Below are 144,179 nucleotides of genomic sequence, written 5' to 3'. Positions count from 1 at the left end.
TTGGGAATTTTATAGAAAGTATAAGGAATAAATAATTTTGCCTACAAGCTTCTCCCTGCTGTGACTGCTCTGTGGGCAACTTTGTTTCCATCTGCATCTTGCCGGAAGACAAAGGACTGTGGTGGATTTTACTTTGGCCATCAGACGGACCCCCATGCAGCCACTCTCATTCTCCCTCAATGGGACGGAGGGAGAAAATAAGATGGACAGCTCATCGGTCAAAACAAAGACAAGAAGATCACTTACTAATTACCACCATAGGCAAAACAGATTCAGCATGAAAAAAAAATTAATTTTACTTATTGCCAATTAAAAATATAGTAGGATGGTGAGAAACAAAAACAACTGAGGCACCTTACCTCTCCCCACTTTTCTTTGGTTCAATTTTACTCCTTCACTCCCAACTCTTCTATGCCCTTCTCTCAACTCCAGGTTGTACAGGTGGATGGGGAGTGGGTGATGTGGTCAGCCCATAACAGCTCCTTTCTGTTGTTTCTTCCTTCTCATGCTTTTCCCCTTTCCCAATCTTTCAGGGTAAACCTGCTCCAGCATGATATCTCCACAGGCTGCAGTTCCTACACGGCACATCCACCTGCTCTGCTGTGGTGCTCTCTATGGATAGCATGGTCTCCATGCTCTTCCATGGGCTGCAGGGGAAATGCCTGCATCACCATGGTCTCTCCCAGCAGCTGCAGGGGAATCTTTGCTCTGGTGCCTGAAGCACCTCCTGCCCCTCCTTCTTCACTGAATTAGGTGTCTGCAGGGCTGTTTCTTGCCCTCCTTTTTCCCTCTTACTCTGCCTGTGTGGTGCTTTGCTCTTTCATAAACATGTCACCCCAGAGACCACCACCTCGTCTATGGGGCTTGGCTGTGCCCTGTCGTGCACTGGTTGAAGACTCACAGTGGTTGCCCCTGTAGACCCCACCACCAGCCCCTGCTGCAGGGTGCACCACCTGCACCTGCATTCAATACAATTTCTCTGGGTAACTCTTGTCTACAATCAGCAGCTGATAACACAGGTACCCTCTTCAGACTGGCAAAAGCCACTTCCTTGGCTAGTAGAGCTTGTTTTAAGTATACCATCGAGGTTTACATTTCTTTTAGAGATCTTAACAATTTTCTGTCACTAGGGATACACTAAGTGTATGCCTATAACTTACGGCTGCCCAGAGAATTGAGGCTCTGCAATACAAACTAGAATTCCTTTCTAACTGCACTGCTTGCTGTTTGATGGGGTGTTCAAGAAAGGCAAGATGGAGGATCAACAGAATTACAGGACAGCCTCACTTCACTATCTCATAAGGTGATGGAGATAACCTTTCTAGAAACCATTTCCAAATATATGAAGGACAGAAGAGCGATTGGGAGTATTCAACAAGGGGAAATCAGACATAACCAGCCTCATAGCCATCCACAATGAGATGACTGGCTCAGTAGGTAAGGGGATGTCAGTGACTGTTTCTTATCTTGAGTTTAACGATGCTACTGGCAGTCTCCATCACATCTTCATAGACAATCTGGTGAATTGCAGAATCATAGAATACCAGTTTGAAGGGGACCTCAAGGATCCAACCTTTCTAGGCAAAGAATGACCTAAACTAGATGTCCCAGCACTCTGTCCAGCCAAATCTGAAAAGTTGTGTCCACCACTTCCTTGGGGAGATTATTCCAATGCCTGGTTGTTCTCATTGTGAAAATTTTTCCAATGCAAATTCAGATCGATGCCCTTTCTCAGACTTCTATAATCAGGGTTTTTTTTCTTTTTTTTTTTCTAATACCTACTTTTTTCTGTCCATGGTTAACTAATTTTACCATTAAATTTACAGCTCTGTTGTGATTTTCCATTAGCACATGCTTTCTAATTTTAACTGCATCATAGGTCCTTTGTATACCAGGCATCTTGATTATTGGTCCATTTATTTAAGCATTGAAAATTCCTAACACTGAATTACAGTCTTGGACAAATCATGCATCATAAGAAAACTTCAGGTTTCGTAAGCTTTATCCTTTCTATAGCCCTATCATGTTCCTAACAGTAGAAGCTATACATGAGCTTTCAACACATTATTAGTAAAGGACATATGCAGAACAAGGTACTTTCCTCTTATCTAGTGTAAGGAATTATGCTCCTACTTCCATTTGTTACAAGGTTTTTGTATCACGCTAATGAAAAATAATGACTAGTGTGATTCAAGTTTGCTATGAGCAAATCATGTCAATTAAGGCTTGATTAATCTCTCCTAGGGTATCAAGGAAGCTGTAACAAATTTATAAATGCCAAATGTATGTGATCTTAACAAAGTGTTAACCCAGAGAAAGTATTGAAATCTTTTACTCAGAAGACAGAATTCAAGCAGCAGTCTTGAGAAAAGCAAAATAATGAACCTTAATTCTGATTAATTCTCATTACTTGCATCCACCTACATAAGTTCAGCACTTCTTCAAGACCATTGTACCTTGGCCTCCCAGCCGCCCATTAAAAGAAAACACTCATTCTGATGATTCAGATGTACTTTATAACTTTGCATTATCTGTGATGCTCTTGCTTTGAAGATACATCAGAGATGAAGTGATGCTAAACTGAACAGTTGCAACTTCTTACACTGTGATCTAGCTTCTTTTGTTCTCTCATTTTCTGAATTACTTTTCTGTGGCTACTCCTAAGGATGAGTTGTATGAGTGCTGTGAAGTTTGGTAGAAAAAAAGAGATAATGGAAAAAAGGGATGTCCTTAGAGACGGAATCCTTTCAAAATTAAGAAGACTATAAATGATACAACTGAAAAAAGTTTAGTCACAAGAACCTTTTTTTCAGATTTAAACTAGAATCCTTTAAGCTAGAAACATCATTCAATTTACACTCTCAAGTATGTTTCAAAAGACACAAAATACAGTTTTAAATGAGGTTCATTCTTTATCACTGTATTGGGTCTGGCTGAGGTGGAGTTACTTTTCTCTGTAGCAGCCATAATACTGCTGTGCTTTGCATTGGTATCTAGAAAGGTGTTAATAGCACACCAGTGCTCTGGCTTCTGCTGAACAGTGCTCACACAGCAACAAGGCTGTCTCTCCAACATTCACCTCTCAACAGCAGGCTAAGGTGGGCAAGATCTTGGGAGCAGACACAGCCAGGACAGCTGACTCAAAATGACCAAAGGGATATTCCATACTATATGATATCTGTTCAGCAATAAAAGCTAAGGGAAAGAAGGAGAAGGGGGGAACAGTTGTTACTATGTCTTCTGGAGCAACTGCTATATGTACTGAAGCCCTACTTCCCAGAAGAGGCTGGACACCACCTGCTAAATCTTCTGTTTTCCTTTGTTTCTACAAACATGGCCTTTGCTTTTGCTTTTGCTTTTATTAAACTGCCTTTGTCTTAACCCACAAGTTTTTTTCCATTTTACCCCTTCCTCTGCCCCCATCCTGCTGAGGAGAGTAATAGTGCAGCTTGGGGGGCACCTGGTGTCCAGTCGAGGTCAGCCCACCACAGTCAGATAGCTCCTAGGCTTCCATTCTGTGTTTTTGCACAATTACAGTCTTGGCTTCCACACTTTAATCCGATATTGTGCACAAATGTATGAATCCCAGAACCTCATTCTTGCATTCAGTTTCCAAAATATAGCCTGAAGGAAAACTCTGGAAAGTTAAAACAAGGCAGAGATTTTAAAAGCTGTCCTTTGCCTTTTTAAATATTGCCTTTCAAGTTTGCTATAAATACTTCTATGTATTTTATAACTGAAGTAAGTTACCTTTGACAACTGAGGTTTCTCATTTATTATTCTGAATATTTAATGATTAAAAACAATTAAAAATTTGAGCAAATACTAGCATATTCTAAAAGGAGATATGGTTTTAATAGTCACAGATGTTCACATGCAATATAAAAAGCTAAAATTAGATTACTATTCAATAAAGGCTCAACAAATTATATAAGGATATAAAATAGTGACAATAATTTCAAATATTCTTATAAGTAGGCAGTTTCAAACCAGCACAGTGAAACCTCTTTCAACAATGTAAGAGGTCAAAACTTTGCTTTCATCTACATTTGCAGCTTGCCATATTGTAAAGCAGGGTAGGTCTACCTAGTCACCACATAGTTTATGCCAGTCACTTTCCATTAATTGCAAGACAGTGACATTCATTGTAGCAGTCCTAATGAAACCACATCAAGTGCTCACTGTAGATGGCTGTAGTACATCCCTCTCCCTTTTCAATCCATGCTGAGTTTTCTGAGAGCAGTAGTGTCACTAAACCAAATGTCAGAATCCCTTTTTATGAGAGATTAGCTCAAGTCTGAGTACTTCAAATATGTTTAACTTGCCTTGTTAAACAGTTTTTTCTAAGTCAGGTAAGTACATATTTTTAGTAAGATAATTTGAGAAACTTCTTCTATGACAGCTAAGCTTGGTCAAATTAGTTCTCATTATATATAACAGAATAGGTTATTTACAAAGTCAGTATAGTTCAGCTCTATGTCTCAGCACTTAATAACAGACTGATGAACATTTTTGGATGATTTTCCAGAACTTTGTAGCTTCACCAGCTCACAAACAGCACAGTAGACAGCTGTCCCCTGTGGTATGCAAATAGAACACAAGATACAGAGAACAAAAAGTGATATTAGAGAGTTATCATCACTTCCGCTTTGTCTCTGAGTTATGAGTTACAGTGCAGGACTTCCCTCTTACCTTCTTTGATGATTCCAGTTTAATTAATCCCTAGTTTATTCTGAATGTAATTAACTAAAACTTCAGAGGTGATTTTTCACCCTGCACAACACAAATTATCTGGGAAGAAAGAAAGGAGACTTGCAAGAGACTAGTCATCTGCCAATACAGGGTTACCCTACTATTTCTACCATGTAACACAGAATAGCAGAGGTGATTGGAATATTTCGGGACCATAGATAACTAAATTGCAGATAGAAAAAGCTTTCAGTGTTAAGTATGGTTCTCACATCTACATTTTTTCTCTTTTCTCCCATTACAAAGTGTAAAGCCAAATAAAACAGTTTATTTAAATAAAAGGCAGCTAAAACCTATTACTTCCCAAAGAAAATTAGATCACATACTGTGAGGGATTTGGAGAAAACACTCCAAATATATTCTTACTTTTTGAATTGCCAAGGGGATTCTGCCATTCTTTTTCATGCTAAATAAACTCCTGTTAGCTTTATGAAGTGCTGCTCCTGTAACACATTCAACAGATGTCTTCTATTAGGAGGAGAATGCCTGCAGGGTGTAAGTCCTGTCTAGTCAGACTTCTTTAAACATGGACATGTAAGGGATGTATATACTTTGCCAGGATTATATCTCTCTTTTTTTATGATGGAACCTCAGTGAGAATTTACACAAGAAACAAACCTGCAGAAAAAGAAATCTTTCAGAAGGCATAACATATTGAGGGAAGTAGATATATAGTTAATAAAGTTCCCTTTGTGATAATGACAAGGTAGCTTGAAAAAAAAAAATACATGAATCTGAAAAAAATAACTTTTTGTTGATTATTTACATTTAAACAAAAGCACATTTTTCACAGTCAAGCTTCACTTAGGTAATAATAAAGTTACATGTTGCAGCTAACATTTAGACCCCTGAAACTTGAACTTAGATCTAGTCTCTTGATAGTATTTGTGGATGCTGGGCACCTCAGAATAGGACACAAATCAAATAGCATACAGGACACGAAGTCAAAGCAACTATTAGAAAAAATATGAGGAAAATGTGTCCTTGAAAATCTTTATTGCCTAAATTGTCCCTGACATGCTTATTTCAGTGCTAAGAGGGATTTAATGTTTTATTCCAGAGAAATACTGAGAATGTGATCCTTCCATATTTGATTGATTACTGCACACATGTGCGTGCACACTCTAACACCCCTCATGTAGACTGGGAAAGACTCCACTTTGTTCTTCAGTCTGAAGGGGCCTCACATGCACTTACAGACACATGCACCTTACAGTGACTCAGGAAGTTCTTAAAGAGTTGTTGCTTTGCAAGAAGAAAGGATGCTCTTCACATCTCCTATAGACATTTTCTACATTGAAGGATTTAAAAAATCATCCATGTTTTCAAATTTATGAAAAAAAAAAAAGGCATAACACTGTTACCAGGTGGCTAGGACAATCTACTGGGAAAGTGGAAGGCTGTTTATTGAACTGGTAACAGTTTAGTATAAAATGTAGGAAGTGAATGATGAGGAGGATTAAAATAGAGTTGCCTTCTCAGCAGAGATGCCTGGTCACTAGGCTGTGAAAGCACAGTCCATCCTCCAGGCTCTCTCTCTTTCTGTCTCTTACTCTCTTAATCTTCAACTCCTTCTGGAATGGCAACACAACTTCTGAAGAGGTGTGAAATGCCTGGTCAACACCACCTAAAACAGCCTTAAAATAATATTCTCATGGAGATGTATTCTCCTGGACTGCATGGTCCCCCCTTAGGCTGCATATGGCACACAATTCAGGTTCTCTGCTTTCTTGATTAAAGCTGTAACTACGTGCTGCTATACAGAGGGGAAGAAGGACTGAACTGAGCTCAGCTGAGCTTGGCACAAAATTGTGCTCATGTTTACAAAGGCTTCTATTTATACAGGGTGCCTTGTGCCAGCTCAGCACCAATCCCAGCCATATGGTGGAACAGAAGTAAAAGATTTCTGCTCAGAGTTCTCTACTCTTCATCTAAATGCTTTAAGCATGTACAAAATGAGCAAAATGTAGGAAAAGGGAGGCTGCATGTTAATTTAGCATTTAGGCCATTAAATTCTGTCTTTCCTAAAGAAATACAATAATGTGGGAAAAGCTGATATAAAAAAATCAGTTTTGGCACCATGCTACTGACTGCAAAACTGGGGGCAACTGTGAATTTAAATTTAAACAAGGAAAAACTGTTAAGTTCAATGTGGGGAGAAAAACTGGTTGCATAGAGGTAGGGCAGTTGGTAGAGTTAATGCAGTTGTTTTACAAATGAGGACTAACTATGATTGATATTATTTCTCAGTAGAGGGCTTTGCACATTTAGACTGTAATGATGTTAACCCCTTCATCTCATTTGAATACAACTGAAAAAGCACAAGTATTTCTTGAGATAAGTCTGGGGTAAATATTAAAAAGATGCATTAGTATGTTTTTATTTCTAAAGAAGACGACTCAAGTCCAAGGGGCTTTTGAAGGTTGGAAGAAATATTTTGATAGGCTTTGACAAGAAAAGGGTATTTTTATGGAGCTTAAGAGGGCTATATGTTTTACTAAATGCTCTCAAGACCAGAGGCTCTTTGTAGATAAGTGACAGTTAAAGAGCCCCCAACTGTGACTGAACTTCATCATGCTAAGAGGCAAAAAGACATAAATAAGCACCTGCTGTATCTTAGAAGGTCTAAGTCAAATGTAAAAACTGTGTTCACAGCTCCCCAAGATGAATCCCCCTGTTGTGAAAAAAAATGGTTCTACTTAAAGATTCTAGGAGGAAGGGAGATCTAATAAAAATGAATAATTCACATTTAGGTACCTAAAAACAGCTATAGAAAAATTACCGTATTTCTGTTCCAAAGTTATATAATAAAAATATCAACATATCTACATTAAGGTTTCCTGTGTTATCTCAGTTTAACTTCTTTATGTTTATTAAATGATCATTTGTGTTTTTCCTAAATTTATTCAGTTTTGAGTAAATCGTGCAATGATACATCCAATTATTATTAAGTACAGAATCAATGTATATTTGTAGTAACTTTGTTTTACCTGTTTATTAACAGTGAAACTGAGGGTAGAATACCAGTCTTAAGGTAACTTCCTTTTCAGCACCTGTTAGCATGTTTCATCCATATCATGGGCTGATTTTACGTATGAAATAAGTCATTTTTACAACTCTGTTGTTTGGGATGATTTTTAGGGAAAGGAGGTAGAGAAACACTATAACTGAAGTAATTGTAAAACAGAAAAGAAAAAAAAATGCTAATAAAGCATTGTAATTTGTCATCAGATCTACAAGAAACCTTGTAGTTAGTTCAACCCACCAGTAAGTTATCATTTTAAATGTAACATATATTGCTAACATAAATTTAAATCTCAGAATCTAAAGCTCTAGCTCTCAATTATTCAGAAATCAATGGGGTTTTTGAACAGTCTGATAAAAAATCTAAATTGGCTTCATTACACAATTTAGGTAAATTAAGGAATAATTTTAAAACTTGGTATTTTATCATAGCACATAATACACATTTGTGAATAATTTACCATAGAGAAGTGAAAGGCAGCACTTTATGTTGATATTTCATCCAGTAACAATTTCAACAAAATTCCTATAAAAACAAAACCAAAACCAAACCAAACCAAAACAAACAAACAAAAAAAAAAACCCAAACAAACAAACAAAACACAAACAAAAAAACCCACCCGCCCACAAAAAAACCCAACCACATTTATTTGGTCCATGAATTCTGAGATTTTTGTAACTTTTTTTTATGAGCAAACAAAAGAATATAAGTATGTTTAGTAAGCACAAATTCTGGATTACATAGTCCTTTTGGGCGTGTTATGTCATTTAAGAACTCATTCATGAATAGAAAACACAAGGAAACATATGTGAAGAAATAAACGCTAAAGTCTGATACAGAAAACAAAACACTATTTTAATTAGGTTTGACTTTTTATTCTGAAGGTGGGAAGCAACCTCATTTATATGGTGAATTGGGGATGAACAGTCTGTTGTTGTATGCATGTGAGAAGTTCTGACAAAGTTTCTTTCAGACCATGGAATATTTTAAAACTTATTCATATTATTAGGAAAAAGAGACTCATGTACTTTGTAATGAAGATATATATACATATACATGTATAATAAAGATGTATATAGAAGAAAACCCCTGCTGGATACAGCTTTTTCTTAACTAGACCACAGGTGGTAGGGAACCTCATGATGCTCTTCAGAAGTAAACTTACTACAGGTTACATATCAGAGGCTTAAAAGTCTTATAAAAGGTAGAAGCAAGGACAGGTGGCCTGGGAAGAATACAGGCATGCTGTCCAGGAAGCTAGGGACCAGGTTAGGAAAGCCAAGGCTCAGTTAGAATTCAACTTGGCTAAGGATGTTAAAGATAACAGGAAGGGATTCTATAGGCACATTGCAAATAAAAGACAGAGTAGGGACAATGTGGGCCCTCTCCGGAAGCTATCAGGAGAACTGGCTACCCTGGATGTGGAGAAGGCTGAGGTTCTTAATGACTTCTTTGCCTCAGTCTTCACTGGCAAATGCTCTGACCAAACCACCCAAGTCTTGGAAGGCAGACGCAGGGACTGTGAGAATGAAGACCTTGGGACCACTGATCTGGTTCGAGACCATCTTAAGAACCTGAACATGCACAAGTCCATGGGACCTGATGAAATCCATCCACGGGTCCTGAAGGAGCTGGCAAATGAAGTTGCTAAGCTACTGGCCATCATATTTGAAAAATCATGGCAGTCAGGTGAAGTTCCTGACGACTGGAAAAAGGGAAATATAACCCCCATTTTCAAGAAGGGGAAAATGGATGACCCGGGGAATTACAGAGCAGTCAGTCTCACCTCTGTGCCTGGCAAAATCTTGGAGCAGATTCTCCTGGAAGGCATGCTAAGGCACATGAAGAACAACAAGGTGCTTGGTGACAGCCAGCATGGCTTCACTAAGGGGAAATCCTGCCCGGCAAATTTGGTAGCCTTCCATGATGGGCTGACAGAACTAACGGACAGGCATAGAGCCGTTGATATCATCTACCTGGACTTGTGCAAAGCGTTTGACACTGTCCCACAGAATACCCTTGTCTCTAAATTAGAGAGACATCAATTTGACGGATGGACCACTCGGTGGATAAAGAACTAGCTGGATGGCTGCATGCAAAGAGTTGTGGTCAATGGCTCAATGTCCGGCTGGAGACCAGTAATGAGTGGTGTCCCTCAGGGATCGGTGTTAGGACCGGTCTTGTTTAACATCTTTGTCATTGACATGGACAGTGGGATTGAGTGCGCCCTCAGCAAGTTTGCCGATGACACCAAGCTGTGTGGTCCGGTTGATACGCTGGAGGGAAGGGATGCCATCCAGAGGGATGCTTGTGAGGTGGGCTGATGCCAACCTCATGAAGTTCAACCATGACAAGTGCAAGGTTCTACACCTGGGTTGGAGCAATCCCAGGCACAGCTACAGATTGGGAAAAGAAGAGATTCAGAGCAGCCCTGCAGAGAAGGACTTGGGGGTGCTGGTTAATGAGAGAATGAACATGAGCCAGCAGTGTGCGCTCGCAGCCCAGAAAGCCAACTGTATCCTGGGCTGCATCAAAAGGAGCGTGACCAGCAGGTCGAAAGAGGTGATCCTGCCCCTCTACTCTGCTCTTGTGAGACTTCACCTGGAGTATTGTGTGCAGTTCTGGTGTTCTCAACATAAAAAGGACATGGATCTGTTGGAACAAGTCCAGAGGAGGGCCACACGGATGATTAAGGGACTGGAGCACCTCCAGTATGAAGATAGGCTGAGAAAGTTGGGGCTGTTCAGCCTGGAGAAGAGAAGGCTGCGTGGAGACCTCATAGCAGCCTTCCAGTACCTGAAGGGGGCCTATAGGGATGCTGGGGAGGGACTCTCCATTAGGTACTGTAGTGATAGGACAAGGGGTAATGGGTTCAAACTTAAACAGGGGAAGTTTAGATTGGATATAAGGAGGAAATTCTTTCCTGTTTGGGTGGTGAGGCACTGGAATGGCTTGCCCAGGGAGGTTGTGAACCTGGCAGCGTGCAAGGCCAGGTTGGATGAAGCCTTGAGTGACATGGTTTAGTGTGAGGTGCCCCTGCCCATGGCAGGGGGCTTGGAACTAGATGATCTTAAGGTCCTTTCCAACCTGCTAGGTTTCTATGATTCTATGATTGTTCACAGTAGTCTGATCTGTAGGAAGAAGTCTCTAATCACTATTGTCTAGGAGATAACCCTGTCGCTATTCCACACTGCTAGTATGCAGTTAAAATAAAGGAAAGGTTGTGGTTATAGCAAAATGAAGAGTTTACTGCCTTATACTGTCAAGGCATGCTAGCTGGCAAACTGGGACTTGGTCTGGACCTGGCAAGGTTACAGATCAAGTCTTAACAGTTAATTCCTAGGTTATTTTAGGCTGAAAATAAGACTGAAATTAAGATTTGAGTTTGGCGTCAGTAGTACTACTGGGGAGAGGAGATTATAGAAATTTGGGGATATAGCCATATTATGAATGGTGCTTTTACTTCCCCTCCTCTCACCCCTTTTGCGTTCCCCTCAGCCCCCTGATTTTGAGATTAAATTTAAGAATAGGCCCAACTGACTTCTTAAGATTATTGCTGTATCTTGCTAAACATGAGAAATTGGATGAAGGCTGGGTCTGGAATACCTATATCATTTTTCTCCTTAGCCTGAACCTGATCTTGAAACGCACATCTACATTTAGCCAGAAACAAAAATTCTTTGCCTTGGTGATTTCAACACTCATCCTAGCTCTGCATGGCTTGCAAGATGCTTGCAAGATCAAGTTCTTCAGTATCTATCTGCCAGCATTAACTGCAGCACTGTTCTTAATCTTTGCTCTCAATTTGCATTTGTTAGTCATAACCGCCACAGAATGAACCATGAGACCCCCACTCCTGTTGGTACCAGCTTTCATTCCGATAGCATGAGCTTTTATTCCAACACAGTATTATCAGCCACTTGGTCTCTATAACACTTTGTAATGATATTGAAACTGGTTGGCATTTTTATCTTACCTGAGGATTTAGGGAGGAATGAAATCTCCTGGCCACAGCTGACTGCCTAGGCTTTTAGAAAAGGTGTGAGGTTCTTGTATAAGACACAGTAAAAACTTAACTTTTTAGAGTTCTCAAAGGACAGGAGAAGCAAAGCTTGAACTTACAGAGGAGGATGGCTCCAGTGTAATTACTACCCAGCTATAACTCCCATCTATTGAATTCTTAGGATCATTGATTTATTGAATATTAAAAGTGTATAATTTTAGTAAAGATTCCACTTAGGAGCATAACAAACATAAAGTCAAAATGAGATGGGTGCTGGACGTGACACAAGTAAATGTTTTACAGCTGTTTCTCTAGCTACTACAGGTACCTCTGGTATGGTGAAAGTATTTGGGGTGAATGTAAGCGTTCAATACCTACCAGGGACAAGGGCCTGAACTGAAATGCAGCTCCTAAGCCAGCTGAGGCCTCCAACACAGCTTCTCACAGCTCTTTCACAACTCCTTTCACAGCAGTCCGATCCCACGTGATATGCCTGCATTATATCAGAGCTGGCCTTAACCACAGGTAGTCAAACTCATCAGAGAGGGGAAAAGAATGCTGCTGTTGGTGCACCCGTGGCCCTGACAGCAAGAGTAGGTGGGAAACTTCTACCATGAAAGCTGTATGCATGTATGCTAACAGGGAATAGGCACATACAAAAGCAGATCAGTCTCTCAACTCATTTCCCAGTTATGCTTGCAGTATTATCCCATGTCCACGTTGTTGCAGCCCATGCAAGAGAGAAAGGTTAGCCCACTGATACTTCAGCTGAGATAAAGGCAACAAAATGTTCCAACACCCACAAAACGTAATTGTGCCATAGTCAATAGAGTCAGATCTGTCACACTTTGTAACTAACATGGTTGATCTACCCTATTCACTGCCTAACTCTTTAAAGTTATTAACACCCATATTCTGTTACTCTTTTACTGCATGCTGCAGGCTTTCTATACTCAGAAGTTGTACAAGCTCCTCTATATAAGTGTCTAAATAAATGCATGTACTTAAACAAACATCTCTGAAAACTTTCCAGGCAGCTGCTTATGTTCCCCTATTATCCTGAGGATAGAATCTCTGCGTCTCTGACTGTGCCTCAGTCTTGAAACTCAGGAGCCAGTTGAAAACATCAAGGACTTTACTAAACATAAGACATCCAGGCCCTGTATGTTATAGTAATACTACACAGCATGCCACAGAATCCCATGAAGATCAACAACTTGCTCTTTCTTACTGAAGTAAAATACAGTACTGGTTCATGGATACTCTAATAGATCCTGAGAATGCTTTTCATATCATATTCATATTGAGTAATCAGTAAGATCTAGCCTTTAGTTTTAGTCAATGTTAGACCACATTTTGACTTCTGATGTTCCATTCCTGCAAGAATTCCTGCAGCAAGTCTGGGATTGCCTAAGCTGCCTTCCACAAATTGCATGGTTTGACAACCAAAGGTTGTCTGAATCTCAGTGAGCCACAGCCATCACAGGAGGACTGCTGGCATCACTCCACTGAACAGCTCTTGATCATTACTTCAAAACAGTGCAAATGTAGCAATTCCACCCAGGGAACAAAACAACAAAGCCCTTCTTCCTCAAGAAAAGACATTTTTTCAGTTACCATGGAAGAATCAGGACATACACAATGGCAGCCCTGCTTTTTTAAAATCTACAAATACTTGAAAAATTGGTATGAAAGCTCTCCTACTCCTTCTAGCCTGTACCTTAATTCACTGAGGTAGGAAATAACCTCTGGGGCTTATTGCAAGCACATGCGCATCATTTTATTACGGAACACAAGCAGTCAATTTGCTAGATTCAGAAAAAAACACATGAACTCTGTTTGAGGGAGCTAACAAAATCAGTCCTTGTGAGTCATCACAGCATTGCTGGTAAAGTGAAACTATTTGGAACAGGAAGGATAGATTGATTAGCTTTAAACTTGAACCCTGCAAAGCTTGCAGGGCTAGGATAAAACCAGGAACCAGCAGGCATATAATGGTTTTTATTTTCTAGAAAGTATGGATAGGTGGTTTATAAGGGTAACAAGGTTGAAGAGCAAAGCATATGCATCTACAGGATTATAACGATGGTCAGAGATCATACTGGTCGTGGCTCTTTGGCTTTGGTCTACAGTAGATTTAATTCTGGTTCCAATTAAGGTTTCTCAACAGAAGCTGCTATTTATTTATTTGTTTGTTTATTATACAGATTTTACGAGATCTCCAGGAATAGCTGGAGGTTTGGAGCCATTAGTGATATTTAACTCTGAAGCAAGTATGATCATAGTATCACATAAGAAAAATAGCTGGTTTTCAGCAACTCAGAATAGGTTATAGTGCATGATGGGATCATGGACTACTGTTACGCTAACAGTGTGGTTTGGAGATGGGCTAGGGCTCAGGCCTACAAATAACTGGGATGAGTGATGTACAATTAAGATCTTTGGTTGAGTAGGGTGAAGGAGTTAACAAAATAGTTTATGGTTAACATTTTCTGAATTTACTTCTAAATATATAGTAACTTGTTGCTGTCATGAGTAGCAGCATAAATAACCTATGACTGCATTTCTCCACCTCCCCCCATAAATAAGTAGAGTAGTTGCTGTTAAGTAGTTTAATACTCCCAAAACACAATAGCAAAAGAATAAGATATGGAAAATCTGAGGAAGTGTCCTTGCGAAGAGAAATAAAAGAATATTACAGCCAGTGCAGAAACAGCAACCACTGAAAATGGAGACATTACCAGCCTCAGTCAAGAAAAAAAAAAAAAAAAAAAGAAGAAACAAAACAAGAAATATGTGAATGCTTTGGACTGGTGAACTCTTTGAACTTAAAGGAACTGAATATGCGCAGACCTCTGAAGTATCTCTTCTACAGTTATGAGAGGGTTTCCCAATACATCTGTCCCATAAATCACAAACAGATCTTGTTGATGGAGGCTACCTAGCACTGCCTAGACTTTTGAAGTAAATTCAGACTCTTGTTGGAAGACAAACTATCCAGCTTCCCTCACTGTTCATATGTCCTCTATTCAGGTCTATCACTTTGGCAGATTGATTGCTTTCTAGGTTTGTAACTAAGATTCAGGTGAGAGGGATTGGGATTGCAGATTATGGCAGCAGTAATGAGAAGCTAAACCCCAAAAGCCTACAAGTGGGCTGGTTCCTGTACAACCAAAATGTTTATGACTGCAGGTTCCCATGCTGTTGTGTTATGGTTTGCTTGGGGTTGTGTCAGGGCCCCTCAAAGCCTGTGTGGTTAAAATGAGGGCTGTATGCAATGTGGGTAACTGATTTATCAAAAGCTACAGTGAAAAGCTGGTTCACTGACTTCTGTTAAATGCAACACTAGGCATGATATTCTGATTACAGTAATCTTATAAATTATGACAGAAAGCATATTTATTATCAGATTCTACGAAATTTGCAGAGCAAGGATGTTGGACACCAGCAAGGTGAATTGACTAAATTCTGCAGTTGATATAAATCAAACCAGTTAAAAACTATGGTTAGGTTGGAAATAAGGTTATACTTATAAAAATGGGAACTGAAATTATAAGTAATTAATTGCTATTTTTTATGGTGTCCTCAGACCTTAGAGAAAAGTCAGAGCCAGGGACACAGTCTGTAGTTGATTCTGAGGTAACTGAAGGCACACAGGCTCTGGATAGACTTAAAATGTAGCACCAAACTACAGTCATGACTGCCAATTTTGATTCTGATAGATCTGGACTGCAATTAATACATTTCTTAAATATATTTAATTAAATTTCTTTTAAATACACTGAATTTTCTCTCACCCATAACATTCCTGAAGAGTGGTCATGCCTGTTGAAACCAAGATTCCACACAGGCCAACACCCAGACTTTGACAATGGGGCTCATAGGAAATAGCATCGAAGTGCATGCATTTAATGATAGATTTATCAGAAAAAATTACTCTCTAAATCCCTAGGAGCTCATTCAGACTTCAGAGAAAAGAGGTGTCAGCTTTTTAAATTAGGTAGCCTTTTGTTTTATTTTTTTCCATAGATTTTTCTAGTCACCTCTGAATACATTTAAACCTTTACCATTTGGACCATCCTGTGTCAGGGCGTTTTGCAGATAAAGCAGACTTTTTGTTAAGAACCGCTTCCTATCTTCTCTTTTGACTCTAAGGCCCCCAGACCTTGCAATGCAAAGCACAATCATTCCTATTCACTACTCCACCCATGGCACTCTTGACTTCACAGACTTCATCTATCACATACCCCTTATTCATACAATTTCCATGTTGAAAGTCCTAACCCACTCAGTCACCCCCTGTATAGAAGCTATTTTACATATCTGACCACCTTTGTTAAAGTTTTCAGAACCTCCTCCAGTACTAGCATATATTTCTGCAGTGCAGAGGGAGGAGGGAAAACAGCTGCAGACAGATTACCCTACTCCATGGAGAGGGAAGGAGTTGTTTATACTGTGTGCTCTGTTCTTTTTGAAGTAGTTCTTAATACTGACTTGATTTTGAGCACCAGGATGACAGTTTTAACAAAACTATCTATTCTAATTCCAAGACATCATTCCAAAAGAATAGTAGTCAGCTCAGAGATCATACTTCTTTCTGCGTAGTATTAAAGTAATAACTTCAGATTATTTTCCCCATATATTTTCATTAACATTGGATGTACCTATACTGAGTTTCATTTCCATTACAGTGACCATTCAGTCTTCTAAGACTCTTTTTTGATTTTTCATGGTCAGAATTTTCTGGATAACTTAATATCCACAAACACAATCACATTTTCCAAGGAATGCCTCACTTATGAATATGTCTTGGCACAGACCCCTGAAGGCCTCTACTGATAGATAACCTTCTTGCACTATGAAAATTTACTTCTGACTCCAATCTCCATTTTCTGTATTCTAGGTAACTATTTACCCATATAATAACTTTGGTTCTAATTCAGTGAATGGTTTATTTATATAGGAAACTTTTGAGAGATTTTGTTGACCATATCAGATAGATTTCCCTAATGCAATCTGATTCCTTCAAAAAAAAAAAAAAAAAAGCACAGTAGATTTTGAGGCATAATTTTCCTTTACAAAACTCATGTTAATAATACTGAAATACAATGATAGGTAGCTAAAACCACCTGAACTATAGGAAAGCTAACAATGACAGAAAAAAAATCCATTTGTAGCACAGCTAAGAGTGAGGAATTCTAATGCACTGAAAAAGAAATGAATCATAGCAATGAAACGGGCCTTTTAACTAGACATGAATTGTTAAATTATTAATAGTGCAGAAAAGGAACAATTATTCAATTAATACTTTTGTTCTGTCTTTAGAAGAAAGCAGATAAGATACATGGATCACATAGGAATAAATGAAAGATTCTTAATTCACTAGTAACTGAGAAAAGATATTAGACAACATCAAAAACACATAAGCATCTTACAGAAGGTAAGATGTTTCCAGTAACACTTAATTGTTTGCTGAGGAAATATCTGGCCTTCTGATTTTAATTTCATTTATTTATTACATTGAGAATGAAACTGTAGAAGATTGAAAACACTCATTACTTTTTTTGTCACCCTTCAGGATGAGGAAATGGAGTGATATGGATGATAATTGATTAGTCTGATTCCGGTCAGAGGTAAAGGAATAGAAAATTATTTTTAAATTCATAAATAAAGAATTAAAATATGGGAATCTACTGAATCTCAGTCAACACAGACTTTACAAAAAAACATAGGTTTTATGTCATGGTTTAAACCCAACCACAAACCTCGTTCACTCACTCCCCCCTTCTTGCCTTCCCCCTGCTCCTGGAGGGACGGAGAGGAGAACTGAAAAGAATGCAACTCCCACGGGTTGAGATAAGAACAGTTTAGTAACTAAGGTACTACTACTGCTACCACCAATAATAATAATGATAAAGGAAATAACAAGAGGAAAGAATACAACACCTCAGCACCAGCTGACTGATAGCTCGCCCCACTCCCCCCCAGCCGAGCACCGACCGATACCTCGTCCAACCCTGCAGTCCCTCTAGCCCTTCTGGGACACTCCCAGTTACATCCTGGGCATGATGTGCTATGGTATGGAATACCTCTTTGGTCAGTTTGGGTCAGGTGTCCTGTCTCTGCTTCCTCCCAGCCTCCCCTCCTCCCTGGCAGAGCAGGAGGCTCAGAAAAGTCCTTGGCCAGACCAAACATTCGAGCAGCAACTGAAAACATCGGTGTTATCAGCACTGTTCCCAGGCCAAAAGATCAAAACACAGCACTGTACTAGCTCCTAAGAAGGAGAAAAATGACTGCTGCTGCTCAACCCAGGACATTTTGTCAAAGTGTGACGGATATGTTTTTTAGGTAGATTTTTGTTGCCAAAAGTAACTGCAAAGATATACTGTTAAGGAGTTAAATTATGTGCTACAAATACAAAACACAATGCCATCCTGTAGGAAAATTACAGAATGAATTGTCACTTGAGTTTACTAACAAATCACATACAGCTGTAAATCCAGATACAGCAGTAGTGAGACTGTTACTGGTATGCAAGAGAAGGCTGCGTGGAGACCTCATAGCAGCCTTCCAGTACCTGAAGGGGGCTTATAAGGGTGCCAGGGAGGGACTATTCAGTAGGGACTGTAGTGACAGGACAAGGGGTAACGGGTTCAAACTTAAACGGGGGAAGTTTAGATTGGATATAAGGGGGAAGTTTAGATTGGATATAAGGAGGAAATTCTTTCCTGTTAGGGTGGTGAGGCACTGGAATGGCTTGCCCAGGGAGGTTGTGAATGCTCCATCCCTGGAGGTGTTCAAGGCCAGGTTGGATGAAGCCTGGAGTGACATGGTTTAGTGTGAGGTGCCCCTGCCCATGGCAGGGGGCTTGGAACTAGACGATCTTAAGGTCCTTTCCAACCCCAACTATTCTATGATTCGATGTTATGAACTCTTTTGATATTTCTTTTTACGAAAGGACGTGTGCGGGGGAGGAAGTGGAAGTACCACAAAAAAAACATAAAAACAATTTAAGGACTGTAGGAAGTGACAAAAGAAACATTCTAACAGAATCTGGAACAAGTCAGTTGTTCTTTCCTTGAATAATATAAAAATCTGCTAAAATGGGAAAGCAAACACAATAACTTATGTCTGTTTTCTTCCATTAGCTACGATTAATCTGTTGATGTCTGAATGGTTAATTGGGGCTGGCTTCATTAAGAACTTTTGTAGAGGAGTAAAGTAAATGGATATTTCATCAGCTGAGAGAACTAGGACCAAGATTAATGTGGTTCTATTGAGTTAAATATCACCTAAATTCGATCTTCTGTAGGTATTCCCTTGGGTAAGATAAGAAAGAACAAAGCAATTTTCCTTTCATAGCCACAAATACGTACCTGTTTTCCACATTATCTGGAGCAATTAATCAGAGCATCTATTTACTCTGGACACATGTATGATCAGTATTGAAATACTCTTTCTTTTCCAAAGTATGCTACAGAAAACTGTCAGATCCATTTGCCATTCTCCTGGGATACACTGCTGACAGATAGCTGCTCTGCTGTCAGGGTCATCTCACCTTGAATGTAGATTACCATGAATAAGATGAAAATACCTATTTTTGCAATGCACATAAAACCCAGAAGTTTTTCTGTTGCTTTTCCATGCCTCACTGTTTGGCAGGTAACTGCATGCCTACACAAGGACTTGCTTGTTGAGCACAGCAAGTTTTACCCTGTTGGGGGGGGGGGGGGGGGGGGAGGGGGAGTACGTCAGTTAGAATTTGCTACTAAGAAACACCCTAAATGGATCATGTTCCTTTAATTTCTACTCCTTCACCCCATTTCTCAGACTGAGAACTTGGTCTTCCTACTACATGAAGAAAGCTAGTATGATGTTTTCAAACAAGGCAATATTCCATCAGAGGAGCACTCCTTTGTTAAAAACAAAGTTCTGCTGGAATATTTTACTTTCTATCAACCACTGACAAACCACAACACAGCTCCCTAGTAAGCTGCACCAAACAGACTGCTCTACAGGCAACTGGGGACTTAACAGACTGAACAGCCAACCTCAAGATCAAGTTTCTTGGCACAGTCAGGAGTCGCAGGACATCAAGGAGCCAAGAACATCGTAGCCTTGGGAAATCTAGTTATATTCAAGCTTTAAAGACCCTGGAAGGCCTTTCAAGACTTGGTTTGTTAAGACATCCTGTTTCACATATTCCCCGCACTAGTCCCAATTCAGGTGAATTCCCAAGAGTGCTCCCACTTCTGTATTAGCAGGGTTCACTGTTTAATTTTGGAAAAATCACAGGATATTCTGATTTTCTGAAATTCTTTCAGTATCTATTTTCCACTATCAATATTTTTGGAAGGGGTTTTATTTGATTTTCAGATTGTCTCAAATAGAAAGCAAGATGTTTTGGAATGCTAGCACTTTTTCGGAGAATGGAAGTTCCAGATTTCATCTAGCTCCTAATCACTATTACTTGTTCAAAACCCTTTTCCTTCGAGTATTGCCCTCTTGATCCTCTAACAAGTGGGGAATGAACAAAGAACAGAAGACAAATAGCTCTGTCTGAAAGAAGGGGTATTTTTTCCTCTGAATCCTGTGTTTAAATAAAGTAATTGCAGAGGTCACAGCTGCATTGGGCAGCATTGACCAGGAAGCATTCTGCCTCTATGAGAGCCTCTAACAGAAACATCTGACTGCAATTCCTGACTTAACTGAAACTACTAAAGTGATCTTTTTGCTAAATTAGGAGTGCAAAATAAGTAGGAAGATGGGCATAAATAGTCATATCTATGTGCAATACCTGATGGCAGCAACAGAAGCCCATCTGCATTTCTTTAATTACAGAGACAAGTTCTTTGGTATATCAGAACAACATTTTACAAAATTTGCATAAAAGAGAAATAACCCCTTGGTTGAATATTTTAATTGGAAATTAACATTTTAAGACAGAAACCTTTCCCTTGTGATATTTATCACTAAATCATTATAAAAATGCATGAAGACTTCCACAGATGACTGTGCCAACTGGAAAGGTGAAAACAATTGCACTGCTTCTGTTATTCAGGCTAAACTCAATGTAAAATCTAAATGAATTACATAAATACTGAATTGTCACTCAGATTTTTATCTTTAATGAAACAAATTGGTACTAATTCAGCAACACAAGGTGTTCTCATAGCTATACCTACTGTTGGTTCTTTTACATTTAGCTGCGTTTCCTTCACAGGAACAAGTTAGAGCAAAAATTGCAGAAAAGGCTACTACAGTGTGATTTTTTTTAATACGACACTTCAATATCAGCGATGGAAGAACCCATAAAAATTGAAGATTGGTCCCACTTTGTGATAAATGTCAAATCCAAGTCAATTTTCAGCTTCAGAACCATTTGGCATTAATGTTCTGTGAGACAAATTTGGAAAAACCTGACATTTTAGCTTAGAATAAGATAAAAAAAAATGAAGAATAATAGTAACAGCAATAATAATAATATTATTCAACCCCTCAAATGAATAGAACATTTTCACTGGTCTCAAAATGGTACTATTAAGTGTGAAAACTTATTAAAAAATAGACTTGCAATTTTGGGGGAAAAATCAGGTCAGGAAAGAGGCTGAAGAGATCAATGGCAAGTAGCAAAATATTCAGTAAGTATGTTATAGCTTGTTAAAAATAACGTAATGTGAGGCAAAGTCGTTTTCTGTCTTAGGAGAAAGACCAGCTTGTAAAGGTCATATAACATTTATTTTTAACCTTTTCTTTTCTTTTGGGCTAAAACTAAAGATATTGATAATTTCGGTCCATTGTCATACAAGATCTAGAAGCTCTTGCATTTACACAGACAAAATCTTTTTATTCTGTTCTGTAACTAAGTTGATTTCACTGTGATTCGGCCCAATTTACATTGATTGTTTGCTGCCTCCAGTGGAAGCCTTGTACAGCTGGCTAACCATAAGACACAGAACTCTTCTTTTTAAGCTGATTTCAAGTTTTGAAGCTGTTTTTAGAAGCTGCTGCAGTTCCCAGATTCTGATGCTTATTTTATTCCAATTTAGGCCATGATGCAAAAAACCCTCCTGTCAGTTCTACCAAATGGTGAAAGTCCCCAGAGAGATGGCCTGTTTGCCACTGCCTCTATCCCTTCCATCATAGGAAAGTTGTGCCTATACCAGAAGACAAAACTGAATGCTACCAGGGAGGGCTCCTGGCACTGGAACCCAGCTATTGAAACTGGTAAATCCCTGCCGTGTGGTTAGCCTGTGACAACTGTCCCGATCGATTCCAGGGTACTGTTGGGAAGCTAGACAGTCCAGGAATTGTTCCTAATGAGTAGTTTGAGTAAGGCTGTCCTCTCACAGGCACTAAGAAGAATGGACAGAATGGATGTGGCCTATCCTGTGCCAGCTGGCTTAAGTGCCACAGACTATCAATGCTCTTGAGCACATTAAGTTTACCCCCGCAGATGAAGCCTCTGTATGCCAGGTCCTGAACTTCCCGCAGTCTGGCTGACTCAGGATGTTTTTTCTCCCCCTAAAGGACAGCAAACTTCCACACAAGAAGAGGCACCATTCACAAATCTGGGCTAGTGGTTGTACAATACATTATACTGAAAATATATTCTGCATTTGTATCTTTGTATCATTTCAAGTGCAAAATCAAGAAAGGCTAGGAGCTGAAATTTTAAATTTATAGACTGGTCTTTACAGTCATCTGCTGCTGTTGAGTAAGCCTTCTAACTTTACTCTGGAAGGAAGCTTATTTCATTACAGAGCTGGTCATAAGCTGGGACTGCAATGCTAGTTTCTGAAAGGAGAGAACCACTGGTGAACAGTGAACACACATATAGCAGGCTTACTGCTGCACAGTAGCTATAGAGCTGCTCATGGTTTCTTAGAATTGGATTAACCTCCCAACCTCCCTTAGCTGCTTTTGTAGGCACATGATCTTGCAAAGAGTATGCTTGCTTACAAGCAGTCACTAGACCATGATCATGCCAATAGGCCCACTCTATATCTGATCTGTACAAAGCCATTCAGCTCTCCACCAAACAGTCATGGGGCTTGCTCACTTAATGGGCAGCATGCCTGCCAACTGGTGACCCACAGAAAGAAAGATGTACCCCTGCTCTTTAAAGTTCCCAGTGTTCGTGCTTATCATTCAGATGATGACAGTGAGTCAGATGGGATATCCTTATGTTGCCTGAAATGGCATTTGTTTTTCAGCATAATTTTTTTAAGAAGTGGTGCAAACATACTGTGAGATAACATTCTCAAATTTAGGCTATACTATCAAAACATGTTATCATTTATCAGCAACGGCTCTAAAAGACACATGTGATCCACTTGTCTCCTCAAGCTGAGAACTGTGGCTGGGAATGAAAGAGGAAGCTACTCTGCCTCTGAAACTGTTGAGTTCTTATGTACACTAAAGATATTCTCCTTCTGGCACAGAGAGATCAGAGTGAGCCAGAAAGTGTAATGCACTCATCAGCTAATGAGACATCAGCTAGGGTTTTTATTCATAATCTTATTTTGATGGGGAAAGGCAGTTTCTGCAGCTGCAGCTATACAACTCTAAGCAAACAGATAGGAGTCAACAGTGAACACACATATAGAATGCTCACTGCTGCACTGTAGCTGTAGAGATGCTTATGGACTGAAAGACAGTTTCTTAGAACATGATTAAACCCCCCTACCATCCGTTAACTGCTTCAAAGTTAGGGGTTACCTTAGTGTCCTCACATACGCAACAGTAGCCTACAGCCAAGAGAGGTTTGACTTGCTTCACTGGGGCATCAATTTTATTGTGCAAAAAAAAGTATCTCTGAAAACCTAAATATGGAATAATTCAGAGTGGCGGTCTCTGAAGAATTCAGGCGATACTTTGAAGACCATGAGAGGCAACTAAAAAAAGGGAGACTATTCTGATAAGACTTAAAAATGGTCTCCTGCTGGTTCAGTAGGATTTCCACATCAGCTTTACACTGCTACAGCATTGCAAACTTGACTGAAGACAATTCTGAAACTTGCTCAGTAACTGATGCATTGGCAAACTCAGAGTTGTCTTTAGCCTTGAATTTACATGCAGAGAATAGTTATAGCCAGAAATCTGGTTTGGGGTTTCTGTGGTGGGTTTTTTGGTTTGGTTTTGGCTTTTTTTTTTTTTTTTACTTTTCACCAAACATCAAGCCTTCAAGCTGTCCCTGGTCATAATATTGATAAAACATTTGGGAACTGTATCAAGGTTCTTCAGGTTTGGTTGCAGCAATGATTGATGGGATTTTAATCTTGTTGGCATTTGCCTCAGGTAGGAAGTGGGGAAAGCCCTTAAAATGCTCAATTGGCTTTAATATCCCTAACATCTGTTCAAGTTTTTGTTTGAGTTATATATGTTCTCTGGCTGATTTTAGTGACACAGGAATTCTTAAAGCCTCATCTTTACTCTCCCCAGCAGCTGTCATTGGGCATTGCCTCTGAGAGTTGGAGGCTGACAGAGATGACTGAGCCAGGTGCATAAATATTATTTTCTACTTATGTATAATACATTATATTGAAAACATCTTCTGCATTTTCATAACTTGAAGCATAAATTTTGGAAGGTATCATCTGCTGGATGCAATGTATATATTTTTCTATATAGATTTGAAAAGTAACTGTCACACATGTATCACACAACCATGTGTGTTGTCAGTATTTCGGAAGCCCAAATACCATGTCAGCCCACTGATACCCACTCAATCAACCCAACGGAATTACCAGCCCCATCTCATTCCATCACATTTATCTCTAATGGGACTGATTGTAACCTGAAGATTAAACACTGTTTTTCTTCTGTGAAAAGTGGAAAGTCTGGATTTTAAACCAAAAAGAGCAACTTGACTTTTTAAGATTTTTGTAAGCTGATATGTTTAAGGAAAAAAATCCCACCTTATTTAAAAACATCATTTTGAGGTTCTGAATTCAGTAAAGAGCAACAGAAGCAGCATTTTTGTAGCCTAGTTATATGAATGCCCATTGGAATTTTATCCTAAGTGTACACTCAGTTCCTGTATTGGTTATGAGCCCGATTTAGACAATCAGCTCTGCTCTGCAATCATTTCAGAAAACGTTGCACTTGCTTTTATTAAATATAGATAGGAACCCTTATGTCTGTTATAATCAGCTGAAACAAGAGCATGCTTGAAACTGTAGGGCTCTTAGCATGAAAATTTCACCAGTCTTAGAACCGAGGAGAACACATTTTCTTGTTTTCATGTACACCACGTAAGTAAGAGAAGTCAAGACATCTTTCCTTTACTGTCTCACCATGGCGTAATAGAACGGAATTGGTGAAAACAGTGACTAATGTGTGTTATTTAACAAAGCTAGAAATTCTTTCTGGCATTTGCTCCGAATACCAAATGTAGTGCCTCTGTTTCATAACCAGCAAGGGAACACGAGACAGTATACCAGTTAAAACTATCCACCAGATACTGCATTTGATCTTCTCATTCATGCATGCTTACTTCACAAGGCCCTTATTCTGAGGATCATGAATTTTACTTTAAAGATGGGGCATTTTTAACTACAGTGTAGATTGATCTACTCACAAATTTTGATTGCAGAAGAATTCACTAACTCGACATCCTGTAAAAACACGACAAAAAGTCACGCCAGGTGTTTTAAAATGAAATCTACCCCTCCAGGACAAGCCAAAATACTCATTGTATAACATTACCTCCAATGATCTGCTCTCGCAGGTTCATGCTGCTTTTGGACACTATGTTTCATATCTCCCCCTCCATCTTCTTTCAAGGAAAGCAAGCAAGTTTTTGTCCTGGCTCTGAAGGTGTGTTTATCTGTCATCTCTGCCTGAAGGGATTAAAACTTACATCTTGTAAACCCTGGAAGAATGATTTCTTCACCATCCTGGCTGCTCGGTGTTGACATGAGTCAGGTGCTTCCCAGTATCCAGGGAAGAAGTCCAAGAACCTGCGAGCAGTCACGGCAGACAGTGCACCTACTGACTTTAGAAGCCACAAGAGTCAGGCAGAGGGTGGGTGGAAATCTCAGGGATCACAGTTCTGGCAATATACATGTGGAGTAGGAGCTTGGTAACATTTAGGTAATTAACATGTAGATGGTTAGCTCAGATGGAGCCCTAAGAAAACGTCCTTAAGAAAAAGTAACCTGTTGGAACATCAAAGTACCATCCTAAATCTAACAGTATGAATTTCAGTTAACTCCACTGAAGCCATGAGAGCTATTTCATACCTTCATATAATCCAGAGTAAACAAATGAGAATAGACCCTTGCCTCAGTTTCTGCATGCATAAAAAGGCAACAGGCTGTTTATGTATCTGCCTCCTATCCCAGTATTACTATTGTACTTTGAGTCTATGTATCTATTGGTAAATGTAAAGGGAATATTCCTGAGCACTGGAACGAAATTTTCTATGATGTTAATTTGTCCTCAGTGCTTCTTGGGCCCATTCCCAGACTGACGGTGGAGTTACCTCGTAAGAAGGATTAATGCAGTTTCTGATAATGCCCACCATCACCTCAAAAGGAAGGAAACAACATAAACCGTATTATTCACAAATCACAAGTTTTTCCATGCCAGCTGGTCTCTGTGCCAAACATGACAGGCATGTCTAGATACACCCAACTTACTAGGAAAGATGCAGCCTAATGTTTCTAAGTAGAACTGGTGTGCATTCAAAACACAGGTTGCTCCTTCCTTATGGGGTGGTGACCAAAAATGCCACAGAAATTGTAGCTGTAAGCTAGGTGAGAACCCATCCAGGTGTTCAGTCGACTTCCTGAACACCTCTTCCAGTTCTGCAGCTGTATCTACCTTTTTCCAAAGAGATTACTGTGGGTGAAAGATTACTTGAAATGTAATCACAGAAACAGAACAGCAAGCTGTATACTACCTGGCTCATTTCGCACCTTCCCTATCTCCATTCGGTGACCCTAATGTGTCAATATTTGGTATGACTAACTTGTAAATACAGCCATACCAAGCTATTTCATGCAAAGGGCCTCTCTTTCCCATTTGTTGAACTGCTCATTCAATTCACATGTTTCTCCACGAGCCTTAAGGTGACTGGAAACAAACCACAAAGCCAAAGAGAAGGATGGATTCTGGACTCCTGACAGAGCCTTCTTGCTCTGGGTGTCTTTCTTCATCCTGTGCTGTATTTGTCCCTTTTTCTTTAGTAACTTCATTGTGACAGCATGGGCATAGATTTTTGTGAAAACACACATACATACCATTTATACGTTATTTTTAAAGGAAAGAGAAATTGGATAATATGGGTAAGAATAATAAAGCAGTAGTCAGAGAATACAACTACATAAAGTAAGAGGGTGAAGGGTCTGGAGCACAACTCTTATGAGGCACAGCCGAGGGAACTGGGGGTTGTTTAGTCTGGAGAAGGCTCACGGGAGCCCTTAGTGCTCCCTACAACTACATGAAAGGAGGTTGTAGTGAGGTGGATCCTGGCTCTCCTCACAGGTAAGAAGTGATAGAACAAGAGGAAACGGGCTCAAGCTGTGCCAAGACAGGTTTAGATCGGCTATTGAGAAAAATTTCTTCACACAGAAGGTGGTCAGGCATTGGAACAGGCCGCCCAGGGCAGTGGTGGAGTCACCGCCCTGGAAGCGTTCAAACACTGTGTGATGAGGCCTGCAGTGACATGGTTTAGTGGCGGACTTGGTAGCCCTGGGGTAATGGTTGGACTTAATGATCTTACGGGTCTTCCCCAACCTGGTTGAGCCTATGGGGGCGTGCAGGGCTGCGAAGCGCTATTCGCCGTTGTCCTGCAGCCCGCCCGCCCTGTGCCCGTGAGGACACGGCGGCTCCCCCGGGGAGCGGAGGGCCGCTGGCCGTTAACGGCCGCGCAACCGGCCCTCGCGCGGGTCGTGCACCCCTCGCGGCGGCCTCGCCCCCCAGCGCCGCCCGGCGGCAGCGCCGTGCCGAGGCTGCGCACCGGCCGCTGGGGGCCGCTGTTGCCCCTGCGTGAGGCGGGGCCGGCGGCGCGCTACCTGCCCGCGGTGCTCGGCAGGGCCGCGGTGCCACCGCCGCTGCCTTCCCAGGGGCCGGGCTCCGGGCGCCGCCCGCTCGCAGCCCGCCGGCTGGAGGGGCTCGGGAAGCGCGGCCGCGGCGCGGTCCAGCTCCGTGTTTGCCCGTTTCGGCTGCCAAGGGAGAGGTTTATCCACACAGTCAAAGTAAACAGGAGAGTTCAGGCGGATCGTGTTTCAGCCCCTCCGCCCCGAGGGGCTCCGCGGGGAGGGCGGCAGGGGTCGGGCCGCTGGTGTTCGCTGGGGGAGCTCCCTCGCTCACAGGGCACCGCTGCGCTCCGGGGGGGCTCTCACCCACCACGGCCACCACCTCCCCTTCCCGTGGGCTGCCACCGCTTCAGAGGGAGCCGGCGGCTGAGGGGCCGGCGGGGCTCTGCTGCCGCTGGCGCTGCCTCCTCTCTCCTCCCCACCACACCCGGCCCCGATGGGAGCTCTTCCAGGCAGCGCCGCGCCGCAAGCCCAGGAAGCCGCTCGGCCACCCGGGACCGCCCATGCCAAGAATCGATCGGCGGAGAGGGCGGTGCGCCCGCTTCTCCCTGCCGCCCGCCCAGACCCCGCTCCAGCCCCCTCTCCGCGGGCTTCCCGGCCGGTGGGAGCAGAAAATAGTCTTCCTCTTCCCCGGCGGCGCGCCCGCGCCCCAACACCTCCCCTTCCCCGCCGCGGCCGGGCGCGGAGTTCCCGGTAAACAGGCGTCTTCCCCGCCAGCCCCCGCCACCGGTCCCCCGCGGGGGCACGGCGGGAGCGGGGCCGGGGACCCGCCGGCCGGGTGCCGCGCCAGGCACATCAATATTTCAGCGGCTCCTCAAGGCGGTTCTAATTAAAGGCTCGGGAGAGGCGCAGCCCCCCCCCCCCCCCCCCATCCTCCCGCCGCCCCCCCTCCCACTCCACACACACACGCTTGGGACCGTTCCTTTACGTCGGAGAGAGGCGAAGGAGTGACTGAGCCCTACCCGGGAGAGCCGAGCGAGGGGGAGGGACGGGGGCACCGGGGAGGGAGGGAGGGGAGGCGGGAAGGGGGGGCTTGTGCAAGCAGCGACGCTCCCGGGGTTGCCAAGTGGACTTTTATTGTTTTCCACCCACTTCCAAGTCGATACTATCTGCCGTCTCATGTCCATCCTATAGCCTATATAAGCAGCTGCGCCGGGGCTGCCGGCGATGGAGTAGTTTGTGGATACGACGAAGCGCAGGGACGTGAGGGGGGCGGGCGGGCCAGCCGCTGAAAACCTGGGACTCCGCGCTGCTCGCGGGCTGCTGCCGTCCGGGGAGCGGCTCCCGGGGGAACAACGCCTTGGCTCCGGGGAACCGAGAGACAGGTAACTCAGCCGGGAAGGGCCAGCAGCCCTCCGTCCTCCCCGCCTCTGTGCCCACCTCTCCCGTCCCGCAGCGCCGGCGGGGCAGCGCCGGTGACAACCCGCCGGAGTTAACCGCGAGCCGCACGGGGCAGCTGGTGCCTGGGGCTGGCCAGGGGGCAGCTGTTCGTCCGAAGGCGAGCGGCCCCCGGGATGAGGTCCTTCCGCCGCGGCTGGCTGCAGCTCCCTGTGGAGGTGGCCGGGACCGTCCGCGCCCCTTGAGAAAGGACGGGCGAAGGGAAGGCCGGCATTGCCGCTCCCTGTCCCCGGACGGCTGACCGCCAGCCGTGCACCGCCCGTCCCGCCGTTCCTGCCCGCAGCCCCGGCGCGGCGCCCCGCGGGGCGGGGGACTCTCTCGGTGCGCGGCTGCCGCCGCTCTCCGGCAAGAAACTTCGTGGAAAGTTGTCGCCCCTCGCCCGGCTCCTCAACTCCACCCCGGAGCGGAGCGGGACGCACCGCAACGCCGCCGCAACTGGGGAGTTGCTCCGGCAGCGCGCCGGGCGAGGGGCTCCCGCCGAGGCAGCCCGCTCGGCGGCCCTCTGCTCAGCTGCGCAGCCCGCCCTCCCGCGGGGCCGCTGCACTGCCCGCAGCCTTCCCCGCTTCGTAAGCTGCGAAGCGGCCTCCTCGCTTTCCTCCTGTAACGTTTCCGATTTCACCGCCATGAGTGTCCCCACCTCCGACCCACCCCCGTTTTTCTCTTCCAGTGAAAGAGGCGGCCTCCCGCGGCAGCGGATCCTTCTTTCTCGTCTGCTCCGGCACCTTTCGGGTCAGACCGCAATGAGTGGACTGAGGTCTCCCGGGCTGCTGGGGCTGGTGCTCTTAATGCTCTCAGCAGGGTACTGCAAAGAGAAAACTGACTCCTCAGATTTGAAGGACAGGCAGGGTCTCCTAAATTTGATCATGGAGATCATTCAGGAACTGAAAAGGTACCACCTGGAGAAGGACAGTGGGATGCAGTACTTCTCTAAGCACGACTATAACTTAGATAGAAGGGAAGTGGCCGACTACGGAGGATATCAGGACGAGCAGAGAGTTGGTAAGTCACAGTCTATGACTTGGGAGATCTTTTTCCCTAGGGTGCCTTGGTGAATGAGACGTCACATCAGGTTACTAATTTTATATCAAGAATTCACTGCTCAAAATACCTGCAGATTCCCTTTGGTACCAGAAAGAGACACAGATGGCAATTTGGGATAGAAAAGCGCCATTCACATCTCAGAGTCTCTTAGTCTCTGGATGGTGTGCTGAACTGAAAGTCCAGCTTCTTGTGTGCTGGCTTCGAACAAAACCTATTAATATGGGGAAAAAATCGAAATGGGCTGAGACCAAAGAAGTAAGGGATGAAACCACTCTTTTCCCTGAAAGTTTATCACTTTTTAAAATGTGCTTCGTTTAAGTGTTTCTTGGAAACAACCCTAGTAAGAATTTCCCCTGCAGGACTATAGTATGTCCTCATAGATCTCACAGCTAGAAGTCTTTCCTGCAGCTCAGCTTCATTAAAACTTTTTGCCCTGTTTATGAGTCCCTTTTGTACTACAGAGATAGCACCTTTGAAATACTAGGAAGGGAAACAGAATGCTCCTCTGTCTTAGTGCAAGCTATGACCACTTTGGGACCCTCAGTCATCTTCCTACACGTTGGAATGGCTCTTCTGTAACCTCCAGTGGAAGCCCCAGTTGGTTTGTAAGACCTTGTTCATGGTTGTACAGAGCAGCCCGGAAACAGTCATACTAAGCCACACAGTGATGGATCGTTACCAGTCAGTTTTGTGATGTGCTTCTGTGCATCTAGCTGAAAGTTGATGTGGCTTCTCTTACTGCCACCTCTAATGTACCATTTACTGTCTCTCTCAAATCCCTACAGCATTACTGCTGCTCATCTTACCCTTCCTACTGAAAGGGATGTTAGTAATATTTGCTAGCAGATGTCTACTCACCTTTGCCCAAACTGGCTTTCATTTGTTAGTGTGCTGTTTATTTTGCCTTTATTTTTCCTGAGATCAATAAGATCTCAGGAAGCTTCATTGTACCTCTTCTTCATTCTCATTCATATTCAAATATCCTCATGACTTGCATTTGTTGGTGGTTGTCATGCAAATGTTACTTCTCCATCAGGTTTATTAATGAATATACAAAAGAAGACAATTTTGTTCCACTTAAGATAGGCAGAGTGAGAACATTTCGTTTTATAAACTTTGAAAAGTTAAGCAGGCCCAGCTGAGCAGGGAACCCTGATCTGCAGGACTCTCAGTCTCAACCTGGAACATGGGCATAGTTTTTGGTCACTCTGCATAAGCATATTGGCGTGAAACATCTGGTTTGTGCCAAGTTGTCTATGTAAATAATAAACCTACTTGAGAGCAGATTATTTAGTAGTGGTGTTATTGACTCCTAAGCAGGATTTTTCATTCTGTTATTATAATGGAGTTATTCCCAGCAACTCTGAAAAGGAACTACTGCTTGGAGTATTTCAGTTTTGGCATCACTTTCCCAGTAAGCCTGTCCCAGGGGAAATTTCTGAGTAAAGCATGTGTGTTTTTAATGCTCTTCACAACATAATTAGGTCAAATATGATAAGGTCAATTTTACTCACACTGACTAAAGTTAGAAGTAAATGAAGAATGACTTTCGAGAAGTGCCTAACCTCACAAGTGATTCAGATCTGGATGGAAATGCTCTCTGTCTTGTATCTGATAAGAGGTGCCAGGGGAATAAAAAAGGCTACTCAGGCATTTTTGGTCAAATAAATAAAGCACCGTGTAGTGTGTCATACACAATCAGCACTATGCTATCAGCATACACTTGATAACGGAAAGCAGTCAAAGATAGCTGTAAATCAGGAAGACACAAGCAAGGGTTAGAGCTAAAATGGATTTCAGTAAACCAGTTTCATTTTGCCATCTGCCGAACGCAAAACGCGTGGCGGTAAACCACAAACGTAGGGAGCCAGAAGAGAGCAATTTGCTTGGGATCATTTCCTGTGAATTTTATTTACTGCTAAAGGAGGAGGGGGGAGATTCCTGTAAGTAGATCAATCCAGCTTCATGACTGCAGCAGGACAGCGCTTGTACAAACATACCTGTGACAAGAGTGGATATACTTGAATATACCTTTGAGTCTTCATTACTAGCAGTATATGCAACCATGAACTAAAACTTGTGGAATTCAAATCTGGGTAGTCTTGATAATGTAATCCATAGAGCTAAAATCTGACTCTTACTTACTTGTCATCATCATTAACGAGTGCACACCTAACAGATATAACTTCTTTCATCATCACAGTGTATTTCACATTGCATTTTACTGTGGCTTCTTATGCAAAACAAATGTTTGCAATCTGGCCTACTGTATGCAAAGGACTTTTGACCTCTGTGCGTCTGTCAAGATGGAGTGGTGATGTTTGCTGGACAGTTTATTCCCTGTCCTCATCCTGTGCTTGGCAAGCACAGTTCCAGTGCAGCAGAGTGACTGTTGTTTTTTTTTCGTCTTGACAGAAATAGTTCCCAGAGATCTGAGGATGAAAGACAAGTTCTTAAAGCATTTAACAGGTATGTTTTAATTTTGCATTTTTTAATTTTGCATTTGTAACCATCATTTCATGTACATACCATAAGCTGCACTATTATTCCTGTGAGTTCTGCTGATTCATAACATATCTTTTCTTTCTATTTCAGGTCCACTCTACTTTAGCCCAAAATGTAGTAAACACTTTCATCGGCTTTACCACAATACAAGGGACTGCACCATCCCAGCATGTAAGTCCCAAAGCCAGAGGCCTTCATAAAAAACCTAGAAACTAGAACTTAATAGCTCTACAAGGTACCACTAGTGATACGTTACATTACATTCTGCGCAATGAAGAATTTGGAGTGCTCTAAAATGTACCTGGTATGCTTTACAATGTTGCCAAAACAGCATTAGCATTACCATGAGGAAAATGGAAACACAGCTTTTTCACTGCAGACACACGACTTAGAATGGCTGTAAACACAGTACTGATGTACATGACTGTGGTTCAAAAGGCGTTTGCTTTTTGTAAGAACACATAACTCCTCTCACAAAACTCTCTCACAAACCTTTAATTTCTAGTGCTGCAAGTTCCAGGTAGGATAAGAAATCCAAGTGGGGCTATTTCCTTTTCAGTGATCATTTAAGTTGAATATGTTTTATAGACATTTTATTCTTTGACTGGTCAGCTACCAATCTACCAGTTGATGTTGCCAGCAAATCTTTGCAACCTTTAGTGCATTCGAAAAGTGTCACTTGCTAAGGCTTAGCTGATGGACACAGATAAGCAAATGCAAGTTAGAAGATCTCATCAGTGCTGACAGCACAAGAGAATTAAAAAAACAATAAAAATCAAACATTGACATTTATCAGCCAGTAGATATTACTTCAGACTCATACTGAGGTGGACCTGTTTAGTAAGCAGATACTATTTTAGTACAGCCTTTTCAGAATGGAAGCACACTTTATTTTACTTGTCTGAGGTCAACCAGTTGGGTCAGTAGCAGAGCTGGGAATAGAAACAAGCGTTAGAGATTCCAAGTTTTAAGTATTAATAAATATTTCAGCCCAATATATTTTAAAGGCATATTTGGTAAGAATTGCAGACTTTTTCCCTATTTGTAAAGCTTCACATGAGGAGTACCTGGGAAAGATAAGGATTTACACATAATGGCTAACCAGATCACATTCAGTTTACATGGATGGAGACGGAAGTTGTTCATAACTAGTCTGCTTTGAACCATGAAATGGTCACATTACCTTTTTCTTAAGGACCACAACACAAACATCATTTGACTCAGCACTACTCAAAGCTAAAATCTAGCTGGTCTTACAGTCTGAATTTGCCTTTTCCTCCTGGCAGGTGACATACCCACCATCATGTCTGGATAACAGAGAATAATTTATATGAACGGCAATTATAGTATACCCATGCTGTGAGGGATTGTTAACACTGCATATCTAGGAAACATTAGATGTAGATACTTATTAATGAAATAATGCCTAATGAAAATCAACATTAGTCACCAGACTGTATGACTAGCATCCCCTTAAAGTAACTTTCTTCTAGGAAAATGAGGTAAACAACCTGCTTGAATTCTGCATTTATACTACATCATACACAGTATGATGTTACTTTTTGAAAATATTTTGATTTCAGGTAATTCTGTTCATTCTGTGTAGAAATTCAAAGGCCAAAGACATTAAAAGTGTCAACATTCCTGTAACTAGGAGATGTTATTTGTCTAATTTAACAGTTTTTCCATGAAGAAGATTTATTGGAGTTGCATTACTTAATATTAAGTTGATAGACTTGCTCCCTGAGGGCTAGATTTTAAAGATGGATGCACACTACTTATTCTTCCTCTAGCATGGAAATACTGCAGTTATATGTTTACATCTCACATTTAAGCATAGACAAGAATATATAAATTTTCGTAGGTACATACATTTGGAGATCCTCCAAGCACATTCATGCTCTTTATTTATAGACAGTACATGTGCAGAAGTCAGTTGCATAGTTATATGTGCCACTGGACATGGCTTTCAGTAATGCAATTTTTACACACTATTTCTAAGTCTAAGGATCTGATTTCCATACTGTTGCAAACTAAAGTGTTCATTTACAACAATAATAATTTGAACAGTTACAAATTTTTATTTTTAAAGGCAAAATTGGTTACTTTAGTAATTTTATTTCTGCTCTCTTTTCATGACAGACTATAAAAGATGCGCCAGGCTTCTTACCCGGTTGGCAGTAAGCCCAATGTGCATGGAAGGATAAAGGTAAGCTTTCTCATAGCAGTAATGACACTCTACTGCATAGCAAAGCACTGAAAATTTACACATACATGAAAATTTATGGGAGTGTAATAACACTTGTGCTTTGGCTAAGGTATTCCCTTTCAGAGTACTTGAAGTAACTGTCTCAATTTGGCAAATACTGGCAATAAGCAAACGGTACCCCCTACTGGAAGTCTTTATAGAGAAGTCCATGTGCCTCAGCTGGGAATTACTCATAGCAGCATACAGTTATCAGAGTGAATGTGTTGTTACAGAACAAAACATAACAGCTGTAGCTTATTTTTCAAGAGTTGACTCAGTACACAATTGCAGCAGCCCTTTTCTGTGTGCAGCTGTAGATCTGTGGTGTGCATTTTAGGATGACTTAATATATACATAGATATACACATGAAAGCTTTAAAATGCAGATAGGCTGCAGTTGCTTTCAAGCAATTCCATTAAAATGTATTATTAGTAGCATTGATAAACCAACTTTAAGCTGCTCAGACTTTTTGGCATTTTCGTTGTGTTCACCTCTCATATCTACAGGTTTATCTATTCCCTTTTTGCCTAGATGTACCTCTATCTCCTACAAATACTTGGGGAATTTCACCATGCACCAAAATAAAACCAAAAGCCAACCAAACAACCCCCCCAAAAAACAAAAAGAACCCCTTTCAAACTATCTGTATTTCTAGAAAACCAACACATAAGAATACAAAAGGACTAATTTACATTCTGTCCTCAACCTTTACCTGATACAAAAATGTGAGCCCTGACAAAGGGATAAATAATAACCCCTGTGGATTTGCCAGTAACAACTGCTGTCAAACCAAGATACTTTGTCACAAAATACACATCCTGCAGGGAGTCCGTGAGAAAAAGCAGTAAATGTTAAGCATCTTAGTTTATTTTTTTTAAACCCTGACACTGTTCAGACTGAATAGTCTAAAACAGGGTAAAATTTAAAGAGCAGAACTATGAAGTCATGTAGGAGTAATCAACTGCAGAAATACATGGGATGTTGTAAATAGGCAGACACGGTTCTGTAGAAAATGTAAGGGTTGTAGTAAATCACATACTAAGTGTGACAACCATGTCACACTTGAAAAAAGACAACATACTAGAATTCATGAATAGAATCATTGTTTATAAACCGCCTGAAATAATCAGTGTTGCTGCAATACTGCATTTAAGGACACCACACTTGAAGACCTATAGGTGCTTCTTGTGAGAGTCTAAAGAAGTGCAACATAGATGACCAAAGACCTAGAAAACTCAATTTACAAGAACAGCTAAAAGGATTTGGAATTATTTAATCTAAAGACAAGATGATTGCAGGAAAACACGATGGAGCTATTCAGTTTAATAAAAAGTAGCTACAAGCCATTCTTTCTGGCCAGTGTTGATAAAAAAGACGTACTTTTTTTTAACTTTGCAACAAGAGAGGATTCCAGCTAGACATAAGAAAAGACTTTTCTAGTGGCAAGGGCAGAGGTAATACATTAGACGTAATTCAGCATCCTGAATTTACACTAAACTCCTCAACATTTCCTTAAGTGTTTTCTGCCTGACTTCCTAAAATAAACCTAAACTAGCCCAGCTTCAATGTGGAATGTTTCTAACGTTCAATAACTTTTACACTACTTGCGTTAATTTGAAGCCTGCAGCCATGGAGAGGAATCTCTTACTCATAGAATCACAAAATGGTTTGTGTTGGAAGTGACCTTCCAAGATCATACAGCTCAAACCCCCAGCCATGGGCAGGGGCACCTCCCACGCGCTCAGGTTTCTCAAGCTCTATCTAGCCTGGCCTTGAACACTTCTAGGGATGTGAATACATCATACATCATATGTTCAGGGATGGAATTTTGGAAACAACTGCATACAGTATTTGGACAAATAAAAGTTAGCAATAGGTAACTCCTTTTATCTAATAGGAGAAAGGCTAGTGATTCAACCTTTCAATTGTGAAATCCAGAAAGCAAGGAACAAATAAGCTATTATATAATGATACTCACCTGTGAAAGATAAGTGACTAATGTTATTGCCAGTACTAATAAGCAGATATATCAGACTAGGGAATTCTTTTCTCCTTTTCCTTAGAAAGTTTTATCTGTACATCTTGTCATGTAAACACAACCTCGTAATATGAAGTAACAGTAACTGAAGTAGTTCACAGCTCAAGCTGGGAGTCTGTTTTAAAAAAAGTCTGCCTCATTTTGCCAAACAATGCCCTGGCTTAACTAGCAGGCATGTTTCAGCTTGAATAGCAAGCCTCACTTCTGTTATTCTCCACACAGACACAAATCATTACTATCAGCACTCATAAGTAACTTCCACTGGTAAAGAGGAAGGCTATTATCTACAACACATGCCTTGAGATCTTGTCTTCAGGGTGTCTTCATAAAATTAAACACCATTCCTCCTTACAGCTTCTCCACTGCGTCAGTTCAATTTATGTGTGTAAGACATCTCCTCTCACACAGAAGTATAATGCAGGCCTTATTTGTTTTTGTCATGTCATGGACTGAATTGTAGAATAGGTTCTTTTGCATTTTTCCATTTACCTTTCTCACCATGAAGCATGTAGTTATCATAAGTCCAAAATATTTCCAAGAAGTTGCAAAGTTTTGAACATGGTACCACTTGTACGTAGCAAGAAGAGATTTCAAAGCCATTTCATACTTAAGATGGCTTTCTGGTATACGAAGTTCATTTGTAGTAAGGCAATAGGTAAACACTTCTGGTTTCTGCTATAAGGCTACTACTTAGTATCAGTTCTAAAGCTCAGACTAATGCTCGAATATTAGTTAACAAAAATATCTTATGTGATACTGCTCCACAGTGGTCTAAATTAGACTTCCTGTTTTGCTCAGTATGCGATTTTCATTTCACTGGATGCTTACGACTGGGCTGGGCTACAGAAGAATTATTGCTCTCTGATACTTACACAAACTAAGATTACATGTTTTTCAGATACAGATACCTGTCCATTGGTTTGGGGGGAAGAAAAATTAAAGGATGGATTTGGTTTTTATTTGTACTTTAAATGTATTTTGGACTATCATAGCTTTAAAGCACTCAAGACATTGAAACTAACTATTAAGATCAAACAGGAAGAAGTGAAAACAGGAATTAGCCATCTGTTACTGTCACAGTACATACCTATACACCTGTAAGCCATGCAGGAACTCAGTAACAGCAAAAACACTCTGATAACTGAAATTGTCTTTGGAACTCAATCTTTGTAAACTCCTCAGGATGTATTGACCATACTAGTAATGTATGTTAAAAAAGCCGAAAATACAAGATAAACTTAGAACTTTAAATGTCTATAGGTAAAACTGAAATACCACAATAAATATCCCATTCCTGTACACCATTTAATATAGCCATTAATTCAAACTGTTCTTAAACCAGAAGAATATTTCAGCTCTTATGTTTTCCTTCAGGTGTTTTGTAACAATGGAACCAACAGCCCTTAATTGCTTTCTCTCTTACACAGCTTCTAATTCAAACTAGTATCAAGTGCCCTCAAGAAATGTCAGATGCTTTCATTTCACAAAAGTGAAGGTAGAATTAAGATGTGGGGTTTGCATACTACTCAGTGAAGGCAGACCCTTTTCTAGATCCACCACATATTACTTCCCATGACATACATGTTCTATTACCTCTGCTTGGTGACAGGAAGCAGTGCCTACAGTAACAAATTTAAGTCTTTTATGAGAACTACTGCTTTGAACTAAAGAGGCAGACAGCGTACATTCTTACTAGTGTGGTATAGTCCAACTTTAAGTGGCAATTCTGCATTTTCCTTACTATGGGGTCTCTCCGTGGCTAGCACCAGATGTAAAATTATGAGCTTTATCAGCTTCAATGCACGGATCTCTGTGATCTGTTGACATTAAAGGAGACTTCCACCTGGATGTTCACCCAGCGAAGGAACTTTTTTTATAGCACATGGAAGCTGAGCTACAAAATCCTACTGGCACAGTATTTTAAAGCTTACATTAATATTTAAACCACTAAAGTCTTCTCTACTATAGATCAGCTTTATCTTAGAGTTTAATTCTATCATCATGAGCTGATGATAGAGGTTCCCACCAGAGACTTTAGCCAGATAGCACTCAGGATCTTCACTAAGACTACCTGCCATTCTTCAGCTAAATTCCAGTCTAATTTTGCTAGACTGACGTATATAACATAACTATGTGAAAAAAGTACAACAACGGATCGATCGATGATAACAAATCTGGGGCCTTTTCAAGGGTTTCTGATAATGCCAGGGATTTAGAAAACGGCAATTTAGCTGAGAATCTAAGACCCACAACTTTTGATCCATACAAAAGCAAGTATGGATGACAAATGAGCATCCTATCTACTTCTGATTTTTCACCCTCAGTGAGCTGCACGTTCCCATTAGTATTAGTAATGAAAAAAACCTGTTAAATTCTCAAGTGTTTAACTTGTCAGTTGCACCACACACTGATCAAAGCAAAAGCATGTTTAAACATCACTTTTAAGTATCACACCTTAAACAAGGTACAGTAGGAGCACACATACAGAAAATAAGCTAGATGAAAATGCAAGACAAGGAAAATTTACGTCATTTTCCCCTCTAAGGAAGGATATTAAAAAACAAATATTTGTCCTATCTGCAAAGCCAGAAAAAAAAAAAAAACAAAATTACATTAGGCTTTTCAGTAACATTATTACATTTCTTAATAGCTTTTAAAAATTGCAAAACTAAATATGTTTAAATACTATTAAAACTTATTTCTGTAGGCACCAATGGCTTAATTTCCAATGGACTATGTCAAGTCCAACCAACTCTGCATTCAAATGATTTGACGGTTACATATAGTCAGATAGACAATATGAAAGCTTTTTCTGTGAAAAGTGACATCAGCAGAACTCTAGTATCAGAGAACAGCTCTGTTTTATCTCCTACGTGGACTTTTGGGGTCCATGAAACACAAGCTTCAGCTGAAATCTCTTGGCATGCAAAAGCATGGAACCCATGCAGGTCCTGTTGACCAGTAAGACATAGTGCATTTTTTCCTTTGAAATAATAGCATTAACAGGTTATCTTAAAACCACATGAAATTGGGTAGACTTGCTGCAAGTCTCGAAGATGTGGTCGCTGAAAACAAATTCAGAAGTTACTAGAGGGAGGATGGATTTCTAGATAGGTATAAGCAGAGACAGTTACGCTACATTTTCTCAGGCAGCTTAAAGATGTGGGAGAAAAGGGTTGAAACCTGTACTTTTCTGTCAGTGATTTTGATATCGCTGTCATAAAAATGGTTTTGATTTCATTCCAAGAAACTATTCTGGGAAGAGTTAACAGAACGGGCAGCAAATCCTGCAACTCCTCCTCAGTCTGTGCTGCCTTAGTGTTTGCACATCCCAGGGGCTGCATTTATATGATCAAATTGTAGAACGTCCTGTTTGTTTCTTGTCTGCATGAATCCAGATTTCTTCACTAATGGGCCCAATTAAACATGAAATCATTCCTAGGTCCTCCCAGCCCCACCTTGACAAATTTATATTACTGGGCATTGTACCATAAGCTTCAAGACACCAAGACATTAAGATAGAAATTTGCAATCTGTTAATACTATCCTTGAAGCTTTTTGACTTCACAGCTGCATTTTTAGAAAAGGCTAAACATAACCATAAGCACATTTTTAATAAGTAGAACTGTATTTTCCAAATCTATTTACCTAAAATGAACCAGTGCAAAAAGGGACCCTTTCCAAAATTTCAGCCTTGATTAACAAACAAAACAGTGATTTAGCAGTCAGGCTGCTATGAACTAAACTAAGCTAAATCATAACTGCACTACTGGATCTTTCCAAAGTTACTACTGAATTCTCCAGTTCTATTGATTAAGTATGGGGAATACATTCTTAAAACACATGTATGCAAGTATAAAAATGATGAAAGGCAATTTTCTTCTTTCTTTTAATCCACCAGATGTTATTACCATGAAAAGAAATACCAAGAACCAAGAGAAGTGCCTTGGAAACCAACAGGGAAATAGAACTTACTACCTTTATAACATATTCCATTGTGAACAAGAGATTTATTTTTGCAGATTGACAGACTACTTCCCATAATTCTTTTAACATGCGTTTTGTATGTCATCAACAGTTTGCAGTGACATTCTTTACAGTAGCGTAACTGCCAGTAGTACTTAATGCTCCATTCTTTACAGAACACACTTTACAACTGATGTGTAATGCTGCCAAAAATTATGTAAACACAAATATTTCACCAAGAAGATTGATGTTCTATTGCTTAATTCTACAATTTCAAGGAATGTTCGTTTGTATATCTAGAACTACTAAAGATCTGCTCCACAGTAGTTGTGGTCACTTGATATCCTTCATGCTTATGCAATTTTTTAAAAGTTTGGTTAAAACAGACTTGCATTGGGGTCACATTGTACCCTAGGAGTACAAATTGCATGACAAACAGGAACGTGATTCCAAGCAGACATATTTTTTGGGACAGTGGAGCATGGATTTTGTACACAAACACAAGCTGCCATTAATTTACTTTATATAATAAACGTATAAAACATTCCAGCGAACGTGCAATATGTAAATACTGTAAATAATAAGCGTAAGTAATAAAGTGTTTGGTATTAAGTTGTTCTCAGTTCACTTTCTGTTCACTGAATCCAGATAAACTATCTTCTGGTAGCTGCTATCATTTATCCACACTCAAACCTCTTTCTGTAAGAGATTCGAGTGTACACAGAGTTTCCCTAGAATGAGAAAGAAAGGTATACCCACCTCAGGAGTCTGGTCATGTGAACACTCCATACCGATTTGTGAGGACAGACCAATCTGTGTGTTCAAGTCCAGACCACAAGGCTGCTCCAATTCTCTACAGCCTCATAATCTTTTTTATGACCAATGATTGTTTCAGGGTTTTGTTTGCATGTTAAAAAATAAAATAAAAAAAAAAAAAAAGGGAAAAAGAAACCTGCAGTCTTATTTATGCTATTGCCAGGCAATAAAAATCAGTAAACGTCCAATAAATCATTTCAGTGTCATAACAGTTTTAAGGAGTCAGTGAACTCAAGAAACCTGAATACACATTTCCCTTTATTCCTTAAATCAGGTATTAAATCCAGTTGTTATAATAAAATAAACAGGAACAAAAATTTTATCTGTGAACTGTAGATGAACTTCTGGTACTCTTATCTTAATACTGTCAATTTAGCTTTCATTTTACCCTCAATTCAACCCACAAAATGTAGAAACAGAACCAAACACACCCCTCTCCACTCTGAGAAACAGCTAGAATCTGGGATACTGGAAATGCACACTTCAGAAGCTTTTTTCATCTAGCTCTTCAGAAGAAAGAAAAGGCAGAAGTACAAAATGCAAGCCTAGAACTTGGCTGTATTTAGTAAAGGAGAGGTTACTTGGTTTCAGTAATCACTAAATGCTGAAGTTTCATTGCTCAATGGGAGTAACATGTGCATACTGAAAAACTAGTAGGTAAAGGAATCTACTGCTACAGGATTCACTTGGCTGCTCACCCGCAGTAAACATATAGGTGGGTGGAACTCTGCTTCTCCGTGGTTCCATAGGCTGAGATCAGATCACAGCATATGACTGAACATGAGTTATAAATTAGTACAAATCTTTCTTTCTGTTGTATGACATCTGAAATCCAGTTCAATAAAAATCTTCTAGAAAAATTGCAAAAGGAAAAAAGTAAATTATTTAATATTTAATAGATGAATATAAATAAATCAATCCCATGGAAGTCTTTTCCAGATTTAGCAGAGGTCTGTGTGCTTTGAGAGAAGATATAACTATACTATAGCACATTTTTTTGTATTTAGTCTTGGATATAACCTTACTACCTGACGTAAAACAAGCTGTGGGGGAGAAGAGAGGGAAGGAGGAGTCTGTTCTGCAGTTTCTCATCCAACATTACATTTTTCATGAGGGGTATTTTAAACCTGTAAGAGCTCAGTCATCTGGATGATACACAACTTGTGTATTAATCCGAAGTCCACTGCTTCTCTTGGAACCCAAATAACGGTATTGCACAAGTGTCCCTCCTGAAGGCAATCCCTGCTCTGTATTCTTGTATTCTACAAGTAGTGTAAAATACCATGGTGCTCTCCTTCCCCTTCTCCAAAAGGAACCCACTAAGGGTAAAATCAATCCATCAGCTTCTTCCTCCTAGTAGAGCTGGTGAATGATTTAGCCAATAGATTACTTGCTGAAAATATACCTTAAGGCCGAAACTTTTAAAATCTTAATTTAACACAAACAGTTTTGACTTCATGTTACTTTGCAGGGAGATTCCTTAGCCTAGTGAAGTTACACAGTATTACCTTTTCATTTCCCTTCTGCTACCCTAGCAGCTCAAAGATTTAAGACTTTTAAATCTTAAGTTTAATATGTAGGAAACTATAGGCTCAATTCCATCATGGTCCTACTCATCCATGAATAGGAAAGCACAAACCATCATGTTCTCAATCTTCTGAATTACTTTATTTTCACTGGAGTATTTTAAGTGGTCATTATACCAGAGAATAACATTAGATTACACCTAAATACTTCCACTTCTGAGGTCAGTGCATAAAACCACATTTAAGATGGTTTGTCCCTAGCTGCTCATCGTTCTCCCTCATTTACTTTATCAAAACATCTGTAAAAGAAATGGAAAATAATTTATTCCAGAGTCAGTGCTTGATCTCACCTGAAATATCATATATATCGATTACTCTTTGTCCTGAAGTGAAGCATCTATTAACTTGCAAATCTCCAAGCTTGTTCTTTTGAAGTCAAAGATACTGGTAATGCAAAAAAGCACAAAGATCCAGATTTCTGTATTTAAGTGTTCCACCTACCACTTGCCTTTCTGTAAGCAGGTTCTTAAGTTTTATGTCTGATAGAAATTTTAGCACAAAACAGAAACCTCACTAACACAAACAGCTGTTCTACAGCAAGAGTCCCAGGATGGATCATCCGCATTGAGCAGGCTGCTGCACAGAGTGATAACAGGATTCCTTCCTCCTCAGGAGTAACAGGGACCTCTATCAAAATGCACCCTTCTCTCAGAGGAGAAAGCGGCTGACAAATACAGAGGCTACTTTAGTAGCTAGGAAGGCAGACAGAGGGAAAAACACAGCTCCGTAAGTAAGAAAGCAAGTTTTATAGATCAAATTTTACAGACAATGTAGTAATGCGAGTTCACACCAATGTTGTCATTACTGAAAATAGAACAATTCTCCTGGTATCAGTTACATTACTGATCTTACTGATCGCAGTACACTTGTGTTTCTACACAGAAATGAAAGGTGATGTTCAGACAAAAAGACATGGATTTTAACAAAGCATTCAATTTTTGTCCAAAAGCAGAACTTTCTACTTACTGGCCTTCTGTTAACTTTGCATTACATTACAGATGGACTGTCTTTGGGCTGAGCTATGCTCTCAGAGAACACTTCTGACAGACTATCAATTCTCCTGAGTAAATCTGAAAATACTGTCTGACACCCACATAGGAACTAGGATTACAGCAAATCTCACTGAATATATTGCATGGATTTGAGTATTTTACTACTGTGAGATACAAACTGTATGTTTCACATTTAGGCTTTTAAGCTGACTTGTTCTGTCCTTAAAGTAAATACAATATTACATGTGCTTGTATCAGCGCACTAGGAATTGACCAAAAGACCAAAGGAAGACTAGCTGGAGAAGTCCTATTAACATCAATCACTATTTCTGAACTGTGTTCTTAATTAGCAGAAAATGTACTAGAACAAATATCACCTTTTCTTTAAATAACTGAGCACTTAAACTGACATGAAAAACCCCGTTTTCACAGGATCCTGTTGACACACACAAAGGTTTTGGTTGCTTAAGCTTTGAAATAGTGCTAAGAACAGCGTCTGTCTGGGGGCAGGCAGTTCTTTTAGTCTAGTAGGCTCAATATGGAACAGCATCAGTCCAAAGGCTGTCTAACAACACTAGGATGACACGCCTACATTATCATACATGAACTATTATCTTACAGACTCCCACTGAAAGTCATTTGAATTAACTCACTAATGGCACAATAAGAAGAGCTCAATTTAGTTACTATAGCAGATAAAGAAGCAAGATGTTACTTTTGCAGTGCTTGTGAGAAAGCACTGGAAGAGTTTAGAGATAAATTAATTCTGAATTACATACTTTACTACAACATTGATGTGTGATAAAATGGTTGAACATCTAATCCAATTAAAACTTTTCTATGCTTTTTAATTAATGACAGAAAACCTAAAATATAAAATGATTCTGAAACAGTTTTGAACCGAGTGAGGCATAATTTTACAATTTAAATACATCAATCAAGTAAACCTTACATATTTCAGGAGAAGCTAATTATTTTCTTTCAGAAATAAAATGACAAAGCATTAATGAGACTTCTCCAAAAACACTTTACAGCATCTAACACACTGCTCGTAAACAGTTTCAAAGTCCTTTTCACTCCCCTAGAAAAGAACAGAGGAAAAGAAAACCTGTAAGAACAGCAATAGTGGTTCAAACAAAAAGTTGTTGTAAACTGGTTTCCCCATGGTCAGCAATGGTAAATAACTGACATTAGGGGAGAATAACACAGTACAAATACATAGTGATAGTTTATGCATATTTCTCCCTAACTTGAACTACCTGCAGCTCAGGAGTTTCCACAGCCAAGCACTATAACTTTGTACTCAGCTGTCCTGGATAAACTTCCCCTTCAAGGAATTCTTCCATTCAGTTTTTGAGCCCTTACAAGCCTTTTCTTTTTTTTCTTTACTTTTACAGTAACCTGCCACTTTGAGATTCAGAGTTTGACAAAATGCTTGGTAGGAAAAAAAAAAAACAAACCCAAAAAAACCAACAAAAAAAAAACCCCAAGTCCCCACCCTCTTTCTGTTTTGAACCCACTTCCCACATATGCCATTTGATATTCTGTTCTTGGGTAATGAACAGCAATTCCTTACTCACCTTCTCCCATGCTATCAAGATTTTACAGAACCCTCCTGCACCTTCATCTACTTCTCTTTTCTAAACTGAAGAATTTTAATCTAATTGGTTGCTCTTAGTTGACGTTATTCAACTTCTTTGACCATCTCTGTCCATGTCTTTGCCTCTGTCTTGATTAGGTCCTCTTTGCAAGGAGGCTGACCAACTAGAGAGCCATCCAGTATCAAAAACAGATGCACTGCCTTATTTAAATTTAAGCAATTGTTATAAGCACAGACATGCTCTCCTTTCCTATCCCAATAATTCATATTGTTTTGTTAAGTCATTTAAAAAATACGTCTACACTTGGTTTTGTGTAGCATCAGATCATATATCACATGCCAATATGTGGGATCTCAAAAGATCATATGCCATATACACATAATTTTTAATCAAGCCACCAGAAGAATTCTTTTATACATACATAGTATGGATCTTCAATGATAAGTTGTTTCTGTGGATCGTAAGTCCCAAGCAGCTCAATTTTGGCCTTGCAGTCTTTAACTTGGTTGCTTTTCCTTTTCAGATCTCTGTAAAAGAGAAAATAAAATTTTCCTGTGAATTTTTCTTCAGAACTCTTTTGGCATCAGCATGAGATGCTCAATGACCAGTTCTAGAGAACACAGGAAAACAATATGCATCTGGACTCTGTCAGTTCTGTGGACTTTCTACACTGCTGTTTGTTTTCATTTGTTTCTTGTTGTGGGGTTTGGGTTTTTTTTCTTTTAATTGAGTATGGAGAACATGTACATAAACTTAATTCAAAGCATAAGCAAGCAGTCAGTCACTTATGACTTAACAGAACTTTGTAACAGTACGTTTATCAACTTCTTCCTCAAAACAATTATTAGTACTTTCAGTATCTACCTTTAGCTTCTACTGCACAAAAAATAATGGAAATTGTCTAGGTATTTTTCCAAAAGTATGAGTAAGCTTCTCCCATTTGTTCAAAACCAGTGTTTTAAATTGGCATGCTGCAAGTATTGCTCTCAATACTACCTCTGTAACTCCCGTCAAATCCTATTGCATTTGGTTATCAGAAAATGGTAAATTGGTGAGCTAGAATGGGTCTTTCCTCTGAGATACTGTAACATTCCATCAGTTGTCACATCCTGTTTCTTTTACATTGCCTCCCATTGATAAAACATACTTGTTTTGAGATGGTGTTTTCCCCGCCTACTTATAAAAAGCGGTCTATTAACCCAAATGCACTTACAATGTACCTCTCATAATCTTCAGATTTAAAGCAGCTCAGTACTATGATTTTCTCAATGCTAAACAGACAGAAATATTAAATTCTTTTAAGATTACACATCTCCATAGCAGCTCATTTTACTTACCCAACATTAAAAAAGGTGAAAAACCCTGTGAATACTTAATCATATGCATAATCAGTTTTAAGAAATTAAATTCTAATTATTAATTCTGAGTAAGAAAATAATTTTAGAAAGTCTAGAATAGCAGTGAAACCAAAATACTGGTTTTCCTTATAAAATCAGGACTCCTCTAAGAAGTTACTGCTTTAAATTTACAGATTCTCATTAAATTCTCTAGTCTTTTATTATTAAAATAATGTCTAACCATTTTCTTCAAACCTTCTGGCATACTACTTAATGAACAGGAGAGGGCCAAGTGGCTATGGTACTAAGGAAAAGGGATGTTCCAAATTTTTCTTTTCTGTCACTCCATCAACACCTGGAATCAGACTCTTGAGTGCTACAAAACCGCACATTTCCCAGGGAAAATGGTTGAAGTGGGTACAAGTTTAAGGTGAAACTTAAGTGTAGCAGCAGCAATATCCCTATTATAGTTACGACATTTCTTCTGCTCTACAGCTCATATCATATAAATTGTTAATACAGAATAAGTTTTATTCAAGAATTCAAGTGAAAATAGAAGTAAGCATAGTCATGTCTTTGCCCAACACGCTGCAATCAAAGTGTTTCATTCATGCAGGCTGTGTAAGAGAGGTCATTCCACACATCTAGAAGATTCAACAAAATAAAACTTTGTTAAGTAGTGCTGCTTCTGAAAGTCTATGTGCTACTAACAGGGTTTTATTTGGGTCTTGGGGTTTTTTAAACTTACTTTACAAGTAACAGTCCTTACAAGCACTTTGATATTTGTACTTTATTAAAGCTCAGCTCCTTAACCCCAATCACCAATATGTATGTAATTAAGTAAAAATAATGATATCCAAATTCTCACACTAGGCAGCTACTTCACCAAATCTTTCTAAAGCATAAATTGTCTCAAAGACACACTTAATTAGAACATGGCTAACAGCAACAAACAAGATTTCCCCAGCTAACAACCTTACTTATCTCACAGCTTATTCTATTCCAAATTTCCAGTGTCTTTTAAATCCCATGCAATTAGAAAGCCAGATCACTCATCAAGACAGTACGTCCTCATTCTTATCTGCACAGGCATCAGCTGCACATGTATAGCACAAAGCATACTAAATTTCCACATCCTTAATTGGTGTGGATCACACAAATAAACCATTGAGTTCTAGATCACTGCATTTATTAGAAGTGAAGAATCTATTAGGATATCATCCACACAAACATACAAAAACCCTAAACCAAACAAAGAAACAAACCATACCCCCCTCCCTCCAAAAACCCCACAAGACAAGCTAAACAGTAAAATGTGCCATCTGCCTTCAAAGTGACTTACAAGGCATCACTAGAAGTAATCCACATGAATTTCTTTCATTTCTTCATACATTACCTTAGATTGCTCTCATCCATACAGAGTATATAATCAAAGGTCTGGAAATCATCTTTAGTAACCTAGAATTAAAAATACGTGCTTTAGCCCATAAACTGTGTTTGGTTTATAAAAAGGGGAAAGAAAGTACTTTCAAATTTTGTAGTTCCGATTTATTAAAAGAAACACAGATGGAAAGAATAAAACTGTGTACCTTCATCAACTTTTACAATAACTTAAGACCTTTTAAGTGTACTCTGCTGTAATTACCCACTTCTGCAAGTTTTCCACAAAAAACCCCGAGTTAACTATTTTACCAATACAAGTGACATTTCTAATGCTTTCCAATTACTAAAACTAAAGTAGGTTTCTGGTTTTGGAAACGAGACAGTGAAAATGTAGACAAATTACTTTCTTGATAGGAAAACAAAAATGAAGGTGACCTGGAATCAGCTGCAATAGTTCTGATCTAGAAATTTGTCATTACATACACAGAAAGATACCAAATGAAATTCAAAGCTAAAGTATGACGGTATGAGTTACAATCCCTTAAAAACAAATGTATTTGCAGTATTTTTTAAGCCATATAAAGTTTACAAAATTTATAGTATGATGTAAAAAACCCTGGGATCTATTGTACATCTTCCTACCACCATACCATGTTCTTTCTCTTTCCTGTAGTAGGACTACTGACTCCTAAACATGAATATTAACTAAATTCTAAATTCAAGATCCGAGTTCAGAGTCAGGTAGGCAAACACTGCAGATAAACCACTAACTTAAGTACTAATGTTATCTGTATTGAATAGGGATGGCTGCAGATTTTTACCAGTATAATTATATTTTATTTTATGCTTAAGCCCTAGCATAGACCTTCTCAGACCATGTCTACAATGCACAGTATGCTAGTATAAGATATCTGAACAAAGTGTCCATAATGAGGATGCATAAATGGAATAAAATCTGTAATGAGTTCACATTAAGACTGCATTTCATGCATAGTCTGTGGAAGTTTGTTCAGTACAGGTTTTTTCTGGCAGGCATCTCTGGGAAGGATGTGCCAGACAAGTGAGTGAGCAAGTGACCAGACAAAAGGGCAAAACACTTTATCCTATAAGTCAGAGTTTTAACTTCTAAAAATCATTTACATATTTTAAGAAAAGTTTTAGATGGCAAAACACCCACTTGTTTTTTGTGCAAACAGCAGATAGATACTGATCAAGCTCCCATAACAGCACTAAGAAAAGACACAGAAATCACCACCAGACTGAAGTCATTAAATGAAATATTCCACACAAGGAGAACTGAATGAATGAGGTGTGGGGGAGGGAACATTTGAAAAGAAAGGGTTAATGGTGGAAACTAATGCAGACTTGTTTATTTTCACTGTAAAAATATTTGCTGTATTCATGCAGTGCCTTTGACCTACGAAAATATTTTTGCAGTGGAAATAGCTCTGTTTTCCTGGCAACTCTAAGCAATACCTCTACAAGCTGCTTCTGATCACTCTACAGGGCTAAACACTAGCCCCTATGAAAATGTGTAGTGCAGACATACGTAGGAATAAAATAAAAACCAGTGAAAGGGAAAAGCATACCTGCCACACTTCCCACACTCCCTGTGTACTTGACAACTTGATAGTTACTTCTCTGTGAACCAGCATTAGCATAGGCCTAAAAACAAGATTACTGGCTTGCTTGTGGTCATAAGCCTCATAGTAATGTCAGATACAAAAAGCTTAATTGAGCAAACTCCAGTGAACTGAAGATACTCCTCAAAACTATGAAAACTAGCACTTTGGGGGAAGAAACTGAGGACATAAAAATTTATGTACATTTTGAAGAGAGTAGTGGAGAGTTCAAGTAGTCAAGTTTGGATGGAACTACACAGACAACAATAACTCTGCATTCAAAAAAAACCCCAAATATATAACCATTATTAAAGACCATCAGTGGAAAACCACATCATCATTCTAATCTATTTCTTAAAAATTTCCCTTTCTTAAGGGAAATCTTTCCTCTGTCTAAAAAACAAAGAGAGGCAGCAGTCCTTAAATTTATCCAGTTGTGAAACAGTGTTAAATACCAAATGGAGATTAGAGGATGCTTGTGTTAAAGGCAAATGCACAGTATGAGTCATATAGAAATCAATTTTGGTCTCCGCATGAATAAGAGTGAAACTAATTAATACCTGTCTATTTTGTGCATGAAGAATAAGAACTTAAAAGCATTTCAACCAATGCATAAACATACAGCAACCTACCATCAACTAAAATGTTAAAATACCCTTTATTTTATATATGAATATATACATTTACTGTTATACTTCACTTTTAACTTAAAATTCACTTGATCACTATATATGATGGTAGGATGTAACCAATTTAACATTCCCTCTTACATAAATCGTTCTTGCCGCATTTATGCCAGTTTTGAATTAAAGATACAATCCATGATTATCATAATTATGCACAAAATTACATGAAAGAAAATGCCTTTTGCTGGATGGGTAAGAGTTTTCCACAGGAGTAAAGAGGATAATTGCATGAGGTACTCATGACAGTATTTCGAAGGCAACAGAAGATAAATCCCTCCTCTCTACTCCTGCAGCTCCTGTATTTAATCTTTCTTAATCTATTCTGAAACAAGCCACATACAAAATTCTACCCTTGAATTTGTCTCTCATGGTGAAACAAATACACTTCCATTTGTACTAACCTAACCACTCTGAAAACTCCTATTCTACACTGTTGAGTCTCCCCCCTTTCCAGAAGAACTATGAGACTGTATGAGGTCCACAGATTAGAGAATCAGCAGAGACCATCTGACAGAAGTTTGAAAACAATTATTTTAGTTACACAGTTAACATCAGTGCAAAATTAACAGTTACCTCTAGTTCAGGGACTTGAAATTTTCTATAGAAGAAACTGCTTGTACTGGAATGTTTTAGAAAAAAATTTCATCCTCTTAGTCTTTCATTCTATTGTCTCATTCTTGTTAATTTTCTATCCCTTTATATGTAACATTTTAGGCTCTTCAGCTTTAAGAATCTCTTAATTTGCCAGAATGTTTAAGCAAATGTCTTCATTACAGTGTTTTCATTCCCTCTCTGCCAAAGGAGATTACATAAATATGTTTCAAAGCAGAGGATCAACTAGTTTTGGGTGCTTTGCTTTAATTTAACTACTTATAAACCACCCTAGTAATACCCAAGAATAATTCTCAAGTTTCCAAGGCTTGTCTTTTAAGAATGCAAACAAATTACACTGTTTTGACAAACACCAACTGATTAGTTTCAGTACCATTTAGCTTGTGTAATGATAAATAATACTGTGTATCATTTATCATTACACAATCATGTAATAATAAATAAAGCACTGATAAATAGTAAATCCAGAACTTCTAAAAGGAAAAGATCAGAACAGACTTCCCTTATAATTATTCCAATAGTAAAACACTGAACATGTGAAACAATGTTGTGCTCAATCCTGTTTCTTATTATATAACGGAGATCAACATAAGGAGGGGTCAGCAGAGGGCAATTGACTAATTGAGGGAATTTATTTTTGAAAGTTAAAAACCTAAACATGTAGTCTTTGAAAGTGAACAAAGTAAATATGACCTCAGTGAGGTCTAGGAAAATTCTGAAGAGAACAGAAAAGGGAGGTAATAACAAGACTATTTGATCTTTTTGTCAATACAAAAGCTAGTGGCATAAACTCAAGCTAACTAAAGGTCAAGCCCTAAAGGACTATCTTATATCCAGAGAATAGTTAATCAAAGTAAGTTATGTGCATTTATTGGAGTGTCTGAATTATTTAAATAGATGCAGATACATTTATTTCCAGTCTCTCTGGAATGCAGCATGTAAATACACATTCTTTTGTTCATGAAAACTGAGATGATTTCATTAGAAGACAAACCTGCATTTGAGCTAAGAATGCTTCAAGAGTACATATTCCTCTAAACTTACCACCAACCATGCTACTAATCTGGGGTTTGAGTGCCTTCATTCTAATTTAGCACTCCTTTTTTTCTTTTTTTTTTTTTGTAAATGGTCTTCATGTAAGAGCAGCAGCTTTTTGTTACAGGTGAACAGGTATTCTACTCCTTTTTGGACCTGCTAAATAAAAATGCAGTTCCTGTTTCCAAGCAGTATCACGGATTACTAGAGTAGGTCCATTTTAAAAAGTATTAAAAAAAATTTGTTTCATAAAAATTCCCAAAATACTAAATACTTGAAGGCAGGATTTTTCCACAATTGCTCCTATGTTCCCTAGTTATACTTCCATTGAAGCTTAATAACAGGAAACTCACTAACCTCAACTTTAAGAGTTAGGCCACTTCAGAGTCCTTTGAAAAAGTAAACATAGTATTTGTTACTTGGTCCTTAACCATGCATTGGTCAAATGACTTCTGTGATTGTAATGGTTAGGACTAAACAAAGCATGGGTATGAGTAAGAAAGAAAATATACTCTCTTCTACCTGCCGTGCCTTATGTGCTGTCTCAATGCCATGATTTCTTAGACAGCTTAAAGCCCTTGTATCTGGGGAGCGCCCCACGTTCCAGTCTGAAACAGCAGCGCTGTCTGTCATCCACTGTAACAACAAAACAAATATACACATATATTTAAAGAAAATTAAAGTACAGTACCTGCCTGGCAATATGATTCATGGTAATGCCATGCTTCTTCATGCAACTCTGTCCTCGATAGTCAGGAGGGCTTCCTATTTCATAGGCAGATGTTGCTGCACTGTCTATCCTCCACTACAGAAAAACAGATTTATATTTTTATGTTTCCTTTCTCACTGTTTATATTTCTGCTAAACTGGCTAGGAGACAGTTATTTCTTAGGCAGGAACAGAAATAAATAGCTTACCTTATTTTCAACTTTTTCATCAGTTACAAGTTTTCTAAAAACTGCTTCAGCTATTGGAGAGCGACAAATGTTTCCTGTAGAAACAGATTAAAGTGAAATTTAAGACAATTAAAACCAAATAACAATTGTGTGGATTTGTCAGCACAGATCAAAGATTTTTAGTTACTTAGGAAGAATGTAGATTGCTTACATTATTATAACCCGAGAGATTCTGTAAGGGTGGAAGCCCAGAGTATTGTACCTGGGTTGCAGCCATCTCCAGTATCAATACAGATTGAGGGATGAAGGGATTGAGAGCAGCCCTGTGGAGGAGGAACTGGGGATACCTGTTAATGAAAAACTGGCCATGAGCCAGCAGTGTGTGCTCGCAGCCCAGAAAGCCAACTGTATCCTGGGCTGCATGAAAAGGAGCGTGACCAGCAGGTCAAAGGAGGTGATTCCCCCACTGTACTCTGCTCTGGTGAGACCACTAGCACAAAAAAGACCGATGGAGTGAAATGGCTGAACAACCTGCAGTAGAAATGATCTGCTATTGAAGGTGTAAATAAGTTAACTACCTAAGGTAGGCCTCTCAAAAATGCATGCAAAAATACATAATCTTTGAAAAAGAATGAAGTATCTCAACAACAAAAAGTCTATTCAACTATTACTTTATCTCCTACATTTTCATACTTCAGAAACTGAGTAACTAGATGACTATTCATAATATTTGGTATGCCACTCAGATGCACAATGGATCATGCAAAAAAAAATCTTCACTTTCCATCATAGAGAATGTATGACTTTGCTCACCTCTTACTTTTGAGCAGGTAAGTATAAAAGACCACAAATGGCAACACTCATTCCTATACCTTTCAATAAATCATTCTGCTACTACTGATAAAGGTCTTTTCAAATCTTAAACAGTAAAAAAAAAAAAAAAAAAACCAAAAAAACAACAAACAGATCAGGCACTTGGCCTCATTTTCATTTTCATGCCTGTATTTTTCAAACTAAGTATCAAGGTAGATACTTTGGTGCTAAAGAGAAAGAAGCTGCTGCGATCTGGGCATTTAATAACTTGCCATTAATCATACTACCTATAAAAAAGCCCAACATGGGAAGTGACCCACTAATAGAAATTTGCTGTCAAAGTTATAGAAAACATCAAATCACTAAATGGGCAAAAGGAACTGGCTAACCACTGAGAAACAGATCTTGCTGAAACATTAAGGGAATTTTGATGGCAGCAAATCTTCTTCCAGGAGAAAGCATACTATTTCTTTTGTCTGAAGTAATTTATTCCAAGCAGAGAAATTAGATCATTCTTACAAGAAAAATAAACCAGGAAAAGTTGGGTTTATTTATAAAATAAGCAAAAAAACATGGTAGCACTTAAAAACATTAAAGAATGTGGTAATATATTAAAAAGTTAATCTCACTTCTTTAATTGAATAAGTGAGTTAAGCATTAACCAATATAATCTTAACAGGAAACAGAAGGAACATGTAACATACACGAATACTCCCTTCCCACGGTAGCCTGAAACCTTCAAATTCCCACTTAGTATTTATTCTTGCAAGTCTATGCTCATCTGATCTTTGTTAACATCACTATCTATGTTAAAAACCTTTCCTTTAACAGATACAGCATAGCTGTGCTAAACTAAACAAACGAAGCTCTTGATCTCCTCATGAAATTAACTGACTCCTTACCCAATCAGTCCAATTAAGCCAGCCCTGCACTTGTTCTAATTCGAATTTATTTTTCTTGAATACAGGCAAATAAAGCCACAGACTACACTGCAAGCAAAGCTTTTTACCAATTTGTTTTATAAAAGAAAAAAAAAACTTAAATATTTACTTAGGTCTTTTGAAAACAACCTGAGATAACTTCTACAATCACATTTGACTCCTTCGTGAGTATCAGATTTGTGATCATAATCCCCTACTTCTAATTTGTCCATTCTCTCTTTCTCCTGTTGCTTCAAACAGGTGACATTTAAGTCTTCTTTCTAACCTATTAAATTCTGTTTCTATTACATCAGCTGTTGAGGACATCCACTGTATAATATTTTTCTTCTGTATGAATGATCCCACACAACTTGTGCATGAACAGTAAGTTTTATTACTACACTCAAAATTTCAGTAATAAACAATGATTAATGCTATTGGCCCTATTAATTCATTAACCAGCTGCCAGAATTCCAAAATGGCACTTTTGGAATAAATCCTTCATTATTTGTTTAACCTTCTGCTTTACCTGGATAGAATGACTTGTTCAAATTTTCACTCTTCTATAACCTGCTCACTTATTAAAATATCATCATTGATGATATCAGGCAAAAAAAAATATCATGATGAATGGCACCACAATCACTGACTGATTAAATATATTTACTACTACTTCTAGCAAAAACTAGAAACTGTAGTTACATTACTTCTGAAACAAACATGTAACCTAGTTTGTGACTTAAAAATTAATGTATTCCATGATGACACATTCCAAATATTACCAGAATTATTAGCACTATTATGGAACTGCAGTCATCATTCAAATCTATTCTTGCGGACTATGGCCCAAATCCTAAAGCCGACTTAACAGAACCTCTTTTCTCCTCATGCTCTGCAGTATTATTTTCATCCTAACCAACTCCGCCTATTCATGCTACTCCTTGTGACTGTTACCGTTCAGCTCATCATTAATGCAAAGCCCTATCTTTTCTCACTGACATATGCAAACCTCAATCTTTGTTTTCCAGTCACTCTCCTTTTCCAACTATAATCTCTGTCCATTTTTATATTCCATTTTACATCCCACATCTGTCTTTCCAGGCTTTGCCAAGGTTCCTTACAGGTGCACAGTATTTCCAAAGCTATGGATTGACAGCTGTAACTGGGGAATGAAGGGGGATAGCCTTGGTATTGAGCTTTATTTCCCTTAAACATTATCTACACCCTATCTCTGCTCTCGGTCCTCCTCTGGTGTTCCTTTCTCCTTTGCCGTATTTCTGACTGATGTGCTCATGCTCTTTTTATGTAGAAGATAACTGTATGAAGTTCTCTGAATGTCCATCATCTCTGTTTTTTATATTTCAACCTCTTTAAGTTGCAGTGACATTTTCAATCATAGAAAGACAGTACCTAAGGTACCAGACAGTCTGCCCACTGAAATAAATCCTACAAGCATCTCCAAATATGCTTCAAAGATAAGAGACTTAAATTTCAATCACAGAATCGGTACTGGACCCATTTGTTGATCACTTATACGGAGTCATGTTTTCTCACTCATTTGCTAGGAACAAGGACTCCACTGATGGCTATTGAAGCCAGTGATTGATTTTTAGACTTCTTACTCCAGTCTCTGCTTTGACCCATTCCCATACAGAAATGAAAGCACTGCTTCTACTGACAGGAAAGACAACTTGAATCCATCTCATGCTCACGTCCATAACTCATCTCCAGGTACTGCTGATCTAATAATCTATTCTCTCAATCATTTTTGTATCTTCATTGTTTCTTATCCAGCTAACTTTTTCAGAGCCTCCCTAAAGCAAAGGTCTTCCTCTTCTTCCCTCATTTTTCTGTCTATTGTGTTACAGAAGTTTTACTAGCTTTCATCCTTTCACATTTAAAAACCTGCTTTTAACTCTACTTATCTTTCCATGCACAGTTCATCTGAGTGACTGTAATAATGCTTCCCAGTGCCATTTGCATGATCCATCAGGTTCCCTTTGTAAGCAAGCATTTAAAACTTACTACTCATTCTATTCAGTTTTGTACTCAGATTCCTGTCTGAAGTTCATCATGAGTCCTAGTTCTTTATGGTTAAGTCTATCACATCACACTCGACATTCAGTTAGCTTTGTAAGGAACCACTCAAGACTGATGTTAGTAGAGATTCCCTGGCTTTTCCATTCACAGTCAATTTGCTTGAATACTTACACTCCTTATCTAAAACACTTATGGCTATCAAAACGACTGATTTTCATATATCCCCCCCACTATCAACACACAGTGGGATTTCTCTCAGGAGTAGAATATTAGCCAATGCATGTATATGTATCTAAGAAGAACTCCATTTTGGCTCAAGAGATCTAAATAGGGATGTCTACAGGAGCACTAGGTTTCAAAGTCCCTTGCCAATCAAGGCTTAGTCAATGTAACCAATGTAAATACCAGGATTCATGGTAGTCGAAACATCAGCTAATTTGCTCATGTTCACATTTTTAAAATCTTTCCCTGCAGCAAGATTAATGATACTGAGTTACCAGCTACTGGAATACTAACCTTTATCCCAGCAACCTAAACGTTCCCCGGTAACAAATTCAGATTTCCAACACATAATCACCTACTCACAACTATTAAAACTTTTTTAAGCATACATCTTAATTGTATTTTCCAATACCAAGATCACTTTTACAACCATACTTTCAAAATCTCTAGTACTTCTGCATCACTGAAACACAGACTAAATAAGGCATGTATTCCTACAGCTACCTTTACCAGTGCTCCACAGAAGAAAAGTATTTTTCTTATATTTATCCAACATTCTCTTTAGGAAAAAAAAAAAAAAGGCATTATTTCTTTTTGTCAACTTGCATAGAACCCTCATTACAGCAGCCGTTTTCCGTAACATCTTCAATGTCTTATCCAACCTACTGCTTTCCATTCTGCAGCTATAAAAAAACGGCATTTTATCCCATGTATTTGGCTGTATCTAAACACATGTAATGGATTGTGACAACTGAACTAGTGTCCTGGGTTCAGCAGTAGCAGGCATTTTTCTCCTTCTTAGTAGCTGGTGCAGTGCTGTGGTTTTGACTTTCAGCCTGGGAACAGCGCTGATAACACCGATGTTTTTAGTTGTTGCTAAGTAATGTTTACTCTGACCAAGGACTTTCTGAGTCTCGTGCTCTGCCAGGGAGGAGGGGAAGCCAGGAGGAAGCAGAGACAGGACATCTGACCCAAACTACCCAAAGGGGTATTCCATACCACAGCACGTCATGCCCACTATATAAATTGGGGGCAGTTACCCGGAAGGGCTAGATCATTGCTCGGGTCGGGCTGGGTATTGGTCAGGGGGTGGTGAGCAGTTATATTCTCTTCCCTTGCTATTTCCCTTATCTTTATTATTATTGGTGATAGCAGCAGTGATTTGTGTTATACCTTAGTTACTGGACTGTTCTTATCTCAACCCCTGGGAGTTACATTCTTTCGATTTTCCTTCCCATTCCTCTGGGAGCAGGAGGGAGGAAGTGGGGGAGTGAGTGGCTGCATGGTTCTGAGTTACCAGCTGGGCTTAAACCATGCCAACTAGGAACTCAAACCTCTCTGTAACTGTGACCTAGGTTCCTTATAAATTAACTGTCATTTTAGAAATTATTTGTGCAGTCTAGAATCACTGATGGCAATACTCAAACTCAGTGGTTCACAACAAACATCAGTTTTCAGAGGACCCAGCCAAACCCACTCTGCTTACTGTTCACCTGCCTTACAGCAGGAGATCAGTACACCAGAGCCTGGTCCAAGATGCCTATGCAGTTTATTACATTAGAGCAGACAAGTCAGCAGAGAGAAAGAGACTGACGTATGTAACAGAGCATCATACAAGCTCATTTCTGGACCTCATGCTAATGTATTTATAGGAACATTTTAATTGTCTTTCATGGCAGTAGCCAGATTAAGTTGTATTTGGCCCTTCTCATTTTCTTTCTGCAGAACCTCATGATATCCTTGTAGTCATCCTGAGTTGCCCACTCCTTCTTCCAATTGTCATAAACTATTTTTCCTGATGTCCTGGGTTCAGTCTTTTGAGATATATTAATTATTTACCTTAAATAAGTAAGTTTTAAATAGTCTGAGTAAGTGTTATTATACTGTGGGGTTTAGAATGCTGTTTGTTTAGCTTTACTTGCTTAGCATGAGCAGCTAAATTTGCTGAAGCCTTAGGCCGTAAGCTGTGGACTTTCACCTAGACATGCTTTCAGCTGGAACAGAGTTAGCTTTCTTAGTAATTTTCCTAGAAGATGGTACAGTGCTGTGTTTTGTCTTTAGCATGAGAAGAATCTTGTTAATACTGATGTTTTAGCTATTGCTAAGTAACGTTTAATCCCAGACCTAGGACTTTTTTAGTGTCTTGTGCTCTGTCAACAAGCAGATGCACAAGCAGCACAAATCAGAAAGAGGCTACCACTGTCAGCAGAAGCTTCAAATTAACAAGGTAAGAACAGTTAACGACCTATCTGTACGAAGACAACAGTAACATAAGACCCTAGACCAAAATATAACCATAGGACAACAAAAAGGCACATGAGGAACAGGTGCATAAATCACAACGGTACAATTGCCCAGTGATGTCTTTGTTCAGGGTCCATCTCTGGAGGTATCCAGTTTTGTTTGGTTTTTGTTTTGTTGTGTTTTGTTTTTTTTCTGTACCACTCAATTATTAAATTATTTTTTCCTGGAATCAAATGAATGAGACTCTGCTGCAGGAAATCTACGATCAAGCACAAAGGAGGAAGAATCACGCCCAAAAGTAAGTATGTATGTGAGTGAGGAGTGGAAAGGGGCACTCTCCAGTGAAGGAGCTCTGGTCTTAGCAGTTAAAGTCCCAGGTATTGTGAGGACAGCTCCTTGAATGGTGTGTGAATGCTCAGGCAGCAGCGTCTCCCTAACACAGCCAAAGCTGTGTGAGCCAAAGCTCTGCTCAGCCAGGCTTCTTCCTTGCCGGCTCATCTTTCAGCACATGTGGATGGTGATTACTGCTGCCTTTAGAACATAGTGTTTGGAAAGAAAGATGCATATTAATTACATATTTTTCTGCAAAAAAACGTTTGTCTAGGCCACTGGCTCCCAAAGATAAAGCAACTGACAATGCCTTACTAAATAATGTTTTCCCTTAATTATATTAGGAGCTGATTTTTCTCTAAGGTAAACATCAGAACATATTTCACAAAACTAAACTCTTGTTCTGCTATTTAATTAATCTGCACTTCTCCTATTACAACAGAAAAGCAGGTACTAAAAAAAAACCAAACATATTAACCAATGGTTTTGTAATAAAAATGTCAAAATGCCAGGGATTCACAGGGATCAACTCTCAGCACATACATAAGATTATAACGACTAAGCAGATAATGTTAAAATCCCTCCTACATCAGTGCAAAGAGCTGTCTAGCTTGTTATCCCCAGGAGGAATCCGAAGCAAATGTTTAGAGAAAGCATGTATAAAATGCGGCATGGCTCTGTAATCCAGGTAGTCAGGTTAGCAATTTGTTGATTTTGAAGATGCAGATCATCTTGCTTATGAGTAACCAATTGCCTTAACCCTCAGGAAAGCATCCAAAACATTTCTGATCCCATTTACACTTCTGTTTTTCATGACCTCTTATGACATGAGTCGCAACTTAAAACATACAGAACATCTTAAAAAAAGTAAATAAAAACATTAAAAAAATCCTAGTTCTTCATTTACGTAATCCTTCAAAAAAAGGCTTTTTTTTTTTTTCATGATGGTCAGAGCTCCATAGCTCAGAATGACTTCCACCTTCACCAAGTTCCGTTCTTATGTAAGTCCTACCATATGTACCCTCTTCTTACAGAGACTGTTCCACTAACTTCGGTCATTCTTACCACTGTTTTAGCTCCTTTTTTAGTGCCAGATGCTCAGAACCGTATGTCCATGTGGCACTGCTGCAGTATTCCCACCCTGCTGTTCTAGAAGCAAAGCACCGAGCAGCCTATTTCAGAAAGCTATTCCTCACCACACTCCGTACAGCAGTATTTAACTCAGAGCTCACGTTAATTTTCCCCACACATAACCTTCGCTTTTATTAATGCTGAACTCCACGTGTTATTTCCTACTGATTGCTGCTTTACTACCACAAAGACGCACGGGAAAACGATGGATACTGATCTGTGCTTCCCTCCGCGGCTATCGCTCCGACCCTCCCCGAGAAAGCAGACACCCGCAGAGCCACCCTTGTCCTGCACGCCTGGGCCGCGGTCCGGGCCTACCTGCAGTCCGCCGAGCCTCGCCTCACCGCGCTCCCTACACCCCCACCCTGGACCACTGACCAAAGAGCGGCGGAAGGAGGCCGGGAGAAACACGGCAGAGCGCAGACCCGCCTCTCCTATCCCCTCGCCCCGCTCACCCAGGCACACGAAAAGCACCGACTTCGTCTCCCCAGCTGCCATCTTCGTTCAGCCACCCGCAGAGGGGACCTTCCAGACTGTCGTGCCGCTTGCGCCGCACTTTACGGCACCGGCCGTTACAGCTGCCTGTGCTTTTTGCCTGATTTGAGTTAAAATTAAAAGGGGTGAATTGTGGCACTCTGTCGAGTATCCGTGCATGCACGGGCGGGACCGGGACGGGACGGGACGGGGCGGGACGGGACGGGACGAGCCGAGCCGCTGGCGGGCAGGCAGGCAGGCAGTTGGCGGCCTTCTGGGCCCCGCCCGCCTCACCTGCGGCAGGTGCGCGGCTTGGCGGGGCCGTGTTGGCACAGTCCAGTGCCGCGGCGCTGAGGAGGAGTGAGGCGAAGGGAAGTGGGGGTGCTCCGGCCCAGGCAGGAGTGAGTATCGGTGTGGGGGGCAGGTGGGCTCCTCAGCGAGGGAACCCTGGCGGGGGGCTTCCGCCCTCCTCGGCTGCTGCCCGGGCTCCCCCCGCTGAGGAGGAAGCTCCCTTCGTCCTGACTGCGGTTTCCCCGCTCTCCTCCCGGGCAGCCGGGGGGTCCGGCGGGCCAGGCTTAGTGTACTGGGGTGAAGCCCCTCGCCTCCCCTGTAGCTATGGGGGGCACCCAGAAGGGCTGGCTAATAGGCCAGACAGCCTCTGGCGGGCAGCTTGCGTGGCCGCCTCCGGTCAGGCTCTTGCCACAGATCAAGCAAACAGGCGAGCAACAAGTAGTTTTGTCATTGATTTGCCATCTCGCCCAACGTTGTGGCATGTAGCGCATCCTCCAAGAAGAAATTTCAGAGGTGTCAAATCTGGTGTCGGCCTCACCAAGCTGCTGGTGAAGTTAAGAACACACAAATGCTTTGTTTTCCAGAAAAGGTTGAGTGTTGGGGATTTCTTGTACGTGGCTTCTCCTGTAGGGTTATCCATGAACCTGGCTGTGTTCTGCAATGCTGCCTTTGTAGTGCTGAGGTGTGGCCAGGACTGGATTCCTCTGCTGCTTTTATGGCTTGTTTACCTTGGTTTTCAGTCAAAATGAAGCTCTTTGGAGGTTAAACAAAAATACCACGTTCTGAAAATTGTGCTAAATCTTTGACTTACACATGAAACCAATGATTAAGTAACCTTACAACCTGAAAAGCTTATATTTTCAGTTGAGTGGAACAGATAGCACATTTCCTTTTATGCAACTTTATATGCTGACCTGCATATGTCACTTTTTTTTTGTCTGTTTATTTGTAAATGCAGTTGTACAACTGCATTTTTTAAATGCTTATTTTACTTTGAAGTGCAATTACTGGTAATCAGAAACATTGACTCTCTATGCATCGCTCCCCTCCCTGTGCACTGCAGCATTATGCTGTCTCACAGGCCTGCTTGCTGGTGTGAGGAGTGCAAGGTGGTGGACCCCAAAGGGGGCCGTGGCACTGCTCAGTTGTCAGATGTGGCCTCAGCAAAGGAGGGAAGGGTGAGATGAGTCAGTTGTGTAATTCTCACGGGTAGCTCTGCCATGTTATACAACCGGAGCAGCGTAGAGTGCCTTTACACCTACTTCTATCAGGTGCAGTGCCTTGAGGTGTCAGTAGTAGAGGAAGCAGATTCTCCTTCAACAACTTTCTATGCATGTGTGGGTCGTGAAGCTGTATATAGAATCATAGAATAGTTAGGGTTGGAAAGGACCTCAAGATCATCTAGTTCCAACCCCCCCGCCATGGGCAGGGACACCTCACACTAAACCATCCCACCCAGGGCTTCGTCCAACCTGGCCTGGAACACTGCCAGGGATATAGAAGCAGATGCTTTGAAAGACCGTTCTGGAGGTCTTCTAAGCCCCAGTATCTGTGTGTATGTGTAATGTGTAGGTATATGCCTAGCTCTGAGATGAAGTATTTCATTTTTTGTAGTCCTGGGAAGGATCGTTATCTTAAACATTCTCAGCCCTCAGCAGGGGAAGAGAGTCACAGTCTGTACCTTCTTCAGTTAACATCAAATTCATACCTTTGGAATGAACTGTAACAGAATTCACTATTGTTCTTTGTCTTATATCATGGTTTCTCACCACTAAGAATTCATATTTCTGATGTTATAAGCTCTCTGTATTTCGGTTGGGTTTTTTTTAAACATCCATTACATTGTTACAAACAAGCCTGTAATGCAAAGCTACTATGAAGAACAGGCAGTATGACTTAGTGGGAGAGGAATGCTATTGTGAACAAGACAATCTAAAAGCTTAGGTAGAATGAGGGTTCTTCAAACCCTTGAATAACAAAATATGAAGCACTTACATTTCTTTAATGTTTATTCCTTTTACTTAGACATTTCCTGTGTGATTAATTGTAGAAATTAATTCACTGTGGGAATTGGTAATTTCTTAGATTTGGTGCATGCACATAGAGAATTGGGACATCTGTGAAGTGGGGGCATGAGGAGGTCAGGATGATAGTGATGGTTTTGCTGATAAAAGTGTTGAATGTTTTATGCAGTAAGTAACTGGAGTCTGCATTTTCTTAATTTAGCTAATTTTTATTTTTTTTTAATGTAGCTTATTATTGTAACACACAGGACTATCATGTAGTACACATTGGGGTTGTCATATGTTACATTTTTGTTCTCTCTATGCTTCTATCCCTGGTGAGGATATAAATGATGTTTTTTAGGATTTTTTTTCTGAAAAGCAAGGCTTTCTTTTTGAGCTTTCTTGTGCAGAGTTTAATGTACTTGTTTACAGGCTTGGATTGCCCTGAACTGTATTCTTCATAATTAAAATGAAGTTAGCAAGCATAAGTTGGGATTCCCTTTGGTGTTTCTCCCTTATTCCATATATATATTTCATATATCATGCTAACTCCCGTATTGACACAAGGCGAGACAGGCAGAACTGAATTCTTAGCTCTGACTTAGCTTTAGCTGTGCTACGTATCTTGCTTGCTGGGCAGCAGCCAACCCCTTTGGTACCAACTGTTTTCACATCAAACATATTACGACAAGTGTATATGAAAGACTTGCTACAAGGGTTTCACTTAGACAGTTTCCCAGGGCCTGGGTGTCAGGGTGGATAGGTGTGGTGGCATGTTTTGAACAAAAGCTTGCGATTCTTGTAGTACAAACTATTGGAAGAATTCACTTGTTAGTCTCAGACAGCCCCCAGGGTAACTTTGCCTTTGGTGCTTGTTGTAGAGCATACCACTGGCTCTATATCCTTGAAAATGCTGTTTTCTGACTATCTTTGTACAAACTGAGTGATTTCTTCTTCGTGTGTTTATCCTCTTTCCTAGTGCAAAGGCTACAATTCAGTTGGACTCTTGAAATTGCTAAGTTACAAGGGTTTTTGAAGACTTTTAGCTACAGGTGTTCACTGCTCTGCCTCCCATGCAGTTGAACAGATGTCTGGTGTGTTTCTTGGAGCAAATCCTCTGATTCAGCTGTACCTCCTGCAGTTAGCGACTGTCTTCATATGCCACAGTGCCTTAAAAATTAGGAGGCGTTACCTAGTTGTAACGTCTTGCATATACAAAGGGAATGCGTTTTTCTTTAAAGTGCTTTGTTCAGCTATGCCAGTATCATTTTACCCTCATGTATTTTAGTTCTCATAAGAAAGTCATCCTTTTAGGAGATCAGAGGAAATTCACCATCTCTAGAATTTCCTCCAAGATGACTTAAGTAACAGCTAGGAACCCAACTCATCAAATGCTTTTGATGATGTGGGTGGCTTTGTATGTTACAGGTTTTTGATTTGGCGTTGGGTTTTTTTCAGTTCCAAATTTGGTAGATTTAGATTAGATATTAGCCAAAAATTCTTTCCTGTGAGGGTGGTGAGATACTGGCACAGGCTGCCCAAAGTAGTTGTGGCTGCTCCATCCCTGATAGTGTTCAAGGCCGGGTTGTATGGGGCTTGGAGCAACCAGGTCTAGTGGAAGGTGTCCCTGCGGGTGGTAGGGGGGTTGCAGCTACATGATGTTTAACCTCCCTTCCAGCTCCAAACATTCTATGATTCAGGATCGACACCCCATTAAGTTTTGTATTTGTGTTTACACTTTGTGTTTGGATAAGTCCTTTCCTCTTTATTGAGAAAAGTAATTAAGAATATGCACACAGGAAAACTGTGGGCATGGGAGGCTTTGTCCGTTGTAGGGTTTCTTTAGCATTAAAAAGTGGGTATTCTACATGAAAAATAATGGACTTCCATGGTGTAGAAGTGCTTATATAATTGGTAGCAAAATGTAAAAAGGCAGCTTGTCTACACCAGCGGCCGACCAAAAATCTTGTATGCTTTTGGACACTATACATGGCAATATTCACACTAACATAACTAACAAGCATAAATACTTTTATCACATTTCATACAATTTAATTTATTCAGATAGCCCATGCAGAGGCTAAGTTTATTTTTGGATGTATTATTTTATGTAATTACTGTATTTCAAAAAAATCTTCTTTGCTTTCGGATATGTCATTGACTGGCATCTCAGTTTGTATGTCTGTAAGCTTGAATTTACAAAGCCCCTGTGCTGAGAGGACAGCAGCCTAAAGACTTGACCAGGAAGGAGAAGTTTTCTCAGTCAAAAAATTCATAGCAGAAAGCACAAAGGTGCTTCTAAAAGCATCAAAGAGCAACTTGCCTAAGAATACCAGCTGATAGTAAAATGTAGTACTGGTGCGGGCTGGGGGTGAGGCACTTTCCATCTCCATATTCAGAGTTACTACATTTAGAAGCTTCCAATAATACTGGCTTCCTTCAGATTATCTTCAGAGGTATTTTGATTTCCCTAACTCAAAAGTAATATATTGCCAAAAAGCACCAAATCAACCAACAAAAAAAAAAAAACAACAAAACAACACAACCTTAACCCAAACAGAAAAATCAAACAAACCCACAGGCTTACAGAGATGAGAACAAAGGAAGAAATCTGCTTTTTATCTCCATCGCATCATTTCTATCAGTGGAAAGGCTTCTGTGTTTCAAGTAGTTCCTTTTTGAATAAAGACTTGTGATTTTTTAGGTTTTGATTTGACTTAATACTGTGTATTTGCATACCAATATCCAAATGTAAATGGCTAGGTTTCTTGTCATTTTCTGAATTCTTAGCTGTCATGGATTAAGCACACAGATGCAATGCAAGATTCCATAAAAGTTTTCAAAAGTACTAATCTTTAAAATGGCTTTTGTCACACCACACCCCCCCAAATTACTGTAAATACATAAGTATATACACAGAGGTAACTTTGGAAATGTAAGCTTTATAAATTCAAGAATGATTTCTTTTCATAGCCCTCTTCCCAATTCAATAAAAAGAATGAATCTTCAAAATACTGTAAATAGCTTTATGTAGTGATAGAAATGTCTGTGAGATGCTGGTTTTAAGAAATATAAATGTCGGTCTATTTTCCTTTTAGAGAAGGTGCTGACTTTTGGTGACATTCCTTTTTAATATTTGAGTTCTTGAAGGCTGAATTTAGTAGCAACTTTATTTTGCTCATGGGGGTTTTTCCTGTGTGCAGGCTGTCATCAATAGCTAACTTTAGTAGGTTATTGCAGGTACACCAAAGAAAAACACGCTAGATTTAACATGGATTGGGGTGGTGTGGTGTTAATTTTCAGGTCTAAGTACCATTTCACTTCTTTCCAATGTAGCGTTTGGGACTAAAAAATATGATTTCTTATATTTCCTTCTGTCTTATGTAAACCTTAAAATGCTTCCAACTCCTTGTTTTCTGTATGCTGAAGGCTGAAGGTTCTGCAGAACTTTCAAATCTGTTCTCCCTCCCCCACCACCTTCCTGCCAGCACCGGCTTAATGTCATACCATCCAGTAAACTTTTTGTTAGACAGGGTGGGAAGGGGGGAAAAAGTAGTTACAGTAAACACCAGTGCAAAGACTTCTAGGGTTATAAAGCAAGTGCAGCTCAGCTGTCACTCTGTAAGGCCATGTAGTTCCTGCTGTAGTACTTTTACCCTGCCATCGCTCTGACACAGCACTGACTACGCACTCCAACCCTGTTGAAGAAAGTACTGCATGAAAGCTGGTAAAATTTCAGGCATCTAAGTGATGAGAGGAACACGGTAGAAATACATGACATTAGCGTAAGGCTTCCTTGTATGGAGAGACCCCATTTTCGCCTTTCAACTTTGCTTCCATTGCCTTACACTAATGCATTTTCTGTTGTCTTCTACCTCGCTGTTCTCCAGGTGCCTGTGGTAGAATTGTACAACATAGACAATTGGCATGAACCTTTCTGTCAGTAATTATTACTTTCTCATTCTCTGCTACTGCTTTCCTAGACTCCTTTTAGCCCTACAATTAGTGTTTTCCAGCAGGACGATCAAAGTGTGCATTCTGAGGTTTTCCTCTTTTATGCTCCTTGGAGTCTTGGGAAAGAAGTATCTGCTTGTTGCTGTTGGCTCCAAAACCAGAGGAAAGATGCTCAGGCTCTGACAACAGAAGTCTGCTGGGTTTCGACTAAAGGGAGTGATTATTGTTTTTATTTTATTCCATCCTTTTCCCCAAAATTTCTTTTCAAGTTCTGCCACTATTTCCTTGGACTCCACAGACTTTTCTTGCCATTTCATTGACGTTACTTCATTGCTGCCTACCACTGGCTTCAAGGATTGGAAGTAGTAAATGGTGGGAGACTGATGGAGACATGTTTAACGTAGTTTGTTCCTTGTCATCCTCTCCTCTATTTCTCCTCACTTTTCTTTGGTTAGGCAAGATGCTTATGATGCACATCTTGCACACTTTTCTAGGAATTCCAAGTACCAGGTGAATCCCAAGGCTGGAGCTGGCTACAACGTTACACATTTATGAAACAAAAATTACATTAATCTCTTTAATTGTAGTGCTGAATTGAAATCTCTTGTTTAGGCTCTTTTCTATCACTGCACTGCCTTGCTTTTCAGGTTCTTCTTTCCCATTAGATGTCCTGTAACCCTTCTTGACTATGCTAGTTCTCATGTTTATGAATGTTCTTAATTATAGATTTGAATGGTCTCTGTTCATACAAGCTTTTTAGCATTGATGTTGCTGCTCTAACCGTGGGTATTAGCAAACCAGCTATGCTTTAATGTATTCTTGTGCTTTCACTAAACTTTTTAGTGAAGTAAAAGCAAAGACTGAATTACTGTCTGAAGCTTATAGAGAAAACAGCAAATACCACCTAATTTGTAGCTAAAAAAAAAAAAAACCAAAGCCATGACCCACTCACTGAATACTTTAAAGCTCCTATATAGATGAGCAGTGTGTGTATGAAATCTGTATGTGAGGCGTTGTCTCCACTTTATCATCAGTCTTCTTTGAAACTGTATTTTTGATGTTCAGGTTCTCATAACACCACAATGCTTTATTTCATCTGTTTGTATTCAGCAGAATTTTGATTATATCAGAATAAGTTACAGCTTTAAAGTAAAAAGGCTTTATTTATTCTTTATTACACCTTGCTCAGATAATTTCACCAAATGTTCAGCCAACACATTATTACTGTTAGTCAGAATGTAAATTAGATGCTGACGCACTTACCTCATCACCTTACAAATTAAGCAGTTAATCACTTTTGGTGTGATATTCCCCCACGGGGTTCGTGTTGCTGACTCACATATGCTCAATCTCTTCTCCTTTCAACAACAAGCAGGAGTGCAAATGAAGCTTGCTCCCAGCTGAACATTCACTGGTCATGGCATTCCAAATCCATCAGTCAGTATATCCTCCTGATAGATATTATTGTCGTATTGCTCCTGGTTACCTCTTTCCTGAGCATTACTTGCATACAAACCAGACAATTATATATGCATATTTAAAAGCTAATAGTGAAGACAGTGCTACAGGATTATTCCTTATGTTATTGAAGGGTAAATTAAACATGGAACTAATGCTTATTTCTAAATATTTCATACAGTATTTTTATTAAAAAGCAGATATTTCTATAACATCTGTTGAATAGACTTGCAATATTAAATCAGTTTTTAAGAAAAGATTTTCATGGTTTAAATTTTAAGGTAAGCTTGAGGGGAGGAGGACAATTTAATAGTTGAACAGAAGCTTAATCCATTTTTCATGTCACAGAAATCCCACTTACAGTGTTTGCTGTTTATACAGTGATTAAAATAAGTAGAAATGAAATTTTGTTCCTAACCTTCACTATAATCTTTAGTGATTTTATTTCTATTGTATTTTGGGACAGACACTACCATTTCAGAGTGCAAACCACCACACACTTTTTTTTTTTTTTTTAACTAAATAAGTAGTTTTGAAGCCTTTGACATATTTGTGCAATTTTCCACTTTTTACTGAAAAAGCATAATATTCTTTGGTTTTGAACAAGGCTTTATGAAACTGATCTAAAATTTAATAGTGCAAGTGGGGCCTCATCCATGCTTTATAGCTAACCATTAGCCTTTGCCTTTTAAGTGTTAATTGTTGTCTGTGTCCTCAATTAATGCTTAATTCTGTCAACAAAATACTGAGTGTGGCATAGCCCAAGAGGGAGAGCCAAGCCTCCCGCTTTCTTCAGTGATAAAAATATTAGATTTCTTTTGCTATGGCTTTAGCGTTTGTAGCAAAAATGGGAGTCCAGCCAGGCTTTATCAAACATCATGTTGTATATAATTAAGGTCAGGGTGTTGGCTTGTTGTTTGTGGGTGGTTTTTTTTTTTAGACAATTCATCAGTTCCTCAAGATTCCTGTAGGCATCCTGCCAGTTCCTTAGTATCTGTGTAATATTATGGAAATAAATAAAGGAACTCAAAACGAGCCACTGTGAAAATAATCATATGGTAGCCACTTGGAGTAACTATTGGTTTTCAGCAACAAAAGTGTTTAATCAGTTGGCTTACTGATCCTGTCAGTTGTTGTTGAAACCTTTCTGTGCCATGCTTGCTTACCAATTAAAGTTGCTTTAATTTTTATACATTCTGTTGTCTAAATTAACATTGGGGCATAAGTCATCTTTCTTGTAATCCTTCTCTACAGGGTGTAGCTCTGAGCTCTTCAATTGGCAGGCATTCAGCCTCCTTTTTTCCATGCCTCTACCCCACCTCTGTGCTTTAGGACAATCACCTGTTTCTTAGATCACTTATCAAAGTACATAGATCTGGCTCCATGCAAAGTAACTGGCTGAATATTGTTGTCAGATCTGCTTGCTGGTTTAGTCCAGAAAAATAATCCTGCATTGCTTCAGTCTGCGTCAGGAAGGGAAGAAGCAAGGGACAACGGAAGTGTGAATTCCTGTGATTACCCAGGGATGCAGAAGCAATATTGATATTGGAAACAGATAATATAGGGAGAAAGTGGAGTTTCTGCTATTATTGTGAGGATGGGAAGTTAGGCTATTCTCATGCTTACTGTTACATTGCACAGGTAGATGATGAGGCGTCTCTCTCCATCTCCCCTATTTCCTGTAATAAAGGAACTCCACATCTTGTGGCACAAAAAAATATATTGGATTTGAAAATATGTAATTTTCGGTTTGCTTGAGTAATGCTATTTTTATATGCAATGCTTTCATTTGGATGTGCAATGTTCGGAATCATAGTGCAGATAAATCATTGAATAGTTTGGGTTGGAAGGGACCTTTAAAGGTCACCTAGTCCAACCTGCCTGTGATGAGCAGGGACATCTTCAACTAGGTATGGTTGCTCAGAGCCCCGTCCAACCCAATCTTGAATGTTTCCAGCGATGGGGCATCTACCACCTTGCTGGGCAACTTGTTTGTAAAAACACCATCCTCATAGTAAAAAAATTCTTCCTAAATAGCAACATCAGGATAAAAAATAAGCCAGGCAGGAAAATCATGGAGTCGTCCTAGGTGTCTTGCGAAACTTTGAAAGTACACTGAGAAAGGTTATTGTGACATCCTCCCTCCTGCCCCAAGGTGCAACCAAAACCTAATTTTGAAACCACTTCTGCTCTGAGAATTGAAGGAACAGTGAGATGGTAACAGTATTACTTTTGATGGCTCACGAAGTTCAACTTTGAATGGTCTTCAATTAAATAGTAAGGCCTACATGCATGTAAACATGCACACACACTGTTTTCTGGTAACCATCAAATCTTTCTGAAGCAATTCTAAATTCTGAATATTTATTTTTTTTTTACTCTTTCAGACTTTTAGGTCTGTAAACATCTCATGTTTTCTTAATAGACTTAGCTAAGGGATTTCTCTTTTAATCCTTTTGAAATATGAGCTTTTTCTTCCTTTTTTAGTAGTAAGAAAAATGCATTGGAGATATTCCTTCAAGTTCTGAGATTGGGCATAGAGAAGCAAAGGGGAAGAAGGAATGCATGTGAAGATAAGGAAGAGGAGAGTAAGAACAGCACAAAGTTTTTCTGTAATCTAGAAGCTGGATAGTGCTTGCTTTTGCTCCACAGAATGTTTTTTTATCTTAGGCATTTTTGTTTGTTTATCTCCAGTGTATACATGTCTTATATTCATTGTCTTGATAACTCTCCTAGGAATCATGCATTGTCAGACATGTAGCTGTCCATTCTACAACAGTAAAAGTGAAGCATATCTTCCACATTAACCTTACTGAACTGTAAAAATAATTAAGTACTATGAAATGTACTTAATTACATTAAGTACCATAAAATGTGTATTCAAGACATCTATACCTCTAAAATATCTTAAGTGTAAACCTACATACAAAAGTGTGCATCTGACTATGCAAGTGGATATGCACTGTGTGTTACAATATTATGAGTTATAATAGAAACATAGAATCATGGAATCGTTAGGGTTGGAAGGTCATCAAGTTCCAACCCCCCTACCATGGGCAAGGGCACCTCACACTAAACCATGTCACTCAGGGCTCTGTCCAACCTGGCCTGGAACACCGCGCAGGAAGGAGCATTCACAGCTTCCTTGGGCAACCTATTCCAGTGCCTCACCACCCTTACAGTAAAGAACTTCTTTATATCCAATCTAAACTTCCCCTGTTTACATTTTAACCCATTACCCCTTGTCCTATCACTACAGTACCTAATGAAGAGTTCCTCCCCAGCATCCTTGTAAGGCCCCCTTCAGATACTGTAAGGCTGCTATGTGGTCTCCACGCAGCCTCCTCTTCTCCAGGCTGAACAGCCCTAACTTTCTCAGCCTGTCTTCATACTGGAGGTGCTTCAGTCCCCTGATAATCCTCGTGGCCCTCCTCTGGACTTGTTCCAACAGTTCCATGTCCTTTTTATGTTGAGGACACCAGAACTGCACACAATACTCCAAGTGAAGTCTCACGAGAGCAGAGTAAAGGGGCAGGATCACCTCCTTCGACCTGCTGGTCACACTTCTTTTGATGCAGCTGAGGATACAGTTGGCTTTCTGGGCTGCGAGCACATACTGCTGGCTCATGTTAAGTTTCTCATCGATCAGCACCTCCAAGTCCTTCACCACAAGGCTGCTCTGAATCTCTTCTGTGCCCAACCTGTATGTGTGCGTGGGATTGCTCTGACCCAGGTGTTGGTCCCAACTCCGATCCCTGAGGGACACCACTTGATACTGATCTCTAGCTGGACATTGAGTCATTGACCACAACTCTTTGCGTGCGGCCATCCAGCCAGTTCTTTATCCACTGAGTGGTCCACCCATCAAATTGATGTCTGTCCAATTTAGAGAAAAAGATGTCATGCAGGACAGTGTCGAACGCTTTGCACAAGTCCAGGTAGATGACGTCAACTGCTCTACCGCTCTCCATCAGTTCCGTAGCCTCATTGTAGAAGGTCACCTAATAATATACTATATGATAATAATGATAATATACTAAAAGTGTAGCTTTTATATGTTCTTGAGAAGAATGGCATTGCAATTTGCTTTTTGACTGCCTTGGTGTTTGTCTATACAAAAGAAGAAATCTTATTTTTTCTCTTATGAAATGTTGGTAATGTTTTCTCTCCGACCTTGAAAATCCAATGTCAAGTTTAAAAAGTAGAAGTAATGGAGATGTTTTCTCCAGCCCAGTTTGTTAAGCAAAAAATCAAAAGTAATTGTTTATGTTTTATTTGGGCTACACTGGCCTCTGTCTTTCCTGTGTCTGTGTAGCCAGGATCCAGCCTGGAGAAGGCTTCCAATCAAAGAGGAAACCCATGCTCAAAACTCCTACAAGCTGATTTACAATTCTAGTGTCATAACAGTTAAGAGAAAATTGCATATGCCTATAGGTTTTTCCGAAAGTCCTCAGAAGCTTCAGTGTTTAATGCTTTGTCTTCCCCTATCCTTTCACACATGGAGGTCAGGCCATCATCTTAACTTCCTGAAAACAGAAGGGATTATTAGGGAATAGAATTAGTATGTCTCCTCTCTGTTACTGCAATGCAGTTTAGAGCCTGTGGCATGCTGTGCACTTATTTCCTTTCCTTCCCAGGGGCTGATATTTCTGCACATCCTTGTGATGGCTGCTGTCACTTCATACTCTCCAATGTTATACCTGCTGCATTTTCACCAAAGCCAAATGTGTTGCTTCAAGTTTTTGCAGGGGAAGCTAGTTCAGAGATTCAGCTGTCAAAACCTTTCTTGTTCTGGCAGTCTTCCTTCTTGCTTGGAGAACATACTGAGGAATATAGCTAATTTTAAAAAATAGAGGTGTAATTCCTATTCTGAGCAATGGAACCTGTCCAGAATCTTGACTGACTTGCCAAGTGTTTCACTTAGTCTGAGCTGAATTGCTGCTCTCCAAGCGTCATTGATTTAATCTCAAAATGTATTTAGGCCTCACCTTCATGGATTTGGGTGGGAGTGTTGCCTAGAGTGAAGAGCTGAATTAATGCTCAGGGAACACCAATTAAAAAAACTAGGCCACTTTTGACTGAAAGTTCTCTACACACAGTCTTTTTTGTGCTTTTGTGAGTTTAAGAACAGTGGAATTTAATGGAAATACTGTCGATAGCTGGTTTTAGGGACAAGGCATGAGGCTAGATGCATCTTTGGTCTAACAATATGTTAATATATTACTGGGACAGTTTCCTGCTGGTAAACTTCGAAGTTGTGGGTGTTGCTACGTCCAGACAGGACAAGAAGAATAATTTAAGGTTTGGATAGGGTTTAGTACGTAGAAGAATCAAGACTAACTCGTATCTTTTTATCTGCACTTAGGCCTCTTTTTGACAGTCTACAGGTGAAATGTTACTATTCATACATAAAGTGGTATTTATACTATAGCAGAGTATTACTATCTTATCATAATTGATTCTGTTCACTGCTTGATTAATGACAGCTGATCTGGTAGATCTAAATGGATTCAACACTTTTCTGTTGAATTTATGATCTCATGGATTTTGGAGGTAAATTTCAAGATCTTTTATGTTTGCTGCTCTAGTCTCTAGCTTTATAAAGCAAACAATCTATCCCAAATCCCTGCTTTTTCCTGAACTGAAATCTTCAGAGTTGCTTATGTTGGGTCACACTGGAGAGAAAATATTGATAAGCCCTTCAAGAGCAAGTAGATTTCTAAAGAAGATGTTTAGGTCTAAAACAGAATTTTGTTCATTTTGAGAACATACTGCAAGTTTAGCTCTGTAAAAGAAGTTCCCTGAAGAGATGATAACCTTTTGGTGGTCATTGGTCAACAGTTTCCGGTTTGAAAGACAGCAGAGTTGGTGGTGATACAGAGAAAAGCAGATTGATCAGAGTGATGGAGCAACTACGTTGAGGAGAGACTATGAAGGCTGGGCTGAAGAAGCGGAGAAGGCTGTGGGGCTGTAGCTTTCTGTAAAAGCGTTAAGATAGTGGATTTGTTGAATAAGGTAGTTGTTCACCAGAATTAGTGAGATTTGAACTAGCAGGCGTTCACTGTAACTAGTAGATTATTTTAAATCAAATATTTAAGTATACTTACACAAGTATAAGGTAGTGAACTGCCGCTGCAGGCGTTCTGGAGGTGAAGAGTATCAGCAGGTTTGAAAGGTATTAGACAAATTCATATGCAACAAGCACATCAATAGTCACAGGAAGAACAGGACTGCTGCTGCAGGAGTTCTGGAGGCGAAGAGTATCAGCAGGTTTGAAAGGTATTAGATAAATTCATATGCAACAAGCACATGAATAGTTACGGGAAAAACAGGATGTATCTCCTATCCTTTGCTGTTACCAGCGTAGACTGGGGAATTACAAGGGGAACAGATAGTGGAAAAGAACTGGGCTTATGTGTTCTTTCTAAGTGGCATCTTCTGTTACAGCCATCAGCAACAAAATGTAGGTCTGATGCAGAAGATCATTTCTTGTATTTGCTGTTTCCCATTTGTTTGGTTTACCCTTTATTTGTGAAAAATCACTTTTCTCATGCAAATTACACTTTTGTCTTTATATGAGCCACACTGAACTGACCATAGATACAATTTATTTTTTTCATGTTTTACAGTGAATAACCCTATACCTTCCAACCTGAAGTCAGAAGCTAAAAAGGCAGCTAAAATATTGCGAGAATTTACTGAAATAACTTCTAGAAATGGACCTGATAAGATCATACCTCGTGAGTAAAGAAAATGTTCTGATTCAGCTACAACCTCCAGCACTTCCCTGTGTTGCACTCCTGCTCTTTTTGCCAGTTCCTTCTGTTTTCACTGACCATAACTTAGAGAGGAATGAAGATCTGGGATGCCATACCTCTTATGAAAGTATTTTGGAAGTGAACAGATTCATTTTGCTGTATTCTAGTCAGACACTACTTGCTGGGAAAGATCTTTTCTATGTTTACAACCACAGGGTATCTGAAGAGGAAAGCTTCCCTCTAGGGTGGAGAGACTGTCTCTCGTGCTTACCCTGTGAATGTGTTTTTAAGGGAAAACCTGGAAGACTAGCTCTAGTTCTTGAGAATATCTGTGTTTGTTAGAATTAGCTAGAAGAAAATCAGTTGAAGGAGAGAGAGATCAGGGTATCTTTCTCCTTTGATATTCTTTGATTTTCTGCTGTCCTCTTTATTTCTGCAGTTGTTATTCTGTGTTTCTACTAGTGTCCTCCTTCATCTGGTATTGCTGGTTGTGGCTTTAAATTAATAACTATTATGTTCCAGAAGGTCTGTAATAAGACTTGCGAGATAATGACACTATATTTACCACAATATGTCTAATGATATAAGCTCATTAGGCTGCTGTATGTCATTGTGATTTAAATTCAGACTCCTTTCCTCCAAAATCTGTGAAGACGTGGATGTCAACTGTCTTGCTAGAGGTACTTCACAGTGTTTATGGCAGTATGCAGACTAACTCTGTGTGAGATAACCAGGATAGATGAAGCAGTTGTGGCAGTTTAGGGGTCAGTATGCAGGCTAACATGAACTGTGACAAATTTTGTGGTTGACTGTGAAGATGTGGGTTTAGCCCCAGCCAGCCACTTGCTCAGTCCCTCCCAGTGGGATGGGGGAGAGAAATGAAAGAGTAAAAGGGAGAAAACTCATGGGTTGAGATGAAGACAGTTTTACAGGTAAAGCAAAAGCTGGCCACACAAGCAAAGCAAAACAAGGAATTCATTCACTTCATTCACTTCCCATTGGCAGGCAAGTGTTCAGCCATCTCCAGGAAAGCAGAGCTCTATTACATGTAACAATTGCTTGGGAAGACAAATGCTGTAATTCCAAATGTCCCTCCCTTTGTTTTTCCTCCCTCAGCTTTTATTGTTGAGCATGACTCAGTGTAGTCTGGAATTATAGGCTGAGAAAGTTGGGGCTGTTCAGCCTGGAGAAGGCTGCACGAAGACCTCGTAGCAGCCTTCCAGTATCTGAAGGGGGCCTATAGGGATGCTGGGGAGGGACTCTTCATCAGGGACTGTAGTGACAGGACAAGGGGTAACGGGTTAAAACATAAACAGGGAAGTTTAGATTGGATATAAAAAAGAAGTTCTTTACTGTAAGTGTGGTGAGGCGCTGGAATGGATTGCCCAGGGAAGTTGTGAATGCTCCCCCCCGGCAGTGTTCAAGGCCTTGAGTGACATGGTTTAGTGTGAGGTGTCCCTGCTCATGGCAGGGGGTTGGAACTAGATGATCTTAAGGTCCTTTCCAACCCTAACTATTCTATGATTCTATGAATATCCCTTGGGTCAGTTGGGGTCAGCTGTTCTTGCTGCATCCCTTCACAATCCCTTGCGTACCGCCAGGCTACTCTCTGGTGGGGTGAGGTGAGGATCAGCAAGGCCTTAAATGTGTGTAAGCTCTGCTTCAGAATAACTAAAACATCCCTGTATTACCGACACTGTTTCAGCACAAATCCAAAACATAGCTTCATGCTAGCTACTATAAAGAAAATTATCCCAGCACAAGGCATCATTATTGGTTCAGCTCTTCTTGCAGTTTTCTTTAAGCTTTTGCTTTGATTATTTGACTCTTCTGTGTTCAGAATCGTTAAATGTAAAGTTTTATTTTCCCCTTCTTTTAGAAGTGTTCTTGCAAGATCTTGAACAAATTATTTTGCTGTTTCAGCTCATGTAATAGCTAAGGCCAAAGGCCTTGCAGTTTTGTCTGTTATCAAAGCTGGATTTTTGGTGACTGCTCGAGGTGGAAGTGGAATTGTATTAGCTCGTCTTCCTAATGGAAGTAAGTGGATATTTTCCTTTTGTACTTCATGGGAGAATTAAAAGAGAATAATAACAATAAAAAAAATCTTCAGTAATTTTTTTCATAGCATAAAACACAAGCTGTGCGAGGAGTCAAACCAGTAGGTGACAATGTTTGGTTTGAAAGCAATTTTCAAAATATCGTGCATATTTTTTACGAGATGTAAATGCTTTCAGTATCTTTGTAGAAAAGGGTGAGATATAAAAGCGTATAGATTAAAATTCATAAGAAGAATGAAGTATACCCAATTATGGGCAACTGTATGATAAGTAATTTGTAATAAAGGTTTGTTTAGATCACAAGGGTTTGTGTTTCTTAAATTCATTCATGTGGGATAAAGCAGTATAGTTATGTGATTCCATTATAGTGCTTTTGAACATAGTTTTAAAGAGATAATTTGTTAGTAGTTTTTAACTGTAATAGTAAAATTAGTATTCCTTGTAACATGTGGTAAAAATTCTGTAAATTTGTCTTGTTTTGCATGACAGCCTGGTCTGCTCCTTCTGCAATAGGAATTGCTGGCGTGGGTGGTGGATTTGAAATTGGAATTGAGGTATAATTTTTCATTTGAAATACTTGTTGGTAACTTTTTTTGCAAGAAATAAAAATAAATTGACAAAGATCTAATGATAGTGAGATAATAGAATCTATTTTTCTATGTTAAAAAGCTATTACAGGATTCATATATATATAAGACAAACAAAATAGGGATTTTGATCCTATCAGTCCAATTGCTTGAAGAGATTTAAATGAAAACAAGTGACATAACAGCTATTTACTTGATTTCTCACTTCTAAAGACTGAATTTTTCCCTTATGGAAAGCTTCCTTTCAGTATTCACATATAAGCCAATTGGAATTAATTAAAAGTATCCTAGACTTAATACAGTATCAAATGCTTTATGAAAGAGTGTAAGGACTCCATCTGGCAAGAAACAGTGAAAGGAATTGAAGGCTAAGTAAAATGGAGCCTAGCTAATGTTACTGTTCTTCATGCATTTCCCACTCAAACTTGCGATTACTGACTTTGGGAACACCAAAACTGATTGTGCCTCCTGTCTAGGAATGCTGCAGAAAACAAGCCAGTTTGCAGCCAGCAGAAATGGTCAAGTAAGGGACTCTCAGCATGTTCAGAGAAATCCTGTTGATCTGAGCCCTGTCAGCGCTTTGCCTCTGCTTCCTGTCTCTTCCTCCTCACAGCTCTTCCCCTTGCTTGTTCCCTTTCCATCTTTCCTCCTCTTTTCCGCCCTAGCCTCCAGTCCTGCCCTCTTTTATTTCTGTTTAGCTTCTTTTCTGCCATTCCCACAGAAAATCAAAGTAACAGCATGCTGCCAGCAAGATCTCTTGCTATGGGTGTTCTGCTTTTCAGAAGAATCCATGCATAGCTGGACATGCGTGGTACACACCAGCTCCCAGTGTGTCTTTTACAGCTAAACAGCTCTTGACAGCCAGTCAGCCAGCACTCACATAATGAGCAAAGGATCAATATTTTATTGTATCCTCTTTGTTTGCTGTGTGATCTCAGGCATTATCGCTGTGCCCTTTTTAAAGGATGCTGTGAATATGAAATTATTGATTTTTTTTTTGTAGGTATTTTTCTTCAGTGTTCATGACTATAGGTTCTGAACGCATTACAAAACACTGAGTTTGAGCCACAGCGTTCAGGGATTTAGGAGGGTTGGGGGGAGGGGCTGTTGGGTTTTGGGGTGTTGGTTTTTTTAGTTTTGCTTTTATGACAATGAAACATGCTTTGATTAATTTATGAAACTTTTCCTTTAATCATCTCCATCTGATATTTTAGATAATGTAACCATTACTGATACTTAAATAATTTTGATACAGAAACTACTTCTGAGATGGTGTGTTTTTTCTGAGTAATATTGTGCCCTTTATTTGAAATTTTAGTCAGCTTACAAAATACTGTTTCCTTATTGGCATTATGATAGCACAATCTTATTTATTTCTTCTAGAGAAGAGATGCTATTCAGAAATACTTAAGTGGTTTAGGAGCCCAGAATCCAATATCGGCATCCGATATCAGTCATATATAAACTTAAACCTTGTAGAAATAAGTTGAATTTTATTCCTGTAGGAGAGATTATAGTTGGCATAGTTGTAGTGGTAATTATGGGTGGTTTTAAACAGCAAGGAAATCACAGACTTCAGAAGTCACTGTAAGCAACTTGGTACCTCAAATTAAAGACCAATTTTTAAACTCATCTAGATGCTTTCCTCGAAGGTTTTCTCAATATAGATTAATTTAGCTTTAGCTGTGGATTCAGCTTCTTAATGGGTTAGAGGAGGTACCAGCATCATGAATGACATTCTCTTTCCATCCTTGGATGATTGAGAAAGTACTCATGTTAGCCATCTTTTCTTTGGGATGGGGTGGAGCTTACCAGGGGGCTAATAACAAAGGCCTGTCTTACACTGTGTGATATTTCTGGGCCAGCTTTGTTTTGCAAATAATTTGGTATTTCCTCTTGTATTCCCTGCTGTCACTGTTTGGAATGTGGGGTAAGTCAAAAGTTTTTTCTGAACCTGGCATTCAGTCAAGTCCATCAGATGAAAGATCAAGCACGGCAGTTCTCGGATAATCAAGGTATCTGTTGAAAAGATAATCCAACACAATAAGCTACAATAGTGTAATATACTTTGTTGATCAGGCTGGTATATTTTTTAATACATGTAATGTGTTTACTGAGCTGTCAGATAAGATATTGTTCTTTATATGATCATGCTTGTTTTTGGAAGATTTTTTTCTTTCTTTAAAACACTTCCTAGTTTGAGAAGAGTTGTAGGAGACTTTTGAAATTTGTTAAATCATAGAATCGTAGGATCATAGAATAGTTAGGGTTGAAAAGGACCTTAAGATCATCTAGTTCCAACCCCTCTGCCGTGGGCAAGGATGCCTCACCCTAGACCATGTCACCCAAGGCTCTGTAATCAAAGACAGTTATAGTTTTATAGTGCTGATGGTAATTGGCATAAGCTTAAATACTAGTAGAAGTTCTTTGATGTAATTTTCTGTCACGCTTCAGTCAAATAAAGTCTTCTAGAAATAGTGATTTTTCTTTTTTTTTTTTTTTCCAGTTTGCATTTGAACCTCTCAAAAATATTTTGTTAGCTTTTCAGTTATTTAGTTAGGTTTCTTGAAGAAACTGGCTACATCTCATGTATTCAAGTCTTAAAAAACTAAATATGCATTTAGATATGTATATATATACACATATACATATATTAAACAGCTAATTTTCTCAAGAAAATAAAGTTTTGTCAGTAATGGGGTAACCTGTATCCTTTTTGCTGTTTATTCTTTGAATAGTAATTTTGTTTACTGAGATCTGTCTTGCTATTATTGATTCCATTATTGAAGGATCAAAATTATTTTCTTAATCTAATCTCCCTTCTCATCTGAAAATGCCTTCATAACTGCTTGCAAAAGCTATAGAAAATAAAAATTTGTTAATTGGGAAATTTTGAATTAAAACAGGGTTTCTGTTGCAGCTGTTGCTTATCACATACTGACCATATCAATGCTTGGGAAAAAATCAGTCAAATTTGATTTTTAATTTAAAAATACCTTGCAGAAAAAGAATCAACTTTATTATGAAAACTGTTTCAAATGAATCCTTTACAAGTAAAGAAGTAATTCTCTGAGAGAATGAGTGATTTTTGCTTGAATAAATGCCTTAAAAAAGCTGGTGCTAGTTTTCATTTGCGGCTTCCACCTGCTTTCCTACAAAACTGAAGATACTCCTCCCATGATGTTCTAATTTTCTTCTTAAAAAGCATACTACTTTTATGTGATATTTTATAGGTTTCAGACTTAGTAATAATACTGAATCATGAAAGAGCAGTAGAAGCTTTTGCCAAAGGAGGTAATCTTACACTTGGAGGAAATCTAACTGTGGCAATTGGACCTCTGGGGAGGTGAGTGAAATACTTTCCTAATAGATTTAAATATAGGGTAGAGTTAAGTAAGGAAGATAGTTTTTAAATCTATATATAGGCATTAATGTGGTTTTTTCTGATATGTTACAAAACAACCTCGGCAACCTGTATGTTGACTGGATATATTCTTGTAGTGTTCTTTCAAAGACACTACAAGACACCTTTTAAGTCACTTGTTGCCCTCTTTTGTTTGTGGGGGTTTTGTTTGTTTGGTTTGGTTTCTTTTTTTGATAAAGGCATTTATTGGTAGAAGAAAAGTGTTCCAAGACTTATTCTCTTATTGCAGGAGACTGCTTGAGTAGGCTCAATAAAGAGCACAGGCATTATCGTGCCTGACTGAGCTATCATTTTGTTAACTACAGCTCTGTGCTTTCTGTCACCACAGATCTGCCTGACAGTAAATAAAAATACACCAAATAATTACTTTTAAACCTTAAAGCAGGTTAAGCCAGCTCACTTTGAAGGTTAAGATGATGTAATCACAGGATAATTTAACTTGGAAAGGGACCTTATGAGAGCTCTACTCCACCCTCCTGCTCAAAGCAGGGTCTGTTTTGACTTCAGATCAGGTTGCTCAGGCCTTTATTCCAGCTGGGTCTTGGAAACTTCCAAAGATGGAGGCTGCTTAGGCTCTCTGGGCAACCTGCTTGACTGTTCAGCTGTCCTCATGGTTAAATTTTTTCCTTACATCCAGTCAAAACATTTGTTGCTTCAGTTTATGTCCATACCTTTTTATCCTTCCACCATATACTGCTGGTGACTTCATATTCTGGATTGCCTCTTCACAGATACTTGAAGGCTGCTAAGTTCACCCTAAGTCATCTCTTCTCCAGGCTTACCTAGCCCACTTGCTTCAGACTGTTCTCACAGGACATGTGCCTCCTTATGCCTTTTTTTTTTTATGATAATTTTTTTTACTGACCTTTTTTTTTTCCATCTTCTCTGACAAAATAAAAGAATAAGATGATTCCTGTTCCACAGATGAGAGAGATCTGTGGATCAGGGGTGAGCAGCGAATGTCATCTGCCTTTCAAAGGCATTCAGTATAGCGTTCTGCAACATCTCTGTGTCCAAGCAGGGCCATTGTGGCTTAGGTGTCAGGGTGGGACAGACTAGCAAACAGGTGAAAAACCAGATAAGCAGGCTTAAGAACAGTGGTGAATGATTCATGTTGTACTCAGAAGCCAGGCTTCTGTGGAATTCCTCAGAAGACTCTTACAAGACTGCTCCTGCTTGATATTTTATCAATTACCTGGAGGAGCAGATACAAAACATTCTCTTCAAGTTTGTGGATGACACCAAATCAGGGGGTGCATTTCAGGGTATGACCACCATTTTGGGTGATGGACCTGGAAGATCCAACAGGAAACTTCATGAAGTTAAACAAGGACAAATGCAAAGTTCTGCACACTTGGTTGTATGAACTTTCTGCAGTTACGTAGACAAGCCTGCCAGGATGGGTAGCTGCCGTATTGGGAAGGTGCCAGCATCCTGGTGGACAGGAAGTTGAACATGAAAGCGTACTGAACAGAAAACAGCATCCTGAACAGTGTAGAGCTCTAACCAGTGCATAAGGGATAGGATTGTTCCCCTTTACTTGGCATTTCATAGGCAGCCTAGAATATTTTGTCCAGTTTCAGCCCTGCAGTACAGGAAAGGTGTTCATAAATTTGATTCTGTGCAGTGAGTGGCTACCAAGATGGCCAGGCACATGGAGTACATGTATAATGAGGACGGGGAAGCTCAGCTTATGTAACCTGGAGAAGATCTTGAGGTCTTCCAGAAAAAGGGAATCGCCAAGAAGACAGAGCACAATTCTTTACTGAGGTGCATGTCAAGGCAGTGAGAGATGATAGTCATAACTTAACACAAGGAAAGTTCTGACCGGATATGAGAAAAAAAAAAATCAACATGATTATGACAAGAAAAATTGGAGCAAAATTATTGCATTATTGGCAAAATCTTGGGGCAGATTCTCCTGGAAGGCATGCTAAGGCACATGAAAAACAAGGTGCTTGGTGACAGCCAGCATGGCTTCACTAAGGGCAAATCCTGCCTGACCAATTTGGTGGCCTTCTATGATGGGGCTATGGAACTGATGGACAGGGGTAGAGCAGTTGACGTCACCTACCTGGACTTGTGCAAAGTGTTCAACATTGTCCCACACGACGTCCTTGTCTCTAAATTGTACAGGCATCAATTTGATAGGTGGACCACTCGGTGGATAAAGAACTGGCTGGATGGCCGCACACAAAGAGTTGTGGTCTAAGGCTCAACGTCCAGCTGGAGACCAGTAACGAGTGGTGTCCCTCAGGGATCAGTGTTGGGACCGGTCTTCTTCAACATCTTTGTCAGTGACATGAACAGTGGGATTGAGTGCGCCCTCAGCTGATGACACCAAGCTGTGTGGAGGGAAGGGATGCCATCCAGAGGGACCTTGACACGCTTGTGAGGTGGGCTGATGCCAACCTTATGAAGTTTAACCATGCCAAGTACAAGGTCCTGCACCTGGATTGTAGCAATCCCAGGCACAGCTACAGGTTGGGCAGAGAAGAGATTCAGAACAGCCCTGTGGAGAAGGACTTGGGGGTGTTGATTGATGAGAAAATGAACATCAGTCGGCTTCAGTGTGTGCTCGCAGCCCAGAAAGCCAACCGTATCCTGGGCTGCATGAAAAGGAGCGTGACCAGCAGGTCGAAGGAGGTGATCCTGCCCCTTTACTCTGCTCTTGTGAGACCTCACCTGGAGTATTGTGTGCAGTTCTGGTGTCCTCAACATAAAAAGAACATGGAACTGTTGGAACAAGTCCAGAGGAGGGCCACGAGGATGATCAGGGGACTGGAGCACCTCCCGTATGAAGACAGGCTGAGAAAGTTGGGGCTGTTCAGCCTGGAGAAGAGAAGGCTGCGTGGGGACCTCATAGCAGCCTTCCAGTACCTGAAGGGGGCCTATAGGGATGCTGGGGAGTGACTCTCCATTAGGTACTGTAGTGATAGGACAAGGGGTAACGGGTTAAAACTTAAACAGGGGAAGTTTAGATTGGATATAAAGAAGAAGTTATTTCCTGTTAGCGTGGTGAGACAGTGGAATGGGTTGCCCAGGGAAGTTGTGAATGCTCCATCCCTGGTGGTGCTCAATGCTGGGTTAAACAGAGCCTTGAGTGACATGGTTTAATGTGAGGTGTCCATGCCCATGGCAGGGGAGTTGGAACTAGATCTTAAGGTCCTTTCCAACCCTAACTATTCTATGATTCTATGATTATAACTGAGCACTGATCCATGTTGCTCAAAGTGGAATCTGTATCCTTGAAGGTCTTCAAAACAAAGCCCAGAGCAACCTGCTCTCAATTTGATGTTGTAACTGTTTTGGACTGGCTGACTGCCTGAAGTATGTTCAAACCTAGAATATTATGTGGTCCTGTGTCAGACAAAAATTGTAATCTTCCAATTCTGTTGAGGTCTGATAAGGTTTTACTTGGAATATTTTGTGCTGTTTTGAGCACCATAAAATCGGGGAGGATTTGTATATATTGGATATGGTCCCAAGTCACCACAAACATCATCAGATAATTTTGAGACATGATTAAAACATGGGTTAATATTTCAGACTTCTGAATGCAAGAGGAGGTCTAATGTATAACATTCACATGAGACAACATTGTTCTGTGCTTCAGAGGAATCAAATTACGTTGTACTGGATCCTGTCTAAAATAAGAACTGAAAATGGATTTCAAGTCTGACCCACTTTAATATATTCAATAGAGTTTATAAGAATAGAGGGAAGTGAAACTTTTGCTGTCTTTTTATTGGATTAAAAAAAAAAACACTGTTGCTGTTCTTGTTGAAAAGACATATTGAAGAATGTTAATAAAATGTTTTTCCTCCTAGAAACTTAGAAGGGGATGTTGCCCTGAGAAGTTCTGCGGCTGTCTATACATACTGCAAATCTCGAGGTCTGTTTGCAGGTGTATCTCTGGAAGGCACCTGTTTAATTGAAAGGAAAGAAACAAATCGCAAGTAAGTTCTCTTTAAATCTAGAAGATTCAGTTAATGCATAGTGATAAAATTAACTAGGACACATTCAATCTGGAAAAATCTTTGTTGTGACAACATACCGTGCTGAGTTTAGAGTATCTTGAGGGACAAGGGTTTCTTCAATTTGGACATCTTGCAAGGGGTGTTGAGATGATGCTGGATGTTCAGAGATTATATATGTATTAGATGCTTCTAGCAGCTTCTCAGAGTAGCCACCGTTGCAGCCCTGCCCCTTACCAAAACCTTGCCATCTAAACCCAGCACCATATTGTAGAAGATAGGTATTGAGGTATTTACTGTATAATAATATTCTTTTAGGCAACTTGAAAGAAACAAAATATCTGGCTTAGAGCATAGGTGAATTTAGAAAAATGCCCAGTTTATGAAATGGTGCTTCTTTTTTTGCATCCTATTAAGTTTAAAATCCACAGAACCTCTGGCTGTCTTGCACTTCTATGTTCTGTGTTTCTGAAAACTTTGATTCTGGTAGTATCAGCAAAGACTTAACACTGATTTTAATCACAGCATGTCAGTAACTTCTAGCTGTCTTCATAAAATTCCATTCAGGAATTCTTTTCATTAAAGAATCTATTACAGTGTTTTGGAAAAGTGGTGTGGTGTTTATTGGTGAGGCACTGGAATGGGTTGCCCAAGGAAGTTGTGAATGCTCCATCCCTGGCGGTGATCAATGCCGGGTTGAACAGAGCCTTGAGTGGCATGGTTTAGTGTGAGGTGTCCCTGCCCATGGCAGGGGGGTTGGAACTTGATGACCTTGAGGTCCTTTCCAACCCTAATGATTCTATGATTCTATTAAGTTTGCTGTGTGATTGGATTTCAAAAGGTCTAGTTAATTTATACTGTGAGACCAGGAACAAAATATTACTCACAAAGAATAGATAGAAGTAAGATGGTAGGTAGACATTGAGGTTTGCTGCAATTACTTACTGCAGATTTACATCATTAAATTTGTTCTGTCACTTATCAATATATGATCAGTAGAAGAAATGCAGGGACAAGGAGGGGGGCAACATTTGCATAAGATTAATTTATCTAGACAATGTAATGATGATCAAATACCTGGCATATTTTCTTCTGTATCAGGTTTTATGGCCAGGATATTCGTGCTAGTGCCATCTTGCTCGGTGATGTGCCTTTTCCTGCACAAGCAGAAGATCTTTATGAAACCCTAGCATCCTTCACTGAAGTATATGAAAATGAAGAGCAAAAAAATAATCCGGGAAAAGCTGTAAGGGAACAAAGAAGGGTTTGTGCACCTCTCTTTCACATAGACTTTCTCTGCTCCTGAGCTGCTCCTAGTCAGTAGTAATATTGATGTTCATGTGCCATTCTTCACTATCGGATGCTTAAACACATTGCCGATACTTCATATGAGTAATACATTCATTCAAGTATAGCCCTGGTAGGCTCTTGTGGACAAGAATGTTGTTGGTTTTGCTTTGCATCCTCCAGGATAATAAAGTATATCCTTTTTTTTTTACAATAGTGTGTAATCAAATCTGAGGTGATGATTACAAAAGTTTGTTCAACTATTCCTAATCAAGTTAATCTGCAAATAACATGTGGGTTTAATAATAATGAAGTTAATACCAGATTTGATGTGGACTGCTTTTCTTTTCTTCCATTTAAACCATCACATTTACAAGGTCATACTAAGACTGTAGATGTTTTCTTGTAGATGTTGATGTTACAGATAGACAGTAATTTACTTCCGTCTTTGTTAAACCATGGTTAAACCATTACAGTTATGTATGTCACTAGTTCTTCAGTGTGCTTCTGGAGTTCACACAGTTTCAGTGGAGAAAGAGTGATTTTTATGAGTTTTTTTTCCAGTGTGACTTGTCCTACCTCTAGGCTCTGAAATTGCAGTCTATTTCCAGGTGTGATACAATTTTTTTATTAAAATTTTTACATTTTAGGTAAATGACCCACCTGCTAGACCATCATTGAGACCTGAACCACCTAAACCCACTGTTAGACCAACACCACCAGGTTAAAAACATTTTGATAATCATTAATTTATTTTCTAAATAAAATTAGACGCTGAAACTAATGAATATTGTGCAATTATTATAGTACATTGAAAGCATGTTGTGATAGCTCCATGAGCACTAAAGGTAAATATTTTATTTGATTTGCTATACTTAGTGTTTGTAGTTACTTAAGCAGGGAAGTGTTCAAAGGGAGCCATTCATGTTTATTGCATGCTTAGAAGCCCCATGGTACAATGAAGCTTCTCAGTAGAAACAACAGTCCTACCAGAAACTGCTAGTCCTACTCCTAGAAATTCTGGTTTCTAGAAAACTTAGTTTCTCTTTTAGGTTGTCATTATCTTTTAATAGGTAGATGTCTCACAGCAGAGCAGAGGAGGCAGAGTTTGGGCTCTGTAACAGTTTGACTACCTAAGTGCTATCATTGAAAGTGAACCTTTAATGTGCAGCTCCTATTGTTAACTTGGTTTATTTCTCCAGACAAGGATAGAGGGCAAAGTGCTTATTTCTTTCTTTGGTACTGCTCCTTAGGTAACTGCAATCATTTTATAACTATTGAACATGTATTACAAAAGCAGTATATGAAATATAACATACTGTAATATATCATTATATAACTTGTTACTTTTTCAGCTAAAAAGACTGCAAACAAACTTTATCCTGAGCTTCCAAATGATTATGCCTCTGTGGGTAAGTACTAAGATTACACATATTTTACTAATGCAGTGTGCAATCTGAGAAATCCTAAAAGTACTTTGAAAGACATCTAATAGTATCTGGCCATACATGTTTTTCTTCATTGTCCATATGTTAAAATGAGATTCAGATCTTGTATGCTTTTCTGAAAATATTTCACAAATGTGGACCTTATTCCCTGGAATATATTCCAATATCAATGTTCTTTTTCTGAACAGTGTAAGTTCTTTTGCTTTATTCAGTCAGCTTGAAAGATGAACTGAAAGCAGTAAAACTTTTACATTATTGCCTAATTGAAATGAAAAAGAAAACTGATATAACAAGCTTGTGCCCAACTCCTTATGCAAGGTACTGTAACTGCTGTTTTAATTAAAAAATGTTTCCGCAGGTCATATCTGATTATGCTGGCATAAACACAGATTTTCTTGCAGTTATACTCCTTCAGGTTCATGTGCTGAGTTCAGAGCTTTTTATTTTTTTTTTTTAATTCTGTTGTGATTCTCTTAAATTTAAGGCAGTTTTGGCTCTAATGGAGGAATTTTACTGTGTAGTACTTGCACAGTACTCTTGAACTGTGTGGAGCCTATCATCTGGAAATTTGTGATCTGTTTGAAAAAAGAATTATAATAAAAAGTGCTTATGTTCACCTGGCTGCTGTAGTGTTCTCTCCCACCAGGATCTCATCTTTCACAGGTGAAAGACTGTTAGCTGTTTAAAGTCAGTGAAATAAATTATTTCTACCATGAAATATAATGTCCATTTGATAAACAAATGTTTTAATGGCCTCTGCTATGATCAAAACCGAGACCAAGGCATTATATATTACATGCGTATATGTTTATATATATGTGAATGTGTACATCCAGTTGCACATATTGCATGCACCACTTGAAAGTAAAATCAAACTTTTGAAAATGGAGTTAAAATCAAGCTTGATAATAGATCGCAGTGAAAAGTCTATTTTAGGTAGAGTACTTTGATTTAACACAGTATTTAAATAGTAGTCTGAAAGTCAAATCATCATTGTATTTTTCATTTCTTGGTTAATGTAATTAGAGATTTTTCACTAAAAAGTAAGATAAATTATATGTGTCATTGTCTTTGCATTCTCCTTCGTACCTTCTCTGTATACATGCTGTTGATGTGTGCATCTCTTGAGGGGACCAACATAGCAGGATCTTAAGCTCAGCTGTTGATGTGACTTCTCCAGATTAGAGACTTTCTGAGAATCAAAATTTGCTGTTATGCTCTATGACTTTTACCAGGAAAAGAATGATGATTCTAGTGATCTGTACTCAGCAGCTGTCATCCAAAACCAAAGAAAAATTAGTCTCCTGGCCACTAAAACTAAACTTTCTCACTTTTCTCAGACCAATTGAGAAGAGGTTACTAAAGCAGTAGGAGAATCTTGCACACACATTTGCTCTATTAAAGGGAGTGTGCTTTCTCAGGTGCAAGAGACAAGGTAGAAATCTTCAAGAACTATCTCTGATGGCTTTCAGGATTCTTTGAAATAAACACGTAGACTTGATCAGTCCATTAACCTTATGAAGTTCAACCATGACAAGTGCAAGGTCCTACACCTGGGTCGGAGCAATCCCAGGCACAGCTACAGACTGGGCAGAGAAGAGATTCAGAGCGGCCCTGCAGAAAAGGACTTGGGGGTGCTGGTCGATGAGAAAATGAACATGAGCCGGCAATGTGCGCTTGCAGCCCAGAAAGCCAACCATATCCTGGGCTGCATCAAAAGGAGCGTGACCAACAGGTTGAAGGAGGTGATCCTGCCCCTCTACTCTGCTCTTGTGAGACCTCACCTGGAGTATTGTGTGCAGTTCTGGTGTCCTCAACATAAAAAGGATATGGAATTGCTGGAACAAGTCCAGAGGAGGGCCACGAGGATGATTAGGGGACTGGAGCACCTCCAGTATGAAGACAGGCTGAGGAAGTTGGGGCTGTTCAGCCTGGAGAAGAGAAGGCTGCGTGGGGACCTAATAGCAGCCTTCCAGTACCTGAAGGGGTCCTGTAGGGATGCTGGGGAGGGACTCTTCGTCAGGGACTGTAGTGACAGGACAAGGGGTAACGGGTTCAAACTTAAACAGGGGAAGTTTAAATTGGATATAAGGAGGAAATTCTTTCCTGTTAGGGTGGTAAGACACTGGAATGGGTTGCCCAGGGAGGTTGTGAGTGCTCCATCCCTGGCAGTGTTCAAGGCCAGGTTGGATGAAGCCTTGTGTGGGATGGTTTAGTGTGAGGTGTCCCTGTCCGTGGCAGGGGGGTTGGAACTAGATGATCTTGAGGTCCTTTCCAACCCTAACTATTCTATGATTCTACTACTGAGGATTCCTAACAGTTTCTAGAAATACACAAGCTTATTTTTGAGGAGTGGAAGGGGCAGTAGGATCTGTGTGAATGTTACTCCCTGCAAGAAATGATGTCTCACGGTAAATCTGTTTACTTTACAAGCTTGGCATGGTATATTTTGCTTGCTGTTGCAGACTGTATTTCCATAGGAAACAGTTCAAATGCCAACTGAATACTCAGAAGTACTGTATGTTTCTAAAGGCTAGAGAATTGTTCTTATCACAGGGAAAAAACAAGGTTAAAGTCATTTACCCTGAATTTTTCAATACCATAGCCTACATGCATGATGATGGGAGGCTGGAATAGAGTTGAAGCCCCTTTTACAGCAGTAACATAAGAGTGTATTAGTGCTGGATGGTGGAATAGAAGGAGGCTTAGGGCCATACCACCTGTCAGTAATCTCTTTCTGCATGCTTATAGTCCAGATGATTTCAATAGAGCTGCCTAGCAGCTATAGTTCATACTAGCCAATTTTGATTGAAGGATTACTTGCTGCAACTGATGTTCTGCAGTGATCTGAAAAAAAAAAAAAGAAAAAAGTCTTCAGCATTTTTTTTGCATCTTCCTAGTTAAAAAAAAAAAATATATATATATATATATTAGTTAACTAATAGAAGAGTGTATGAAACTAACCTTTAGGAAGCTACATTTTATGTGTAATGGCTGATGCACGGTAGGTTTTGATGCTGAGCAACAAGCTGGTCTGAAGTGCCAGTAGTAAGGACTTGCTTTTGGATGTGAAGGGAGGAGGATGGCATAGTGTTATGAAGCTTTGGTTTTGCAACAGTTACAAAAGTAGTAGAAAGGTTAAAACATTCATTTTTCTCATTAGATGGAAGAAGAGCTAGACTTCTGGATGAAACATTTTTAATTATTTTATGTGGGCTGTATTATCTAGATAGGTAATGTAATATAACCTATTTCAAATGCAAGAAGAATGTTAAATGAAAAACATGTTTTTCTTAACTGACAGTGTGATACCTGAACTCAGATGCAAGTAGATTGTTTTCATGTAACTGAATAGTACTTAAGGTAATGCATTTAGTTGTAAAATTAGGTTCAATAATGCTTTAAAATGTTTCCAGAAACTTGGAAATACCACAATTTATTTTTTTTTTTTTTTAATTAACAATTTGCAGAAGGCTTTTACAATTCTGAGGAAAAAGAAACAAACCAACCAACCAAAACCCAATAGCTGATACAGTTATTGAGATTCAGTGAACTATGAAGTTTCTACAGTAGCAGAGATTTTTCTGGTGGCTGTTCAGATAAAGAAATTAGATTTGCTTATGAATATGGTAGTTCATACCTCCTCCATTACTAAAATTAGGGATTTGCAGCTTCATTTTATTACTTGCCCCCTCTATGCTGTACAATCTAACAAAAGGGTCGACAAGGCATTACAAGCTTTATTACCATGATCTAGCTTTACTTTTATCTGGATGGAAGGTTTCTGTACTATGTCCGTAATATAAATGACCAGTCGTTCTTCAGTGGACTAATTGGGCATTGTAGACTCAGGAGAAGTTTATTGTATTAGAACATTTTATTTTAGATACATTAGTTTGATAGCTTGTCACACTGGAATATCTATTCATACATGGTAGTTTTTCATTAGTGTTATGATTTCTAATTATTTCTGCTTGGGGTACTGCCATGGAGCAGCAAGTAACCAAAAATGTAGATAAATGGTTACTTGACTTAATCTTCTATCCTTCTAACAGTTTGCTGAATACTGTAGGATTCTGAAAACATTAGTGATGTGATTTCCCAGCGAACTTGTAGTAGCATGGGTAGCAATCTTCTAGTAAAAGTAGAAACTGGGTTAAAGTGAAAGTTGGTGAGAAGCAAATCATGAGCAAACAAATTGCTCAGACTCGGAAGTCAGGTATTTTTTCACTTTTTCTTTAGCTCAGCTAATCAGGGAAGGACTGGTTCACATATTTGGAAAAAAATCCCTTCAAATTGCCAAGATGCAGAAACAATCAGGAAACAGACATGAGGCAGGAAGGAGGATGAAAATGCAAAAAAAGGTTTTCCATCCAAACACTGTTCTTTCACTGCTCATTCGCAGTTATCGAAAATCATCATGGGCTTGAGTTCTCTGGCCTCACAAATGCGTGCTTGCTTAGTGCTTCATTCTGCCTTTGCTCAATAATGTGTTTCCTTTCAAAAATGTTTATTGCAAGGCCTATGGCTACAATACTGTAAGTCCAAATGCTCATCGTAAACACAAAAGCAGTTCTTTTTGTGACAGTATAAGTAATAATTTTGTCCTAATTTGGCAAAATTGATGATGCTGTTTGCATCTTTTAAGCAGTTATATGATTTACTTAAGAAACTCGTAAGAACTTGTGCCCTAAAGCCTGTGTTCAAGGTTTTCTTTAGATTTCTCTCAGAAGGCTTTCTTCCAATCCACAGTTAATTGAACTAAATAGTTTTAAATTTCATTTTATCTTGGGGAGAATGTGTGCCCTCTGATTTTGATTTTTGAACCGAATAAATTATTTATCTGCTAACATTGAACTCTTAAGATTATTGTTGTGTATAAAGTCATCACACCCAAGTTTGATTACAGTAAAACTTTAACAAAAAAAAAAAATAATTTTTTAGCAGAAGTGTTCTATTTTGAAAAAAACATGAAAATATTAACAGATTGTTACTGCCCCATTAGGCATATACCTGTATTCTTACATGCTAAAAGAAGTGCTGTATCAGGCCTACTGATGAAGACACAGAAGCAAATGAGAAATGTTACTGGTTTCCCTCCTTCCTTCAGTGATAGTTTGAGTGATTTGCCAACCTCATTATTGAAAATTCATGCCTTCCCATATCAATTTGTCTGCATCTTTTAGACAGTGATGTTTGTTGTGGCTTTCTTCACTATATTACAGAGTCCTTTCCTACCCAGGGTTTTTTGGTTTTTTTTTTGTTCTGCTCTTGTTCCCTTTGAGACACTAATGCTGTAATCAAGTCACCTGTTGATCTTCCTTGATCTTTCTTTTGGTTGCTAAACAGACTGATGAGCTCTTTGTCATAAGCAATTTTCTCTTTCCTCTCCAGTTTTAAATAGTGCTACAAATAGCAAATTCTGAGTTGTAAGCTCAGTAAGATTTGGACTCCTAAAAGCCATAATGAACATGGACAAAACTCCAGTCCTTATCTTTTTTTATTATTTATTAATATTTTTTTTTATTTTAGCTTTCTTACATATTGCTACTCTATGTTAAAACGGTTGAGACAGTGTCACAGTTCCATAGAAGGGTTTGTGTTGGAAGGGACCTCAAGATCATCTAGTTCCAACCTCCTTGCCATGGGCAGGGTCACCTTCCACTAGACCAGGTTGCTCAAAACCCCATCCAACCTGACCTTGAACATGCCAGCGATGGGGCAGCCACAGCTTCTCTGGGCAACCTGTTACAGTGTCTCTCCACTCCCATAGCGAAGAAACCTATTTTGATTAGGCGGTACCATGAAGCTGCGGTAAACTCAATTTGTTCAAACCCATGCTTTTCATGGTTATTGTTCTGTTTTGCAGCTCTCTGAGGGCAGTAGCATAATTTTTACTTGTGACTTCATCTCCCATTTCTTATTTTACATGCATGCTTGTTCTGCAGTTCAGTTTCCACCTGACTTATGATCTTGTTATTCTTAGAGCTGTTATCCTGTAGAATAATACTGATCAAATTCAGGGAAAAGATGAAATATAACCTGGAAGGTGGACAGCATTCCAGCTATCTCTTAATTAATTAGTACCTCTAATCATGTGTACTGCTGAGCTTATTTAAAAACAGTGTAGTGAAAAGATGTCATTTTTAGTTCGAGCTGCTGAAAGAGAGCATCACTCTAAACAGAGCAAGCCTGTTTTAAAGTTTCAAGCACATAATGTATGTTGAAGCAGTCACTTTGTTTTTCTAACATGCAGCTCAAATTAGTTTTAACAAAACTAGTACTATTTTAGAACAACGCAAACTTAACTGGGAATCTAACATGCGGCTATTTATACCAGCTGTGCAGTTCCATATTTAGAAATACCCACTGACAAAAAAATTCTGATAACTAAACTATAAGAGAAATATAAGTGTTCCCAAATCTCCGCTTGATGCGTGACTTTTGAATTACGTATTTTTATGGTAATTAAACACTACAACAGTAAAGTATCTCATCAGTTTGGAAGCCAGTAAAAATTGGGTATCCCTGTGGTCTCAGGCTAACTTTTTCTCTGGTGTAATACCTGAAGTTTTGCTTTTCCTTTGTTGTAAGATAACATATACTTAAAGCCTGCCTTTCTAGAATATTGACAATATTGTAGGTCTTGCTTCTTTCTGTATATTCTGAATCAAGATGATTTAAAATAGTGTCATCATTCTGGAGATTGATTTGCCAACTTGAAAAAATTAATCAAAACTTTTAACTTCTACTTAAGTGAGATTAAAAAATGTTTTTTGTACCATGCTATCTGCATAGACCTGGAAGGGAGAAAGAATCCAAAATCTGTTGGTTTTAAGGATGAAGGAAGGCTCCATGGTTCACAATAAGGGAAAAACACATTTTGTTTTTGAACTGGAAATGTAGTCATCCATGGAAATATGATTTATTTCTGTCACTGGCTGATATTTCAGAAATGTTGGCCCTGAGTCATTTTCATAGGCATTAGACTGTACACTTTAAAAGTCTATTCAGTAATGGATGTATAATGACTTGGAGATAAATAGAAAAATCTGCTCCACCTGATGGAGTGTTGATAAAGGAAGCCTTTCAGTTGAATTTTCCATATTTTCCTGTGATATTTCTGAGCTGTTACTCACTCCTTGTAGATAAGGAAGTTAACTGGTTCTCCCATTGCATGTCTTCATGGGGTGGGGTAGACATTTTTTATGGTGAATAAAAGATAATTATTTCAGTAACTGACTGAAAACTGAATAAAATAATAAAATCAGATAGGTGCATATTCCTTTAGATGCTGTGTATCTAGAACTGATAAAAAGCCACTCCTCATTATTCAGTTCATGAACTTTTCTTTTTCCAGGAAAGGCAGAGATTTGCTGTAGGATCAAGTTGAGCTATTTCACATTGTAAGCAAGAACCCTCATCAAGCTGTGCAGAAATCTGTCCCTTCTATACTATATTTTGAGGAGGAAGTCTAGGAGATTATAAACTGTAAAATCAGTTAAGACAGCTCAGTGTGACTAATAGATATTTGCTGTAGAAAATTTTTACAAAGTAAGATATATGATGTATCTGTCATAATCCTTCATGACACTGTCTAGGAATTTAGTAAACGTGAAGAAGTTAACTCCCAGAAAAGTAAAAAAAAAAAAAAAAAAAAAACCTTGGGTTTTTGGGTTTTTTTTTGGTGGGTTTTTGTTTGGTTTTTTTGTTTGTTTGTTTGTTTTTAAGAGTTTTAGCTAAGCTTGGGTCTATTTTTGTTTTTCATGGCAAGGCTTGTGACATGTTTATATTTAGAAAAATAAAACATCCATCTGGAGGTCCCCCACAGTATTAATTTTCTTGCTATTATGAGCTCTTTCTTAATACTAACCGAACCCAGGAAATCCCAGGAAATTATTTTTGAGGCTATTTTTGTCCCTGATTCACTTTTACTAGGTTCATACTATTACTAACTTGAATGTAATAAGTCAGATAATCAAGCTGCTTGTTGCTTATATTGTGGCAAGCTGAGAGGAAAATATATAACATGCAGGACTTCACTGGTCATACTGATACAAATAAATTACTGTATTTAATCAACTAACTCAAAATACAACAAGGCACAGAGAGATTGAGGTCAGACATGCTAGGATGAAACTGGTGTCTTTCTGACACAGAGAACTGTTGTGCTAAATATGAGCCAGATATATTGGCACAGGGAACAGTATTTTTTCATGGCATTTTGGCATAAAAATTAGGTAACTGGAGCTAAATCACAGGAAAATCTCAGTGCAATCTATGCTTATTTTTTAAGTGTGGTTCACAGCAGTTAAAATATGAAAATGTTCATGTGAACATATAAATGTAAAATGGTATGAGTTAAAGTCTTTTGTCTGAAGCCCTTGTCAATCAGGCAGCTTAATGTTTTGACATATTTATGAAATAGATGCTTAAAAAGTTGTTAAAGTGCTGTGTCCTGCATTAGATAGTATTTTCTTTCTTTATTATTCAAGTAGTATGACAAAGACAAGTTTAAACTGCTTTCCTATCTATTTATCTGGAAAAGTCTTTGGGAGTATGAGAGCTTCTGCTTCATTAATAATAGTAGAAGCCAAACAGGATTTTCAGGTACCTCAAGGAAGTGATGGGTATACAGGATTTCTATCGAGACTGTGCAAAATGCCCTGTGCTTGGTCGACTTGAGATGAAAACTAACACTGATCTAAGAAACTGAGATAATTTTGCAATAATGATAAGGTGATGTTTACAGATCCATCACAATAGCAGGGACAAGAAGTTTTGCTACATCTGAAAACTGCATGTTTGAGAACATCTTGTTTTCTACATAGTACATCCAGCCAGTTCTTTATCCACCAAGTGGTCCATCCATCAAATTGATATCTCTCCAATTAGGAGACAAGGATGTTGTGTGGGACAGTGTCGAACGCTTTGCAGAAGGCCAGGTAGGTGACATCAACTGGTTTACTCTTGTCCATCCGTTCTGTAGCCCCATCACAGAAGGCCACCAAATTGGTCAGGCAGGATTTGCCCTTAGTGAAGCCATGCTGGCTGTCACCAAGCACCTTGTTGTTTTTCATGTGCCTTAGCGTGCCTTCCAGGAGAATCTGCTCCATGATTTTACCAGGCACAGAGGTGAGACTGACTGGTCTGTAATTTCCCGGGTCTTCCATTTTCCCCTTCTTGAAAATGGGGGTTATATTTCCCTTTTTCCAGTCGTCGGGAGCTTCACCTGACTGCCATGATTTTTCAAATATGATGGCCAGTGGCTTAGCAACTTCATTCGCCAGCTCCTTCAGGACCCACGGATGGATTCCATCGAGTTCCATGGACTTGTGCACGTTCAGATTTTGAAGATGGTCTCGAACCAGATCCTCTCCTACAGTGGGCCCAAGGTCTTCATTCTCACAGTCCCTGCGTCTACCTTCTAAGACTTGGGTGGTGCAGTCAGAGCCTTTGCCAGTGAAGACTGAGGCAAAGAAGTCATTCAGAACCTCAGCCTTCTCCAAATCCTGTGTAGCCAGTTCTCCCGAAAGCTTCCTGAGGGGGCCTGTGTTGTCCCTAGTCTGTTTTTTGTTTGCTACATACCTGTAGAATCCCTTCCTGTTATCCTTAACATCCCTAGCCAGGTTTAATTCTAACTGGGCCTTAGCCTTCCTAACCTGGTCCCTAGCTTCCCAGACAACATCCCTCTATTCTTCCCAGGCCGCCTGTCCTTGCTTCCACCTTTTATAAGCCTCTTTTTTATTTCAATTTTCCTCAGCAGTTCCTTATCCTCCCAAGGAGGTCTCCTGGCCCTCCTGCTGCACTTCCTTCTAGTTGGGATGCAACACTCCTGAGCTTGTAGCAGGTGATCCTTGAATATTAACCAAGAGTCTTGGGCCCCCCTGCCCTCCAGGGCTATATCCCATGGAACCTCACTAAGCAGGCTTCTGAAGAGGCCAAAGTCTGCTCTTTTGAAGCCCAGGCCAGTGAGCTTGCTGCACACTCTTCTCATTGTCCTGAGGATCTCAAATTCGACCATCTCATGATCACTGCATCCAAGGCTGCCCTGGAGCATCACATTCTCAACAAGCCCTTCCCTGTTAGTGAGCACAAGGTCAAGCGTGGCACCTCTCCTTGTCAGCTCCTCTATTACTTGCAGAAGGAAGTTGTCTTCCACACAATTGAGGAACCTCCTGGATTGCTTGTGCCGTGCAGTGCCATCATTCCAACAGATGTCAGGGTGGTTGAAGTCCCCCATGACAACAAGGGCCTGCGAGCGTGAGGCTTTTCCTATCTGTCTGTAGAGTGCTTCATCCACAGGTTCTCCTTGATCAGGCGGTCTGTAACAGATCCCCACGGTAATGTCTCCCATGGCTGTTTTCCCTTTAACCCTGACCCACAAACTCTCTGTAAACTGCTCACCTGTCCCAGACAGAGTTCCGTACTCTCCAGCCTATCCCTAACATAAAGGGCATCTCCCCCTCCCCACTTGCCGGGCCTGTCTCTTCTAAAGAGCCTGTAACCTTCCATTCCAACACTCCAGTCGTAGGAGCCATCCCAGTTCTCTTATTTGTCAACTACAATAGAAGGATGAGGAAGAATTTGGGATTAGTGGTACAGCTGGGTATGGGGCAGCAGAGGAAGTTCGGAGGTAGAGTTAGGGCAAAATCTGCCTTCATGTTTGTTGCACATTAGATGAATTTGAGTTAGTGGCTGAATCCCACCTGCAAGTCAGAACTTCCTCGTATTTGAACTAAAGGATGTTTTTTGGTTTTGGTTTGGATTCTTTTTTTTTTTTTTTATGTTGTTGTTGTTCATTTTGTTTGGGGCTTTTTTGTTTGTTTGTTTTGGGTTTGGGTTTTGTTGTTTTGTCTGGGTTGTTTTTTGGGGGTTTGATTTGGTTTGGTTTTTTTCCCCCACAAATGGAGTTACTATAAGCTTTTGCTTTTGAAGGAGCATCTACACATCCACTATTTCACTTGACCTAGAGCATATGTAGCATTGCATCATGTTCACGAAAGTATGAAGAATACTGTTGTCATGGTTTAAGCCCAGCTGGTAACTCAGAACCATGCAGCCTCTCGCTCACTCTCCCCCCTTCCTCCCCGCTCTCCCGGAGGGATGGGAAGGAGAATCAAAAGAATGTAACTCCTACGGGTTGAGATATGAACAGTCCAGTAACTAAGGTACAACACAAACCACTGCTGCTACCACCAATAATAATAAAGATAAGGGAAATAGCAAGGGAAGAGAATATAACTGCTCACCACCCCCTGACCGATACCCAGCCCGACCCGAGCAATGATCTAGCCCTTCCGGGTAACTGCCCCCAATTTATATAGTGGGCATGACGTGCTGTGGTATGGAATACCCCTTTGGGTAGTTTGGGTCAGGTGTCCTGTCTCTGCTTCTTCCCGGCTTCCCCTCCTCGCTGGCAGATCATGAGACTCGGAAAGTCCTTGGTCAGAGTAAACATTACTTAGCAACAACTAAAACCATCAGTGTTATTGGCTTTGTTCCCAGGCTGAAAGTCAGAAACACAGCACTGCACCAGCTACTAAGAAGGAGAAAAATGACTGCTACCACTGAACCCAGGACAACTGTTGATACCATTTTTACCTGAAAACTTCAGAACTGTTTGCTGTTTCATTTCATGAACTTTATCATAGCTGTGTACTTTTTGGCCAGACTGAGGCAGTGAGTATTTAGCGAAGGCTGGCAGTGCTCGCCTGGGAAGCATAGTATGAACACAAGTTAGGTGATGGTGGCAGTCCAAGATGCTTCATCCTCATGAGGCTGAAATGTTGTAAGTTGCAACATTTGCACTCATCAGTTTAGGCATCAGTGCATGGATAAGTGCTGTTTCTAGCCTCAGTTTACAGAAATTGTTCTGTGATGAAGTAGGGGTGTCTGCCTTTCTCCTGCAAACTTACACTGTAATCAGCTGATACAGGGTTGTGCCATGGGATACTGTAAGTGGAAGGACGATTGCTTGTGTCACTATTTGGCAGAGGAAGGGAAACATCTGTTGAATACTTTTTGAATTTAGAAGCTGATGAAGACTCTGGTATAGGTAGAGTGAGTAATAGCTGTACTTGCAGTAGAGTAATGTAGCAGCAATGAGAATAAGTAATTGTGGCAAGAATAAATTCTAGCATAGATTTCAACAGCCCCTGAGCCCTTTAACCCAACTAACATTAACAAGATTTTTCTATGTATTGCAGGTGTTCACATAAATTAAAAGAGAGATGAGATTCCAGCTTTTTTTTTTCTTTCCTTTCTTTTTTTCACAGAAAGCAGTTTCTGAATCTTTAATTTTGAATTACTTGACATGTCTTTATGCTTTTCATTTAAATTTATTCTTAGCAAGATTAAATCGTTTTTGTTTCATGCTCTTTCACTAAAATACTTTTCTGTCTTATTTCTTTATCTGGTAGTAGTAACCTCTTTCATCTGAGTTTTAGTCTGTGAAGCTCATTTTCATTTCCCCTTGAAAACAGGTTTTCTGTTCCTGGTCATCCTGCTCCTTGTCCAGTTTTGAACATTGGTAAAGGGGGTTGTCAACAGCACTTCAAATGAGGCCTTGTACAATGATATTATTTTTATTATTTTTTATATTTCTATATGAGATGCCTCTTTGTCTCATACAACTTTGCTATTTTTAACTGTTTTTTCTAATCAGTGCAGAGAAGTTTTTTCCATGAAAGGCTGAAAATAATTTTAAATTAGTATTACCCTAAGAAACTGGCAGAAACTACATAGAATTAATTTGAGTTTCGTCCTTTTGGTTTGGGATTTCTTTTGGCATTTGGAGAGTTTTTTAGTTATGAGATTGTTTTGGTCTGGCTTCTTTTTTCTTTCCCAGACTGAGGTAAAAGCTAAGACTTACATCAAGAATCATGTGCACGTAACTAATTATCAGAATTTTGAATCTAGTAGTACAGAGATTTGAGAAGCAAAATACAGGGACAGTGTATTCAAGTTGAGATGTTAACTCAGTATATGTAGAGGAAACATGGAGAAACTTGTCAATGTAATAAAAGATCCACAAATCATTCTTATATTGTCAGTTTGACCTGAATAAAACAGTGCTTATTTCTTTTCAAAATATGAAGGTTATACTTAGCATTGCATTTTAGCTTTTGCAGTATGATTTCAACACAGGCATTATTTGCATTAATGTAGTCTTGAACATAATAAAGCCCTTGGCACTGATGTAGTTTATTTGACCATTTCAGTTTGAATGAAAATTTAAATGCTTTTTGAAAAGTCAGAAAAATCCAAAACGTAGTCAGCAGAAGCACTATTATGGAATTGACTCTTGCAAGCAGGAGGTGGGGGGATTTTATACCCTAAATATCAAATACATCCACAGATGCTTAACAGAAAAGGCACTTCTTTAATGCAAAAGCTGACTGTGCTGAAACAAAGATAGAAAGCATTCCATCAGCAGATGATGAGCCAGCATGTTCCCTACTAGGCCAGAAACTCAAAAACAGTGAAATATGTTTCATACTGAATGAGCTTAATTTGCACAGTAACTTAAACGTTAAATATAGTAAGGTCTGTTTCAACCACCAATGAAGCCACCGGTTTTGTTTGCTGGACTTGACACTGTTGACAGTTAGTGACACAAGTTGATGACCTGGAAGCTGCTTCTAAATTGCCCATTTCTTGCTTATGTGAAAGAGGTAAAAAATACTTGATCCTTTTTCTTGTTTTTGTGAGTCTGTTGTAGAAGTGTGTATAATACCTCTGTTCTGTGCATAACAGATTTGCAGCTAATGATGAATCTGTTGAGGCTCTGGAGCAAAATTAAGGATGGTATTCCTTGTATGGAACAGCTGTGGCTAACTTTGCTTTTTACTGGCTTTAACAGCATGGAATAATTTTTTTCAGCCGCCATTTCTTTGTTAATGTAGAACATAGTTATTAAGTTATTCCAGAAATCAGCTGGAGGGCTTTGCAACACTGGCAATCTGAAGGAATTACCTAGTTGAAGTAATACATAACATCTAGCTCTGCAGCTAATTCAGAAAATAGGGTTTGCTGAGGCAGTTCCCATGGAAGTTGAAGAGGGCTTTACATTTGGTATTGCACTCCTTTCCATGATGGGTGTACCTTTATTATCAAGAGGTATTAAAGAGTGTAGTTCCTAGAATGATAGAGGCCTTCCTTGGTATTATCCAAGGTATGCTGAACATTTTGAAATTGCCTTAAAGCTACACCTGCTGTAACAAAACAGACATCAGGTCTTCTGGATATAGGACATTTCTTTGCTTGTGATTGTGGAATAGAGCAAAGCAACTAGTGCCTGACCTCCCTTTTAGAGTAGGTTTGTGTAACTGATAGCACAAAGGAATTTCTGCAGGCATTTAGGAGCACTCCTTTACTGCAGTGTCACTGAAGCTCGAGTTCCCCCAAAAAATCCATCCTTGTTTTCTTAGTTATGAAGAAGGAATTGGTTTTGAATTTCAGTGTTAACTTTAAATACTTTGAGAAGCTTAAGGAGTTGGTTTTGTTGAGGGTTTTGGGTTTTTTTTTCATGAAGTAGAGAAAGACAAGAGGTTTTGTTTACTTACCCAAAGCAAGTTATACTTAGTGGCAGAGCAACAGCTGAGGCAAGAAATTATTTGTTCTGAGCATGATTTGCTGAGTATCATGTCTCCTGACCTTTGATCAGATGAGCATTACTGGAGATTAATTGAATCAGTGGTGGCATATGACATGCTTCAAGTACCTGTACGGAAAGATTTATGTTTATATCTGATTATAGCAGATTAGTACCTGTAGCTATAAAATGTCAAATCTACTGTGCATATTTAGGCCTTCCCAAACATCTGTTCAGTGAGATCTGATGTTGTTGTGTTGTGTATGCTGAGGGTTTTTTGAAGTGAATCTACATATAACAAACAAAATAAAAGCCATTATGGAAATTAGTAATTTAATGTGGATAGGTCATTTGCGATTTCATTTTTAAGGTTGAACAAACACTTTGTAATTTGTCCAGAAACAATTAAAATGAAATTTGTAAGTAGGTATTTGTCTGTTCTGCTCTAAAAGCTGAGATAAAACCCTTTCTTTTTAGGTTAAAGGCTGAGAGGTGTGATCCAAAAATATGGAAAATAAAGTACATTAGGTTGAAAAAGAACTTATCTGTATACTGGTATTATTTAGGAACTGAAATTATTTTCATTAATTCTAGTATTTAAGATACAGTTGGGCTACTATTTTTCTTTCTGAATGGGAGCTGCATGGAGACTTTCTTTCTTCCTTTATTAGCACAGGTAATATTTGGTTGCTATGCAGGACCTGAAAAGGTAATTTCTTCAGAGAGTCCCGTTGTGTAGCATGCTACAGTATACTGCTGCTTTACTTTTCCCCACTCCCCTGGCTGATGTTTCATCTTGTCTTGAGAAGAAACCTATGACATCTTCTAGTTTGCTGCCCAATTTTTCTGTTATAGCACTTCCTCATTGTCATGGTTTAAGCCCAGCCAGCAACCCAGAACCATGCAGGCGCACTCTCACTCCCCCCCTTAATTCCTCCACTCCCGAAGGGATGGGAAGGAGAATTGAAAGAGTGTAACTCCCATGGGCTGAGCTACGAACGGTCCAGTAACTAAGGTATAACACAAACCACTGCTGCTACCACCAATAATGATAAGGGAAATAACAAGGGAAGAGAATACAGCTGCTCACCACCCCCCGACTGATACCCAGCCTGACCAAGCAGTGACCTAGCCCTTATGGGTAACTGCTGCCAGTTTATATACTGGGCATGATGTGCTGTGGTATGGAATACCTCTGGGTAGTTTGGGTCAGGTGTCCTGTCTCTGCTTCCTCCCATCTTCCCCTCCTCCCTGGCAGAACGTGAGACTCAGAAAGTCCTTGGTCAGAGTAAACATTACTGAGTAACAGCTGAAAACATCGGTGTTATCAGCGCTGTTCCCAGGCCAAAAGTCAAAACCACAGCACTGCACCAGCTACTAAGAAGGAGAAAAATGCCTGCTACTGCTGAACCCAGGACACTCATATAGCACTTCCTTTCATCCTTTCTCTGACTTACCTTACTTCACTTCCATCTTAAGTCTTTAAACACCGACCACTTGTCACTTTCCAGAAATGCTGCTGGTTTAGGCCTCTTGATAGGAATGGTGAATGATAAAGCCTGGGAGCTGATGTCGCCTAGTAAGAAAATCTAACCTTATCAGGTATTATTTTTTTCTGCTAATCATGACATTGTAACCTAGGTAATTCAGTAATCTGACTTAACTTCTGTGCAGCCTAGTTATGAACAGGAGCTCAGCATCACCTTTGTGAGTCTGAGCACCAACTTTGAGCAAATTTCACATTACCTAAACAATATTTGTTAGAATATACTTAAGAATAGTAAAGCGTTGGAATTCAAATATCATCGAAGCATGGACTATTAGTTGCATTAAAATTCTCCTATCCATAAAACATTATGAAGATCCACTGAACTATACCTGTTGAAGTCTTAATCTCCAAGGTGCCTATTTTCCAAAAGTCACATGAAATATGATGTTGTATCTGTTGTGTTTTTATTAGTGCATGTGATCATAAAGTGGATATTTTAAGGCAGTGTTTTTTTAATATTTTAGAGCACCACTGATATATTTTTTTTATCATTATATAAAACTTAAAATATTTTTTTTTCTTGGTTTACATTCTAGCAAGTAAATGAACCAGTCCTTTTTAAGGAGTTACATATGCAAGAGGTTTTTAAATTCGAGGAAATATTCAAACTGGTAGTCACATACATTGCAAGCCATATATTTTCTATTTCAATAATAGAATTGTGTTTTCTGATGTAGCTTTTGGCCAGTAGATTGCTTTCTAAAATGTGAAAGAAATTTTTTTTTTTTTTTATCTTGGATGTGTGCATATAGTTAGTAATAAACATAAAATTGTGTACTTTTGTACCTTTATTTCTTTACATCCTAGAGTATCTTTTTCTGTTTTTTCATAAGTATTCTTTGTTCCAAGTCATTCAAGTGTGATTCATAAGAACTATTATGATGAAAACCGCTGTTAATTCACGTACCTGGAATTTAAAACTGGTATTCATTCTTGTTTAAAACTCTTAGTTAAAAGCAGTTGCAAAATGTAATAGTGATACAAGGCATGAGATCCATAAAATTAAAGGATTGAACAGCTTGCAGGAAACTATCATGTAGTAATAATTAGTGATTTCCTCAAAAATCCAGGTCTAAGCTATAGGTTAAAAAATAAAATGGGGTTTGACTATAAAAGCATAAGAAAGGTAACTGTGAAGAAAGCAAGTTTTCAGCCACAGGCCGATGTCAACAAACAACAAAATAGATGTAAACTTAGTGGTGCATTACTTGAAGCTGGACATAAAGCAATATTGCCAGCAGGGGGAATACAGCTCTGAAATAGCCTCTCCAAATGAATAAAGGGGGCAAAAAGAGGACAGGCCAAAAAGGTGGTTTAATGTGTGGCAACTCACCATAGTCCAACCTGTGTCTCAGAGAATGTGCTTTATTTAGTTACATACTCCCAATCTCGCCGCATGGAGGTCTTGCGTTACTATACCATTCTTTAGATCCTAGCCAGTTCCTGTCGTTTCTTAGCAGTACATACCCGGTATCTGTCAGGATTATGCTAGTACAAATATGATAGTTCTACTCATTCTCAACTCATATCTTCTATAAACTTCCACGTTTTCACAGATTCAGGAGATTCTCATTGTTTTATCACCTCTCTGTTCCAGGTTTCCATCATATCTTGTTGCTCCTTTCGACATTGGAGCTTTCAGTCTCATCTAGCAATATCTCTTCCCAGTGTTAGCATCTCATCCTCTTTCGTCTTATAAAGTTCATAGTTGATCACAATCCTGTTAACCTAATCTTCTTTTATGTTTTTGTTTTGGAGTTTTTCAGTACTATGCTGGACCCTCTTTAAAACAGTTTCTCTTGCATGTGGTTCAAGACATCAGGTCTACCTATGCCAATAAACTGACAGAGTATGTGCTTTGGCACTGAAATGTTATCATTTATTCCACTAAATTGCTAGCAAGTTCCCAGTGTGATTTTGATCTAGGAAATGTAGTGGGCTGTTCTTAGTATTTTGGAAGTTTGATGTGCCAGAGACTGTCCCCAGTAGTCGATGTGAATGAAACTACTGTGATTTGGAGACATAGAATTTAATAGCATGGACAGGGCCAGACTAGCAGTTGGCCTTGGTACTGCTCCATTCACTGATGTAAATGTTACTTCCAAATCTCTGGTGACCTCTTTATAACCGCATATTAGAAATCACATTCCATCCTCCCTTGCCCTAATAGATTAATTGTCACCTTTGCTTTTCTTCAGTAATAGTTGTGTTCCCTGAATTCCATTGCTGGCCTATGTCTATAATTGCCTTTATATATATATTTCCAGTGTCTCAATGAGAAAGCATTCTTATCAGCCCTCTATTTTTCTGTTAAGATTTCCCAGCTAGCTCTCCTTTGTCCATTTTCATTTGCTAAATAACATTTTCTGCAGACAATTCATAACTATCTTTGTTCCAGATCTATCTCTTCCTCTCTTACTCTGGTACTCTTTTGTTAATTAATTATGAATTCAAGTTAAAAAGGATCAAATAGAATCTGAAACTGCCTGTTCCTAACCACTGCAGAGCACATGTGATCATCAAGGTGGAATTTCACTTTCTGAGCAATAAGTCTTATAGATTGTTCTCTACCATTTCAATACCATTTGAAAGATGCTGCCTTTTCTTTCCGTCTTCACTTTTGTCCAGGGTTTTGTCTTGTTATGATTCAATTGTTACAACATCCTTCTGTCTGACCTTTGCAAATTCAATATTCCTTTATTTTTATTTAGATTCAGTTGTTGCTTCAAAGCTAATTTCCTGCCCTATCACTTTGCCCATCCTTTAGATTCCTCCACTGACTCTTGCTTAATGCAGCTCAGGACACTGTTCACCTTCTTTGCTGCAACAACGTGTTGCCGGTTCATTTAAAGATGTTGAATCAAGCTGATGTTTGTCTTCCACTTTAGCATGTCCATTTGGAGCTTGATAGTAGTCTTCCTTTTTAATATGGTAATTTGGGACAAATATCCTTCAGGCAGTTTAGTATAATCAATGTATGTATTTGATAGAATTATAGGATGGTTTGGGTTGGAAAAGACCTTAAGATCATCTAGTTCCAACCCCCCTGCCATGGGCAGGGACGCCTCACCCTAGACCATATCGTCCAAGTATTTATATTCACAATAGTATCTTAGCAGGTGGTGTTGTCCAGACCATTTGCTAAGGATAGTAATTAAAATCTCCTATAAACTCTTCATTGTTGCTGGCACCAACTATCATTTTTTACTTGGAGATTTGAAGGGTACTGTGATTAACTTAGTTCATTAGCCTACCTTGAATCCTTTCCCGAACTCTAATTATAAACTCAGTATTAATTCTTTCCAAACAAAAGCCCAGTGTCCCATCACAGGTAAAGAACTAAGATTTCTGTCTGATCCCTTCTAGTTACAGCTGTCATCCTAAACCTACAAGCAATACTTGAGGCTTTCAACGTCTCTGAACACTGTATTAGTGATAGTAAACCTTTTTGATACTTGATATATTTGTTTTTAAAAGCATAGATGTTTGTGTCTGCCTAGATTCATTAGTTGTTTTCTGTGGTTTGGTCTGTTTGTCAGTTTTCTCTTACTTCTGCTGCCCAAACAGGACTCATGTGGTTGTTTAATTTTCTGTGTCTCCATTTAACCAATGAGAATTCTATTGCAGCTTTTCTGTAAGCTGACACTTTTTGGTGGAGCTTTTATGGCAGCAGTGTACAACTTCTGTCATCTCTGATGCTGGAGACTCATCTGACTTTTAACATTTTGTATTGCAGTTCCAGTCACTTCTATTTCTTTACAAAATGCAGAGAAAGTAGAATTTAGTATTTAGAATGTGTTACTCATCCACACTGTTTTTTAAATATCAAAAACTACTAGCCATGCATTCTAAAGGTTGCACAAAAAAATGAGTATGATAGACTATTCATTTCCAAGGAAAAATATATCTATCTAGACAATCACATTTCCATATGGTATGTTGCATCCCAGTAGAAGCAATGTTATGACCTTTCAGCTTCAAAAGAAACCAGTCCTGTTTACCAAAGGAGAGATTTAGCAGAAAGTCTGTAATATATGGACAGTCAACAACAGGATTACCCTGTCAGTCATAAGTCACCTTGATCAGATGGCTTGTTGGCAGTGGCAGTTGAGTCCCAGGACTCCTTTTGTGCAAGCTGTTTAATATCGTTTAGATTAACCCAAAGCCAGAAGTACTAGTTTGAGTTAATACAGTTATCATTTCTATCATATGGATTGTCCTGGTTTCAGCTAGGTTAGAGTGAATTTTTTTCCTAGTAGCTGTACAGTGCTGTGTTTTGGATTTAGAATGAGAATAATGCTGATAAGACACCAATGTTTTAGTTGTTGCAGAGCAGTGCTTACATTAAGTCAAGGACTTTACAGCTTCTCATGCTCTGCCAGTGAGCAGGCTGGGGCTGCACAAGAAGCTGAGAGGAGACACAGCCAGAACAGTTGACACCAACTAGCCAGAGGGATATTCCGTACCATGTGGCATCATGCTCAGCATATAAACAAGGGGAAAGCTGGCCAGGGGGCTGCTGCTTGGGAACAGGCTGGGCATCAGCTGGTTGACGGTGAGCAATTGTTTTTCATTCGCATTACTTGTTTTTCTTGGGGCTCATTTCTCTCTCTTCTTATCTTCCTTTTCATTACAATTATTATAATTATATCTTTATTTCCACTATAAACTGTTCTTCTCTTGGCCCATGAGTTTTCTTGATTTTACCCTTCTTTCTTCCCTATCCCATTGTGGGGGAGTGAGTGAGAAGCTGTGTAGTGCTTAGTTCCCAGCTGTGGTTGAACCATGACATAGGTGCACACATGACCCACAAAATCATGCTAACTCTATAATTGCTGATAATTAGTAAATTTTGCAAAGTGGATGTTTAGCAATCTCACCACTAATCTCACGCACGTGAAATTTGTTTGTTTGCTATGCCAATGACTAAAAGCATCACTTTACAGTTTTTATATAATTCTTCTGCAAGCTCTTCAAGATCAGACATTCAGTGGCTAGGGTATATGTACATCTATGCCAGTATAATTAAATTTGGGATCCACAGCTGAACTGTACTATTCTGTCCTCCAACTCAGATTTAGATTTTGGAAGCATAATAAACTGAACCTAAAATGATGTAAAATTACTGTTTTTCTCTAGAAAAGTCTTAGAAACACCCAATGGTTTTATTAATATTTTGTGTGTTTACATTAGAATGTGAAACTAATGGCTACATCTACTACTAAGTTAAAGAGTGTGAAGGCACAGGCCCATGCACTATTAACTCAGTTACCTGTGTGGTTCACAGAATCACAGAATCCCAAGGGTTGGAAGGGACCTAAAAAGATCATCTAGTCCAACCCCCTGCAAGAGCAGGGTAACCTACAGTACATCACACAGGAACTTGTCCAGGCGGGCCTTGAATATCTCCAGTGTAGGAGACTCCACAACCCCCCTGGGCAACCTGTTCCAGTGCTCTGTCACTCTTACAGTAAAGAAGTTCTTCCTGATGTTAACGTGGAACTTCCTATGTTCCAGCTTACACCCATTGCCCCTTGTCCTATCACTGGATATCATAAAATTCTTTGGCGCTATTCTCACCTTGCACTTTTCCAGATAATTTGCAAATGTAATTTAGGAGTTACTCCAGTGTAGAAGCAGTAGGTAGTTTGGATGTGGCTCTCCTCCCTGTATGGTGAGTGTGTACTGGTGGGTATGTGGCCAGTCTGTGCCAGTTGGTCTCAAAGTCAAAAAAAGGCTCCTGGCACCCTTCAGCCGATTATTAGAAATGCAGCCCATGTATCTGTTCTGTAGCAACTTTCTAGAGAATGTTTTTGTTCTGTGCTAAATGTGCTCTAGTTAAAGGTAATTTTATCACTCTTTCAGTCACTCTGGGACTGGTACTGCAGCGCAGCCAAGAGGCTGTAAATTCAATCTAGTTTATACCCCATTAAGTCCTTAATCTATACCAGTAGTCCTTAGCAAAAGGTTCAAATCATTATGGTATGTAAAGATGAATAAAAATGAACCTCATCAATGTTTACAAATATGTAAAGGGTAGGTGTCAGGATGATGGAGCTAGGCTTTTTTCAGTGATATCCAGTGATAGGACAAGGGGCAATGGGTGTAAACTGGAACATAGGAAGTTCCACGTTAACATCAGGAAGAACTTCTTTACTGTAAGAGTGACAGAGCACTGGAACAGGTTGCCCAGGGGGGTTGTGGAGTCTCCTACACTGGAGATATTCAAGGCCCGCCTGGACAAGTTCCTGTGTGATGTACTGTAGGTTACCCTGCTCTTGCAGGGGGGTTGGACTAGATGATCTTTTTAGGTCCCTTCCAACCCTTGGGATTCTGTGATTCTGTGATTCTGTGAAAGAATATTGTGGTCAGAGCAGTTTGTTATCAAGCATACACCATACCCGTGTATGCTAGAGCATTGAGTATGTATGCTGGCTGTTGCACTAATTGATCTTCAGCAAAAATGGCTGTATTTCTGTTTTGACCACTGTTCGTAGAAGTGTGCTGTGTTTATTCAGATACCATTAATTAATGATTTTCCACAATGTCATTTGTTTTTATTTCAGTGTGCATACTCATAAATCTCAATGATTTCAGTATCTTATCCTGTGTGTAGCACTGTAGCACCATCTTGTGTGAGCTGCAAACGTCGTTTCAGTATATGCATTTAGCAATCTTCATGTTGACTGTAACAATTTTATTTAAAACCCTTTAATGTAAAACTGAAATTGGGGAAACAGGAACATGAAATAATTCCCCCTTATAATATATGTGGTAGATTTCATAACAGTGAATTCATTTAAGATACCTATATGCCAGGATGATCCACATAAATATGAGGCATGGGATACTGCAATCAGGAGGCAATAAATACGTATTTTATCTCATTTTATACTACAAAAATACAGAAGTAAAGCACAGAGATTAGAATCTCTGTGAGAAATAAAATGAACTATGGGATGGGAAATCACTGCTAGGGAAAATTAAATAGTAATTGTTATGAAATAGCTGACAGGAATAAAGCTGGAAAATGCTTTCAAATGGTAGCAAAGTAGCAAATGGAGCAAGGACAGAACTCAATGTTCATAATTAGCTGTAGTGCTTTGAGGTTTCTGTATGTTTACACAGAGGCAGAAAGTGGGAAGGGAAATGCATAACCCAATCTTTTTAGTATGACACTGCAAATAATAATTGGAGGCAATATTTCGGTGCGTTGAATGCACTCTGACACTTTAATCTGTCACATGCACTTTTTTGTTCTGCCTCTTCACTCTTTAACTTACGTCTAGTTTCCCTTCATTTTTCTCTCTACTTTTACCAGGCCAGTGTCAGTTTACTTGGTAGTTTGTGTGAGAGGAATTATAGTCTTGCTATTAAAGCAAGTTCAGCCATGACTCTTACTTGCTGCCATTGCTGAAAGTCCAGCATATTAACATGGTGGTGGCTGCTCTATTGAATGTAATGAAAAGAAGCTCTCACCATCACTTTCACTCTCTTGTGCTGACAATTATCTAATTTTTCCAAGTCTATTAATATAGTTTGGGCAGCTATATAATAACTCTAATTCTCCTTGGGTGATTATCTATCTATTTGAATACTTAGGTGATGGAAACATATGATTAAGAACTCAAAAGTATAAGAACTTGTAGCCTTAATTGTAACTCACAGAATGCAGTTTTACCATGTGTGCTGCCTGAATATGGCGCAGAGATAAAACTCACCCCCTCTTCTTTTTTTATATGCAACTAAGTCATAGCGGTTTTCATGCCTTAAAACTAGTAGTAAAAAGTCAAAATGTCTTTTACATTCCTTTTTTTGTCATGATTTCCTCAATCAAAATACCTAGCTGCAAACTGCACTTTGCATGAAACCACATTCTGACTGCATCAAGTGCTTGAATTCTTTGAGGAAGATCATGAAATTGCTGAATAATCAGCCTGTCAGGGTTTCAAGTGTGAAAGTAAAAAAGATATTTAGAAAAGCTGTATTGCTGCCTTTCATTTTTTTTTTATTTATTTTGTTGTGTTGTTGTTGTTGGAGTAACTGCTGGAGATAAGGACCTGGTAGACATGGATATTCTCATCTGGTTTTGTTTTCACATTAAAAGAAATAATGGTGTCTGACTTTAGATCGTGAATATAGATATGAGGAGGGAGAGACTGTGATCAAAGAAAACAGGATTTGGCTTCCCTGCAACCAACACTCTCCCAGCACACAACCAAATAATTTTGCATAAATCTTTGATGATTGCTACAAATGCAGATCACGAAGGTGAAGAACTGGCCTGTGGAATGAATATATATATTGACAGATGCTTGGGGAGGGGGGGAATCTATGGTGTTCATGCACGTATTTACAGTCCATTATTCTTCTCTGCCTGTCCTGTTTTGGCTACAGTTAATACTTGTGAGGCTTGGGGGAAAGGACTTTTCCTCTTTCTTTTGAAATGCTAAAAGCAACTAGAAGTAAAGTTCTGTGGGTATCAGTTGTTGACAACAGACTTCCAAACAAAAAAAAAAAGGTTGTATCAGTGCTTCTCTCACCATCCTTTCTAGCTCTGTACTTGCAACGTATAGAGTAAAAAGAGCTTGGGTTTCGTCTCTTGCAGCACAGTTTTGCAGCAAGCAGGTGCAGGTCATGCTAGAAGCCTTCAATCTTCAGCATTTGTGCAGCCATCATGTCCATATGATCCATACATCCCGAAATCTCTCCACTTGACTGTGTAAACATCTTTGTTATTTCCTCTTAACTACGCTTCCATTGCACCTTCCATTTTTCACTTTTAGATGCATTGATCCAAGAGGTGTAACTGCTTTCTACATCAACATTAAACAGACACAGCTACCTCTTGTAATTCAGACAGTTGAAGGAATTGATAGCAAAAACAATTATTAGCAAATTAAAGATATTCAATTAGATTAAAAGTTCAATAGTAATAAACATTGAGATACTGGCTAAAATGTGTCAGCAGGAGTGGAGGCTGGATGGTGGTATCCAAGAATTTAGATCCCTTTAAAACTAGATGAGAAAACTCATGTCATGATTCCAACCTCAGCTAAGGACTGAAAGAGTTATGTAAGAGACTGGTGGGAAGAGAATAAAAGCCGCATGTATATGTGGTCTAAAGAACCACAATGCAAGCCAAGTCACTTCCCATACATCAAACCATACTCAGTTCTTTCTGCTAACACGTTTTGTGTGTTTTGTTTAACATGCAAGGTATACCAGAATATAGATGCTGCAAACCCCCTGAAAAGATAAGGGAAGTGCTGTGGATGTTGTGTTTTGCCATCTTCTATCCTGAGTACTGCTAAAAAAATCAAATCCCTGTTTTAAGTTTTGCAGATTCTGTGGAGAAAATGTCACAGAGAACACATACCAAAACTAAAATCCAAAACTGCTTCTTTTCAGCAGTCTTTCAAAAAGTACTCGTGCTTTCTTCAACCCACTGCTTCCGTTCCCACTGTCTCTGACATATGAGGCATATAGAAAAAATTGCTGATCTTTATTTTACATACAATACTACATTATTAAATAGACTGTGCTGATAGGCTGGAATTCATATTCCATTCACGTGTAGTGGAAATAGAGGGGTTTTTTCACCAGCGGTTTATATGCTCAGAAAAATTATTTTGGTGTCTTTGTCACAGCTTTCTACTGTCCTTTAAGAATATTGTATTTAAGGATTTATTGTATGTGTAGTTTAGTAATTTTATTTAATTTCTGGCATTTCAGGTGACTCTTGGAGTAAGCCGGTAGAAGTGACAGCACTTTATTCATTCGAAGGACAACAGCCAGGTGACTTGACTTTCAAAGCTGGAGACAAAATCATGGTCACAACCAAAACAGATTCCCAGTTTGATTGGTGGGAAGGTAGAGTAGGAGGACAAACTGGCATCTTTCCAGCCAATTATGTTGCCATAAGTAACAACTAAGTTCATATAGAAGAAAATGTTGAAGCAGGTAGTGTATTTACACTGAAAAATATATTTTAACTTTTCAGATCTTGTTAAAATGAGATTCTTGATCAAGACTATTCTAACATAAAATTAAAATGTATCAAATTACCTTAACTTTCCTCTACATTTATTTCTTAAATAAACAGTAGTTGATAATCCATTTATGACAGAGTTTTAGTTTTGAGCAAGTTGCTGTATAAAACTACTCCAATTTGTGTCTTGTTTCAATTCTGCCTTGCTATATGGATTTATTTTTCACATGAGGGAAAAATTGTGAACAGTTTCAAACTAAACATAAATACTAATTTATTAAATTAAAATTTATGGTCTCTAATAAATGCTCTCAATTTTGCTTCAAAGCATTTCTGAGTTGGAGTTTGTTACTTTTAGTAAACACAGATCTTTTGTTCACAGGTATAGCAGAAGAAATTACTGTTATACTTGGTTTTAAAAATCACTTTAGGCATTGCAGTATTTCTTAGTAACTACTGTAGGTCCTGTTCCCACTATTTGTCCTTGTTAGGCATATAAAGACCTTTTTTTAGATAACTCTGTAACAGTTAAGCAGTTCAGCTTCTCTGATAGCTTGTTTATATTGCCCTTATCTTTGAAGAATTTAAGCACTTCTGAAAGTTTGCTTAGTAAAATGCTTGAATAGTCCCTCCCAGAATATTATACTTCCTCTAGCCTCGTAGAGAGGAGGACATCATTAGGAAATCATTCTATTACACTCACTGGCAAAAGTTTATGGATTTCTTTCAGACTGGGCCACAGGTTTTTGAGAAACTCAAGATAAGACAGAAGAGACTGAAAGAACAGTGAAATGTATTTACTAGCTTTCAATGAAAATCTTTCATATTCTTTGCCTCACAGAGGGGACAGATGTATGTGATCTGTCTTCAGACAGATGCCACCACCAAACAGATCCATACTGTTGCAGGTATTTTTTTCAGAAGTTATTTTCCAACCAGCTGTAAAAAGTTATATAGGCTTACATAGCTGCAGTGGAAGTGTTAATATATGCCTTTAGATAGACTGTTGTAGCATCTGCCAATTTGAGGTAAGAAGGCAGATTCTGTATTTACCTATCATAGGCTGCACCTTTTGCTTATGAAGCAAGAAAACAGTAAATTGTCCAATATGAAGACTCAGCAAACAGAATTAATATGATAGTCCCATATGCATAGTCAATATGCCTCATATTCATGAAGAATCACTCCTGCATTTATCATACCATGTTGCTGCACTTTAGTTGTGCAGTAAAAGCTAAAGCATCCACTAGTGGAATTGTGCTGTAGTACCTCATTACTCATTTCCAGAATGCTGGCTGCTTTTTCAACCAGTGTCCTTGCCTTTGTGTAGGGTTGTGAAAGCTTCTTAATTCATCTCAAGTGTCTTCTTCCATGAAACTATCAGTATTTATGAACTTGCACAGTAAAATCTTTTTATTGTTTATGTAAATTCAGTTTCTTGGATTGCCTTAGCTGAATTTGGGGAAAAATGAGGATTAGCTAATCTAAGTATTCAGGATAGTCTATAGACATTGCAGGATAGCGTTGATTAATTACTAAATCGAAACTGCATTTTTAGAAGGAAATATTGAGTGGGAAGTGTATCTCATACCTGGAACATTCCTTTCTTCATCTAAATAGAATGTAGGAAAGAGAGGATTCAGTGGATTAGCCTATTGCAAGAAAAGCTATTGGTTGTCAAAACCAAACCTTCCTAAACCAATACAGAACTCTACTGTATGATCCTACATGCCTTTGAGACAGGCTGGATTGACCCACATCAGTGGGCTCAGGCTAATTCCAAAAGTGTTTTTACATTAAAAATATTTTACAGTAAAAGGCAGTCTGCGCTACTCAGTAAATTTAAGAGATGCATAAGAAACCGGTAGTTTATATAGGAAGATTCCCTGAAGCAGGTGTAGAAACAAAAACCTAGAGATAAAGAGACACCCAAAAGACACTTGTGTTCTGGTAAGAGAGGGTTTTCCATGAAAGAAAGTCTGTGTATGTATTCCTTTGCTGTAGGATGCCTGCTCAGATACAGAAGAAAGAGAAGATATTGAAGAAGGTGGTGCCTCTAGGACAAAGCATTAAATGTGTTTGTAGACCAGCTATGGCCTGGCATCTGGGTTTTCCTGGGGAGCTGGGAGGATAGATGTCTATAGGACCAAATCAGTGGGTATCTGTACTAGAAGAGAAAAAATGAGTTACAGAGCCATGGGCTTCCCCAAAGGAAATGCTTTAATGAAAGCAACAGAGATTACAGGCAAAGTATTGCTGTGGCATTGAGTAGTTACATTTGTCATCATACTCTTAGAAGCAGTTATCTTCAGTATATAAACCAGCTGTTTTTATTGCTGAAGTGCAGTTAATCAGACAGTAGTAATTTATATATAATACAAGTACTTAACATATTTATTGGGGACTATATTTTATATATGGCAGCCCAATTTCCTGTCAGTCTTCATAGGCTTTATTTTGATCGAGGTAATTCCCAAAGGGTCATAGTTAGGACTGTATGCTCTGTATTCAACGTCAGCAGGTAACTTAATCATAATCCTTAAATGTTTCACCATCCTAAGTAGTCAAAGTAGAATTCTTTCTTGGAGGAAATCTTACCATATTGTAAGCTTCAAATTTTGAATTTCATGGTGCCCAGAAATACATTTTTCCTTTGTATATCTAAGTATTTTACATCTAAGCATTTTCTTCAGCATAAAATTACTGATGGCTCACTGGATGGGCAGGTCGGTATTGTTACAGGTGCGTTACCAAGACTCTTTCTTCTGCCGGCGTATATTCACTAACACATGTATACATACTGATGGCAGGTTTACAAGTTTTAACCAACTCTGGCCTTTTATAAATATCAAATTATTTGTCTGCTTCAAGCATTTGAATGCATCTTCCCTGCTATCTGTGTCTGTTCATCCTTTCAGAAACCCAGATGCTTGATTAAATGTCACAGTTGAAGGACAAAATGAATGCAAGCTTTCTCACCCTCAGCATGAGTTTGGGTCTTGCTTGGTTGGTTTCTAGTGGGCTCAAAGATATTCCTCATAATAGCTTAGAGGACTAAGGTTTTTTTTTGAGGTAGATCCAAGATGATTAAAGCCTTACCATCTCTATCCGTTTATGATAGCTTTCATTGCTTAAATTTGAAAAGGATAAAGGGAAGATAATAGTGTTTTTCCTCTTTTAACAGTTTCTGTAGTCTCCCTAGGCTGTTTTCCCCCACTCATATTTTCAAACCAGAGTTTGAACTCATTCCTAAGCAACCTCTATCACCTATAGGAAGGCACTCCTAGAGCCTCAGACATGTTAAGATGACGTATCTTCTCCACTGATCTGAGTTTTTTCAGTGCATGCAGGTTTTTCCTTGTGAGGCTGTTCACTGTTCATCACATAACTTCTTTTTCCACAATAAAAGAGAATTACTACCAGAGAATATATATTGATGGTAATTATATCTACCAAGTCTACCCAGCAAGAGTTCAACTCGGGAAGATCCTAATGCATACACACTCCAGCTTTTGGATCCAGACTCGTTCTCCTGCTTCAGTATTTTATATGGTCTCAATTCATATGACAACTTAGTTTCTTCAAAGGTGTCCTTTCCAGGGAATAAAACTTCAAATGACATTATATCTGGTTTATACTGGGATGTAGCAACATTTACATTAGCCGACTATGGGTTCTGTCAGTTTTGCAAGAAGAATCCATTGAAAGAAATCAGAAGAAAAACAAAACAAAACAAACAAACAAAACAACAACAACAAAAAAACCCAAACAATCATAATCACTAAATACACCAAGTTTGTATTGGTGAAACAATAATATCTTGACAGTTCCATGCTTCCAAAATTTTCAATATTCAGAGTATTTAGGCAACCATCTGTCAACAAATTATGTAAATAAGAAAAGCTTTCAGCTTTTGGTAATAGGGCAAGATGGTACATTTTGAAGTTTATCTTTAAACCGTTAGGATTAGCTTAAAACCCAAAGCACTCATTTTACCCTGATACCGGCCAAAGATACAAAATGCAGGGGGAAAACTGAGAAAGAAGTTTTTTTCTTTCTTACAGGCATTTTGTCAGCTAGTGGTTAGGGCAAAAGCAGTGTGCAACTGTTATCAACAGATATTTGTTACATATACATTTTAATTAATGCACACGCTTTAATTAACTATTTAAAATGGTATGTATGCTTTCTGAAATTTTAAAAAGTTAACCTTATTCAGTTTATTCCTAACATCTCTTTGACAGCTTGCATGATTTTGTCCATTTATGTTCATTTGTGGTAAGTATATCGCCATAACCATAATTACAGTGTGATCAGATTCTACTTTTTGTAATACCTGTTTTGCAAAAATCTATTAATTTACTAGTAATTTAATTTTAAATCAGAATTTTAAAAATATCTTTGGTAAATAGTGTAACAGAAAAACTTTTGTATTAACATATTCTTCCATTCTTTTTTTCCTTGCAGACCATTGCTGCTGAAAAAGTATTTCTCTTAGGTGTAGGTGTAAATTCCCATTGTGGCTAATAGCTCCAGTTCTTCAACAACAAGTAAACATGTAATCCCATTCTCCCTTCTCATAACAGGCCAAACATTCCTGTTTATTAACCCTTTCACAAAAACATCTCAGCACAGTCTTTCTTGATTAGCTGTTCTGTTTCATTCTTTCTGTATGTACACGCATGCACACATGGACTGGGTGCTTATTTTGGGTCCATCCTCAAATAAGGACCAGCTGAGCCTGACTAATGATGACTAGTGATGTTCTATTCTGTTTGCCTTAATAAATTGGGAGTAGGATGGCAGGAGGAAATTCTTCAAGTTTGAGTACTGGTATCTCTTGAAAAATTATTTTCTTTAAAAGCTCAATAAATTTCTACAGCAGCTCTAATCATGCTTACACAAATTTCTAAACCAGATTTTTACCAATTGTGTCAACCTTTATGGTCTTAAATGAATATCACATATATTTCTATGAATTCTATGTATAACTTGAATAACAACAAGGTGCTTGGTGACAGCCAGCATGGCTTCACTAAGGGGAAATCCTGCCTGACCAATTTGGTGGCCTTCTATGATGGGGCTACAGAACTGATGGACAAGGGTAAAGCAGTTGATGTCATCTACCTGGACTTGTGCAAAGTGTTTGACACTGTCCCACACCACATCCTTCTCTCTAAATTGCAGAGATATCAATTTGATGGATGGACCACTCAGTGGATAAAAAACTGGCTGGATGGCCGCACGCAAAGAGTTGTGGTCAATGGCTCGATGTCTGGCTGGAGACCAGTAACGAGTGGTGTCCCTCAGGGATCAGTGTTGGGACCGGTCTTGTTTAACATCTTCATCGCTGACATGGACAGTGGGATTGAGTGCACCCTCAGCAAGTTTGCCGATGACACCAAGCTGTGTGGTTCAGTTGATACGCTGGAGGGAAGGGATGCCATCCAGAGGGACCTTGACACGCTTGTGAGGGGGGCTGATGCCAACCTCATGAAGTTTAACCATGACAAGTGCAAGGTCCTACACCTGGGTTGGAGCAATCCCAGGCGCAGCTACAGATTGGGCAAAGAAGAGATTCAGAGCGGCCCTGCGGAGAAGGACTTGGGGGTGTTGATCGATGAGAAAATGAACATGAGCCGGCTTCAGTGTGCACTCGTGTTAGCATAAGAATAAGCACATAACCACCGGAATGGTTATATGAGGTGCTTTATTGCAGCGCTGGGAAACCAGGGGCACTCGCCCAAATCTGGCTTCGACCTCGTCACATTGCGTTCGCAATTTATACACTAAAATTTGGTTACTAATACATATTTAACACGGATTGCATCATTAACTACTACATATGTATCAAGGATTGCCACATCAGTCTGTTACGACATCAGCCTCTTCTGCGCTTGCGCAGCCTCCTCTGGTGGTCGCATTGATGAAGTAAGGAGTCTTCCTCAGATGAAGTAAGAAGTCTTCCTCGCTCTGTCCTCCTTCACCTTTCTGTTCTTTGGATATATCCCAACCATTGTGTGGATGCCAGCATTGTCTTGTTCTCACTTGACTACCCTGGTGTGTCCATTAATTTCTACTTCGATAGACTTTCACAATACCTTTTAAATCCACCCGTATGCCCTTTACCATATGTAATTATGTTAGCTCTTGCCACCTAGCCTACAATTGTTAACATTGGTTACTGAATAACTCTGGTGCAAAACTACAAACAGTACTGGAAAATTACAGCATTTCCAAACCCACACTACTGTTTTATAAATTTTCAAATATAATCATTTCTAATATTTAGTTATCGTAAAATTTTGCCCTTTTCTCTAACACTCGCAGCCCAGAAAGCCAACTGTATCCTGGGCTGCATCAAGAGGAGTGTGACCAGCAGGTTGAAAGAGGTGATCCTGCCCCTCTACTCTGCTCTTGTGAGACTTCACCTGGAGTATTGTGTGCAGTTCTGGTGTCCTCAACATAAAAAGGACATGGAACTGCTGGAACAAGTCCAGAGTAGGGCCACGAGGATGATCAGGGGACTGGAGCGCCTCCCGTATGAAGACAGGCTGAGAAAGTTGGGGATGTTCAGCCTGGAGAAGAGAAGGCTGCGTGGAGACCTCATAACAGCCTTCCAGTATCTGAAAGGGGGCCTATAGGGATGCTGGGGAGGGACTCTTCGTCAGGGACTGTAGCGACAGGACAAGGGGTAACGGGTTAAAACTTAAACAGGGGAAGTGTAGATTGGATATAAGGAGGAAATTCTTTCCTGTTAGGGTGGTGAGGCACTGGAATTGGTTGCCCAGGGGGGTTGTGAGTGCTCCATCCCTGGCAGTGTTCAAGGCCAGGTTGAATGAAGCCTTGGGTGAGATGGTTTAGTGTGAGGTGTCCCTGCCCATGGCAGGGGGGTTGGAACTAGATGATCTTGAGGTCCTTTCCAACCCTAACTATTCTATGATTCTATGATTCTAACTTATGCCAATAGGATCATAAGGAAGACAAAAATAGTTGTTTATCAGCCTTTGCAGTATATCTTTTAAAGAATTGTCTGATCTAGAGGGAGATGAACTGCAGGTGTTTATGTTGGTTTATTGTGGATATGTAGATCTGCAGAACTTTTGAAACGTAGACCTTTTTTCTTTATTACCTAAATTTAGATACATCATCTTACCTATAGGCATCTATTTCTAAGAAACTTAGCCAGAACTTTTTGAAATCAAATTAGGTTGTATTGAGAGTCTAAATTTATCCAAATCTTCAGTCTGAACATTCATGGGAAAATTTTTGTGAGTTTTCAATTGGTTCTTGCTCTTAATTGAATTAGAAATACTGTAGAAAAAATCTTTTGGGCTTTTCCCATGCCATAACTAATGTAAGAAAAATAAATAAAAAGAAATAGCAAGCTTCATTCTTTGGAAAAGGTTTTATCTAATTTCATCTAAAATTAAGTGCAGATAGTTCCTTGAATGTCAGGAGTGTATGAACTAATGCATGCTAACCCTAACACTAGATTGATATCCATGTGTTCTTCTATATCTTTGATCCATCCTGTAATTCTTTACCTACATTTGTGTTCTAGCAGTAGAAATAAAAATTCTGGTAATTGTAGACTGCAGAGGAATTCTGCCGTCTACATCGTTGAGTCTTTGCATCTGCCTTTATAAAGCTTGTAGGTAGTATCAGCTTTGGAGTTCTCTTCAATGGTTCCTGAACCTTTTAGCTGGCGAAGTTCACATTCCATTTAATGTTATGGAAAAGTCAAATACTCCTAGCATACATATGCATGCTTCTGTTTTCCGGCTTGAGAATTTTTTTTATACAAAGGTCTGTATGAGAAGCAGAGAAGGCAAGCCAGGCAGTGCATAGAGGAGCAGAACATAGCTGTCTACCACATGGAAGATCTGCCTAACTGAAGGACCAGGAGCTGCTTGATTGTTCAATTTGAGGATGTTGTCTGTTGTGGTAATACAAGCCTGAAGGTCTTTTTAAGTATATGAAGTGTTTCCATAAACTACTGTAATACAATGAATTCAATTCACAAAACCAATAAATGTAGTTAAAGTAATTTTACTGGTTAAGAAGTTTTGAAACAAATTTTCCCTCTTCTCCTTTTCCACCTGTGTGTCCTCCTCCAGTCTTGTATTACTCCTGTGCTATATATGGCCTTTTAAGTATCTGACTTGCTGAATGCTTCAGGACCATGTTTGACAGCATCCAGGGCAATTAAACCTGACCTTCCTGTGGCCTCCCTTGAAACATCTGAGTAATGCTAGCTACTGTATCAAATAGGTGAGTCAAGGGGGAGAAGAGGCTACTTAACTACCTTTGGCAGCCTAAATTCTCACGTCATTCCTGTAAATGAAAGTTGTTGTTCTGTCAAATGAGATATATGATCTCACAACAAGCATCATTAGAATTCCGAGTTTCTGAACATCCTGTTTTCACAATATTTGCAGAGCCTTTTATGCTTTTAGACATTTTAATTTTATTTTCCAAATGCAAATACTAGTCAAATCCTTGTCTCCAAGGGTTTAAAATCATTTTAGACTCTAATTTTCATGCAATTAAATGTGAGTTATGCCTCACAATAAATTTAGATAATGCTGTTGAAGGAAATAAATAAAGCACCTGGATGCAAAAGTATTGTCACAGATTGACAGTTCCAGCTGCTTGGGAGATGTTTTTGATTACTAAAGTATTAAGTCACTTAAATAGGTGCTATTCTGTAAGGTTTTATCACCTGCAGACATTTGGGGCAGAATGAACTTTTCTTCTGCAAAGGTGGTCTGTTAAAATATTGGTTTTGATTTGAATTATACATTCTGTGGTGGTCATTTTTAATGGAAACTAGGTCTGCCTATTACCTTTTAAAACCTGTCTCAGTCTATTACTTGCTCTCAGCCTGGTATTCAGTATGTCTTGTATTTTAATGTTCCAAATTTCCTTCTGTCATATTTGATGTCAAAATTAAGGCCACAGTTAAGCCAGAAATTCAAAACATTGGTCTCTTACCCTAATTGGTTTCTTGTCAGCCATCAGATTCTTACAAATGTGAACCAGGACAAGCTGCTTTAAGATTTTGCAGCCAAAGATTGTATTTGATGTGCTTTGGATCACTTCTTTTGCATCTCTGCTTTCATACTTTTCATACTAACCCCTTGTTTCCTTCCGACAGTGCTGAAAATACTTGGGCCTGTTCCATCTGATTTTACATCAGTAGGATTCTTTTGGTAGCTTTGAGGTAGACTTTAAACACTACATGGTGTTACATTTACTTGAAACCTACATTACTCTGCTGACTTTACTAGGAGCCAGGCTGCTGCTCAAACTGTGTATAAAACAGATTACTGATATATGCCTCTGAAAACAATCCAGTCAATATTTTCTCCGTGGCCATCACACTCTGAAGCAATAAATACTCTGAATGTAGCTTTCCAGTAGCTCACCTTTGTAGCAGAAACAATACTGACTTTGAATCAGTCCATGCTAAGTATGGGGTTTCTTCCTGTATTGCCATCTATGTGTTCTTCTGGTCAGTTACTTCTGTCATAGAAAAGACAACCCCATACATCTCACATGTTTGAAGCCAGTTAGAACTGAAGCTCTGAAGCAGCCCTGGTGGCCTTTGCAGATTCATGTGCAGGCTACCAGCATCTTTTCCTATAGATCCCTTGGAGTCTGGTCAACCAAAGGAAACAGACTTTCTTTGTGAGGATTCCAAATCACAACTGCTCTTTGTATAGCATATTAAAAAATAAATAAATGCTATATTAAAAGTAAAAGCCTATAGCTATTTCCTTGTCTTTCCTTTTCAAGGTTTGGAACATTACCTCAGCTTAAGTTAGAGTGTTTCATGATGTCAAGAATTTTCTGTTTGTGGCAAGGCTTTTTCTTCTGATACGCAGAGGTCCCCTTCTGTAGAGTAGCACTCATTGCCACACTACCGATAAATATTACAAAACAAAATGCAGGGTAAGGTTATTCAGCACCAACCAACACATCATCCAAAGAGCATTTTTATTTTTGAAAATGTATCTGTATTTGTGCTATCTGCTTTTGGGAACCTGTTCAGGTAGGTTTAGGAGTACTGCCAAGTTAGATGTCTGTTTTCCAAAGCAGTCAGTCAAGGGAGGTAGGTTGCATGAAATGCCTTCTAGAATACGTACTAGAGAAGATTAACTTGTTCCTTGAAACTGTCATCCTAATGTCATTTTGTTGGCAATCCTTCAGGATGAACTCTGTATATAAATACTTTATTCTCTCATTTCAGAAATAAGGATGATTTTTTCTCCATGACCTACTAAATTAAGCAAGGAGACACAATTTCAAATCCTATTAACAGAAAGTTTCAGGACTGGAACATGAACTGAAACTATGGGTCACTGCCCCTGTGAATGAAGAATGAAAAAATCTAAGAAAGGGAAAGATATAGTTAACAACAATTTTAAGTTTATATCTACTTAGGTAATAGGAATTAATACAGGATATTAATCTTAGTTGCTAGTTTTGACACGCCCAAGCTATCTGCTTGTATCATCGTTCCCTTTTTTGGTACTAAGACAAATGCTGGATAAAAATGCATGTCAAACTAACTTCATATTCAGAGAATTGTTTTAGATCAATAGACTAGCCTTTAAATTATTCTTTTGATCAGTTTAAAAATAGTCTTGGCAAAGCAAAGAGATGGAAAATAATGATCTGAAAAGAGAACTCCCTGAACTGAAGAAAATACAGATCTCATGAAAAGTTATTTCTTAAATCTGTTCAAATCATACATTGCTAAATGGATTATCTTCATCTAGGGCTCTTAATTTACCAGTATTAATTGTTGATCATACCTAACAACAGTGTACATACTAAGGAACTCAGCCTGGAGTATCTTTCTTTTACATGTTATCATGTTAAAAAATTATATTCTCCTGGGGGTAATGTCAGAATAAAAAGCCTAAATATTATTCACTTGCATTTTAAAAATGCCAGTTTTCTTAAACATGAAGAGTTCTCTGTTAACAACTGGGCTCCAAAATCCAAATGAACAAAATATTTGACATGAAACTCAGCAGTTTCATATTAATAGATCCTGGTTGACAGTATGCAACTTAGACATTATTGATTACAGCTCCAATGAGATGTACTAACTTTCATACAGCGTACAAGCAACATGTGCAGGCAAGCCAGATGCAAAATTGAAACATTATCTAAACAGAGTTGATTTCAAATGTTTCAAATGTAAATAACCCACTGGGTGGTCCTTGAGACTGTCAGCAGTCATTATTTTCTGTAGCGTAAACAGGGCTGTCAGCTGGGATTTGTGTCACAGAGATAAAAAGACATTCTTCCTTAGCAAAGCCTAGGCTGTTGCTTTTGTAGAAAGTTGTGCACCTCCATGATAGATGGAGAATACCTTTCTGGATTTTAATGAAAGGGTTTTACAAGCTGTCATGGAAACCCGAATAGGTGTCTGAACAATGTAGACTAGGAGGTAAGTAAAGGTTAATGGAATTACCAGAGTAGTAAGCCTTAAAATTCTGACAGATCTAAATAAATGCATCATTTCCATAGATGCACTGTGTTCATTCTTCAAAGTTTTCTGCAGGTAGCAAAAGCTATACCAAGAAAATAGATACCAATAGACAGCAAATGTATAACTGTGGATGAAAAAAATCATTGTATGTTTGAGACTATTGCTTGAATTAAAAATAAGAGCATGATCAGTTTAAGTGATCTGAAGTATTAGTTGATCATAAGGATTCATACAATGGCATTAATACTTAAATCCTCTAATCTGATTCAGCTGTTACAGAAGAGTATTATTCCACTCCCTGCCTCTACTTAGTTCAATGGCAACTGAGCAGTTAAAGCATCTTAACAAGTCTGATCTGACATCTCTTAAGAACAAAATTAATTATGTATCACTGTCTTCTGTATCAGCAGTCACCTCTTCATTTTATAGCCACTGAAATCTTCAGGAACATTGCCATTGGCTTCGGTAGATTTGGGGCAGTGGAACACGTCAGTGTTTATTTCAAAAATTGGTAAAGAATTTTCCAACTGATTTCCTGGAAGAAAATAAGATTTTCAGGTTTTCCTCGAGACCTTTTACGTATTTTCTCCTGGAATTGCATCATCAGGGATCTACATTTCTGTAATTGTCCTGTTCATTGCTGAAAATTAGAGGACTTCATATTCTACCGAACCACAAAGATGTCTTCTTCCTATGCAGATATTTCTTGGTGTCTGAGGAACTGAATATGGATTCTACCTTCCATGATAGAATTATCCTTTGCAATCTGTATTTTTACTTGTTTACATGGCTCAGTAAAAAGTAAGTGGTCTATTGAAAGCATTAATAATGTGGTTAATCCCTCCTTGTACCTTGGGTCCTGAATACATATTACATCCCTTAGTAATTTTTGGAATAAGGAAGGAAAATGGAATCATTCCTCTGCAGTGTGACCTGAAAGTCTAGGGAAACAATGTACATTTTAATGCGATGAATGAAAATTGTGGAAGGCTTTTGAAGATCATCTGGGCTACATGGAAGTCTACACTCTAATCCTTTTGTAACAGGAATATCATCACATGTGGCAAGATAAACTCTGGTGTATTTGACGCTGCAAGAAATGTCTCTTCATCTAAGAACCTGCGGCCAGTGATGTGGAATTGGCTTTCTTCAAACCATCTCATGCAGAGATACATGCAGGAAATGGTTAAAAAGTCAAGAAATCTTTATTCCTCTCTCTTACTTAAATCTTTATCCTTTGCTTGTATGTTCTGCACAGTCTGTGTGGTGCGGCCTTCATGCTTGTCAGATTGTGTGCCTGCAGTTTTTCCTTTCTCCCTTATTCAGTGGGCTCCTCATTTCCTCTCAGGCAGTGGACACATACTCACCTTTCTTTCACAACAGGATTTTGTATGGTCCTTTCAACCCTTGCATTCTTTTCTTGGAAAACATAAAACCCCATCATAGCTGGCATCCTGAAACAGCATCTTCCCTTTTAAATCTAGCACTTGTACTTAACTCTGAAGTTGTCTATAGTTACCTTTCTCTCACTGCATACCTGTGTAAACTAATATTGTGGGCGTCCCACTACTTTCTGTTGCTAGAAGGAATTTGAATAATACTGCATGTTTTTGTTTTGTGTCAGAATTAACTTTAAATGACAATATATTTTAAACAGAACCTTAGTTCAGCAGATGAGGTTAGCAGATGAGGTTAAGCAGATATTCTGAGTGCAAGGAAGCTAGAAGTGTCTTTGTCCCATACATGCTTCAGGAGGTACAAAGCAATGAGCCTTTACTGAAGGTATGTGAAACTTGCCCAAGTACTGCTCAAATGATGGCCAAATGTAAATAAAAAGATTGTGAAGAATCTATTACAAGACTTAGTACTGAAACAAGCTAACCTTAAGTGAAGTACTGCACACACAGGGATGGCAATAGTATCTGTGCTTTGTGAAACAAGTCAATGTATGTTAGTATGAATTTCTGCTATTTATGTGGGAAAGGTGAATGTGTTAATTAGTATTTATTCAAATCTATTTTTCCCAGCTCATGAATTTTAGCTTCCTCAGAATAAAGGCTGTACAATTATAAGCTGAGCATGCTATAAGCACTTAGGCCAACCGTCCACAGATCTTATGCCCCTTTTATCTAAGCACCACCCCACACGTACAGCTATCTGCATACCATGTGCAGACCTGCTTAACTGAAATGATGACACAAGGGGCGATTCTTGCATAAGGATTGAGAACTGTATGGAGGCCAATGTCCCAATTTCTGGGTGCTGAAAGGGGAATGTGTTCTTCTTGGTATGTGGTCTTCTCTGATTCTTTGAATCACAGCTGTGGTTTTTGTTTTTGCCAAAAGTCAGTTTTTCAGCAGAATGGAATTTTCCACAAAATACACCCTTTCACAAGAATTGTCTATTGTTTAACTCTTTGAGGAAGGAAGTGGTTAGATTTACTTCCCACCACCCCCCACCCCAAAAAAAAAACCAAAAAAAAGTTGAAGGATAATTTCTATAAAAATTAGGCAAATTTAATTTTTCTTCAAATATGTCTCACGTGTTCCAGCCCCTTGAGACTTTTCTTCTACAGTTCCCGGTAGTTTTGTCATCCTACAGTATTTCTGTAATTTTCATACATGTTGCTCTTAGCTTTGTGTACATGCATTTCATGGCTGTTTAGAGCAAAGAAACTTTACTGAAATAAAAAGGAATTGAAATCCCTGCAGCACAATGTGTGCATCAGAGATACAGAAAGCTGTAAATGTGCACTTTGTGATGATAGTTCTTTCTTTCCTTTTTTCTTCACCTGCCATTACTTTTCTTCCACTAACAGTACAACAGTCTAGTAATTGTGTAAGGAAAATGCAAACTATCCCCCTATGCACTGACGTGTCAGATATAAATGTTAGAGGAAAAGACACTGAAGCCAGCTGAAAATGTTGTTGCAGAGAAAGAATATTCTTCTGAGTCCTGATATTGGGTATCTTTTTTATAAGTATTTATTTTATTTATTAAATTAATGCCAAAAACCTTTACTGCATTACTAGGTAATAAAGTGGAGGGACTGGGTAAGATAAGGGTACATTCTGTGTAGCAGTTTTTATGTGTGTCTCTGCATGTGTATGTATCTAGAAGTAGTATTTGGTGAAGAAATATTTGGACTGAACCTTGTCAATTGGATTATATTGCATCTTGCCCTTTCCATCATTATTATATTATTAGCTAATGTCTATTTTCATAACCGTTCTTTTGCTACATCTGTAAAAAAGTAAAAGCCTGCTTTAAATTCAGGATTATATTGTGCTGGGAATATTAGAAATTGGCTAAAACACAGGAAAGGGGCTGAGCATGGGAATTTTAAGGCTGAGTGGAACAGGAAAAGCTAGATATATTCTGAAGCCCTGGTCCCGTGACCTTTAATAACATAGCTTAGTTTCTCTTCCATTCCACAAACAGAACCACTGATTTACTTGCATGAATAAGATTTAAAGGATCAGAACTCTAACTTGACACTGGTGGACATATTGGCATCATTTGGTTTAATCTACTGAAAGATCTACTTTTACCCTGATTCAGAAGAGAAAAATGAGAAGAGCAAACTCCCTACGTAGTCACTGGAGAGAGGTAAGTGCTTCCAGGGAGCCACTTAGGCAGTGTCAGTAAAATGGCCAAAGCAGACAGCGTAGATAATGTGGTTCTGAAATATAACTGTACCACGTGGTTCTTAGAAAGCTAGACAGAGACTTGGGTGCATGTTAAGATTAGTCAAAGAAAGATAAACTTATGGTGGAGTTCTTGCTACTTTCTTTTGGAATGTTAATAGCCCAAATTAAACAGTGGAGAGTACTCCAAATACCAGAGCAATGAAAAAGTTTACAACAGCGATATCGGCATTTGGAGTATCCATATTTTTTCTCAAGGTCTGCTCACTTCCCATGACTTTCAAATTACTTATGTATAGCCAAATATAACTCAGGGTGCAGATATGATGTAGGACTGATTTTGAGTGCCTGGATATAATTCCTTCACTGATGTTACCACATGAATCCAAAACAGAACGGAACCAAATAATATTACTTTCTATTATAAGAAGTATATTTTGTCCCTGTAGATGACAGGTTAGTGTACTCAGCAAGGAGGTCAAGTGAACTGGCACAGAAAAGATCCCCCTTTAATTAAGAATAAAGTGATTTTCTAAAGTCAGCATAGAAATTTAAGTAACCCCTATTATTAAAATGATTTCATCTCTGGGTAAAAATGGTAAGTTTGTTCCAAAGTCTGACAACCTTGTCTTTTATAGTCCTGAATTGCGGTGTTATATGCAGCTTTCACTTCAGAGAGGGCATGAGATAAAGCATCATCTCTAAGCCAGAAACTGAAGTTTTGGTCACACATTTTTTGCAAACAGAAGTGATCAAGGACCAAGCTGCCAGGCTGGGAAAATGGCAAAGCAGCAAGCAGAAGGAAAAAAGCTGGGCATTTGTGGCCATCCAGCTCACCAGTCTGCCCCTTGCTGGGTGCAATCTATTGTTTAAGCCAGCCTTGCTGCTTATTCTTCCCCATGTGCAATGTGAGGAATATCATGTGTTTCGAACAGTTCATACATGGAAGGAACTAAACACAGGCACATTTGAAAAGATGGAAGTGTATTTCTAAACCACACCTGTTAGATTCTCCATGTTGGTAACTTAGCAGCAAGGTTCAGCTTACTGCTTGTGTAGAGCTGTTTTGGACTAGCCACTTATTTTAGGGGACAGCACAGTAATATGCCGAACTTCCTTTGGTCTCTATGGTGTTAAAGAAACTAAAAGCAAATTAGTTGTAATGCTGCTATGTGTCTGCAAAGTAATCAAAGCTGTATCCTGGAGAAGACTTGCCATCTTGGGTAAACCCCAGCTGTCCCATGCAGCCATCACTACAAAAGCAAACCTTTGACCCCTTTATATTTTCATAATTATATGTATGTTATCAAAAAGAAGCAGGAACATGGGAAAGGAAAAAGAAGTTTAAAATAAGCATCTGTACTGTGGGAATATGGTGGGGTAAAAGTGGTGAGGGCAGCAGCTCTCCTTCACAGCAGAGTGCGAGCCTCTGCAACGTTCTGTCGCGTACATGTCCATATCATTTAGAAAAGCACTGTTGCCTGAGCATCTGCCTGTCTTACCCTAAAGCAACCTGAGAGCAAATAGGCCATAAAAATGGCCTTAGTTTGTGCTTTCTAGGTCCAGAGCCCGTGGGAGACCAGACCAAGCAAATGCACCTTCTAGTTTGGCAAGTTTGGGTGCTGTCTGCTGGTGAGAGTATACAGATGCTACATATCCTATCTAACTTGAAACATCCGAGGAAAGTAGAAGTAGCACATGAACGATGAATGCGGAAGAGAAGATTCTCATGCAGAAATGAAAAAAAAAGAGAAAGAAAAGGCTCATTTTTTGCTGTTTTTCCACTGTGGTCCTACAAGTCCTCTAGTAAATGCCGGAATGTAAAAAATAAAAAACAACCAACCAACCAAAAAAAAAAAAAACCCCAAAAAAAAAAAAAAAACCACACCAGCATCAGAGACTAGATTAAAACAGCTTAAATGCTAAAAAGGTTTAATCCAATTGCTCTTGAAGTCATAAGGAATTAACTTTAGAGAATTTCATACTGAATGCCTAAGGACATTCTCATAATAAATGAGCTGCCTCCCTGAACAGACGTGAAGAGGTTGGGGTAAAGTGAAAAGCACTAATTTACAGAGCTACGTGCTAATGTATCAACATTCATAGAGTTACAGTGGTCACAGCCCCAGGCAAATCACAGATTAAAAGGTAACATCAATGTCAGCAAGAACATCAGTGGGCTCTACATTAGCTCAGAAGTAACCACGTTTACCATATTCTTACCTCTTGGGTTTTCTTTCTAATATTTTTAATGTTCTAAATCAAATTAATTTCATTGGGACAACATGAGAAGCTGATCAAGGCTTCTTGATGTTTATGTGACACAGAAGACACTACTGCCCAGATACCAGTTCCATCATGCATATGGAGCAGGAGGAGTCAATGCCCAACTTGTGAGGGACAAAGGGAAAGGAGAAAGGGATATATCACTCCTGGAAGAAGATCTTCTGATTTCAAATAAATAGAGAGGATAAATAAGTATCCCACCAACTAAGATGGTCTTACCAGTCTGCTTCAGTGAAGAGCAGCTGCAGTAGCACTGCCAGACAACACTGGAATTTGTGAGAAAATGAGAGGTTGGGAAAGATGGGAAGAGAAAGCTTGGGAAGAAGCTGTAGAACAGAGAGAGTGAAAAAGGATTGTATCAGAAGATTTGCATCACCAATTAACCACAAATATTTTGTGATTGGTGTGTCAGCCTCATTTTATTTTGGGAGTTGTCTTTTAAGAGGAAGAACAGTCCATGTGCTCTCATAAACTAAGGATAAATGGAAGAGATGTCTGTTGTTCTGCTGAGTTACCAGTGATATTAAACATACTTTTATTTCTCCTTATCCTCTTCCCATAAAGCCAAACGCATAAAATTAGCACAGCACAAACATTAGCAAGGCCCCCACACAGGGATTACACAGAAATCTGCAAAGTGTTCTACTAAGCCAGAAACATGGTCAAAACTTGGAAGCCCTGTCAAGAAAAGTGATGTTGTAAGAAAGGATGTTTGTAATGTTTGATAGCAAAACTTTCCCTCCTGTGGGTTATTAATAGCTGCTCTGAGTGCTGGCCAAGGTGAGCGTGCCACGATAATGGTATGAGAAGTAAGTAGAAAGTGTTCAGCAGTGAGCAAATATGTAAGCAATAGACCGTAGTAATCCCAAAGAAGCAGTTCTCCTTTCAGCCTTTGTGCATCTCTCCCTAATGTGTGTCGTTTCCAAAACCTATGAGAACTAAGCAGAAAGTCTTAGTCTGATTTCTTCACATTCCCTGTCATGGAATTCCTCACACACACACACTCTTCTGGTATATCAATTCAGTTCCTTTCAGAGTCAAAGAAAATTACACTTTAAAGCTCAATACAAAATTTAGCACACAGACCAGACGGAAAAAGGCAATTATTGTTACTTTTCTTCTTAGATATTTCTGTGTCACATCACTACTACGATTGCAGGGGCCGCACTTAGCTGCCCAGACATTTTCTTGGGTAGAGAAGTACAAAGAGTATCTTGACATCTCAGATGATTCTGTAACTGCAGAAAATTAACACAATTCATTTGCTTACATGACCTGATAGTCCTTTCTGCAAATTTATGTGACGTTAAAATACTAACATTGGTATGAGCTCCATAGATTTAAATTTGCTTTTGAATTTTTGTTTACCTAGCCATTAACTGTGTGTCTGTACTTCACATTAGGGAATAAAATTTACCAAGGAAATAATATACAGAAGAGATAAAGTCTTACGAAAGAAGCAAATACTGAGTATAGTTTGGCTGCCATTCAAAAATGCCAGATTCTGATGCCTCAGTTCATTTCAGTGGGAGCCTTGCTCTCAGTTGGTCTATGCTGTTGTCAGTGATATCTAGCAGAGTAATAGCTAACTTGGCTTTTGACAGATAGAGCTTCTTGCTAGCCAGCTGGGTTAATAAACTGTTTTGAAAGCATTTTTTATCTACTATTACATTGACAAAAACTTACAATCATTGAAATTGAAAGTCTGAATTAGGAAGGAATCTTGCATCCTCCTGTCTGTATTGTCAATGTATAAATAAGTTGCATTTAAACCAGCATTTTTTGGTTTGGATTCCTTTTATTTTCTTTGAGCAAACACTTGTATATTTTCTTTGTTTTGAGCATGCCATTTGTAAATGCTATTTTTAGCATGGCTAAGGAATTGTTGAGGTTTTGCTCTTTGTCACAAATATCTATCAGTGAGAAAAGTTTAAATGACCTCTCTTGAAGTTCAGATTTTGTCCTGAGTTCTAATAACTAACATCTGACAAAGAAAAGTAACTAAAGAAATATATCTTGCCCCCACTGGAGTCAAAAGAACCAAGTAGATAGTAGGAGAACCTAGAGTGAAGTTTCTGGATAGTGGCAATAGCAATCTAAAATGCATAGTCTTATGCTGTATAGGTGAAAGATGTATAGATATATTCCATTTCTTTTGAGAAATACATTTAATGTGCTTGAGTCACACTAGACTTTAATGAATGCTTACATTTAACAGAGAATTAAGTTTCTTTGCTGAATGAGGGCCTAAATGAAATAGTTTTTAAAAATAAAAAATGGAGTTTTCTAGTCTTGCAGATTTTTCATCTCTAATTAAGATACTGGGGAAATTGTAACTTTTATTAGTTTTTCTAAGGAGAAATAGACAAAATTCAGAACAAGAAATCGTTACTTATTTCTGATTTTCTCTTCTAGGCTTTTAAAAAGTAAGCCACATAGACTTTGAAAGCAGAAAGGATAAAAACAATCCAGAAGAGCGCGTAAGGAGTACAAGCAAAGAAATTACTAGAAACAACTGACCTTAAACCAGTCTTTCAGAATGACGGGCTGCTAAAGTTAAAGGAACAGATGGACAAGAAAAGAATATCAAAGAAAGGACAGAAAAAGTACTCAGCCTTTGTTTTAAGTACTTGTAGACATCTTTCCTGCCGTTATGTTATTGACTTAAAGAAGCTAATGAATTCCTTTGCTTCCTAATTTCTATAAACTATGGGGTTTTTACAAGTAGGACAATGTCAGCTTCACCATGCACAGTGTTTACAGTTGGGAATGTTTGCAAGGAGAAAAGATAACTTTATCAGATTACTTTTCACAGTGTTTTTTTCTGCAGATCTCCTAGGCACTACAAGGTTCACTGCTGAAACATTTGGGGTGAAATCATGGCCAATGGGAATTCTGCCATCAACTTCAAAAGAGTAAGATTTCATCCTTGATCTTATTTGTTTAGCAAGAAAGTGCTTATTTTTCTATTCTTCTTTTTTTGTGCACAAACTGCCAGTATTGCATGAAACAAACCATCCTGATTTCCAGAGGGCCTTTCAAAAGCCGGGTGATTGCCAAAATTGCAAATCCAATTTGTTCACAGATTGACCAGTGTGTGATCATTCCAATTATATTTGGCACATGTCAAGTGGAAGAATCAAACCTCCCTCTTTCTGGATCACTTATACACACTTCAAAAAATAAACTACCAATATAATTAGCCGCCTAAATGCTTGGCAGGTTGCCCTGAAAAAATCCCCACCAGAAGAAAACACACTGCCTTGATTCTCCCCGAGCTTGTTCCTCAATAAGCTCCTCAGATCTTGTCCCCTGCACCTGCACTGATTAGTGTAATCCTCCTGACTGCCTGTGGGTACCTCCAGAAACTAGTTTTCCCATAAATGAGGTCCAGGAACTGTGTTCCATGAGAGCTGGACAATGTGGTAAGATCGTTCCCCCCCTCCCTCACTCCCACCCTGCATAAGCTGCTGGTTAGGCCCATCTGCACGTCAAATGTGCTCATTGGCGTCTTTATTTAATAACTGTGTTACGGGTCCGTGTTGAGGTTTTCTTCTTGTGCATCAGTGAAAATGCGTGACCCCATCGAGCTGCCTGAAACCCTGTGTAGGAGCTACTTTTTCTATCAAACATATGCCTGACCTCTTAAAAAAGGTCCTTCTCTTCTGCCTTTTCCATAATCCTGCCAAAAGGCAAATTCATTGAGCATGTTACTTGTTTTGTTGCTAGCTTGAAAGGCAAAAGCTCTTCCTTTTATTTCTTTATGGTTTCCGTTTTCCTTCCCAGTAATTGTCATGAGAATAGCTTCAAAACACTCGGAAGCTGAGAAACAGAAAAATACACTGCTGAAGAAGGAAAGCCGAATAGCAGGTAAAATGTATCATGAAACACAAGCTTATTCAGCGAAACCACATTTTTGAGAAGAGTTTGGCAAGAAAGAAAATACACCTTTGGACTTTTGAAGTCAGTTTATACTTCGTCATCAGAACACTGTGGACCGTCCACTGCTTGATCTTTAAAAGACATTACTTCTGAAGCTGATCCACAGTCCCTGGTGCTCTAAGTTCCACTTTGTGCTGTTAATTCTCACCCTACTTCTACAAACCCAAGTCTCCAGATTATCCAGATCCTGACCCCCCTCTATGCTTGTATGCTTCTTAGTGTTCCATTTTTTTAGCAAATTTTGTAAGCACCCATTTTGTAGGAAGACCATCAATTAAAATATTAAAGCAACAACATCTCATGACCAATCTCTGTCAAAAAAAAGAAACCTTTTTAGCTCGAAGCAACACCTCACTTTCTCCCTAGTAAGTATTTCTGTTCTGACAATCACTTTCAGTTTTACACATCTTGTCCATCTCAGTTCAGTTCTCATGTAGAACATAATCAAAGGCTACCGCAAGTGTTCTAGACAAGTCTGGACAGTTTGTCTCTGGTTCATCACCCTTACCCACGAATAGTTTATCACAAAAGCTGCCAGATAAGCCTTGCGTTATCCATATTTGGTAAGTATTGTTGCACTTCTTCCATGTCTTTACTTATGTTTTTCTTCAAAATTGTTCTGAATTCATGAATACTGACAAATAGATCTGTCGATGCCTGGTTTGTGTTTTTCTTTCAGTAAATATAGCTAGTAAGTTTATTATTCTCTAGTCAAAATCTACCATAGTCAGTGTGATGGGTGTATTTATAACAGTTTCTACCAGACTTCCAGCTCCATGTGCCAGTTCTCTCAGTGTCCTGGGATCATTTGATCCCTCTGGCTGAACCGTGGTGAACTATTGAAGACTGTCTGCCTTATTGTATGCAGTAATGTTCATATCCATAATTCAGCTCTCCCCATTTTCTATCAAATCTTCCTATTGAAAAGTGATGAACCACTTCATTTTAGAAGTTTCTCAGCATGGGAAAATTCAATTCTGAATTTACGTTCACATACACCATCTCATGAAATTGTGTGATACTGCTACCCAAAGACTGCATTTTGGGGAGAAAAACAGTTACACTTGTGAGGATATGCAAACCCTAACAAAAACCTTACGAAAGTAGTTTTTAGGTAGGAAAGCTTGACAGCTAGTAAGGTAATGGATCTCCCTCACTCCTTTTCATTTATGAACTACTTCAAACTGAACAGATTAAAAACTTATTATTAACATCTTCTAGAGGACTTTGTGTGTTGTGTTTCTGCTTTTTAAGGCAATGTAGCAGTCCTCACTTGTATGTATGACACTGGGACACTGCCTCTTCTTCCTAAACCTGTATTTCTGGATGTGTGTAAATCAGCCCTTCAAGATCATTCCAGACAGAAACTTGGCTTCCAGACTCTTGGTGCAGAAGAGAAAGGTTTTCTTTGCTTCTTGCTTTTGACAAAAGTAGATTTGATAATGTGTAAGCCACACCACTGGAATGCAGTAAATAAACAAACATTTAAAAGACCTATTAACAGCCTCAGCCAGTTTGTTTTCCTAGCTCTAACTCAAATGACCTCAGTTTAAATCACAGTTCAGGCATTCAGCTGTGCTCTGAGTTTCTGCATCCTGCCCCCTCACAAGGACAAAGGAACTGAACAAAGAGCATCCCAGCATTTGGGAGTATGCAGGAACAACAGACACAGGGGAACACCAAAGCCTCAGGACCACATTTGAGCACAGAAGGCACTGTAGGCACTGCTTACACTGTACCCAGAATGTGAGATTCTGGGCAAGGAGACACAAATCTTCCCATCCCAGAAGTCAAGCTATTGTAATGCTCTACTGCTATTCTATTCTCTGCTCATTTTTATAAGTAGGAGGAAATGCAGGCCATAGAGAATGAAGGTAATGGACCCACTATTACAGAAATTCCCCATTGTTCTCTCCTTCCAAAGGGATAAGGCACCAACATTGCATTTTGTGCTATGAAATTGCATTGCTATTCCTCAGCTGCTGGGGAGTATTTTCCCCTCCACGCTCCTCCTGGGGTCAGTGCTATGAATATCCCCTCCAGCAGAGCAAGCTGAGGCAGGCAGCAGCCAGGGATGGCATTTGGCTTGAAGAATGTTTAGTTATGTGAACATCAGCTTTCGCAATCTGATTCATAGCCTGAATGAAGGTTGCAAGTTTGCAGGCTGCTATGTAGACATGTTCAACACTAGATTGTAGCTTTACCAGCTCTTTTGCTTAACCTGAAGAGGGTCAAGTTACAGTGAACATAAAAAGTCTTTAGAACTCCCTGTGCATCTAAATTTCTCCCCTTCCTCCCCATTCCAAGTTCCATTCCATCAGGAATCCATCAGGAGTCCGTGTTTTAGAGAGGTAATGAAGGAAAACAGTTATGCATACATTGTTCCTCCATGGTCACATGAAATCTGTTACTTCAATTGTCTAAAGAAGGAAAATACTGCCTGCTGCCAACTACAGAGTTAATCAAGAGTCTTAAAAGAAAAGTTTTATGTAGAAGAGAGGAAAAATCCAACCCCTGTCCCTTCTTCCCCTGTAACTTCAGCACTAAACCAGAGTCATCCAGCTTTGCTTGAGGCATCCAAGAGCACTCCATGGCCTCATAAGGAAACAGACATGACTGTAGGACAGTTATAGTGGCCTCACAGTGTCTTAATGCAGTTCATAGCCTAAATTAAGGAGAATTAATTGAGACCACAGTTTAGTGGAAGTAGAGGTGTGAAAAAGACTGAAAAAAATGCCTGATGCAGACATATGTAAATAAAAGGCTTCAAGTACTTAATAATCATAGTGTTTGAATCGCAGGGAGGATTTTCTGGTAATATTTACAAGCAAATGGACAGTGTTTGTGTCAGAAGGGTACAGCCTAACCTGAAACAATGCTACTTGTGTTTGGTTGGGGTTTTTCCTCTCTGAGAAACTCTTCTTCAAATATAAGGCTGTAATTGTCTTATACATCATGGTTTTCATTTATAGCAAAGTCAGCATAGATCCTTAGTGCTGTTTAGTGGAAAAAGAGAAGGATTTGGTTATTCGAACAGGTGCCCAGTCTCTATGGGATGTGTAAATTGTGTGGAGTTTCATGAATAGGCATGCAGCTTTTATAGCTAAAACTGATGATGAAAAGGTTTACAAATATGGTTTTCCCCTAAAAAAATGAGACCATGTATGGGGTTGTCTTACATTAAGATTTGCTTTTTGATTAATTGTTGTCTTCTCCAAGAACAAAATGAATGTGTAAGGACAGATCATGGCTCCTCCCTTATCCTCTTTGCAATGCCTTGATACAAGGTGAGATGCTGACCTGAAAATACTTGGATTTGCTTTGAGATAAAACACTAAATATCTTATTCTCATTTTGATTGTTACAGTATTAACAGATATGCCAAAGGATGCCTTTTAAGTGTTAAAACCAGTCAACACCACGCTGCAGCCATCACAGTAATTGTCCCTTGCCAACAGAGCCAAAGAAATGTATAGACAGTTCACTGGTCCTTTTCTGAACGTGAAATGCTTCATCCAGGTATCAAGCAGAGAATGGTGGGTGCTATGAGGACAAAACTAACCAAGCTGCGTATACCAAGGTGAACATAACCTCACTAATGTACATAAACATCAGGTTAGCGTTGGGAGAATATATTTCATAAAGCAGACACTTTGAGCTATCAGCCCTGCTCCCCTTCAAAGGCTGAACTTAAAAACTAAAATTAATAATTCCACTTGCTTTATAGACAATAGAAATACTTCTTCCTATCAAGCTTTCTCTCCCACAAATCTTTTTCTCTTTTTATTCTACCGAAACCAATGACCTTCTCATCTGTGCTCTTCTAAAACCCTCTATCACTCCTTTCTTTTCAAAATTGTCTAATTCATTCAAATAAATAAATTATACTCAGAGCAGTTGTTCTGTTCTCAGCCTTTCTCAATCTGTTCTTGACCTTTCTTCAATTCGGATTTTCTTCTACCTCAGACCCAAAGAAAAACTATTAATCCCAAGTGCTGCTTGTTTGTTTCATCTGTGTAGAAGTTTGCAAAATGACACACAACCAGGATGTTTATTTTTTTTTTAGGAATTTCATTATTTAATAGTACATATAAACTGGACTCCTTAAAGTATAAGAAAAAAAATGAACAAACAATCTTTTCATAGCATCATAGAATCACAGAACAGCCCAGGTTGGAAAGGAACTTGAAAAACTATCTGGTCCAATCTTCAGTGAGGAGTCTAGATAAGCCTAGATGTTAGTTCCTATAATACCTAAGGATTATAAAATAGTGGAAATAATGGGAATAATCTTGTCAATAGAACTGCCATTGAGTACATACTGTGATGTTTGATGTTTGCTGGTCAGACTGTCCTTTATAGGCGATGAAAACTTTTGCACCTTCCGGCACTGATGATCAAAGACCTGGTTGTGTAGTGCATTAAATGAACCATCAGTCACCATTTCTTTTCAAAGGAGTATTAGCCTTGTGTTTCTAAACTGTTGGTTCCACGCAGTACAAAAGCCTTTGGAGAAGTGATTATCCTGGGACCTGATGTTCCATACTTGGTGATGCATGTGCTTCTCTGCCTGTTCTGTTGGAAATCTGTAATGTCACTTTTCCAGTTGTTGATCATCAGTATTTTTTAAGAGGACAGGAAACTGAAGTTTATGTGTTTAAGGCCTTATTAGCACAAGAATATTTCGTGCCTGTTTGCTGTTAATATAGATATACTTCTCAATTTGTATCCTTTCTGACTTACGGACTTGTTTTTCGCTATGTTTTTCTGTGATAATCACCAGGTTAAGACATTAGTCTCTTTGAATTTAGTTTTTTTTCTAAGAATTTCCTAATCAACCTCTCTTTATTTGGCTTCTTTTTGTGAATTATGAATACTTTGTCATTATTTTAGAAACTAAGGATTATGTCCAAGTGCTTGACTAATAACTTGGTTTAATGGCTGGCCTCTAAAATGTGGGTCGATGAAAGTTTACAGCCAGACTAATACAATTACTAATTTGAAGGTGGAAATATTGGCATATATTTAAAAAAAACCACTTTCACTCAAGCTAGGCATTAATCCAACCCAAAGCCATTTAATTAGATTCAAACTGTCCAGGTTTTATTACAGTGGCATTTTCCAGTTGTAATCAGATTTTAATTCATCAAAATGCACCCACCTGGTATTCTAGGTGACATTTACTGGAGCAACAGTATAATGGTATGATGTATCTTCCTGAGGATGCAGACTTGTGCTCTCATCAGAGATGAGAACAACACCTTTAGCTGAGCAGGCAGCCAGGGGCAAGACTGAAAGCCAACTTGTCCTCATCTTGCGTTGGGGAAACAGAAACACCTACTTCTGTGAAGCTGTTTAAAAATCCCTGACTCTTTTCAGGTCACTGGCACTATTCCATGGATGTGAAGTTAAGCTCACATTGTCTTACCGGACCAAGAACATTCAAGTGGTTTTTGAATCAATAGTTTTCCCATCCGTTCTACATTCAAAGTGGTTCTTTTTTCTCTTTAGTTTCTCCATAAATCTTAAAATGCTGTCAAAATGCAACATAATTTATATTCATTGTGCTTCGCATATGTTTCCCAAAGGTGCCAAAACAATAAACCTTGGAAAACAGATAAGTTATTGCTGATAACTCAACCAAGAGATATATGACAACTGTGATAGCACGGTTTGTTCTTAGCAACTATTTGTATTCTCTGAGAGATGGAAACTACTCCAGAGCCTGGAAACACAAAGCCTCTAATCCAGCCATTAGGAGGAGACTATAGATTCACTCAAGTGCCAGGCCATAGAGACTGCTTATCTCTTTGTCATTACACTGGGGCAAAGGCAATTATTTCTGTCAAGCCTGGGCACAGGTTTCTCTCTGAAGGAACCTCAGATGGGGAGCACTTGATTTTTCCAGGGCAAAACATTGATCCTATTCATAAGCAAATAACTAAGTTAGTAATTAACATGAGGAAAGCCTGTATGAAGCAGATGGCAGAAGGGAGAACTGGAACCTCAAGTGACCACTGAACAGCAGGACAAAGGCATGTGGAGTTGTGGTGACAGCCTCATGCCCTTTCCACCTCCATCCAAGGTCAACCAGGCACAAGCTGCTTTGCTCAGCAGTGTGCAGAAGCCACGTCCCTGTGTGGGGCTGTCAGTGGGGCAGCAGGAGAATAAACGGGTGCACAACTGCCCGGACCCATGGTGCTTAGCTGAGCAGTCCAGGAGCAGGCCGCATCACCACGGTCCGCCCGGCGTGCACTGAAAGCCGGGGTATCCCTGTGAAGATGTGCAATATGAAATTCAAAACAGAGCAGGGTTATTTAGTCAGCAATATGTTTGCAATAGCACGAACGGCTCCCTGGTCATAAGCATGTGTAGTAAATGCTTTCCAGAGACCAGCAGAGTAACTACAGATCCGAAGACTTCAAGGAATGAAAGGCACTGGGATCCCTCCCAGCCGTGTAGTGTTACAGGCAACACTTAAAAAACACATCCAAGTTTAAAAATAAAGCAAATAAACAAGTAAGTATGTCGCCCACCACCACTTCTTGGTATGTAACCTCTTACTGAGAAATGAACTGTCAGCAGAGCTGGTTATTGAGATTGCCACACCAGCAATGTAGGTTGAAATTCACATCATGTGTTTGGAGATTGAGGTACCAAAGTTACTTATCATCTCAGCTGAGCTCCTCTGATAGCCAGAGAAAATGCTGCCCACCACATACCCAAATCATGTACTGGAGGAGACTCTTCCACGGCTAAGATAGCTGAGAACCACTGAGATGCTCTGAGATCCCTCACTAAGTTTGGGAAGGGGGATAGATGTGGGATCTAGTGCCCTTACATAGAACCTAATCTGGAACTTTAGAATACAAGGGCCTGTTGTGCCTCTTCTTGCCCTTCTTTCTATTTAACTAGCAGACTTCCACTCAGAACAGTTACCAGGAATCACAGGTGCTGGCAACACAAGTTACTGTGACAGTACAAGTTCCCATAATGTCACAATGGCTCATCCCACTGTTCAGCCCACCAAGCATGGACTTGTTTGCTTTTACAGCACACCTGGTTCTGTGATCCCGAGTTTGAAAGAATCCTGTTCTAAACCCCCAGAGTATTTTCTTTGTGCAGAATGGCATGCACAAAGGTCTCTGGCTTTTGCCAGAGTGGGTATGAGAGGGAGAAAAGGAGGAATCTTTAGTAGACATATCTTAGTTTGGGCCATATCTTGCCCTATTTGCACTGGCTCCCACAGCAGCGTGTTTAAGGAAGGGACTGATGGCCCCAACTCCTGTGCTGCCCATGACCTGCTGCTGCTGCACTCCCATAACAAGCAGAGCTGGGACCCCCAGGAGCCCCCACTGCTCACTACAAGCAGCTTGGTTCTAGCCCTTCCCTCTTGTCCTGAAATACCCAACGTAGCTCCTCCCATGCCACCAGGAATAGCTGGTGGTGCAGTACGAGGCTGTAGGTTACACAATGGTCAGACCTGGTCCTCCCTCTCAGCAGTCGCTTCCTAAGGGGCTGATGCCTTGCAGTGCCAATGGCAGGGGTCTCAAAAGGTAAACTGAATTAAAACCAGCTTCCCCAACTCGCCAAAGTGGGATTGAAAGAGGAGAAATGCTGGTTAAGAAGAAACTGATGTTTGTGACTTATAC

General features: G+C 39.2%; 3 protein-coding genes across 6 annotated transcripts; 2 read left to right on the top strand and 1 right to left on the bottom strand.

The window, feature by feature from the left end:
* The first annotated feature begins 29,013 nt into the window (after window positions 1-29,013).
* ALKAL2 (ALK and LTK ligand 2) lies at window positions 29,014-41,975 on the top strand. Its single transcript, XM_065681556.1, has 6 exons — window positions 29,014-29,148; window positions 29,889-30,220; window positions 32,678-32,731; window positions 32,858-32,938; window positions 34,910-34,976; window positions 40,956-41,975. Exons 2-5 carry the CDS (start codon window positions 29,962-29,964, stop codon window positions 34,972-34,974), a joined length of 459 nt encoding a protein of 152 aa, XP_065537628.1. The 5' UTR covers window positions 29,014-29,148; window positions 29,889-29,961; the 3' UTR covers window positions 34,975-34,976; window positions 40,956-41,975.
* A 102-nt stretch (window positions 41,976-42,077) lies between these two features.
* ACP1 (acid phosphatase 1) lies at window positions 42,078-61,888 on the bottom strand. 2 transcript variants are annotated; one of them, XM_065681555.1, is made up of 6 exons: window positions 61,742-61,888; window positions 53,608-53,681; window positions 53,213-53,326; window positions 48,749-48,810; window positions 46,437-46,542; window positions 42,078-45,495 (listed from the first exon to the last, which is right to left on the bottom strand). In XM_065681555.1, the coding sequence occupies exons 1-6, from the start codon at window positions 61,782-61,784 to the stop codon at window positions 45,418-45,420; spliced, it is 477 nt and encodes a 158-aa protein (XP_065537627.1). In that variant the 5' UTR covers window positions 61,785-61,888; the 3' UTR covers window positions 42,078-45,417. The 2 variants fall into 2 exon arrangements, with proteins under 2 accessions (XP_065537627.1, XP_065537626.1); XM_065681554.1 differs by lacking the exon at window positions 53,213-53,326 and adding an exon at window positions 53,382-53,495 and having other exon boundaries at window positions 61,742-61,847.
* A 117-nt stretch (window positions 61,889-62,005) lies between these two features.
* On the top strand, window positions 62,006-115,473 carry SH3YL1 (SH3 and SYLF domain containing 1). Of its 3 annotated transcripts, none has more exons than XM_065681549.1 (10): window positions 62,006-62,161; window positions 76,099-76,209; window positions 78,151-78,264; window positions 78,774-78,838; window positions 82,105-82,217; window positions 86,126-86,254; window positions 87,374-87,536; window positions 88,210-88,282; window positions 88,915-88,971; window positions 114,888-115,473. In XM_065681549.1, coding segments are annotated over exons 1-10 (1,026 nt in total). In that variant the 5' UTR covers window positions 62,006-62,160; the 3' UTR covers window positions 115,088-115,473. The 3 variants fall into 3 exon arrangements, with proteins under 3 accessions (XP_065537621.1, XP_065537622.1, XP_065537623.1); XM_065681550.1 differs by having other exon boundaries at window positions 62,007-62,161; window positions 87,374-87,518; XM_065681551.1 differs by lacking the exons at window positions 62,006-62,161; window positions 76,099-76,209; window positions 78,151-78,264 and adding an exon at window positions 79,348-79,394 and having other exon boundaries at window positions 78,776-78,838.
* Window positions 115,474-144,179: the final 28,706 nt, after the last annotated feature.

This window comes from Lathamus discolor, chromosome 5, assembly GCF_037157495.1.
Source record: "Lathamus discolor isolate bLatDis1 chromosome 5, bLatDis1.hap1, whole genome shotgun sequence".
In the NCBI taxonomy this organism is placed as follows: domain Eukaryota; kingdom Metazoa; phylum Chordata; class Aves; order Psittaciformes; family Psittacidae; genus Lathamus; species Lathamus discolor.
This window is presented reverse-complemented; position numbering and strand designations above follow the sequence as displayed.

Coding starts and splice junctions, on each gene's coding strand:
- ALKAL2 (XM_065681556.1), top strand. CDS start 29,962: ATGAGTGGACTGAGGTCTCCCGGGCTGCTGGGGCTGGTGCTCTTAATG. Junction 30,221..32,677: donor TCAGGACGAGCAGAGAGTTG/GTAAGTCACAGT, acceptor TCGTCTTGACAG/AAATAGTTCCCAGAGATCTG. Junction 32,732..32,857: donor GTTCTTAAAGCATTTAACAG/GTATGTTTTAAT, acceptor TTTCTATTTCAG/GTCCACTCTACTTTAGCCCA.
- ACP1 (XM_065681555.1), bottom strand. CDS start 61,784: ATGGCAGCTGGGGAGACGAAGTCGGTGCTTTTCGTGTGCCTGG. Junction 53,682..61,741: donor GGTGCTTTTCGTGTGCCTGG/GTGAGCGGGGCG, acceptor CTGTTTCTACAG/GAAACATTTGTCGCTCTCCA. Junction 46,543..48,748: donor ATGGATGAGAGCAATCTAAG/GTAATGTATGAA, acceptor TCTCTTTTACAG/AGATCTGAAAAGGAAAAGCA.
- SH3YL1 (XM_065681549.1), top strand. Junction 78,839..82,104: donor GATTTGAAATTGGAATTGAG/GTATAATTTTTC, acceptor GATATTTTATAG/GTTTCAGACTTAGTAATAAT. Junction 87,537..88,209: donor CTGTAAGGGAACAAAGAAGG/GTTTGTGCACCT, acceptor TTTACATTTTAG/GTAAATGACCCACCTGCTAG.